This window comes from Saimiri boliviensis, chromosome 8, assembly GCF_048565385.1.
Source record: "Saimiri boliviensis isolate mSaiBol1 chromosome 8, mSaiBol1.pri, whole genome shotgun sequence".
Taxonomy (NCBI): Eukaryota; Metazoa; Chordata; class Mammalia; order Primates; family Cebidae; genus Saimiri; species Saimiri boliviensis.
This window is the reverse complement of record NC_133456.1, coordinates 117791635-117935813: the sequence shown is the minus strand read 5'-3', so window position 1 is coordinate 117935813 and position 144179 is coordinate 117791635.

The window sequence follows — 144179 nt, the reverse complement described above, 5'->3', positions numbered from 1 at the left end:
CATCTGGAGGCTTAACCAGAGGAGGGTCCCCTTTGGAATTCACTCAACTCCTTGGCAGAATTCATTTCCTTAGAATGACAGAACTCATGGCCACTTGCTTCTTCAAAAGCCAAAGAGGACATGGAGACTCGACAAAGTCAGCTAGTGATGGCACCTGCACAGAATGCTGTCACCATGGAAGGAGCATCCCACCACTTTGATGTGTCCTGTAGGTTAAACACAAGTCACAGGTTGCTCCCAGGCTCAAGGAGAGGATTACGTGACGATGTGAGCACCGATGTGGTGAGACCTCAGGACATGTGAGACTTGGGAAGTATTTGCATTTCAACTACAGGCTGAGCCACCAGAACATTCATGGACTCCCCAGTAACTGTTTCAGGGCAAATGGCAGGCTGTTCTCATTGACGTTAGGCGACAGCCCAGGGGCTTCCCAAGGTATCGTATGCCCCCACGGCCTGTAGTCTCACCCCACGGGTGGTAAATAGATGATGGACAGGTTACTACTTCAGGCTTCTCCGTGTTACGATCCCTTTTCTAGTCTCCCCTCTGCAATACTGCCATATTAACAACTGAGAAATACTGGTTCGATAGTCCTCAGCAACGTTCACAATTTCCCTGTACATAGAAACAGAAACTCAGAATTAATTCAAGATATATCCGATCTGCTATCTTCATCTAAAAAAGAGGGCAGGGCTGGGCACGGTGGCTCACACCTGTAATCCCAGCTCTTTGGGAGGCCGAGGCAGGTGGATCATCTGAGGTCAGGAGTTTGAGACCAGCCTGGCCAACATGGCAAAACCTCATCTCTACTAAAAATACAATAATTAGCCAGGTGTGGTGGTGGGTGTCTGTAATCCCAGCTACTTGGGAAGCTGAGGCAGAAGAATTGCTTGAACCCAGGAGGCAGAGATTGCAGTGAGCTGAGATAGTGCTGCTGCACTCCAGCCTGGGTGAGAGAGCAAGACTCTGTCTCAAATAAACAAACAAATAAAAATAAAAGAGAAGGCAAATAGTGTTGTCCACCTAAGAAGGGAAGCCACTGAAGTACCACAGCCGACTCCTGCAGAAGCAAGGTTCGTTAAGCCATCATAATTCCGTTTGCCAATTGGGTGTGTGTGTGTGTGTGTGTGTGTGTGCACATGTGTGTGTGTGTGCACATGTATGTGAAGGTGTGTGTTTAAATGTAGAACACTCTTTCTTTATATAATACTTTCTCATCTTCAGATCAAAATTTAAATTTCTTCTATCTCAAAAAGCCATCCCTTAACCAGGCACGGTTTTTAGTATCAGTTGTTTCTTCCTTTTTATTGCTGAGTATGTCATTGCTAGACTGTGTTTGTTTGTTTTTCCATTTTTTTTATAGATTTAATTACAATTTAAAAAATATTGATTTTTAATTGACAAATACAACATGTATATGCTTATGACACTTAGGTTATTCTATATCTTGGTTATTATGAGATGTGGCTGCAATACACACAAGGATTGAAACATTTCTTCAACTTACTAATTTCATTACCGAGGGATATATGCCCAATTGGGGGTTGATGGATCATATGGTATTTATATTTTTACTTTTTTGAGAAACTTCCATACTGTTTTTATTATGACTGTACTAATTTATATACTCACAAATTGCATACAAAGGTTCTCTTCTCCACGTTCTTCATTTGTCATAATAGCCATTCTAACAGGGTGAGCAGATGTTCACTGTGGTTTTGGTTTGCATTTTCCTGGTGGTCTACATTCTTTCGTAGATCTGCTGGCCACTTGCGTGCCTTTGTTCTCACCTATTTTTGCTGCTATAACAAAATACTTCAGACTGGGTAATTTGTAAAGAACAGAAATTTACTGTTGGCAGCTGAGAAGGCTGGGAAGTCCAAGAGCAAGGCCCCTGCAGGTTCAGTGTGGGGTCAGGGCTGCGTCCTCCAGAGGGAAGAAACCTTGGGTCCTCACGTGGCAGAAAGCAGAGAAACTTAATCATTCCTCCAAAGGACAACCTTTCCCCCAGCCACTCTGGGGATTAAGCTTTAACTTGAATTTTTAAGGGCACATCCATTGTAACTCTGGCAGTCTTCTTTCAAGAAACATCTATTCTTGTCCTTTGCTCATTTTCTAATTGGTTATTTGTTTTCTTTCTATTCAGTTGTCTGAGATACTTAAATACTTTGGATATTAACCTTTTAAAATGTATTGCTAAGCTGTACAACGTTTGAACTTTAAAAGGAATGTTATACTGTGTAATAGCTGTTCAAATTTGCTTTTTTATTAAGCATTGCACTAATAAGGATTATACAAATTTTTGCATGGAGCTGTGAGTTATTCATTTTAACTGCCTTTTAATATTTCATCATTTGATTATATTATATTGTATTTATCCATTATTCTGTCAATAGAAGTTTTTCAACTTTTGAATGATAAAGATGATAACTCTAAATGTTTGCCTAGATGTCTGTCTGCTATAAATCAAGGAATAAGGTAAATTGGCCACACATATGCACATAGTTAACTTCACAAGATGTCCCATTTTATCACAAAATGCTTTCGCAAAGTTCAATCTCAAGGATTGTGCATGAGGCCTGACTGACTAAAATATTTTGTATAGCTGAGTATTATCATATTTGTTACTTTTGCCCACATAAGAGGTATAAATTTATATTTTTTATTTCTCTGTGTAAATAATTGTAAACATCTCTTTATGTATCTATTAGCGATATGTATTTCTTTGTGAAATATCTATTCATGCTTTTGACCACTGTTCTCTTTCGTTTTTATTTTTCTTATTAAATTTAGGAGCTTTCCCATATTTCTTACACTGTGACTTTGGGAGTTACACAGATGGCAAATAGCTCCTTGCCTTCCTGTCTTTGTTTTCTGGTGAGTGGGGTGCTTTTAATTTTCTTAATGTGTACTTTTATAAATAGAAAATCTTAATTAGAATTGAATTGTAGTGATTAATCTTTATTATTTACACATTTGTGCTGAAATAAATATTTTAATATCAAAACAAAAAAATAGTAAAATTTACACATATAGGCATACATATATGTTACTTTTTTCTTCTATAAAATTTTGGGTTTTGCTTTCAACATTTAAATTACTTTTCTGGTTTAAATGTAAATATATGATGTAGAGTAAGAATCCTGTTTTCACTTTTTAACAAGAATAATTATTTTTTCAACTCTATTTTTCAACAACTTCTGTTCTTCAGCAACCTATCATGTCATCACTGTTATAAAATTTCAAATATATTTCTGTGCTTTGTATAATTTTTGTTTGCTCATGTGCCCCCAATACAACACTCTCTTAAAGAATAATAATTTTAAGATAATTTATTTTACTTCTCTTCTCTGGAAGAGTATTTCTGTTCTTGACTTTTTAACTTTCAATATAAATTTAAAAATTGGTTTGTGAGATTTCACAGCACATAGGTACACAGATCATAATACAAATGCATTTACATTGGATTTAACTAGATTAGAATTAGAGTGATCAAATTTACATCATGATTTGGGGAAAAAATGAAAACTTTAAGAAATTAGGATTTTATATCCATGAATATAGTATATAAAGCTTTATGGTATTTTAAGTGTTGTTTATGTAAGTTTTATAATTTTCAAGTACAGTCTTCAGCATATTTTCCAAATGTATTCCTGTAAGTCTATGTAACTATTACAAATAATAGCCTTATTAAAATGTTTTTGTTTTAAATGCTGCTATTACAAGCTGGCTTTAAAAATTAGTTTCTAGCATACAAGCACTAGGAATTCAATTGCAAATTAGTGTTTTTATGTTTAAAAATTTGAAAGATTTTTCTGTGCTGGTCACCATTTCTACATTAAAACAGCTGCTGTCTACATAGTGACGGTTGTCCCTTTGAAATAAGACACACTCTTCACATCGCCACAAACACAGTCTCTTCCCTGTCACTCACTTAATTTTTATCTATTCCAGTAACCTTTCACTCAGGCTGTCATGAAATATTTTTAAAGGACATAAAGAAAAAACATTAGCTTCTAAAAACAGGAGTGACTTTGTAGATAAGTTGGCTTTAAAAATTATTTCTGGAAAGCATTTTTTAAAAATCCATTTAATGCCATTTAGGAGTGGAGAATGGCTTCTAAGAATAGCTTATCCTCTGCTTCCAAAGAAAAAAAAGTGCTTTGTTTTTGTTTTGTTTTGTTTTCTTATGTTCTCTGTAGCCATGAGGTTTGTTTTATTTTGAACAGCCTTGTGATATTAATTTATTGGAATCTTCTCCCAAACTCCTGTCATCTTACATAGATGAAGTGTTCCCAAAGCATGACCGTGAATATGAAAACTCCAACTTTTGGAGAGAGAATTTCTGAGCTAGCTGCCAAGGCTTTTTCCAGCTAATTAGTGCTGCTGCTTTTCCATCAATTGGGAGGGTGGCAATGGAGGCGGTGCAGGCCATGCAGTGGCGTGACACCTAACCAAGACACTTTACACACACTGTGGAATAAAACCTAAACTGTCTCTTTTCTCTGGATTCTGTTACACTGGAAAACCGGAATTTTAAACTATCGTTTCTGTTTCTTGGAAAGGCATAAAACAGCATGGAGTTCAGGGATCAGCACATTCCTCGGTCAGGTAGTGTTGATAAACACTTGGTTACCATTTCCAAGTTATAAAGTACTTTAATTTTTAAATTTCTTATATGTGTGTACTTGTGTATCTGTGTATAAAATTTTCGTTTAGTATATATGGAACATAGAAGTTAGAGAGTGTAAGTAACTTATCTAGCACATAAGTGGCAAAGCCAGCGTTCAAACTGTCATCTTCCAAATTCCTTCCTTTTTTTTCTAAATTTATTTCCTAGATTTGCTTGCAACGTAGATTTTCACCGTCAGCCTCTCTGTAATATTCATCAAAAACTAGATGCATGTTTGTCCTGGAAATTACTTGTTTGCCACTTTGAGAATATAGTTGAGTCCTTCTGGTTGATAGATATAACCAAATATTATGAAGCACAAAGCCAGCGACGGGTATCAGCTTTACTTACTCATGGTATAATGCAAATCCCATGCATAAGGGCATTTCTCGAGTGCTGTTGTTTATGCATTTAATGTTTCATTGCAGGACAGAAAAGCTTGCCTTTGCCAACGTATCGATATCATCTAGAGGATTCATCTGATTTCCAAAGCCGTTTCTATTGCATTTTCAGATTGTTTGAAATTAACATAATACCTATATTGCCTTTCTAAAGCCTGTTTCTTTCCAATGTGTACAGTAGCTGAGACCAGGAGCACAGGGAGCCAGGTAATTTAGAGAATCAGCAAACCGTGAATTTTTGGCTTGAATTACTTTAGGCAGTTGGCTCTGTCTTTATAAAGCTCAAACCCATCTCACTAAAACAAACATTTTAGGTCACTGAATCCAAGGGGGGAAAAATCCAGTTTTAAAAAAATTCCCAACTTGCTCAAAGAACTAGTCCCTTTTTCTCTTTTGTGCTCAATAATTTAGATCATGCTCTCTTAATTATGTGCTTTTACTTTTACAGCCAAAGTCACTCAAGGGAAAAATGGTGCAATGGATACAATAAGGATCTAGAAGAGTTTTGGTCAAAGAAAGAAACACAGAACCAGAAGCCAAACAAGGAACTAGGGTCTGAGCACCAGTGCGTAGGTCATTGCCGAGCAAAACAAAACAAAAAAATGATCTAAGTGCAAAATTAAAGGATATCATTATATGTTACAAACAAAAATTGTGTTATCTGTAAAGACAACCTATTTTAATCTAGTTTCGTAACATTATATGTTACAAAAAAATCGTGTTATCTGTAAAGACAACCTATTTTAATCTAGTTTATGAACTAAAATAGAATTAGTGACTTTTTGTAAAGAAGAAACCATGACCTCATAAACAAATTTAGCAGAAAAATTTAGAGAATTTTTTTTCATAAAAATGAGCCATATAAAATGCTCTTTTAAGAAAGAGATTAAATGTTCAAAAACTAACAAGTGTACATTATTTTTATCAAAAGTAAAAGACTGATACAAAACATAAAAAAGTACATATCCTGGAACCTTCCTGACATCTGTAATTAAACTTCACTTATTTTTTAATTTAGCAACACATCAAACTATTGCATATTTTATATGATTACATATTTTCAAATCATTTTAGTTTACATCCAATTTAGAGAACAGTACAAAAACTCTTCCATCTACTTTTTTACCCAGTCCCTGCAATTGTTACTATTTCTACTTACCATATGGGCTTTACAGCTTTCTACATCCTCATATTGTCATGTATGTGAACCATTTAAATGTCAGGTGCAGCCCCATGCCTCTTTATCCCTAATACTAATATTTTATAGCAGTAAATACTATTTCCTAAGAAAAAGTGTATTACTATGGTACAGTGAACTAAATCAGGAAATGAACATTAATACTATGATCTAATCTACAGACCTTAACTATCTTTTGTCAATTGCCCCAATAATTGCTTTTTAATCAATGGCCAGACCCCAGACCACACATTGCCTTTAGTTTCCATGACACAGCTCAGTCTCCTTTAATCTGGACACTCCACATTCTGTTTTCCTGAGTGTGGCATTTTGCAAGAGAACAGGCTGGCTGCCTTGTAGAGCATCCTTCAATTTGCATTTGCTTGAAGCATCCTTGTAATTCGATTGATGTCATGTGTTTTTGGCAAAAGTGATGTTGTGTCTTTCTCAGTGCGTTAAAGAGTAGACATGCACATTTTTAAAGTTCAGTAGATTTTAAAATGTTTTGCCTGAAAGCAATTAATAAAAATTACAAATCATTTATTTATTTGTTCATTAAGAGAGATAATAAAATTAGAGTTGCATTAATCTTGAGTTGAGAATTTACCATATAGCAGCTACTAATTAATTTACATTCATTTACCTGAATTCTTTATTATGATCCTATTTCTTTTATTTTTTTCTCTTCTTTTTTTTAATTTGAAAAACACAAAAGAGCATTTGATACCATTTATGTTAAAACTGGGGCATTCTGTACATGTTGGCTCTTTCTCTTTCTTTCTTTCTTTCCTTCTGTCTTTTCTTCCTTCCTTCCTTGGGTCTCTTTCTGTTTTTCTCTCTCTTTATTCCGTTGTTTCTATTTATGAAGAAGGGACAAAAATGTCACAGTATAATAGAGAAATTGTCATTTATGTTAGAGATAATTTATAAAGAAAGCTAATCAAAACTCACACCCCTCCGGGAAAAAAAGAAAAAGAAAAAAAAGAAACAACAACAACAACAAAAACCCTAAAAACCCAGATAGATGCTCACTATGTTTTGCTTACAAGGTAAAAGATGGAGATGAAATAGTGTACTATAAAATGACCAATTAAAATGGATAAAGGCAGAAAAAATAAACACAGAGCAAATGTAACAAATCAACAATCCACAGATACGATAAACATTAACGTAACTATCTTAGCGATAACTTTAAATGTGAACAATCTATATGCACAAGTTTAAAAGGTAATTGGCAGAGCAGATAAGAAAAAGAAACAAAATCTCAATTATTTGTTTTCTGTAAGAAATCCATTTTAAATATAAAGGCTCAGGAGAAAAGTGATAGGCTTCCAATTTCAGCTCTCACATGTCAGCATCATGAAAGTTGCCATTTCTGTCCTCATGACAACAAGAAAAATGTTGGAAGAACAAAATTATTAAATTTTTAAGCCCTTCAGAAAATTGAGTTTGCAGAGAAAACTGTCAGTCTAGAATCTGGCAACATGTGTATACAGAGAATTGCAGGATGTATTTGACATGAAAAGCACCACCAAAATGCGAACTAATTTACATTTATGGGTTCCTTTATCCACCGTTATTAGAACACAGCTCAAGCTCACAGAAAATGTTCACCAAGAGAGACTGCATTCTGGGCCATACAACACAAATTAACACATTTAAAAGAAAAATGTAATGCAAAGTATACTCTAAGACCACAGTGAAATTAATTTATAAATCAATGATAGAACAATAGCAAGAAATTACAAAATATTTGGTGAGTAAACTAGATGTCACTAAAGAATACATGAACCCGAGAAAAACTCTCAAAAAGAAATTCACATGTATTTGAATTAAAAAGTTAAAAGCTTGTCAAAATTTGTTGAATGCAATGAAATTCATGTTTGAACTGAACTTTATAGCATTAAGTGCACATGTTAGGGGAAAAAAAAACTTAAAAAAATCAAGAGTAAAGGCTTCTACGTCAGGGAACTAGAGAAAGTGAAGCCATGCAAACATAAACTTGGCAGAAGAAAATATTGAGTAAAAGTTAAAACAAAAGTCAGTACAGTTTAAAAATATATTGGAGAAAATCAATTCTACTTATTTCTTGTCCTATTTTATTATTTATTTGAAAAAAGTTGACAAAAATTCTACTCACGCTAATAAAATTGAGATTACATAATCAAAATCAGAAATAAAGGAAGATTCATTACTGCTGATCTCATGGACACTAAAAGAAGAATAAAGAAATGGTATTAACAAATTTATGCCCACAAATCTGGTAACTTATATAGAAGCATAATCCATAAATAAAACCCGGATAAGTTAGAATCCTAAAATTAAAAGAATCTGCTCTTTGAAAGATGCTGCTAAGATAATAAAAGACAAGCCACAGACTGGAATGAAATATTTCCAAAACATTTATGAGAATGGACTTGCATCCAAAATACACCAAGAACTCTTAAAACTCAAAAATAAAAAAAATTAAAAAACAAAAACCTTTAAGAAATAGATGAAAGATCTGAACACACACCTCTCCAACAAAGGTATATAAACAGTAAAAAAAAAAAAAAAAAAAAAAAAAAAAAAAAAAAAATTAAAAAAAAAAAAGCATAGGTTAAGATGCCCAGTGTAATTAGAAAATTACAAATTAAAATGACAATTAGATACCGTTACACACCTATTAGAAAGGCTAATATCCAAACCCGGAGAGCACCCACTGCTGGCAAGGATGTGGAGGTGCAGGAATGTGGGGGGCATGCAGAACAATGGGGCAGCCACTGGGCAGCAGCCTGGCAAAGGCAAGCACAGCGTCACCGCACACATTTGCAGTTGAACTCCTGAGTGTCTACACGATGGAATTAAAATACATGCCCACACAAAATGCCATCTTGCACATTTATGATCATTTTATTCATGAACACCAGAAACTGGGAAAAACGGAACACAAATTATGATATATTCATACATTAGAAGATTATTTAGTGAAGAATACCAATGAGCTCTGTAGCCCTGGAGAGAGAGAGAAAGCTTAAATGCATAGGGCTCAGTAAAAGGGGCCGGTCTGGAAAGGCCGCCTGGTGTATATAATACCAGCCGTAATGCACGGGAAAGGCAGAAATACAGACTATAATATGTTCAGTGATTGTCGGTCATTCTGTGGGACGAGGGGGAGGAGGTCAGGGGAGCACGGGGAGCATGCTGTGGTGAGGGGAGCACGGGGAGCATGGGGTGTAGACGATTCTGTGTGGTGAGATAACGGTGGATGCAGAACCTTACAACACACGGGCAGGTCTTAAGACATGCAACGTTAAAGCATCCTTTAGGAGGTGGGCAGCTTCAGGAATGGGTGCAGACAATGACAAAATTAGACAGCTGCATTACAGCCCCGCTGCAGGGGTGCCGGGATAAGCAGCATATGGGGACCTGGACGTGGTGGAGGCTCTGAAGGGAGAGGAGACGCCATCAGGGCTGTTCTGTAGTTGATCAAATGTGGTGTGCCTCAGGAGGAAATCCTGCATCACCAACAAGGCCGTCGTTTGAAGCTAAGGGAATCTGAATAACTCACGGGCTGTAGTTGTATTAATATTTAATATAAAAGATGAGCCTGAGGTTTCCTGTAGTGCCAGAAAGTAAGACTGCAGACAGCAAAACAAAACCCCAGAAGGGGGAATGATTGTCTCTGCACCATAGACCGGATGACTCCTGATGAATATAAATTGATGTCTACCAGAATTCCAAAAAAGGTAGACATCAGCTAATGATAATGTTAACATGTGTCCTGCTGATGTAAAACCCTAATCACAGGGGAAACGGGCACGAGTTATATGGTGTGCTACCATTATGACATTTCTACAAACTTAAAGCTGTTCTAAAAGGAAAAGTTTATTTTAAACCTACTTTTTAAAAATTATACTTTAAGTTTTAGGGTACATGGGCAGAACGTGCAAGTTTGTTTCATAGGTATACACGTGCCATGGTGGTTTGCTGCCTCCATCATCCCCTCATCATCTACTTTAGGTATTTCTCCTAATGTTATCCCTCCCCAATGCCCCCACTCCCTGCTATCCCTCCCCTAGCCCCCCAACCCCTGCTATCCCTCCCCTAGCCCCCCACTCCCTGCTATCCCTCCCCTAGCCCCCCACTCCCTGCTATCCCTCCCCTAGCCCGCCACCCCACAACAGGTCCTGAGAGTGATGCTCCTCTCCCTGTGACCATGTGTTCTCATTGTTCAACATCCACTCATGAGTGAGAACATGTGGTATTTGGTTTTCTGTTCTTGTGTCAGTTTGCTAAGAACTTGCTTTATACTTTTTTTAAGAAAAGCATAAGGCCATAGGTGGTGAATTTAAAAACTAAACTTGAATAGTTGAAAGGCTTTTCAAAATATAGCAAAGTTCCACACAAAAGACTCAGAAAAGCAGGTCAAAGTTATCAGGCCATAAAGGGCACTATTCCCTTTGCTAGACCCCAAGGGCATCATTGCTGGAGAAGAAGTCACAGAGTGTTCTCCCGGACAGCCACAGTTTGTTCCAGATGAGGAGAAACTCTAGGATGAAAAGTCACATATTTCTGATCAACTGTGTAAGTGGGATAATCCATCAGACATCTATTCATCTCTAACTAATTTGGAAGTAGATCATAATACAATCAGAGATCAGTTAATTAAGACAGACAAGTCAGGTAATTACTGGGATTAGAAAAAAAACTGGTAACAAAGTGACAGTGGACTGAAAGAGGGGGAGGACGCCGTGTGGCATCTCTGGGTCTCCTTCTCTTGGCTACTGTTACATCTGCCTTTAACCTCGCAGGACAGCCTCGGCCTCGCTAACGCCGGTACTGACCTCTACTCCCGTCTGCGTGCTCCTGTTAAAATACACTTCGTGTGCTGTGGGAAGTTTAAACAAGCTGTCCTCCTGGACCAGTCCTGTGCTCCGGCCTGAGAGTAGTATCTAACTTAGCATGCTGGTACTTTATCTACCTTTGTTTTTTAATTTACTGCAATTACTTCTGTCTTTTCTCATTGCGGTTCCTTAAATTACATTATTTTACCGTTCTATGCACATAGAACATGCCCATCTTGGTAGATTGACATGGATTGTCAAAAAGAAGGCAGAGGTGTTTTGATGACATGCTATCATCCTGGGTATGTAAATCTGGTCTAGAGTCCAGATATTTCAGATTCCATTTCAGATGGAGGTCCGGTCCTTCCACTGACGTGGCCTTGCTCATCGCCAGCACAGTCTCACCCTGCCCTGTGCTGTGTGGCTGCATCCAAACGTCTCTGCCCCCGGCTGCAGGATGTCACCCCCGTGCTGTAGGTGCCAAAGACACCACCCGATGCCTCCTTGTTATCAGAACTTCCTCCCTTAATGACTGAATTTATTTTTTCTTCACATCCTGCTTGCTCCTTGCTCATTTTCAATTATGAGTCAGATTTCATCTGGAGTTTAATTACTTCTCTGGTTAAAACTGATAAATTAATTTGCTTGTTAACTCTTTAACACCTTCTAAGTTCCATGAATAAGGTGCTATTTGTTATTTTATTTTTGGTGGTGGAGGGTTGGTGTTTTCCTGGGATTATGGCAGTGAGCTAGAGGCTGGGACGTTGTGGATTAAGCCCTCGAAAGCTGGCAGGATGAACCTCACTTCTGCACAGCTATTCAAGCAAGATGCATCCACACCTAGTGTTCATTCAAACATACCTTGTCCCAACCACAGAATTATTGAAACGCTATGTCTTTTTGTTATTTTACAGATTATTATTTATTTTTTGTTCTATATGTAAAATATTTATGAGAAAAGACCAAACTTTATGTTTTCCTGTACAGTGTCATCTTTAAATCACAGTACAAATCTTAACATCATGCTCAAGCTTACACCTCACTTTCCTCGTTCTATTTCCATCTTTTAGTTCGTGTCATTTCTTGCTCTCAACATCTTCACTGACATAATTGGACATGGAAATATCAGTGCTTCAGCCAAACTTTTAAAATTAACAGACCTCATTTTTAGAGCAGTTCTTATTTTATAGAAAAATGGGCTGGAAGTAAAGACAGTTCCATTTTAGTCTTCCTTGAAGTTTCCCCATTATTATTGTCACCTTACATTCATATGATGCATGTGTTAAATCAATGAGTTAATATTGATACATTATTATGAAAAGTCTATACGTTGCACAAGGGTTTGCTCTGAGTGTTATGCACTTTATATGTTTTGAAAAATTTATAATGACTTGTAGCCATCATGAGAGTTTCCTATAGAGTATTTCCACTTCCCTAAAAACCTCCTGTGCTCCAAGATGCTCTGTTCATCCCTCCCTCCTCTCAACGCCTGACACCTGCTGATCTTTCTAGAGTCTCTGTAGTCTCTACTTTTCCAAAATGCCGTATAGTATAATTGGGTCATACAGCATGCAGACTTGCAGACTGACTTCCTTCATTTAGCAAAATTCCTTCCTCTGTGTGTTTTTATGGTTTGATCGCTCCCGTCTTTTTAGCTGAATCCTTTTCTACTGCCTGGATTCACTGCCCATTGTTCATTCAACCATCTATTGAAGGACAACTCAGTTGCTTTCAGTTTTAGGTGACTGAATAAAACTACTATCAAGGTTCAATGTAGGGTTTGTGTGTGTGTGTGTGAACGTAAGTTTTTAACTCTTTTTGGTAACTAAAAAGGAGAACAATTGCTGGGTCATAAATCAGAGTACGTTTAGTTTTGCAAAATAACCGGCAAAAGGTCTTCTAGAGTGGCTATGCCATCTGAGTTTCCACCAGCCACAAGCGAGAGTCCCTCTGCTTAACAGCATCACCAGCATTTGGTGGTGTCAGTGTTTCTGCTTTTCGGCATCTAACAGGTGTGGCATGCTTGCTCTCTACTGTTCTAACTTGTAATCCGCTAACAATGTATGACTTTGAGCGTCTTTTTGTATTCTTTTATTCCATCTGTATATTTTCCTTAATTTAAATGCCTGTTCTGATATTTTGCTCATTCTTAAATTTGTTTTTGCATTGTCGGCTTTAAAAATTCTTTGTATAATACAATTTGGATATCAGCCCTTCATCAGATATGTTTTTTGCAAACATTATCTCCCAGTCCGTGGCTTGTGGTTGATTCTTTTAACAATATCATTTGCAGAGCAAAACATTTAACTCTAGTAAAGTCCAATTTACCAATATTTATAAATGTTTTATTCATGAATGATGATGTGGAGGTTTTATCCAAAACCAAGTTGTCTAGATTTTCTCCTATGTTATCTTTACATTGTATAGACCTGTGTTTTATATTTAGGTCTATGACACATTTTGAGTTAATTCAATAAAGGGTTGTAATGTCTGTGTCTAGAATCTTTTTTTTTTCTTTTTTTATGTGGATGTTGAGTTGTTCTAGCACCATTAGTTAATAAGATTATCTTTGCTCCGTTGAATTGTCTCTGCCAACTAGGATCAGTTGACTCTATTTATATGGGTTTATTTCCAGGCATCCTATTCTGTTCCATTAATCTGTTTTTCTATTATGTCACCAACACTGCACTGCTTTAATTACTGTGAGACTTGAAGTCAAGTTGTGTTGGTACTCTACTTTGTTCTCTTCCTTCAGCATTATGTTAGCATTCTAGGTCTTTTGTTTTCACATCCAAATTTAAAGTAAAAAATTGTTCTCATAGAGGTAGAATAGAATGATTGATAAGAGAGGCTGGGAAAGGTGTGTGCATGGAAGGCTCATGGGTACACAGAATTAGGTAGATATAATAAGTTTCAATGTTTGACAGTAGAATAGGGTGACTGTAATTAACAATGATACATTTAATATTTCAAAATAGCTAGAATAGGAGACTTGAAATGTTCACAGCACATACCTGAGCTCCGGAGTTCGAGACTAGCCTGGGCAACACAGCAAAACCCCATTATCTGGGCATGGAGACCGTCACCTGTAATCCTAGAACTTGGGAGGCTGAGGGAGAATAATTGCTTGAACCTGGGAGGCAGAGGTTGCAGTGAGCTGAGATTACATCACTGTACTCTAGCCTGAGAGGTGAGATTCTGTCTCCAAAAATAAACAGACAAACAAACAAAAGTCAATGAATAAAACTTAGAATCAGTTTGTTGATATTCACAGAATAACTTCTTGGGATTTTAACCAGGTTTGCATTGAATGTATAGTCCAAGTGGGAAGAACTGACCTCTTGGCAATATTGAGTCTTCTTATTTTTAAACACAAAATATATCTACATTTTTGAGCTTTTAAAAAATTTTATTTCATCAGAGTTTTATACTTTTCCTCATCTAGATCTTAGACATATTTTGTTAGAGATATACCCATTTAGTTTTGTTTGTGGGTTGATGCTAATGTAAATGATACTGTGATTTTAATTTTAAATTTCATATATTATTTATTTGCTGGTACAGAAGACAATGTTTGACTTTGATATATTAGCCTGTATCTTGCAGCCTTTTAAAAATCACTTATTACTTCCAGCACTTTTATTGATGATTATTTTGGACTTTCCACGAAGATAGTCATGTCATCTGAGAATGAAGGCAACTTTATTTTTTTCATCCCAATCTGTGTACATTTTCTTTTCTAGTCTTGTCTTATTGCATTTTCTAGTTATTCAATTATGATGCTAAATAGGAGTGGTCAGTAGGGGTATCCTGGCTTTGCTCTTGATCTTAGTGAAAAACCTTTTAGTTTCTCACCAGCAAGTAAGATGTCAGCTCTGCTCCAGAAGAAGCAATCACTATAATCATTTCTAATTCCACAAATTACCTGTGCTTGCTGAGTTTATTCTGTAAAAGCAAAAACTTGGTATCAAAATATAACATAACGTTATATCATAGGAAAAATTTAAAAAACAAAACCTTCCCATATGCCATCAACTTTAAAAACCTAATGTGAATATAAATATAAAAGATAAATTATTAAAGCTCTAAAAGAGTATAAAAGAGAACATCTGTATTACCTCAGTGTTGGAAAAGTATTTTAAATAGATCACAGAAGCGCTAACCATAAGCCAGTAATGAAAAATGACTATATTAAAATTAAAATTTTCTATCCAAAAAAACAACAGCCACTTCAGACTGGGTAAAAAGATAAATCAAACAAGGAGAGAAGATGTTTGCAACATGCACAAGGAACAAAAGGCTGATTTCCAGGTAGTCGTATTCATCTCCTGCTTCCTTGATGACACCAGCAAAGGGCACGACCCGAGCCAATGGCTTCCAGTAAAGAAGGCAGTCAGGCAATAGACAGAACTAGTGTGCGTTTGGAAGAGAGGAGGAAAGGAGGAACAAGATGTGTCTTCTTTCTCTCTTTCTTTATCAAAACGAGCAGTCTTTGTATGGCTTACAAGTTGTGTTGAGGAGACAGAGCAGTGGAAGCTGTCATCCAGTGCTAACATGAATCTAAATGGATATTAGTACATCCAAGAGTGGTTTTCATCAGCTGCTAAATGAAAAGATAAGTGTAGCCTATCAACCATCAATGCCACTGTCACTCTACATCAAACTTTAATTGTTCTTATGAGTACCAAATGACATATTCAAGCACGGGCATAAGAGAATTATTTGTAACAACCACAAATTAGAAATCATGCAAACGTCCATCTACGGTTGAATGGATACTTTGGTATGTTTATACAATGGATTACAAAATAGCCATGGAAATGAGTGAACTAAAGCTCCTTGCAACTTCACTGGATGAGTTTTACAAATGTGATGTTCTGGAAAAGAAATCAAATACAACAGAGCAGGACTTTCTTGAGTTCATTTTGTAAAGTTTGAAAACATATAAAAAGAAGTTCTTTTTTAAAGATGCCTGCTTAGACAATAAAATTGTAAGGAATAATTATTACAGAAGTCAGAAGCATGTTTCCTTGTTGTGGAAAGTGATGTGGTGACCTGGAGCCAATGTTAGTATCTTCTGAGTCACCAGCAACCTTCAAGCAATGTAGGGAAACACAGAGGATCAGTTTCTGACACGATACTGAGCAGTACATTTTAATTTTCTAAGTACTTAATATTTAACAGTACAATTTATAAAAGTTACCATTACATGACATATATCATTGGGATATTTTGCCACTTTATAAAAAAGAAACTCAGTACAAGTTTTTGTCATTTAAACAAAATTTTTATTTTCAAGTTGGTAAAAGCAGAAGAAACTGAGTGTTCTCTGATGTATCAAACAGGCATACTTCTGCACAGTGGTCTTCAAGATGATGTGAAAAGAAAAACAGGATGATTACTTGTTTTCACAAAAAAGAAGCTATGCAAACGTCCTACAGATAAGAAGTGGAATTCTGAATTGAGGTTGTTCACAGCCTCTGCCAGAGGACATGGGACAGCAGATAAAGGAAAACGCCGATGATGAGCCTGGTTTTTACAATAATTCAACCATGATGCTTCCAAAATGTTTGACGAGCTGAGATATTCTAATGATAGATACAACAGAGGCTGAAACAGAAGAAAACATCTCTGGAAGTTCACATGAAGAGGGAAAATATTTGGGCCCTATTTTTACTTCATGAAATGGAAGCCTGCATCCAATTGAAACTCTGTGTGTTACTGACTTAAAAATATTGTCTCTTCTGACAATTGTCAAAAGAGTACACAATGGGGCATCATCCTTATCTTTAGGTTAAAAACCGAATAAAATGTGTGTCGGATAATTGAACACACCAATCGGGTTTATAATATTTATACTGCAGTTATCACTTGGATCTGGCAGGTTTTTTAAGAAAGATAGTGTTCTGTGATTAGCAGTCCACCTAATTAATGTATTTATTTATTTGTTTCTCTCTCCTTCTTTCAGTGTATTAATATTTATTTGATATGCTCTATGCTGAACAGTTGGGAAGTGTTTAATCTGAATAAATCTTTTTCCAGGAGTGCATACTTAACACGGCAAAAGCTGGGTAAAGTGATTACTAAAACATTTCTTCTCTCCTTATCCATAATGCAGTGACAGAATAGTAAACATCAGTGTATTTATTTATTTATTTATTTATTTATTTATTTATTTATTTATTTATTTATTTATTTCTGTTTCTGGCTTGATACCAGTGCTAAGGTTTGAGGAATGAAAATAATAGGCTATTTATCTTGAGAAACTTTACAATGCAAACAAATTGGAAAATTACCTGGTATGGATAACATGTTTTTTCCTGATGAAAGCTGTTTAGGAATAGCTAATGGTTTCTCACCAGCCTCAGTATGCAAAAGATCTATGTTTCAAACATATTGATTGAGTTTTATGAAATTAGAAACCTTATCAGTGACATTTTCCATCATTCTAGGGTTTTGTGCTGAAAAAAATCCACTGCACTTACTTTATATGTCTCTTCCTTTGGCACTCTTATTTGAGGGCGTACACATAATCTAGAAATCACTACAATGGCAAATAGTGATTTCTTGGCCACTATATTGATGTCGCCATTGAGAATACTTGAAAATATACAAATATATTATATTTTTGAATTCACCTCTTAGAGGATCATTTCTTTTCATTTTATTGGCACATGCTGAAGTCTGAGTGCACTGATACTTTATAACTCACATCCATACTACTCAGGTAAAATTTTAAAACCTCAAAGATGTGATTAAGGTACCTATGAAATCTGCTTTCATATAACATAAAATAACACTAATGAATGCATTTTAGACAAACAACAAAAAAGACACTCTTCCTTCCTCCACCTGTATCTTGGGATTCCAGCAAATTATCCTCTGTAACGAAGTGAAGGTACTTTGTGATGAGCACAGGGATGAGCATTGTGCTGTTTATTATTCCTCCCCACCAACGTGACATCTCTGCTGATTACTTACATTATGGCTAATTTGCAGCTTATAATCAGTCCCAGTTTCTTAATAAATGTCTCATTAAATGATGGGTGCTGCCATTTGCCTCCACATCCCCATTTCCCAGCCCGATCTGTGAACCGAGGCTCGGAGTGGGCTGCCGGACATCACAGGTGTCATTTGCAATCATGTTCTGAGGCTTCAAAGGGGGCGTGTAAGGAGATGCCCTTCACAATGCATTACTGCAGATGGGAGGTGTGATCAGTCCCCACGGTGTGGCTCTGCTTTCACGTTTCAGACTTCGAATGCATGAATGTACTGGACAAGTGAAGAATGTGTTGGAGGGATTTAAACTGCAGGAGATCTTCTTGCCTCCGAGTTACGGTGACAATGATGATGATGATGATTCCTACACGGTACTAACACACTAAGTTGACCCAAGGAGCGGCAGACATCCACAGACACTCAGAAAGTGACCGCAGACCTTGGACAAAGCTGGAAAACGTACCAGATGAGCCGTTTCCAGAGTCGTTAGTAAGAACAGGCGTGACAGATACTGCATGGAACAAGGTGGTCATCAGGTTCCTCTGCTCTCAGCATCACCGACATCCACGGGAGGAAAGAGCCTTGGCTTAAATTCGTAAAAACACAGGCGAGAAATGACCTGACATCTTCAGAAACACCTGTTTCAGAAAAGCATGCACCAAATTGCAAAACAGGCTTTTGTTAGTGATTTTCCAGTAAAGTTGTGATACTACCACCAGTCTACGTAAAAACTTCTAAGACAGGCTTCTTAGAAATGAAGATAAATGCAGTTAACAAAAATAAGTGTGTATTTGAACTCCTGTCTTTATAGGATTACAGACATCCAGTTAGAAATAGTCACTTGACAACCTTACTATTAAACAGAAAAAATGGGCTTGACTTTTAAATGACATTTGACAAGTTACTCAGTTATTTTGAAGGCATCTCATCCCATGCAGGACATAATCTCTCCGAATAACTCTTTTTAATTTATTTAAATATAAATACATAGAGGAGACACACAAATCGTAAGTAGACACCTTGATAAATGTTCATAAAATGATCACACAGCATAACCAGAATCCTGGTAGAGAAAAGAGGAGGCCAGTATTCTAGAAGTCCCTTGTTTCCATAACTCCTTCAGGAATTACCAGTATCTTGATTTCTAACCTTGTAGATTACTGTGCTTGCTCTGGAATCTTTACAAATAGAACCACACAGTATTCCATTGTTAGAACTTGTAGCCTCTTTTAATATTTTGTTCATTAGAGTCACATGAGATTTTGAGCTTACTTACAAATTTTCTGTTCTCAATGCTGTATCCTATTCCATCTATTTTACCACAAATTGGCAACCCGTAGGTCACAGCTGGAGCTATTTTCTCACCGTGATGCCATGAACATTCTTTCACTTCTTTGGTTTATCAGCAAGGACAGGTGTGGTTGGGTCAGCATGTATGTAAGTTAAGTTCTGCTAGATATGGCCAAACAGATTTCCAAAATGCTTAACTGAAATCATTCTTCCTAAAGCAGCAAAGGGGGGTTCTGTTTGTCTCATGTCTTCTCGAATCCTTTACGTTTTCTGTATTTTCACAGCAGCTTTTCTGGTGTGTATGCAATGGTATCTGAAGTTTATAACTTTCATTTCCCAGATGATTCATGAAAACAGGCACCTTGGCATATATTTATAGACCACTTTAATACCATTTTTATTGACTGCATGTTCAGGTAATTGTGCATTTTCCCATTGTCTTGTCTTATGTTTATGTATATAGGGCATTTTTACAATTACATGACCTTTTGGCAATGACTAAAATATACAAACACTTGGCACTTACCTTCACTTTAACTAGTGATTGCCCAGAGCCTGAGGTGGTATCTTGGCTGAGAATATGAGACCAACAAATGGGCTCATAGTTTTAAAATTTTGAACTTTCCATTCTCTGAAGCGAAAGTATTATATTGATGTTAATCTTAAACTCCTAAGAAAATAATCAATATGTATTGTATATAAACATAGATTCCTCTTTTTAAGTCATTACTGAATATAAGTAATAATTTTGTTTTTAAAATTTTACACACACCATTATTTTGTTATTGCTTATCAATATTTTCAAAATTTGAAGTATAATATTTAAAAATCAGACTTTTAATATAGTTATTACATCTTTCTATAAAAATACCTTTCAAAATGTTTAATTAGAATTGCTTTGGAATTTATAATATTCTGTCATTTGATTACAGACACTAAGATTAAGTAATTTTTAAAAATTTATTGCCTTTCTCTGTTTTTTTTGCCTTGCATTAGTATTCTTTTTTGTTTGGTTTGGTTTTATTTTGTGATAGAGTCTCACTCTGTTGCCCAGGCTGGAGTGCAGTCGTGTTATCTTGGCTCACTGCAACCCAGGTTCAAGCAATTCTCCTGCCTCAGCCTCTCAAGTAGCTGGGATTACAGGCACCCACCACCATGCCCAGCTAATTTTTGTGTTTTGGTGGAAATAGGATTTGACCATGTTGACCAGGCTGGTCGCATTAGTAGTTTTTAACAACATAGGTTTGTGTGATGTTACATTATATTTTATGTACAACAAAAACATGATGACTTCTAGGATCATAACAGGAGGAATTAGAGAGGGAATGTTCATTGAGCATCTAACATTTATTAGGTCATTTAATACTTACCAGGATTGTCATCACAGCTTTATAAGGTAGACTATTTCATCCAATGTATGAAGAAACTGATAAAGAATGAAGCAACTGCTTCTCAGAGGTAAGAATCTTTTGTGTGCCAGCATGAAAATGCCTCTGAAATAGGTTTAGTTATTGTTTGGAGTTACATTGAACTTACAGATAAATTTTACACATATTCATCCTTGAGCCTTTCTGTCTATCAGCCTTGTCCTACTTCTCCAATGAATATTTTAACGACTTTTAATAAAGGTGAACATACATACCTATAATTAGCTTGTACTTTTTTAAAATAGTTTTGTTGCTTTTGGAAGAGGTATATTTTACAGTATACTTTTTGTAAGTGGTATATTTATTTTTGTTGACTGCTGTGACATAGTAATGCTATTGATTTTGAATACTGGTCTTCTACAAAAGCCTGATAGCAATATCCATTGTTAATTCTGGCCATTTATCTGTAAAATCCTTGAGGTTTACTATAATATCAATAAAATTGTGTCTTCTTTCCAAACTTTCCTTTATTTTGTTTACTTTTCACTTTATCTTAACTTGGTAGATCCTTATGACACTGATGTGTAAAAGATGATAATAAGCCCTTTTATCAGAGTCATGATTTTTTTTTTTCATGACCCAGGTAAGAGTGGTACACTGTGAGACATAGGGGCAAACTTCAATTGATTGATAAATCTGCAAGGCAGTTTTAATTCTTCCATCCCCAGTTTCACAAAAATCCTTGGACAGTATTTTTAGATAAAGTATAGAGTGATTAATTTACTTAAATTCCTTTGGAGATAATAATATTTAATTCACATACAAGTATTATGGGGTTTTATTATTCTATTATTTATAGATAATGTTTATTTGCAGGGAGGGACAGCAGATTTTCACACAATAGTAGAGTTTCAGTGGTGGATATGATCTTAAGACAGGTGGAGACATGGACAGGATTTTCTCCACAATTTTTCAGGTGCTCTAACCTTTGATCAGTTTTATCTCTGCTAACATTTATTGTTTAAAGAATTGTAATGCAAGACAGTTTTGAATTTTCACAATCCATTTTCTAAAAGTTCATAAAGATAGTAATATGCATATACCCCAGCACAGAGTGTCATCACATAATCAAACACAGACTACACTGGCAGTGCAATTTGTGAATATTTACACTAAGATTTTCTTTCAAAGAGGAAACATAGCCTCATGACAGTTCAGGTTAGTCTTTGTATCTAAAAATGTCTGAGCTTCAACTTAGGAAAAATGAAAACATTTGGCTTTTAAACATATTTGGCCTTTGGTATTGTTGTAGTTAAGTGATTATTAACATAGGTGAAGTCACGAATTATAGACCAGAAGAGAAAAGTCTCAGAAAGGTCTGCTTCACCATCTAAGCCTCCAACTGAGAGCTTTCCAATGGAAGAGGTCAACTGTTTGGTCCATTCATTCTTCAAGTCTATCAATCAAGGCAGCTCAAGCAATCTCCAAGACATGGTGCCTGTAATACGGATTGGAGTACTATGCTCTCACCTGGGGCCTTTCATGCATCTTACCTTGGGGAGAGGGTGAATGCAGAATTGATGGCATTGGAGATCAAGTTTCCAAGGTTAATTCCCCAAAGTCACACAGCCTAGTAGAAGGCAGAGCTGTGGACTGCTCAGCCTACTCAAAACCAGGGGACACAGTGCTTCTTACAACTGAAAATTGCTGTCAACATGGAGGGCAATGTGGTTGAGGTGGAAATAACATCTTAGTCTAAGAAATAATCTTTCTTGGCAGGTTAAGAAAAAATATATACTCCAAAGACTGGTAGAATAGAGGACAACTTCTGTGCTGTTTCCAGCTCAGGACAGAAAAGCACTCCAAAAAACTGAGATTACAAATTCCTAAAATTAGCCTCCCTTCCCGCTTCATCCAGCATATTCTCCCACTGAGTACCCTCCCCTTCTGACTCCCCAACCCCTGGCTGTTCTCCAAAGCAGAGATGATGTCTCACCACTGCATGACACCCTTGCTGACATTCACACCTCTCACCAATCTCCCTTCTTCAAATATTTTAGAATTTAGTGGCTGCATGACACTGCTTGGAATTTAGCTTGCATTTGGATGTTAACCAACTTTTTATGTATACTTATGATCTGGAGTAGGCATTCCATGAGAGTATGTACATGTTGTATGTATTTTTACATTATTCTTAAAACTGTCTAGCAGGATTCTGTAAAAACTGCTACAGTTCTGCATAGGTTTTGGTGGATACATGAAAATGCATGGAAAGTGGGATAAAATTTGATGAAAACTTGTAAAATCGCTTTTCAGAGGTTATCTAACCAAGGAGGCTTAGAAACAAAATTGTGCTAAGTAGAGGGGATATTTTGCAAAACTGCATGGGGCACTGACTGACTGTTCGCCTCTGTTCGCTTCACTTTGAGTCTCAGCTTGAACGTGGGCAATCCTTCCTCCTTCTCTCTCTGCCAGTGTTGTTTCTTTATCAATGCCGCGGAATGTACTCTCCATACTCAGGAGCTGGGTGTGTTTCCAGAGCTAAGACAGAGGAAAGTCAGGCTCTTTACTGTGCCCCTACGTCTCACGATGAAAGAAGGCTCCTAGGAAGTCAACGTCGTATGGAAGTGCAGACTTCACAGATGTTGCCCTGGCCCCCAGAAAGCCCCACTTGATCTTCCCGCTGCCTTCAAATGACTCTAAATCAACTTCCCGGGAACCCTCGTGGTCCTGTCCCGGCATTCCTGCTCTGTTAAGCGCACTGAGTCCTGAGAGCCCAACATCACACCCTCCTCCCTCCAGCCCCCCATTTAAGCAGACGGCAAGTCTTACCCATGATATTCCCAGATTTCTTCAAGCCCCTCTGATGTCCTGCCATTCCAGTTTCATCTCTTCAGTTCCTTCCTCTAAAATGCCCTGGCAATGGGTGTCTAAAATACCCTGAATAAAATTTAAATTTGTTTCTAACAAGCTATCTAATTATGGCAGAAAACAAAAGCCAACATCATGCATATGGAACACACGTCTGTATTTGCCGGGTGTGGTTTTGGGCACCTGCAATCCCAGCTTCTCGGGAGGCTGAGGCAGGAGAATTGCTTGAATCCGGGAGGCAGAGGTTGTGGTGAGCCAAGATCACGGCACACTGCACTCCAGCCTGGGCGACAGAGTGAGACTCTGTCTCAAACAAACAAACAAGCAAACAAAATAAATGAATAAATAAATAATAGGAAAGAAGGCATAATTAGAATGCAGAAAATCACAAAACTGAGGTTGCTGAAGGCACTTTAAGAGCCTCAGTCAAGATGAGGACCCTTGCATAGTTATGAACATCCTAAATTTAATAAAACAAATAAATTCACAGAACATTGATTTTGCACCAGAATTCATAACACTCAGAAAATATTTTTAGCAAACTTCCAAGAACTTATAATAAATCACCACAGTCCTTAAAAAACAAATCCGAAATGTTAGAATCCTGATTCAGAATGTAAGAGTTATATGTAATACTAAACTATGAAGGAAAAAACAATGATTTCCAGGAGCCAATTGTTCTGTACTAAAGGAGAATAGCATTTCCTATTGTCTGGAAATGTTTTACAAGTATATTTTGAGGTTTAAATTTTTGTTATACAGTCTCTTCAAGATTCTGTCACATTTCAGTGTTATTGATTTGAAACAAAAGTGGATTTTGATATCATTTATTTTGGACTACACACTGTGTAATTATTCAAATGCTTCATTTTCATTTGGGCTTTCCTATTTGTTTTAAATGTTATTACTTGCTTCAGTGCATTTTCATTTTAGTGAACACACTGATAAATATTTCTATCAATCGCAGATGTGATTTTTGCATAAGTAACTAAAATGCTAGCACCATGGTTTAATACAATATTAGACATCATGGGTCCCACAGCAGCAATTAGAAAGTTTGTCTGCATGTGTGTGATCATAAAGGCCTTGTGAAAGGGTTTAAAGTGTGCTTACAATTAGTAATTTTAGTGCTTCATGTCTTTCCTGAAAGCCTTAGATACAAAGTCTGGGCCGATCCTAGGTAACACAGTGAAGTAGATCACATCTGCTTTTCGTGTTTCTCAGCCTTTCAGCCAGGCTTTGCAAGGTCAGTGGCCATGCCACTGACTCAAGTCTGGGTCTTGGTCTCTGAATCAAGTCAGTAGAGAGATATCCAAAGTCTGTAGGGCACATCTGTCATCTATGTCATTCTTACCCTCTCTTCTCTCAGGACACTCTGAGTTTTCCTTTCTCTTGGCTCCTTGATATTTATTTACCTGCCTTGTTTACTTCTGTTATAGGTTGACAAAATTCTCTTAACATAATATACGGAAACCCCAACTCACACCAAGTCGAGTGGTCCGTCGGCTGGCACAATGTAGGAATTAATCTGAGTTCACAGGGTCCCTGCTGGGTGGTTGACTGCTCCATTATCCTGATAATACCACCACTAATGCATTTATTTGCTCACTAACACAGCTGAATCTTTACTGTATTTCCACTAGTGGGGAAAAAAAGAGGAAGCATCCTTTGCCGTATAAAACAAACAAACAAAAAAACCCTAAATTTATCCAAGCGAAAGAGGGAGTGTGTTCACCTACATTTCTTGCACAGGATCCGATGATCAAGGAGGACCCTGCAAGTCCCCAGCAAAGCCAGTGCTCAGGGCGGGTGGCCCCTTGGGCGGGTGGCCCCTCCGCCAGGCACAGACCTGGCTGGGGCTGAGACCTCCCAGCCTCCCTCAGGGTCCTGTGTGCTGCCCCCCAAATGGAAGCCACTGCCAGTCCCACACCAAATAATGACCAAAAAAAAAGGACAGAAATTAGCTTCTCTTATTTCTGACTCGCATTTACATGTAAATGCATAAATCAAAATGGAAAGTTAAAATACACACATTTATCAAATGAACTTTGATAACATTGCAAATAATTTAAAAGGCTGGCATTCATGATGGTTTTTTTTTTAAATTTTCAAAGTGTTTACAATTATATTTACATAATTACTACTGAATATGGTGACTATACTGAAAAGGTCATGAGAACTGATAATAGTTAAATGTATTCAAGATTATAGCCTGATGCGAATAAAATATGTCTAAGGATTAAATCACAAAACAATCTGCCCAAGTGTCGTGCTTAACAAGCACCCTTCTCTGTTCACACTGAGAATTCCAAATCAGCATTACCACATGCATTTCTCAGTGAAAACCATCACACAGACATTATCTTTCCCATTTTACAGCTGGGCAAACTGAAGCTCAAATATATTAACCTGCCTAAGATCACACAGTGCATGGTGGAGACAGGTTTGAATCCAGGGATTCTAGCTGCAGAGAATGTGCTCAAAAACGCTGTAAAATAAAGCCCCACCTCCCCAGGTAAAGTTGTTGAGTATATTAGCCCTGAGGAAATGGGAAAAATAATATGCTATTCATTTCTCTTAAAGAAAAAAAATGAAATGCCATTGAGCATAAATACGGAAAAGCGCACAAATAAGATATACAGATGTATGCATAGAGTGAAAACACTATACAAATCAATGCATCGTGTGTCAGATGTTTTCCATCAGATGTATTCGCTAATATTCGCCATCAGTCATCTCCCGACCCTTCTACAAAGTTAGCTAGAGATTCATCTTGCCTGGTATTAAAATTAAACTATGTATGTTTCATTGTTTGGGTTTTTTCTGAGACAGAGATGTTGCTACTGCACTTTAACCTGGGATCTCCCAGGCTAAAGTGCTGTAGCACCATCTTGACTCACTGCAACCTCCGCCTTCCAGGCTCAAGCAATTCTCTTGCCTCAGCCTCCCAAGTAGCTGGGATTACAGGCACGCACCACCACACCTGGCTAATTTTTTATTTTGTAATTTTAGTAGTGATGGAGGTTCATCATCTCGGCCAGGCTGGTCTCAAACTCCTGACCTCAAGTGATCCGCCCACTGAGGCCTCCCAAAGTGCTGGGATTATAGGTGTGAACCACCACATGTGGTCTGATTTCTTGATAGCAACTTTTCTAACTGGAAATCCAGTGCCCTGTTATTGGGAAAGCACATAGAAAATTATCAGACATTATCCTTCCCATTTTACAATGCCCTGTTATTGGGAAATCCAGTGCCCTGTTATTGGGAATGCACACGGAAAATTACTTTGAGAAATAGTGTATCATCATGTACTAAAATGCAAATACAAGAAAGTTCACAGCAACATATCTTTCCTATCTATAACCCAGAAAAAATTTAACATTCTTTTCAGACAGGATGGGTACATACACTGTGATCTATGGAAAAATGGAATATTATATGGACATGAAAGGAACACATATTGCTAAAAGAAGACAGCATAATTAAATATGAGTGCATGTAATGTTGAATGAAACAAACAAGATACAAAAATACATACATAGGATGGGTGCGGTGGCTCACGCCTGTAATCTCAGCACTTTGGGAGGCCAAGGTACATAGGATGGGTGCGGTGGCTCACGCCTGTAATCTCAGCACTTTGGGAGGCCAAGGTGGGTGGATTGCTTGTGGTCAGGAGTTCAAGACCAGCCTGGCCAATATGGCAAAACTCTGTCTCTGCCAAAAAAAATATATATATATATATATATATATATATATATATATATATATATAAAATAGCTGGGTGTGTTGGCATGTACCTGTAATCCCAGCTACTCAGGCAGCTGAGGCAGGAGAACTGCTTGAACCCAGGAGGCAGAGGTTGCAGTGAGCTGAGACTGAGCCACTACACTCCAGGCTGAGCAACAGAGTGAGATACTGTCTCAGAAAAAGTCTTTCAAAAGATGTGCATGAAACATTAGTTATTTTTATTTCAAATATTTCTTAATTTGTCTTAATATATTAAACAGTTTCTGTGGAGTCTTGCACACATTTTTTTATTCACCATTATAAACAGTAATTTATTCACCATTATTATTAGGTTGTATTCACCATTACAAACAGTAATTAAAAATATATTTTCCAAAAAATTATTTTTTAATTGTTTCCTGCTGGCACAGAATAATATTTTTTTGGCTCTTCAACACAGGCCCAGTGTCATTGCTAAATTTGCTTACTAACTCTCATCACTTCTCTCAAAGCACAAGCAGATTTTCTCCAAAAATAAACACATCTGTGTATAAAAATGGTTTCCTTGAATCCTTCTTAATCCATATTGACTTCACGCCCTTTCTCTCCCTTGTTGCACAGACCAGGGCTTCAGCCTCGCGATTCCTTGGATTGGTGGTTCCAACTCTCTTTGTCTTGCTGCTAATCTTAAAGGGAATTCTGTCAGCTTTTCTTTGCTAGGTATTAGAGTTGCTATAAAATTTTTAAATGCTCTATTACAGTAAATAACTTTTCTTTCAGTACGTTAATTGCTGGTGGATTTTTGTCACTAGTTTATGTTTAACTTTCTCAAATGTTTTCTCTGCCTTATTTGGGTGAAAAAAAACCCTAATTTTCTTTTTCCTTTCACAAGTATAGCAATTTCATTGGGTTTAATTCACTGTTCTCATTATAGCTTTTGAAAAAAACACTGGCATACCTGTTTATAAATAATGATTATTTTCTAATCTATGTATTTATAGATTTAGTTTTCACAAAAGTTCAGTTTGAGCTATATCAATGTTATAATTTTGGTTCATTTCTATTGAGTTCAAAATAGACTATGATATTGTAGTCTTTAACACTGATATATACCAACTTATTCCTTCAGTTGTAAATTATCAAAACATGCATCGATTACTGTTGAAATAATTGTGAATTGTTAAATATTTGTAGTACCATTATATAGTTTAATTCTACTGTCTTTAGAAACTACTTCCTAGATAAATTCATCACTTGATATATGTAGAGAGTTAATATGTTTCCCAGTCTATGTTTGGATTTGGCAAATTTTTTTGTGTACTTGAGAAAATTATGTTCTGTGGAGTTGTTAGGTGCAGCATTTTTATGCAACTGTATGATGCTAGTTAATTACCATCAAATATTTTACACTGATGCTGCATTTTGTCTCTTTGCTATGTTAGTCACCTATCTCTTACCACGATAGCAGATTGGTCTGTTGCCTACAAATTTTAATTACAGTGTTAAAATGATTTTTAGCAGAGAAAATAACTTTTCGCTGGGAAATTAAAACTTGTATGTTTTTCCCTTTTATCCTTCATATTGCCTATTTCCTTAAAGAATTATTTATCTGATATCAGTGGAATTTTTTTTTCTTTTTCTTTTATTTTGGAAGTGCGTGCAGAGTGCAACATTTTTCATCTGGTATTTTAAATTTTTTATCCTTGTATAAGGCTATACCTCTTAGAAGCAGCTGTACTTTGTAGACATCCAGTGTTCCAGGCTTTGTTGTCATGTGATAGCTATTTTACTCACCTCTCCTGTTTGACCTGACTTTGTTTTTTTCTAATTGAATTGTCCTTTATTTTTTTAAATTGATGGAGTTTTTTTCATAATTCTATTTTCTGCTCTTTTGGCTTGTTAATGACATGTTCTTTTAGAAAATTGACTAAATGTTGAAAGATTAGTACAAATAATTGTTTGTATCTCTTCCTACATAATTCCTCCCTTCCCCTCTCCTCCCCTCCCCTCCCCTCCCTTCCCCTCCCTTCCCCTCCCCTTACTTCCCCTCCCCGTACTTCCCCTCCCCTCCTCTTTCCTTCCCTTCCTTCCTTCCTTTTTGAGATAGTGCAAGCGATTCTCCTGCCTTAGTAGCTGGGACTACAGGCACCCGCCACCACAACCAGCTAATTTTCACATTTTTAGTAGAGAGTTTCACCACGTTGGCTAGGAACTTCTGACCTCAGGTGATCCGCCAGCCTCGGCCTCCCAAAGTGCTGAGATTACAAGTGTGAGCCACTGTGCCTGGCCATGTTTTCTTTTGTCTTTTTTATAATAGCGATTCTAAGTGGAGTGAGGTGGTGATTTCTGAAAACATGGATGAACCTGAAAGCAGTTCTCATGTCCTATTTCACAGTAGGGGGACTACAGTTAACAGTCAAACATTGTATATTGCAAAATAGATAAAAGGGAAGCTTTTGCATGTTCTCACCATGAAGAAATTGTAAATGCATGAGATGATGAATAACGATAACCACAACTGATGGGATTATCATGCAACATAGATATTATCAGAACATCAAATTGTGTCCTGTAAACATGGACAAGTATAATATGTCAAGTTAAAAAAATAAATATTGAGCCAGGCACGGTGGCTCACACCTGGAATCCCAGCACTTTGGGAGGGTGAGGTGGGTGGCTCACGAGGTCAAGAGATTGAGACCATCCTGGCCAACATGGTGAAACCCCGTCTCTACTAAAAATAAAAATAAAATAATTAGCTGGGCATGGTGGTGTGTACCTGTAGTTTCAGCTACTTGGGAAGCTGAGGCAGGAGAATTGCTTGAACCCGGGCTGCAGAGGTTGCAGTGAGCCGAGACTGCGCCACTGCACTCCAGCCTGGCACCTGATGACAGAGTGAGACTCTGTCTCAATAAATAAATAAATAAATATTGAAAAGAAAAGAACAACAACCTACATAGAGCTTTCAAAGAGTATTGCAAGAAAGGCCCAGTGTAGGCACTGTATAAAAATCTGTTGGGTGGACACAGAAGGTCCTGTATTGTAAAACCAATGCAAATATCAATTTGAATACATTTTGATCAGATGTGTTACAACTGGTAAAAACAGAAGGCTCATTTCAGTAAGTTCCACAGTAAATGCAAAAGGTAAGGAAAGGGATATAGAGAAAGTAGTTTACTGTTTAAAGAATAGTCTCTAAGAATATAAACCTATAAGAAGCAACTCAACTCTTACCCCCATGAAACTGACTGTCTAATGCTACAAATATTATGTGAGCTGCATTTATGCATTTGAAATTTTCTGGTAGCCACATTAACATTTTAGTAATCTATTTTATTTAACCCACCCTTTCAAAAATGTTATTATTTCAACAGGTAATCAATGTGAAATATTGCACGCATTTTCTTTATTATAAATCTTTAAACTCTAGTGTGCATTTCCAATCATGTACATCCCAATTCAGACTAGCCATCCGTCAAGTGCTTGGAAGTCCTAGGTGACCAGGGAATGTGGTATTGGGCTGCACAGACATAATGGATTCTCAAAGCAGGGAAATGCATTTTCACTGAAAAACAATGTGAATCTATTAATAAATTCTGTTACAAAGGAAGAAAAAGTCTTGATCAATTTTCTTCTAGGCTAAATGGAAGAATTAATCTAGAGAATCTCTAGGTAGCAAGTTGACTGTTTAGATGCTAGATAATGGCTAATTGCCTGTCATGTTTCAGAAAAAAAATACTGTCATTTACAACCTCAGAAAGACTGATGTGTGAATTATTCCGGGACAAGCACTCCTGATGGCGTATTATGTATTATTTCAGAATAGACTGAAAGCTGTCATTTATATACACTGAAGCTTTACTACGTAAGTGCTGTGTTTTCCACATTTAATAAATATCAAGTCATTGTTCTCTGACTGTTCAGAGCAGTCATCTGAACTAACGGGAGTTAACTGTAGTCTACTCTGAATTGTTGGTGAATATTGTATACACCAATTACCCTGATCTGATCACTATACTTTATGTGGATTGAAACATCACTATACATTCCATGAACATGTTCAACTATTATTTGTCAGCTGAGTGCGGTGGCTCATGCCTGTAATCCCAGCATTTTCGGAGGCCAAGGCTGGCAGATCACGAGGTCAAGATATCGAGACCATCCTGGCCAACATGATGAAACCCTATCTCTACTAAAAATATAAAAATTATCTGGGTGTGGTGGCATGTGCCTGTAGTCCCAGCTACTTGGGAGGCTGAGGCAGGAGAACCACTTAAACCTAGGAGGGGGAGGTGGTGAGCCGAGATGGTGCCATTGCACTCCCGCCTGGCGACAGAGCAAGACTCTGTCTCAAAAACATATATATATATATAGATAGATAGATAGATAGATAGATAGATAGATAGATAGAGAGAAAGAGTTTGTCAATTTACAAATAACAATTGTAAAGAAACCTATAATAACGTCTTTGAAATATGTCCCAGCGTTTTGAATTATATCTAGGGAGTAAATGACGTTGGTTGATTCCTTTCAAATTTAAGTGCCAAGGGCTTTGACACAAACGCAGTAAATGCTTGGTGAGCAGCAGAAGGAACGGGCTCTAAGAAGCGCGCAGGAGGAGGGCTTGGGAAGGAGCAGAGGGGAGTCTGCAGGGTAGGCACGCCTGTGAGCCTGCGGAGGAGAAGCTGGAGACAGTCGCGGTGTGCTACCCAGGAAATGCTCTCTCCCGTGGAGTCGCCTATTGTAAAAGACTGTGTCTTTGTAATTTGGAAGATTCAAGACTGTCCTCAGGAAATTAATCTAATTTTCCTATGGACTACTTAGAAATCCACTTCATGAATCTAAGAACGTCAGGTTTGTCTAACTAAAACAGACTGCATCATAGGACACATGTACGATCAAAAAAACTATTTGTTGTGCATCTGAATCTTATTGAATTGAGTGTCCTATTTTTTTTTTTTCCTGTCAACCTGTATTAATCCTGTTTTTTAGAAACAGTGAGCCATGTTTTTCCCCTTCGTCTTCCCAACATCAAAGGCATTCATCGGGAAGGTAAAGTATTCTGCCACCACAACTGGTTGAGTGTCTCTGTTTCTGTGGCCTCGAGCCAGGCGGTGCTCACGGGTGCTGAGACTACCTTGCAGGCGGTGCAGCTGCAGCTGGTGCAGACCACGCCCTGCCCTGGCTTCTGTTTTGAGAGAACTTGCCTGAGCACCCTGCTCACCTTTTCAGCTCAGCTGGACCTGCCTGGGATGTAAGCCTGGCTGTGCAGCTCCTCCGTGGCCTGCGTGGCTCCTGCTTCTGGCTGGGTCGCCCCTCTGTGGCCTGTGCATCTCCTGCTCATACCTGTTCTGTTCCTCCGTGGCCTGCGTGGCTCCTGCTTCTGGCTGTTCTGTTCCTCTGTGGTCCATGTGGCTCCTGCTCCTGGCTGTTCTGTTCATCTGTGGCCTGTGTGGCTCCTGCTTCTGGCTGGGTGGCCCCTCTGTGGCCTGTGCATCTCCTGCTTGTACCTGTTCTGTTCCTCCATGGCCTGTGTGGCTTCTTCTCACGGTTGTGCCACTCCTCCGTGGCCTGTGTGGCTTCTACTCCTGGGTTCCTGGGTCTCTCTTAGTCATGGCACTGTGATCTGGAGTCCTGGCCATGGCGTCCTTCATAATACGTTCCCCTCTCCATAGCCCGTGGAATGGGTGTCCTCTCTAGGAGGACAGCCACAAGCTGTGTTTTCATATGACCGTGGGATACTTTTGGAAGATTTCAGTCTCTGTGAAAATTCACTGCCTTGTCTGGAATTGCTGGCACCTCATCTTATTACAGGGAAAATGATCTTCATCAGGAAAGAACTCTTTTTTTTTTTTTTTTTTTTTTGAGACGGAGTTTCGCTCTTGTTCCCAGGCTGGAGTGCAATGGCTCGATCTCAGCTCACCACAACCTCCGCCTCCCGGGTTCAGGCAATTCTCCTGCCTCAGCCTCCTGAGTAGCTGGGATTACGGGCACGTGCCACGATGCCCAGCTAACTTTTTGTATTTTTAGTAGAGATGGGGTTTCACTATGTTGACCAGGATGGTCTCGATCTCTTGACCTCATGATCCACCCGCCTCGACCTCCCAAAGTGCTGGGATTACAGGCTTGAGCCACCGCTCCCGGCCTCAGGAGAGAACTCTTAAGGCTCATCCTGTGATCACCATTCGAGTTCTTCCCTCTGGAGGACCTGGGAGCGGCGAGGGGCCCAGCACCCTTTTGCGTGTTGTCTGGCAATATTTTCTCATTTCCTTTAAGTATTTTAATGTAATCAGCACAGCTCACATCTGCATAGCAATCAAATTACCAAGTCAACATCATCCAATGAAGTGCTGAGGAGTCCAGTAATCAAATTCAGGTTAACATGACACTTTCTGCACCTGGATTCCAAAAGGAGACACAGAGAGGGAGAGACAGCGAGGAAGAAACTATATCCAGGAATATCAGATATGTATTGTATTCTCTGACACTGGGGAAACTGCTTCTTTTCCGGCTTACATTGAATTCTTTAATCTGAAAATACAAACTTTTTCTGTTGTTTGTACTGAGATTGTAGCTACACATGTATGAATCTTTTATAGGAAGAAAAGCCTCAATATGACTATGCCATGCTCATCAACTAAAGTGTATTTTATTTGCTAGTAAGCAACAAGTCACGTCAAGGCACAGAAGGAAAAGTTAGAAATTCTTAATTTAATTCTCATTGTTCTACCTCACATTATTTAATTAAATGATAAAATTAATTAAAATGTAATACATACATTATACAAATATTGTTTAAGCCACCATTTGTAGCATGGAACAGAATAGAAACATATTAGAAATTAAGTTAAAAGACACCAGGTATGCGGCATATGGAACTATCTCTGAGTGTTATTATTATTATTATTATTTTGCATCTCTAAAGGGAAGTAATGGTTAATTTGTAGTACTAGGGTGAAAATTCAGTGATTAAAAAATATAAGGGTACTGAATAAAGTTTCTTGCACACAGAAAAGTTAAATTAGTATTTATGATTTTTCTCTCCATAGAAATTCCAAAAGTTGAATAGGATTTTCACACATATCACAATACACTTGTACTTTTTATTTGGGTATAACTTTGAATAATAAATTTTATGGATCTCAGTTTTTATAACTTGGAGAATTTTTACATAGGATAAACTTGTATAACCAACATGAAGATAAAATAGAGAATATTTTTAGACAAGATCAGGTGTGTTCAGTGTGGTGTGGCCGTAGATGACAGAGAATATTTTCATAACATTAAGAAGTGCACGACTTACTAGTGAATAAACCTCCAAGACTAACTCCTATGTTGACCCCATCATCATAAACAAATTTTGCCTTTTTTTGAAATTCATGGATTTTGTTCTATTATGTCTCTCTTCCTTTCTTTAACACTACAGATGTGAGATTCGTTCCTCTAAATTACTTTGTGAAATGGCAGTTATATTTTAAAGAATATATGTGAAAAGAAGCGGACACAATGTTTTTGCAAACATAGATAATTCTAAGGGCAATTTGCAGAATAACATCTCAGGTGACTAAAATATAGAATGTGTAAGAGAAAAAAATAAACATACTTTAAATGAAAGAATAAGGCAAGATGTTGAAAGAATAAGATCAGGGTTGGTAGAAACAGGGGCTCAGCTGAGCTAGGAACTGCCTCAGAGGAGAGGACTTTTTTTTTTTTTTTTTTTTTTTTTTTTTTTTTTTTTTAGATGGAGTCTTTGCTCTTGTTGCCCAGGCTGGAGTGCAGTGGCACGACCTAGGCTCACTGCAACCTCCGCCTTCTGGGTTCAAGTGATTCTTCTGCCTCAGCCTCCCAAGTAGCTGGGGTTACAGGCACCTGCCACCATCCTGGTCTCTTGTATTTTTAGTAGAGATGGGGTTTCACCATGTTGGCCAGCCTGGTCTTGAACTCCTGACCTCAGGTGATCCACCCACCTTGGCCTCCCAAAGTGCTGGGACTACAGGCATGAGCCACCGCACCCAGCAGGTATAGACATTTTCATTGCGTCAAACATGCCTCTTGTATATAAAGCCTGCAGGTGTTCTCCCATATCACCCATGCAGCTTAGTGAGCCCGTTCATTTATAAACTTGGTCAGAGAGGGTTTATTCCTTTATATCCTGATATCACGTGACTTCAGATATGAAATATTAAAGAGCTGGCACAGTGAGTTTTTATTAGCACCCTGTATGATAATGTAGGATGTAAATGAGCAAACCCTCTTAACATTTCAAAACGATATTTAGGACCTAAGTCAACCACTTTTTAAATGTTCCGAGCAGAGTTTATCTTCTTCTGTCTGTCCTTCTGCATCTTAATTTTCTGTCTGTTCTTTTAATCCCAGCTAATTAGGGGATTTCACTGCCATGTAATGCTGGCCCCTTAAGCTGAGCTTGTAATTACAATGAGGAGGCACTGTTCCATAATTGCGGATTGTGGGTTAATTGGCAATTCCTCATACAGTATGCTTCCAGATGAAGATTGACTCTGCTGTTGTTGACTTCCCTCCCAGGACAGTGGGCTTAATTGTTCAACAAGGTATTCATCCTCAGAATGCTGGATAAGAAATTCTGCTGCTCTGATACCTTAGATTTTCTCAGTGAGAAGAAGAAAACAGGCAAGGTATCATGGTGAAAGTATCTTCATCTCTGTTCAAAAACAGATTTTATGTTAGGACATTTATCTCACACATCTACAGATAATGCACTTGGAACAACTAAATGATTATTTGTTAAAGACAATTCTGGGCCAGACACAGTGGCTCATATAATGCCAGAGCTTTGAGAGGCCTAAGTGGGAGGATCATTTGAGGCCATGAGTTCCAAGCCTGGGAAATATATGGAGACTCCACTTCTATAAAAAACGCTAAAATAAACTATCTTCATGTTGTGGTGCACACACCTGTAGTCCCACGGAGGCTGAGGTTGGAAGAACACTGGAGCCCAGGAGTCTGAGGCTGCAGTGAGCTATGATTGCACCATTACACTCCACCCTGGGTGACAGAGCAAGATGCTGTCTGTCTAAAAAAAAAAGACAATTCTAGCAAGCATACTATTTTGAATAAAATTAGTTGTTTTTCTCCTAACATTTATTTGCAAAGAAAGAGACAGAGAGAAAAGAAGAAAGAGAGAGAAATAATAATATACATTGGCTTAATTTCCTAAAATTATTGTCAACAAGATTTTGGCATTGATAAATGATTCCTTTCCTGAATCAAGAAAATTCAATGTACCTAATACTGATATCATATATTTTTATTTTTATTTTTTGAGATGGGGTCTCACTCTGTTGCCCAGGCTGGAGTGCAGCAGCATGATCTCGGCTCACTGCACCTCCAGCTCCCAGGTTCAAGCAATTCTCCTGCCTCAGCCTCCCAAGTAGCTGGGATTACAGGCATCCACCACCATGCCTAGCTAATTGTGTGTGTGTGTGTGTGTGTGTGTGTGTGTGTGTGTGTGTGTGTGTTTAGTAGAGATGGGTTTTGCTATGTTGGCCAGGCTGGTCTTGAACCCCTGACCTCAGGTGATCTGCCCACCTTGGCTTCACAAAGTGCTGGGATTACAGGTATGAGCCACTGGCCTGATCTTGTCTTTGTATTTCCCAGCAAGCTCTTCACCAGCTTCCCTTGTGTCTGGCATCTCGCTCCTCCGGAGGCGTAAGCGATGAAGTCACTGCTGCCTTCACTCTGCCTCTTTGCTCCCCGCAATCCAGCCACGAGTTCATTTCCACCCTTGTTTCCTCCGCACTGCAGAGGGCACACTGCCCTCCCTTCTGCTCTCACTGCCTCCCTCGAGATAAGGACACCCCTCATCCCCTCATCTCCTAACGATGCCTTTTGCTGTAACTTTCCAACATGCATATGGAACTCGTTTTTAATTAGAGACATTTTCTATCACCTTAAAGAAAATTTACATTAAATATCCACTTACAATCTTCCCAAAGAGTCTGTTGGTTTGAACTGCAATGTTGTGTGAGTAAAACTTTTGAAGGTTTGGTAATACATGATTGCTCAAGACAGTAGGGTCTGCCATGTCACCCCCACATTGGTGGGCTGCCATGGAGCTCAGGTTTGCCCACAGCTGTTCCAGCCAAAAATATACCTTAAGTCACTGCACACATGGCACTAACGCGGTCAGGTGGTCGTCTGGCCCTACAATGTCTTGGGCCTAATGTACCTGCTCAGATGATTAAAGTGGTCTGTCAAAAATGCTTTAACCGCTTATTTGAAGCAATAAGAAAACACTGATGTAGAAAGCTGTATTTAGCTCTCTGTGAAAACCTGACCGTCATTTCACACCCCCATTCCTCCAAGGGTGGAGCTCCCAGCGGCATCCTCAGAGCATGTTGTGAGAAATGCAGACGCCTGGGCTCTTCTGTGGGTCCCTGAGTCAGGGTCTTCATGGGCCTCTGACGCCAGGGTGAGTGTGCCCCGGAGCCTTGGAGAAGCTCAGCCCCACAGCACTGCCCCCACATCCCAAAGAGGAAAAGGACAATCACGACAAAAATGTCGTCATCATTTGGCTTAATTTCACAATTTTTGTGAAAGTCATTACAGCCCTTTGAAGGGCTTGGTCATGCCAGCTAATAATTTTAGTTCTGGCCTCTAAACGTCATTCCAAAGATTGGCTCAAAAACTCCAGATGAAGAGGATGACATTCCGAGGGCTCGTTCCACTCGTTGCCTTTCTCTCAATTCTAAGAGCTTTATTTTTAGATGAATAATTGCATCCTTTGTACTGAGAACAAATTAATAACCACTTGCATTTAGCAATTTCAATTTTACCATTGGAAGGGCTTGTGTACCCAGTCAGAGCGGAAGATCGTGCTGACAATTAGTTAAATTTAGCTGGCCTCATGGAAAAACCCCACTTTCCAAAGGCGGTTGTTAAATGAGGACATTTGGGTTACTAGGCAAATGTTAAATTAGATGAGTTTGCAGAAGCCATAAACATGTTATTCTGGAGCCCTACAATAAGATAATAGAAGTAATAACAAATAGGCTTTAGAATCACATTTTAGTTAGACAAACTGTTTTACACAGAAACCCTGACACAGCACCAGCTATGGGGACATGAAGCCAGTTAAACATATAACTATGAGCCCGTCTATTCGGAAATAAAAATGTACCACTTAATAAGCAGTTTTGCTCAAATAACGACTTCTATAAATCATTATAACTAGAACAATATTGAATTGGGAATATGCCCTATTTGACTTTATTATTATTTAACATTATCTCTGGGTACTGTAACAAAGTTCCATTTTATGGATGTGTTTTTCAATAATATGAAAATGTAATAAACTGAAAAGTTCATCATCAAAGTACTTGGTTTACCGCATCGGAGATGGTGGGGGCAGAGTTGCTGGGGCAGGGACGCTGCACACAGAATACGCTCTGAGATGCAGCTAAAGCTGTTGCCACACTTGTTCAATGTGTTTTCAGTGCTGATTTCTGCACACACATCTCTCTTGAACTGCTAACTTTTCTATTTTCATCTCTCTTCCTCTAGGTGAGACCACAGTCCTGAATTTCAGGGCAGGCACTCACCACATTGCCTTTGTCTCCAGGGCTCTTCCTTTAACTCTCACCCCCAGCTCAGATCTTCTGTCACGGATAAGGTTTGGCTGTGTCCCAACCCAAATCTCGTCTTGAGTTCCCACCTGCTGGGAGGCAATGGAGTCATGGGGGCAAGTCTTTCCTGTGCTGTTCTTGCGACAGTGAATATGTCCCACAAGATCTGATGGTTATTGTAAGGTGGCGTTTCCCTGCACAAGCTCTCTCTCTTTGCCTGCTGCCATCCATGTAAGACCTGAGTTGCTCCTCCTTGCCTTCCACCATGATTTTGAGGTCTCTCCAGCCACATGAAACTGTAAGACCAATAAACCTGTAAATTCCCCAGTCTTGGGTATGCGAGTCTTTATCAGCAGCATGAAAATGGACTAATACAGTCACCTTGGGAAGATCCCATAACCAGTCACTGGCAGACGATTCTCCTGGTCACCTGGGAAATGGCAGAGCTCCCTTCCTTCCTGCACTGTTCGCTGGTCTCAGGGGAACCCTGGGAAATGCAAAGGCCCCATGAAAGGCTCTCCTGCTCCTGGCATGGCTGGGAGCCAGGACACTGACAAAGGCTGCAACTGGAAGGGCTTTGAGTTACTTCTAAAGGCGTGAAGGGGAGGGATGACATGAGAGGAATCCAAAAGGCTAAACTTAAGCAAATACCATTCACAGTGAAATCCCAAGCCATGCAGACCCCGTGTGGAGTGTGAGCTGGAAGGCTGGTGGCCTTCAGAACACATCAGCTGCAGGGGAAACCTGTGTGTGCAGAAAAGCTCGAGTGCAGATTCAGGAAAGGCTCACAAACAACCACGTGCAGAACCTGGTAGGAACGAGCGGTTAAAAAGACTTCTTGGCCACAGCAAATCCATGGCATCATTTAGCATGGAAATAATCCATCTGCAAGACCATTCCCATCCCAGCCTTCACATTGCCTCTGTTTCAGTGCCGACTGGCTGCTCTGTCTTCCTGCATATTCCATGTGGCACAAGCAGCTCTGATGCTCAGATTTAAACAAATAACCACACATGTGCAAAAATGTGATCTAGAAATGTCCTGAGGCAAGCCCTGTAGAACAGTATCCATCAATTTCCATTCTCTTCTTCAATCCACAACGCCTGCTGGAAAACGTGGCATGACCAAGGAGCTGATCCCAAAAGTAAAAGGCTTGTTCAACATAGAAAAACGTGAATTATAGCATTTTTTATTTTAGCTAATTAAATTGCAAAACATATTTTCATCCCCATAAATGTAGAAAAAAATAATAGACTTGCCATTTGGGCTGGCTGAGGTGGCGCATGCCTGTAATCCGAGCACTTTGGGAGGTTGAGGCAGGTGGATCATTTGAGGTCAGGAGTTTGAGATTAGCCTGGCCAAAATGGTGAAACCCTGTCTCCACTAAAAAAAAAAAAAATACAAAAATTAGCCGGGCATGGTGGCAGGCACCTGTAGTCCCAGCTAGTTGGGAGGCTGAGGCAGAAGAATTGCTTGAACCCAGGAGGTGTACGTTGAAGTGAGCCAAGATGGCACCACTGTACTCCAGCCTGGGAGGCAGAGTGAGACTCTGTATCAAAAAATGAATAAATAAATAAACAAAAAGTTCCATTTGCAAGCAAGTAATAAAATGAACATCATTTACCTTACAAAAGATAAATCCAAAAATTTTTTTTCACAATATCATACTCAAAGGGAAATGATAAAATTGAGATGCGTAAACACTAGAAATATGGTAAGAGAACCGGCTCTTACCACTTCACTTCACAAAGCTCTAGATTTCCTAGTACTGCCATAAAACTAGCAACATAAATCGCAGAATCCTGGAGGAAATATTCACTGTAACGATATTATCACTAAATTTTTCTATAATTCAACAAAGTACCAAAGTCCCAACAAGGCAGATTTTCTTCTTTGTTTGTTTTGTTTTTTGTTTTTAAGTTTCCCTGAGGATATTGATAAGTAGATTCCCAAATGTTATATGGAGAAGAAATGGCTCCGATGCAGTAAAGACACTGCTGACCTTGAAGATGAATGTGAAATATGACCGACAAGGCCTTGTGCATTGCTGGAGGAAGGAGGGGAATGGTGGTTTCATATGGGAAGAAGAAACAATCAGTTTTCTATTTTGGAAAATTAGTTAGAAATTGGAAATCTAAGATATTAAAAACTTAAATGTAAATGGCTAAAGATTAAACTGCTATAGAAAAAAACAGATTAATTCTTTAGGGGTTTGGGATAACACATTAGGTAGGAGGAAAAGGTTATGTTGTGTTGACGGATAACCCCCACATCCAAGCAGCTTACCCCATGGCTTGCCTAATGCTTCCACACACAGTGTCTGTTCACTGTCCAAGGGCTCATCAAGGTCAGTGTTGTGAAAGGGCAGCATGGCCAGCAAATGGACGCAGGTGTCAAAGTCTCGCGTTTTCATCAGGTGCCGCACGTGCTTGGCCATTGCTTCTGTGGGTTCATGCATTCTGTGTTATCTGTTCAAAATCTATGACCAAACCCAAGGTCGTGAAGATCAACCTCTGTGTTTTCTTCCAAGTGCTGTATAATCTAAGCTTTGATATTTAGATTTTTAAATACTTTGTGCTCATTGTTGCACGTGGTATGAAGTAGGAATCCAACTTCATTCTCTTGCAAGTGCAAATACAGTTGTCCAAGCACCATTTGTTGAAGAGACTTTGAACCCTTACTAAAATCAGTTGACCACAGATGCAAGAGTTAATTTCTGCAGCCTCAATTCTATTCCTTTAGTCTCTCTCTATAAGCTTATGCCAGGATCACACTGCTTCAACTACTGTAGTTTACGATATCTGCTGTAAGTCTTCCCACTTTGGTCTTCTTTGTCAAGATTATTTTGGCTGCCTGGGTCCCTAACAATTCCAAATGAATTTGAGAATTTGTTATTTTATTTCTGGAAAAAAAGTCTTAGAGTTTTGGTAGAGATCTCATGGATTCTGTGAATCATTTTGTGTAGCACTGACATCTTCACAATACTATTTCAATCCATGACAAAGAAATGTCTTTTTAAAATTTGTATTTTCTTAAATTTTTTTCTATAAATATTTTCTAATTTTCAGTGTATAAGTCTTTCACTTCTTTGGTGAAAATTTATGACTAGGTAATTTTTCTTTTCCTTTTTCCTTTCTTCTTCCTTCTCTCTCTCTTTTTTCTTCCTTCTTTCCTATCTTTCCCATCTTTTGTTTTACTTTTTTTGAGACAGTTTCACTCTTGTTACCAAGGCTGGCAGGCAATGGTGACATCTCAGCTCACTGCAACCCCGCCTCTCAGGTTCAAGTGATTCTCCTGCCTCAGCCTCCCGAGTAGCTGGGATTACAGGCATGTACCACCACACCCAGCTAATTTTCTATTTTTAGTAGAGATGGGGTTTCACCATGTTGGTCAGGCTGGTCTTGAACCCCTGCCCTCAGGTGATCCACCTGCCTCGGCCTCCAAAGGGCTGGGATTACAGGAGTGAGCCACTATGCTAGGCTCTTTTGTTTTACTTTTAAAATTATGGTTCAACATGGATAACATACAATTTACCATTCTAACCATTTTAATTCTACAGTTTTTGGGTATTAAGTATTAGGTTGGTGCAAAAGTAATTGCTGGTTTTGCCATTACCTCTAAAGTGGTGGTTACTTTTGCACCAAGCTAACACATTTCTATTGTTGCACCAATCTCCAGAACTTGCACCAGCCCTAACGGGGACTCTGTACCATTAGTGTGAATAACCCACTTCCCTTCCTCCTCCCGAGATCAGCATCATACCTGCTGCCTCCACGAATTTAAGTAATCCAGGTACTCATACAATTGGAATCATACCACCTTCTTTGTAGACAAGGAGCCTGAGATTCAGAGTACAAGGGTGACTGAATCAGGACCACACTGCACACTGACAGCTGACTAGAAGGACCAGGCCTTGCCCGTCCTGGATGGATGACCCGCAGACTTGCTGGTGAGGAAGAGCTGCAAACCACATCACCCTTCTTTAATTGCACTCCAGGCTTTCTTTTCCATTCCATTTAAAATAGTGTTTTGAGTCTAGTGACATGTTTGATACTATCCAAATTAAAAGTATAAAAAATGGATGAGCCCAATATACCTACAAATGGGAAATAATGCTAGAACTTAAAGCATAGAATATTTTATCTGCATGAAATATAAGCTGAGAACATCCAGAATATGAGTAAGCGTAATCCTGAAATACTCACCTGTGCCCTAAACTTCAGCACTTGTCGTTTTTGGTGTTCTGATGGTGTGAGGTGAGCAGCAGAGTGAGATGGCAATGGTGACCCATCACGTGCTCAGTAGCTGCGTTTTTTGTGAGTAAGCTTGTGTGGAGAAGGCAACAGGTTGGGTGTGAACCAAACAAAATTGTTCCCGAATCGGAACTGTGAACCACCTTTCTTATATTTTATTTGAACTTATTATGTCTACATAATAGTCATACATATTGATGGGGTACACGCAGTATTTTGATAAGCATTCAGTGAGTAATGATCAAATCAGGGTCATTGAAATTCCATCACCTCAAGCAGTTATCATTTTTTGGGGGGGCGGTTAGGAATATTGCGATTCCATTCTCCTTGTTATTTTGAAATATACAATAAATGGTTACAATAGCTGCTACAGAATTCTAGTTATTACTTCTTCTATCTTACTGTATTTCCATGCCCATTAATTATCCCCTCTTTACCCTCTCCTTCCCAGTAGCCTTTCTAGACTCTCCTACCCCACTTCATATGTTCTTGTAAAATCCCAAATCCTGGGCCACAGATCAAGTTAAGGAGCCATTCCAATCAGCGCATTTTTAATGCTGCCATTAGCAAGCGTAGCCTCCTTAGTGAACTAAAATTTAAGCAATCATGCTAAGATTCCTTTAACAGAAAATGAGAGGATGGAAGACTAAAACTCTGCTAGGAATATAAAACCACATTCTTTAGAATAAGTAAAAACTTGATAAATATTCATTGATGCTCCTCCTATTCATGGTAGCAATCCGTAACAATTGTGAAGAATAAAATAAAAAGTAATTACAGATGATTAGAATTCTCAACATCACGCACTCAGATGAAATAAAATATAGCTTTGGAAATCTTCAAATGGCAATTTTCTGAATTAATTTTAAGTTTGCATCACCTAGCAAGGTCTGAATCTATCCTACTGATTGCTCATACTGAGAGAATGTAATTATGATGATTCTAATATTGTCCAAAGTAAGTGCTGTAGTTTGGCAAGTTCACTGTAAACTTGCTCTGCTATAAGATGATTTGGAGACTATGTAAAAATAATGAAGCAAATCTGGAGTAAGCATTGAAGTCTCAGACCCGATAACCCAGCTGAACACCTCAGGTGATGCTTCTGTGAATAACTTGGCATTGTCTTCTGACCCTCTTTTGCTGGGATGGGTACCTGCTCTAACTGTGATTATGAAGAGTGTGTATTTCTGTGGCTTTTTAGCTGTTTTGTTTTTGCACAGCAATTCATATTTTAACATAATTTTATTCATTGGGCTAACTTTGTTAGGGACATAGATTTTACTTTATTAACTTAGATATGTGCTTTGAGAAGTACATTAGATGCTGTAATTACAGATTAGGTGAAGATTTTGAAGGGTTCAAAATTATTTTCTATTTATTCTTAATTAAGATCAAAATAAATATTACCAGTCACCTCACTTTTAAACCAGTTTTTCAATGGAGTTGAGAAGTAGGATACATTTTTGGGGAAAAAAAATCTATATTAGAATGATTAGACTCACTCCCATTTATAATTTGAGAATATTTGTATGCAGCAAATTCTTTTAAATATTAATTTGTAAAGTTTCAGGCTAAAAATTGTGTTAAAAGTAGAGAAATCCGAAGTGACAAATAACTTGTTTTGAATTGCCTGTTCTTACATGTGTTCATTAAATATTTATGAAGCTCTGATTCCATTTTAGGCTGTGATCTCTGTGTGGGGAGGTCTCTCCTGTTCCCCAGGCTTGCTTGATTCTCATCAATGGGAACCAATGTCATCAATATCCTGCTTTCCTCTTCTCTTTTCTTCCCACTATTTGGGTTTTTGTTTTCATGTGTGTTGCCTCAAGCTTGTAAGATGCCGATTCACCTCCAACACCATGTTTACATCTAATGCAGAAAGAAGAGAGGAAGGTTGGTGTTTATGTCAGGAAAATAAAAACATCCCCCACATCCTTGGGGGTTTTGGTTCACGTGTCATTGGCCACTGCGTCTTGGTTTTCAATCAATCAGAACAATAAGCATTCCACCTAGACATGCTGGTTTTCCAAACAAAGTTCTGATTTAGTTGCCAATGAAGAGGGGAAAATACTTAAGGTGTAAGCAACCTACAGTGTGTACTGAGTAATCAATGAGTAATTTGATGAATCTGTTGAAAGGAAATGACAGGATCATATAAAATCAGTTGATAAGAACTCTGTCTTTCTATCTGATATTAAGACCAAACGTGACCTGTCCCTTCTTCCTGCTTCATACCCTTCAGAATCTATGTGGGCCTGTATTATTTTATTTCTTCTTCAAGAATGCCTTTGTTTCTTATATTTAATCAAAATGTTTGTGTTTTAACAAACCTATGTACATTTTAATGAGAAAATTACTAAAAATTAATCTTCAAAAGTAATGATAATTTTTCACAAAGTTTACTTACAAAAATGTTGAGGTAATCTGCATACCTGACAACATGGTTGGCTCAGTCCCTTAGAGGAAAATCACATGAATGAATAGTGGCTAGCTGTTAAATTGTAAATAGACTTGAGTGTAAATTGTGATGAATTGGAAAGATACTCATGATAATTTTATTAATAATGGCAGTTTTTTAACATGATGATCAGTGCACTCCATTTTATGTAGATAGGGTTATACACAGATATGTTTATTGATTTGCATTAATATCCATGTGTTTCTGGATGATGATCTTAGACAATAATTTTACTTTCTTTTAGTTACTATTTAAATTATGTTAAATATATTACAGATTATTTGGTAAACATTGGAAAGGGGGTAGGGATAAAGACACTGAGGAAGTGCTTCTGTGTCGGGATTTCAGTGCATTAGAGGTCAGAACACAGAAGTTGGGGAATCATCCTCTACAAATTAGGAGGCAACGTAGTGCAACTGTGTGAACAACAGGCAGGCAGGAGCAAAGATGGCATCAAACTTTTATAGTTTTCTTATTTTAATTATTTTTATTTTTGAGACAGCATCTCCCTCTGTCTCCCAGGCTGCCCTACAGTGCTGGGACCTTACTGCAACTGCAGCCTCCTGGGCTTAAGTGATTTTCCCATCCCTGTCGTGGACTGTCCGGGATAGGTAGGCATGTCTGCCCGGGGGTCTCTCGACCTGCAAGAGGGTCCCAATAATTGGAAGAGGGAGTGCGCCTGGAAAATTAATAAAGACAGAGAGAGAGAAAGCGAGGCGTCTGGAGGGCTGATAGGCTGTGCCTAAACAGCAAATTTTATTTTTCAAAGGCCAGGAATAAATACACTTTCTTGGCTCTGGTTTACGTCATAGTAAGAGGAATGTAAATGTATGCCTCACATGGCCTATACAATAGAGAAGTCAGATATGCGATCAATGGTTGTAAAAAGTAACAAAATTTTCTACAATCACAAAGTTTGTTTGCATCCAAACATTATTCACAAAGCTTGTTTATATCCAAACATTATTCACGAGACTTGTTTATATCCAAACATTATTCAGGAGACTTCTTTATATCCAAACATTGTTCAGGAATCTCTGAGTCAGGAATCCAAGCCATCCCTTATGGTGGCATTTTTCTTTGCAAATATCGACAGTTAAACCACTATCTAGGGTACAAGGCAGTTAGGTAAGTAAAGGTTAAAACTTATTCTTAAAGTCATAAAAAGGTTAAAAGTAGGAACTGGTTGCTGGTAAGGGGTTACTCGGTCTAGCAGCAACGCATAGTTTTAGGCCCAAATGATATTGTGGTTGATATTAGAAACTGATCATTCATCTTTCAGTTCCTATATTTCCAGATAGCTCGACTGCCTCCAGTAGGAAACTGTGTTTGGGATCAAACTCACCATATAGTGAGACTCACACCTTTTAGGGGTCTCACACGGGAGCCTCCCAGGTAGCCAGGACCAAAGGTGAACATTGCCACACCTGCCTAAAGATGTGAAAATATTCTATTTAACCCAGTTCAACCTCAAGAAAACAGCTTTTAATAACTTCCTAGCTTCTTGCTTACATGTCCCTTACAAAATAAAAACTATTTTCTGATGTTCTCCAGCTATTTTCTTATCCAATCTTGTACCATTTAATTTTGTTGTATAGGGTTAGCAGTGTGTATTGTAGTAAAATATTTGATCAATACCTATTGAATTAGCGAATATTTGAAAATATTGATTTTCCTTTTTCTTTTTTTACCCATGACATGCTTATGATATTCCATCCAAAGCGGTTACAATCTCTCTTTATTGTGATTAAAGAAGTGGATATAAGTATTTCAAATTGTAGACAAGAAAAAATACAGTCAATAATAAACTTCTAATACTCAAAATTGTACTTTCTTTCAGCAAGAAAAATAAGCCTAAAGCCAGAATTTGTCATGAGAGTCAGGAGTTTCTAAACAGTGTTACTGACTCAAAATTTAAAGTGGGAGGATTTGGATGATGGATTTTCTTCCATAATGTAGACAAGATGCAATTTCTGTTTATTTCCTCAATGCCATGAGTGCAGCTCCAATTATGAAAATATATGGCATAGGGACTGGAAAAGGCCTAGACCTGTTACTTTGGGTTGTCGAGGTGACAGGCGAGGAGGGAGAGGGTGTGTTTAGATCAGCTGACAGATGAGGGGAGAGGGGTGTGTTTATATCAGCTGACATGAGGGGAGAGGGGTGTGTTTATATCAGCTGACAGGTGAGGGGGAGGGGGTGTGTTCATATCAGCTGACAGATGAAGAGAGAGGGGTGTGTTTATATCAGCTGACAGGTGAGGGGGAGAGGGGTGTGTTTATATCAGCTGACAGGTGAGGGGAGAGGGGTGAGTTTATATCAGCTGACAGGTGAGGGGGAGAAGGGTGCATTTAGATCAGCTGACAGGTGAGGGGAGGGGGCGTGTTTATATCAGCTGACAGGTGAGGGGGAGAAGGGTGTTTTTAGATCAGCTGACAGGTGAGGGGAGGGGGTGAGTTTATATCAGCTGACAGGTGAGGGGAGAGGCGTGAGTTTACATCAGCTGACAGGTGAGGGGGAGAAGGGTGTTTTTAGATCAGTTGACAGGTGAGGGGAGGGGGTGTGTTTATATCAGCTGACAGGTGAGGGGAGAGGCGTGAGTTTACATCAGCTGACAGGTGAGGGGGAGAAGGGTGTTTTTAGATCAGCTGACAGGTGAGGGGAGGGGGTGTGTTTATATCAGCTGACAGGTGAGGGGAGAGGGATGTGTTTAGACCAGTGCTGCATTTTTTTGTTCCCACCTCGACCTAGACTGGGGGGAACTGTCTTTTCAAGGATCCTCTGTGGGTGCTGCAGGTGGGAAGGCTGGGGAGCAGAGCCTACACCCACTGTTGCCCTCCTGGGGGCCAGAAGCTTCCAGGAGAGCCCTGCCTCTGGGCATTCCCAAATAGCCTGGTCCAAAAATGTGGGGCCCTCGGTAGGGGGCAGGTGGAGACAGAGATCCATATGGCCCTTGTATCCCTGATTGCTTCCCTGTGTGCTTAGATTCTGAAGGTGGTTAGATAACTGTCCATTGTTATAAGCTATTTGACAGTTAATAGCATCAGGGCCTCTGCCCCATCTCTAAATAGGACTCTGACATGACTCAGCTGGCTAAACATTTACCACCTGGGGATGCCATTCCGTATGTAGGCAGGAAAAGTTCCTGAGCGTGGCGCTCCCCAGCACCTCTTCTGTGTGGGCTGTGTGTTCTTCTTTATTTTTATTATACTTTAAGTTCTGGGGTACATGTGCAGAATGTGCAGGTTTGTTACATAGGTGTACGTGTGTCACGGTGGTTTGCTGCATCCATCCCCCTGTCACCTACATTAGGTATTTCTCTTAATGTTATCCCTCCCCAATCTCCCCACCTCCTGCTATCCCTGCCCCAGTCCCCCACCCCTCAACAGGTTCCAGTGTGTGATGCTCCCCTCCCTGTGTCCATGTGTTCTTAATGTTCAGCACCCACTTATGAGTGAGAACATGCAGTGTTTGGTTTTCTGTTCTTGTGTCAGTTTGCTGCGAATGATAGTTTCCAGCTTCATCCATGTCCCTGCAAAGGACATGGACTCATCCCTTTTTATGGTTGCATAGTATTCTATGGTGTATATGGGCCATATTTTCTTTATCAAGTCTAACATAGATGGGCATTTGGGTTGGTTTCAAGTCTTTGCTATTGTAAACAGTGCCACAATGAACATACATGTGCATGTGTCTTTCTACGAGAATGATTTATAACCCTTTGGGTATATACCCAGTAATGAGATTGCTGGGTCAAATGGTTTTTTAATATCTAAATCCTTGAGGAATCACCACACTGTCTTCCACAATGGTTGAACTAATTTACACTCCCACCAACAGTGTAAAAGTGTTCCTATTTCTCCACATCCTCTCCAGCATCTGTTGTCTCCAGATTTTTTAATGATCGCCATTCTAACTGGTGTGAGGTGCTACCTCAATGTGGTTTTGATTTGCATTTCTCTAAAGACCAGTGATGATGAGTTTTTTTTTCACGTTTGCTGGCTGCTTAAATGTCTTCTTTTGATAAGTGTCTAAATCTTTCACCTTTTACTGTACGTCCTTCTATACCTTAGATGAAATCACAATGTTTAACTGTAACGGTTAAACAGTCTTCGCTTAGCAAAATTAAATAAATTGATGTCTGTTATCAGTACATTTGTTGTAAAATTTCACTCATCTGTAAATCTGCAAGTACAGGAATTGCAGATGTAAACAACCAATGTCACAGATAACTTTACAGACAGGGCTTTAATTCCCAAATTTACAGGTCTCATCACTTTAAATTAAATTATTTATACAATAATATGTGCATATTTGTGTTATAAATTTATTAATTATGGTAAATATGATATCAATAAGTAATATATAGGTACGATTTTCTTCTCACAGTTTCAAATCATCTCTAGAGGATGATGAAAAGATAAGTCCTAATCTTTGCATATTGTTCCAACTTTGCTGCCTGTTTCTGTTTACGCACGTGAGAATACGCCAGGATATTTCTTTTAAACCATTCCTAAAGTAAAGGTGAAGAAGCAAATGTTTCTTTGAATAACGTTAGCACAGTATTTTAAACATCTGGTAGCTCTACGTATGCAATGAAAAGACAGATATATTGTTCATCATAATATGAACACTGGCTGTAAGAATTATATCATGTACATGTAAGTTAAATGCTAACCTTATCATTATGTAAAGAAACTGCTCCACATTAATTAGTTGTGTATTGCTTGAAATACGAGCAGCATAATTACACTCATTTTTGTGTACTATTTTTGCAGAACAAAGTGTCACTGCAGGTCTTTTCTTTCTTTTTCTATTGCTTTCGTTAAGTAGAAAATGCTTTTGTGACAAAGAAGCGTTACCTTAAAAACCCTCAACTTAGTTTTTGCAGCTCGTCTGAAGCTCACTGTACAATTCCTGGCACAACCAGACAAAGTTGGGTGGATAAGTACAGAAAATGATCTCGAAACAAAGTCAGTGCTTTTATAGAATATCATTTTTAAATGCTAGTATTTTTCCTTCTGTAAATCCTTAAATGGTGTCATGGAATTTTTTCCTCTTAACTTTTCTCAATTACTCCAGATATAAATAACTTATTTTATAAATTATATAAAAGCTATATATACATATATATGGCTTTTTTTCTGAACTCAGATATTTATATTTTCAAAATATGAAAAATGCATCGACTTATGAGACAAAATATGACTTATATCTAAATTACTTAAAGCTAGTAGAAATTATGTACTTCTAGTCCATCTTTAAAAAAAATAGATGCATTAATTCTCAGATATGAGCAGTTATCTGAATTTTCCTGCTTTCCACTCAATCTAAAACATGATGTTTTTTTTTTTAAAACAGAAAAAACTATAAGCAAAGTTCTGCTTAATTTTATGAGCAATTCCAGCATTTTATTTTCTTTGTGTGTTCATTCATCTGGCCTTATCTAAGGACCTGACAGGCATTGCATCTTACCTGAGACCCTCCGTGAGGGGTAAGAACCTGCCCACAGGTTGCATCTTACCTGAGACCCTCCGTGAGGGGTAAGAACCTGCCCACAGGTTGCACCTTACCTGAGACCCTCCGTGAGGGGTAAGAACCTGCCCACAGGTTGCACCTTACCTGAGACCCTCCGTGAGGGGTAAGAACCTGCCCACAGGTTGCATCTTACCTGAGACCCTCCGTGAGGGGTAAGAACCTGCCCACAGGTTGCACCTTACCTGAGACCCTCCGTGAGGGGTAAGAACCTGCCCCCAGGTTGCACCTTACCTGAGACCCTCCATGAGGGGTAAGAACCTGCCCCCAGGTTGCACCTTACCTGAGACCCTCCGTGAGGGGTAAGAACCTGCCCCCACAGGTTGCACCTTACCTGAGACCCTCCGTGAGGGGTAAGAACCTGCCCACAGGTTTCACCTTACCTGAGACCCTCCGTGAGGGCTAAGAACCTGCTCACAGGTTGCATCTTACCTGAGACCCTCCGTGAGGGGTAAGAACCTGCTCACAGGTTGCATCTTACCTGAGACCCTCCATGAGGGGTAAGAACCTGCCCACCGGTTGCATCTTACCTGAGACCCTCCATGAGGGGTAAGAACCTGCCCCCACGTTGCACCTTACCTGAGACCCTCCATGAGGGGTAAGAACCTGCCCCCACGTTGCACACTATCTGAGACCCTCAGTCAGAGCAGGACCTGCCCAGCTTTGCTTCTTACCAGAGACCGTCCATCAGGACTAAGGGCCTGCCCAGCACCGCGTCTTACCTGAGCCCCTTGGCCAGGGCTAAGGACATGCCTGCGCGCTGCACACTGTGCTGTCAGGCCCCACAGGTCCCCTTCCCGGGCCTCATTCCCCACCCCTCATCTAGGTCTGGATGATTTTGTTTATTTGCTTTCTGGATCTTTACAGCTTGGGTTCTACTGTTTGGGGATAAAAATGGCATAAGATGTGTATGAATGACGCCTTTTGGTCCGTGTCACGTTTTCTAGGCTTTTATCCTCGTGTTCCATTCCTATGCACGCAAGTCCAAGAAGCTTTCTTCCTGCAGCCTGTCACACGGGGACCTCGGGAATAAACCGGAAGAAAATCCTGGTCTGCAGTTTATGGCGACTTTTGTTGTCCATCTGATTCTTGCCTTATCAACACAAAGAACAACGATTGCATTCTTAATGTCTAAACCCCTTCAGCCTACCGCAGTTGTCCCTTTTAGAACCAGCCTCTCCTTGTGCCAACATGTTCTTGTTTAAAACCCTCTCCCATTCTTAATGTTATTAATGACTGTCAGGGTTTAATTGGGTCACCTTAGTGTGTTAACTCCTTTCATTGGGAAGTTAGAGACGCGGCTGGGTGCCATGAGGAATCGAAGCACACTGGGGCGGTTGAGTGAGCAGAGGGGAGCCACGTGATGGGGTCTAGATGGAGAGACTCAAATCTTTCATTTCAGAACACCAATGTCATTGGGCTCACAACGTATCCATCCTTCCTGCAACTGAATTGTGCCTGCGCTGGACCTAGTTATATTGAAGAATTTTAGATATAATCAGATGAACTTACATTTTAGATAAGAATGTTATGCACCACTCACGTGCTGCATGGAGGTTCGTGTCTGAAGCAAACATTGTAATATCTAGTATTTAAAATTGTGGCCTTACTTCTGTGGGTTTCCAGACGAACAGTAGAGGACACTGTTCTTGTGCCTGCAGTAGTGGTTACAGCAGCCCAGCCGCTGAAGGAGGAAGACCTCATTGCCATGGACCATTGTCTGCAGGCTGAAATGGGGCAAATGAATTTGGTGACAGTCTTCAGACCCTGGTTTCCCATCTTTCCTCAGAGCTACTGTAGAAGCAGGAGGGTGTAATACCTTCCCTTAGCTGCCATAAGGGTCACAGCTGACACTCCTGTAACAAAAGACAGTTGAAGACAGAAAAGTATTACATATTTATTAAGTCAAAGTTTTACATGATACATGATACTTCAGAAATGAAGATCCAGAAAACCCAACAACAACTACTTTTATGCTTAGGTTCCAGAAAGAATGGAGAGCCATGTAGAAATGTGATTACCTTGCCCTCACACAGCTAACCAGGCCACCTCACCCTCACCCAGCTAACCAGGCTACCACCTCGCCCTCACACAGGTAACCAGCCCAACACATCCTCATGCAGCTAATACCAGGCCACCTCGCCCTCATCCAGCTAACCAGGCCACCACCTTGTCTTCACACAGCTAACCAGCCTAACACATCCTCGTGCAGCTAACCAGGCCACCTCGCCCTCATCCAGCTAACCAGTCCACCTCACCCTCACCCAGATAACCAGGCTACCTCGCCCTCACCCAGCTAATCAGACCACCTCACCCTCACCCAGATAACCAGGCCACCTCGCCCTCACCCAGCTAACCAGGCCACCTCACCCTCACCCAGATAACCAGGCAACCTCGCCCTCACCCAGCTAATCAGACCATCTCACCCTCACCCAGCTAATCAGACCACCTCACCCTCACCCAGCTAACCAGACCATCTGGGCCTCACCCAGCTAACCAGGCCACCTCACCCTCACCCAGCTAACCAGACCACCTCGGCCTCACCCAGCTAACCAGCCCACCTCACCCTCACACAGCTAATCAGACCACCTCATCCTCACCCAGCTAACCAGGACACCTCGCCCTCACCCAGCTAACCAGGCTACCTCGCCCTCAGCCAGCTAACCAGACCACCTCGGCCTCACCCAGCTAAACAGGCCACCTCACCCTCACACAGGTAACCAGGCCACCTCACCCTCACCCAGCTAACCAGACCACCTCGGTCTCACCCGGCTAACCAGGTCACCTCGCCCTCACCCAGCTAACCAGGTCACCTCGCCCTCACCCAGCTAACCAGGCCACCACACTCTCAACCAGATAACCAGCCCACCTTGCCTTCACGCAGCTAGCCAGACCACCTCATCCTCACCCAGCTAACCAGCCCACCTCACCCTCACACAGCTAACCAGAACATCTCACCCACCTAACCAGAATACCTCACCCTTACTTAGCTAACCAGGGCACTATGCTCTCAACCAGATAACCAGACCACTATGCTCTCACCCAAATAACCAGGCTACCTTGTACCCACCAAGCTAAACAGGCCATCAGGCCCTCACCTAGCTAACCAGGCCACCTTGGGCCTGAAATATCTCTAGTTTTAGACTTAGATTGTTACAAACTTACATAATATTTTCTAGGGAGATACGCCCCATTAATCCAAAAATTCTAGACATGTCTATTGTAAACAACACTAGACAACCAAGCCTTTTCTGCTACAAGCATTCCACGGACAAGAAAATGGAAAATGACCCTAAAGAACAGCTTCCTTGGAACAAACCTCTCTCATAACTCCACATGCAACTGTTAGCATAATAACAGCTCTGAGAATTATGCTCCCCAAGGTTTAAAGGTCTGTGATTCAGGCTTCTAGAAACCTATTTAATCTCTGAACCCTTCTTTATAACATTGATTTAGAAGACTCAAGTTCTTCAAACGCTACCCAAAGTAATAAGAGGTGAGAGTTCCCTATTCTACCCTTTAAAGTCAGGGGGACAATATAGCTCACTTATATCGTGAGTGAGAGGGCACTGCTGCTGGTTATGTCGGGAAAACAGGCAGGAACGCACCTTACCCAGGACAACACCCAAGTACACTTACTTTGTCTAAAGTAACTGAAAGCAGCAGTGTATTTATTTCCAGGCAGCAATACCTAAATATGTCTACCAACAGAAGCCCCTAAATTACATATATAATTATATATATATATATATATATATATATATATATATATATACATATACATATATATATGCATTCTCTGAAATAAATTTGGAAATACCAAAAAGCCTAGAGCTGTTTCAGCTGATGGATCAGCCCACATTCTTGCTAGAAACATAAATACGATGCAGGAGGCAATGAAAGAAGAATGCAGCTTTGTTTGGTGAAGGCACAGCATCGGGGTTCAGTAATCTCTCTCTTATTGTGTGTCTGAGTTGGAACGTCTGGATAATAATTTAGCCTAAGCCACCAGGAAGAGATGGAGACTTATATAAATCATACAGCTCTGAGTACACTGCTCGCTAAACAAATACCAACAGAAAGAATAATGTTTGCCTAATGGTGGTGAAATGTCACGCGAAATGTGGGCTCAGCAAAGCAATCACCCTCAGCCTGCACAGAGTGCTCTGGAAAGCAGGATGCTCAAGGGCGTCCGGGGTCTTCTCTTCCTTTGATCTTCCCGTGTGAAAGAGAGGTTGCTTCTTGGATGGAGGTGAAGCACTTTTTCTTGCTTTTATGTCTAGATTAGGGTTTGTTTGGAAAATAGTGACAAAAGATGAATTCAAAGACAAAGAAAAAAAGATGAAAGGGAGGATTAAAACAAGAAAGAAAGGAAGAGACCAAATCTTTGGATTAATGGAAACTGATTTCTTTTAAATAGGTATCATCATTACTCATTAGAATAGAGCCCCTCGCGTCTCTATCCGCTTGCTCCTGTTCACCCATCATAGTGCCTTGCACACAATATGTACTCACAGATTCCCAACGGAGAAAGAAAGACATTCTAGAGAAATTAAAATAAAACACAGCAGAGGTTGTGTCTCAAATATTAGCAATAGTATCATAGTATTTTCTGAGTAGATCTTTAGTTCAGTTCTTCATATTTTCTTTTCTAACTACAAATTTTAAAAATGAAAACTATACTATCTGTTTCCTAGCTTTTTCTCTAAAGTATGTCCTAAACTGATTGATTTGGAGATTAATATAAAGAGACCAATGTTCTCCTTAGAATCACCATCTATGTTAAGAATGGTGTATATTTTATAACAATACCACTAGTTTCAATCAGTAGCTCATTTACATTTATAACTTGAAAAATTTATCTGGAGTACTTATAATATTTTTCAGATAACCAAGTACATTGTGTTTTGTCATTTAGGCCTCTTTTTAATCTTTAACTTGTAGTTGTATCTGGAGATATTTTCTGAGCTGTCATCTTAAGATATGAGCAAGAAACATAATATCTAATGTGGATGACATTTGAATCTGAATTTGACTATCTTTGTATGAATGATGAGCATACTATTTTCAAGTAATGATAACTTTTTATGAAAGAGAGCATTGTGTTATGTACCATATAAGAATAAAGCAAAACATTCTCTTTCTTCAAGTATCTTAGAGTTACGTAAACCACATGCCAAAAGATGTTAGATAACATGAAAGTTTTACTAAACATGCAACATTATTAAACGCTAAATGACAGTGTAACATAAATTTGTAGCATGGAGCTAATATTTCACAGTTTATCTAGAAATTATCTCTGGAGAGTATGAAGTGTCTTAATATCTGTCAAAAACATAACTAATGTTGGAAAATATGTTTATTTACAAATAAGTTGTGTGTGTCAAGGCACTTTGTATATTAGTCATTTGATAGAGGAACTCTCTGAATTGGTGAGTGGCACAATTTCTCAGTCTTCTAAAACTGGCTATTGTTTTCTATGTCCTCAGCTTGAACAACGAAACACAGAGGCAGCACCTTCATGATGATTATGGGAAGGAGTCGAGGAGATGGCCCCAGCTCCTGAGAGTTGGTGCTGGAACAGCCTCCTCAGGTGCTCTGATTGAACCCAGCGACACGGCGGAGGAGGGCATGGTGACAGGATCTCTCCTGAGCCACTGGGGACTGCACTTTTTCTTACAAATAAATGTTTTTAGAACAAAAAAACATAGGTTCTTCAGCAAATATCGGCATTCGTATATTACCATTTCTTAAACTCTGTGTGTAGGTTGTATGGTTTTTGTTCACATTATGTATTTCATTAAAATACTTTTTAAAAGAAAATGATTTTTTTTTTTTCCTGAACATAGCACTATTTTTCAAATCGCTTGTGTTCACACTGCCATAGTCCCAGGAGGAAAATGCTATTTGCAGCACCTCCCGAGTGGGGGTCCTCAGGCACCGGGTTGATGTATTTACTAAACTCAGAAACAGACATCTTTTGATGTAAGATGAAAGAGGTTAGCCCGCCTCATGATAAATGTTCACATCTGAAACTATTTATAAACAAGGAAAGGCCAGGGCTCCCGTGTGGCAGTCCAGGCAAAAGAGCCTACACGGCAGGTGTTTATCTAATGACTGATCTTGCCCCAGGGTCACTGAAAAAAGGACTCTCATGGCAGCCAGCACCGTGCGAGGCCTGGGGCACAGCGCCGATGGCAATTAGGGTACTGGCTGCACCTCGAACTGCAGAAACCATGACCTCGGTGAGCTTCTCTCACGCAGCAGCAAAATAGCAATCACAGGTAGACCCTGCTCACCGAGCCATTAGCCAGTGCCTAGCACAGAGTGAGGACTCAAAACGTGCTGAGTACACTGCCGGGAATCATTTGCTGAAACACCAGCGAGGTCCACATTGCGTCTTCTTAGAAACAACATAGTCATTCATATTAAACACGTAGGGTGACTTTGGAAACACTCCCTTGTGCAAAATGCCAGTCTATTTGACAAGCTTAAAACACATACATTGTCAGAATATTATACTGACTGTGAGATATTCATAGTATCAGGTAGAGAGACAGGATAGCGACCTATGTCCTCCTGGAGAGAAATGTGAGTGAACCTTAGGGGGATTTCCAATTCGGATGAGCAGAAGAGACTCTGGTCAGAGCGTGTGTCTGGATTGCAGACTTTCCTTTCCGACATTGGATACATGGATTTGGGTCAGCACAGATGGGAATGCTCCGGTTCACACCCAGTCTAGAGGGGTCCATTTCAGTCCCACGGGCAGGGTGCACAGAGAGACTGTTCATATGACTCCGACACGCTCCACTCTTAGCACTTCCAAAGCTCCGAGTACTTCAGAGATGATGGCAATTTAATCCCCGTAGAAATGACACGATGGCTATTGTTCTCTCAAGATCTGGAGGCCAAGTCCATAGCCCTCAGCTTAAACTTCCAGAGTCATTTCCAAAGCAAATGCCTGGTAGGATTCTTGCAGAATGACATCACAGGAATTCAACAAGGTGATTTCCAATAGTGTAAATACAGGAATTCCTGTTGGCCACAGAGACAGAAATGAATAAGAGACAGCAAGACAGCCATTGAATGAATTAACACAGATACCAGCTGAGACCCCTCATCTTTTATGTATTTGCTATGCTGGACTTTAATCCCCAGGTTCATGACCTGTGGCAGCTAAAAGTAGTCCAAATTGTGTGTGTGTGTGTGTGTGCGTGCGTGTGTGTGTGTGTCTGTGTGTGTGTCTGTGTGTGTGCACGCACACATGCACACTTGTGTGCCTTCCCTAAATTTCCAGGGAGCAATGCTCTCATGGTCCCAGCCTCAAGAGAATGTTATATTCCTCTGAAAATTTTAATTACTCACTTAGTCTCTCCATTGAGAGTAATTTTTAGCGTCTCCTAGGTGTGAGGCACCTCTAAGAAAGAAGTCCTGTTGGGTTACAGGACAGAACAAGCTACATGAGCAGATTTTAACTCCAGGAACTTTAGTGAAGATGATTCCACGAATGCTCAGGCCTGCCAATAAATAATTGTGTAAATATTTTTTGGACATGAAAAATCTATATAGTTCACCATGGAGCATTTTCCATTAGCTATAGGGTGAAAAGATACTTGAATGGATTTAGCATGGAAAGATTTTTGTCTATATTGCTTAAGGCATTACATTAATGAGAAGACTAGAGAAATACTTATTTTTAGAAAACAGAATGCATACATTCTTTATTTTGCCTGCATTTTAAACTACAAGGCATCCTGATTAAGGCACGTGTTATTCAAACACATGATGGAATGTAAAAGTGTGTAAGATGCAACACTCTCATACCTTCATGTCATTCAATGTTTAAGGTGTTAAAAGTCTGTACACCTGCAAGCTTCCCAATGTTACTCGATTTAGTTAAAGTACATTTACATCTCCACGCCATCTAACACACGCTTTAATAGATGACAATGTATGTGCCAAGATACCCCCTCCCTGATTATTAGTTATTGTCACCTGTTTTGGCCGCTTCCTTCTGTTCAGGAACACCAAGTGTCATCTTCCCAGAACACCCTCCCTTTCCTTCCCCCATTTTCTACTTCAGAAGGTGACCTACACATGACCTTTACCAGCGAGTCTGTGGCTGACTGCCACCTTCTCTAAATCATGTTTCCCGATGTCCTATTCTTGGAACTCATGATACAAAATAAATATTAATCCTAGAAATCTATCTACATCTGCATGTGCCTATTATATGCTGCTTATAATTTTTCCAGTAATCTTCCTTTGTTGGCTCACAGGGCATGGACGCACACAAAAGTGCCAAGTGGCATTATTTAATTCATGCCAAAAGTCACTCTTGTTGCTTTGATGCTTGGTATTCTCTCATCATGCAGTGTCCACACCTTTCCCCGATACTCCTAGCCCTCCATGGATGAGGGAGAGTTGCATATCACAGATTCTAGTCCCCACAGGGGACATTGGTAAAATTATTTTTATCAAGCTTGAATTGGTAGAGGGGCTGGAAAAAATTATGAGAATCAACAAAGCATGCAATTAAAATGAAAACTAGTGAGTTAGTGCTCAATTAGTAAAATCCAACAATAAATGCAAACTGTAAGAAGAAGGTGGGTTTAAGGGATATGATAACAGAAAGAGGAGCAGTCAGGAAGATGCATGGCCTGAATCCGTCCCCAAGCAATGAGGGAGTAAATGACAACACAGGCCCAGTGCATAATGAATAATGAAATTAAGAGTTCCATGTAAGGCACACACACACACATCACACACACACACACACACACACACACACAAACACACACACACACATCATATGCATCACTAAGAGGAAATATTATTTCCATTTCTTCATGTGAACTTCAAGGTTTAGGGGTTTTAGCTAATTTCTGGATGTCACACTCTGATATCTAATGGAACCAGGGAAAGGCTGCCCAGCTCCTAAGACAATAGGATTTTGATCTACATTTAATGTCCTATGCTGACAACATATCATTGAGTTCGGTAAGAAAAATCGGACTGGGCATGGTGGCTCATGCCTGTAATCCCAGAACTTCAGGAGGCAGAGGCGGGCAGATCACCCGAGGTTGGGAGTTCGAGACCAGCCTCACCAACATGGAGAAACCCTGTCTCTACTAAAAATGCAATATTAGCTGGGCATGGTGGGGCATGCCTATAATACGAGCTAACTCAGGGGGCTGAGGCAGAAGAATCACTGGAACCCGGGAGGCAGAGGTTGTGGTGAACTGAGATCACAGCATTGCACTGCACTCCTGCCTGGGTAACAAAGCTCCATCTCAGAATTAAAAAAAAAAAAAAAAAAGGCCAGTGATTTGGAGAAATCCAGTTACCGCATACGATAAAAAAGAGAATAATAAATTTTCCGCTTCAGAAATGTTGCTACGATCATCTAGTCTAGTCACCAATAGAAGTTTGCTAGAGATTCCTACACGACCCCATGTTTTTAAAATGTGCTTGTGTGACTGGTTAGAAACAAAGATTTCACATGCCCGGCTCAGACAAGGCCTCTGTGCAGAGCTGGGTTCAGATTTCCACCAAAAGCATCTTGGCCTCTTCTCACCACGGCACTCGAGACGGGTTTCCTTTACTGCCTTGGATGTGTTGCTCTCTTGTGTTCATTGCTTTTGTTGTTTTAATTATGAAGAAAGAGAGAATGCAAGTCCTTCTATCTTTATAAAATTACTGAATAATTAAACCAAATCAAACGAAACTTTACTTAATAGAGGAGAGAGCAACTCAATTGAGCCTTCCTAGAATTTAATATGCAGATATTTTACAGGAAATCTATTCAAAGTTTACAGCCAAACTCTGATCACAGGCAGAAGTCCTGAGTGGGTTCTCTTGCTTCTGAGCCGTATTTCACATTTTAGGTGTAGTAGCTGCAATGGACTCAGCAGAAGTAAAATTAATATGTAATAAGCACATCATATGTGGTTATAAAAATCTGAACTTTTACGTAACCTTGTGTTTCAGAAAAGAAGACCTAGATATTATCACCATACTTAATATATAACTTTAAAAGCAAATATTTGGGAATCCCTGCAGTGAAAATTACAGAGCAATTTCCAACGTTTAAACTCGACTGAAATCCTAAAAAGTAAAATAATATTAGGAAACTCTGTTCATATTCTTCAAAAGGAACAGAGTGTATTTCTGCCATTTGTTTTATAGGCTGTGCCTAGTAGTGTCACCCTTCACCAGACAATACGTCATCCGAATATTTTGTCTCTGCTGAGTCATCACAGCCAGGAATTCTGAGCATTCAAGGTTTCATAATGGGCAGTTAGGACTCTGTATTACTCCATTTTTGGACTGCTATAAAGCCATGTCTGGGCTGGGTAATGTATAGAGAAAAGAGGATTGATTGGCTCATGGTTCTGCAGGCTGTAAAGGAAGTAGAGCAGCTTCTGTTTCTGGGGAGGCCTCAGAAAGCTTCCAATCATGGCAGAAGGCAGAGGTGGAGCCAGCCCTTCACACGCCCAGAGCAGGAGGAAGAGAGAGAGGAGGAGTGCCACACACTTAAACAGCCAGATCTCACACAGACTCACTATCTTCGTGACGGCACCAGCGGGGCCATGTGACACCGGGAGTAACTGCCACCTCTCACCAGGCCTCACCTCCAACATGGGAGACGACACTTATCCAACATGTGATTCGAGGGGGAACACACGTCCAGAGCGTGTCAGACCCCGTGAGACTGGGGTGGGAACACAGCTCCAAACCCTGTTAGACCTGAGGGTGGCAGGCACAGCACTAAACTCACGGATAGCGGCTCCTCCTTGGTCACCCTGCTGTTCGATCTTCTGGTCCCAGGCCCTCCTGCTGGCCCTTGCCAAACTCCTTGTTCACCCACTCAGAAATTAGATTATGCTGGTCTCTTGCCCGTACTCTTTGCAATGACTTTCCATCCATTAAAGGGAAGCCATCGGCTCTGTGGACGTGGACATCCTCATGCCCTTGCACCTGGCACCCCGTAACATTCTCATCCTCTTATTATTCATCGCCGAGCCTGCCAGGCTCTCCGGAGAAACAGTGCCACGAAGCCTGCGGTGGATACTATCTTCTTGCTTTCAACATCCGTTGGGATTCAAACATCCCTCAAGGTCCGGTCAACACCTGATTTCCCCTATGTGAGCTCCTCTGACACGCCTCTGAGTTTGTGCCGTGTGTTGGTGGCGTGGCTGTGAACGTCGGCAGCATGCAATTATTCACCTGCACCTCCATCTTTCTCCCAAGATGGTCACGTCCTTACTGTTAGGGACAAAGCTTTATGGACTTTTTGCCCTGAAGTTCAGGATTACTCAGAGTACAGTGAAGGCAAGATGTGATTTCTTTCTGTAAGTTATGTATATGTCAGAAGCCTGAGCTATGGAGGCCAGAGGATTGTTATGAGAGAACATGGATACGCCTATTCTTGGTGGACTGAAATACTAAAATTTGTCTACAGGGCATGGAGTTAAGTACAGCCTCTCCCTTTTCCTGGACTCTCAGCAGATTACTGGCCTTCAGACCATTGATTTCCAGTATCAAGTCTACAAACCAGTTAGCCTTTGTCCAGTGGGCTGTGAAACTATGGTAGCTTTGAGCAGCAGGCTCTGATGATCCTAGCTCCATTGACACTTGAAAACATTAAAAGGAAAAACACTAAGAAATTAAAGAAAAGCGTCTGTGCTCAGTGGCTTATGCCTGTAATTCCAACACTTTGGGAGGCCAAGGCGGGTGGATCATGAGGTCAAGCGTTTGAGATCAGCCTGGCCAACACAGTGAAACCTCCTCTCTACTGAAAATACGAAAAAAATTATCCAGCGTGGTGGTAGGCGCTTATAATCCAGCTACTAGGGAGGCTGAGACAGGAGAACCACTCACACCTGGGACGTGGGGATAGCTGCAGCCTGAGCAACAGCGCAAGACTCCATCAAAAGAAAAAAAAAAAAAAAGCAGAAAATAAGTCTGGAGAAAGTTGTGCTACACAGCAATTATTCATGCCATTTCTTTCTTTCTTATCACCCTGCCCAATTACTAGAACAGATGGAAGAAGGGGACATTAACTGAATGAAAATTTAAAATAAATGAAATGTTTTTAAAAACTTCACTGAAGTAGCAATAATGGATATGATGATTATATGTCACTAAAGGGCCACAGAGGCAAGTTTGCTGTGGTTTTTATGTGGTTACCTCCTCTGGGCTAAGTGGAGGCCGGAGTGGCTACGTCACTTACCTTCAGTCTTCAGAGAGTCACACCTGCAGCCTGGACCTTGCTTAGCCTGATGACACACACACATTGCTGTGTGCAGAAGGTGGGTCTGGCTGAGTCGCACACCTGTTACACCACTGCAGACAACTTACTTCTCGCAGTGGGCTGCGTTGCAGGTAAACAAGGAAGGAACAAGCATGGCAGCAGATGAGCAAGCAAACAACACCCTCCGAAGAGGGTGGAGAGACGTCAAAGCCAGGTGGACCTGATCTGACCATTGTGTAGCAAGGGAGGGTGCAGACTGTGTCTAAAACATAGGCTCATCCTCCACCGGCAACACTGAATTGTAGAAAACTTGTGACGTTCATGAAGTCTGGGGGTCTGGAGAATGGACATCCATTGTTGACAGGATCAGGTCAGACACCTGAATTATTCCAGAAAACGTTTAAGGTATTTTAAGGCTACAAATAAATTTACATCGAAATCTAACAAGTTCCATATTTAGCAGGTAATACCAAATGAGCACCCACAATCTGACAGACACACTCCTAAGCAGTTTAATGCATTCAACTTTATTTAATACTTGCCTTGGCTCTGAGGAAAGGACTGTTATTCCAAATGCTTATCAAAGAAACAAGCGAGACTCCAGAGCAGGCGTCCCCAGACTGTTTACACAGGGGGCCAGTTCACTGTCCCTCAGACCTTTGGAGGGCCGCCACATACTGTGCTCCTCTCACTGACCACCAGTGAAAGAGGTGCCCCTTCCTGAAGTGCATCGGGGGCCGGATAAATGGCCTCAGGGGGCCGCATGCGGCCCGCGGGCCGTAGTTTGGGAATGCCTGCTCCAGAGGGTTTAATAAGCTTTCTCAAGACCATCCCGCAGCAAACAATGTAACCCGGATTCAAACTCAGTTACCTGTTCACATCTCTTGGTCTTTTAGTGATTACGAAAAATTGGCTGAATAAAAACCACATTTAACACCTTCTGATTATGGGCTATGAGATGTAATTATAACTCTGGTTTCTGCCCTGAAAGAGATTGCTAGTGTTTCAGGATATCCAAGTCTGTCATCTGTCCACCTGACTATCTGTCTATCCATCCGTCCATCTAATCTATCCTCTGTAAGCTGTGTATGTAGCTAGCTATCAATAAGTCTACATATCTGCATAAAAATGTATACACATATAGAAATATATATTTAAGTATCTATCTTCTATGAACTGTTTATATAGCTAGCTATCACTAAATCTATATCTGTATAAAAATATATACACATATAGAAAAAATATTTATGTATCTGTCTAGCTGTCTATCCATCTAATCTATCCTCTATGGGCTGTGTATGTAGCTAGCTATCAATAAATCTATCAGTCTATATAAAAATAGACACACATACAGAAAATATATGTAAGTATCTATCAACCATTCATCTATCTATCCACCCATTTGTCCACCTGTCTAATCTATCATATATCATCATCTGTCTAGCTAACTACCCATCAATCTATACATCTGTATATAAATATATGTAGCTATACATATAGGATATACAGACCTGCATCATTCATTTATCTATGTCTCCATTTATCTATCATCTATCTATAGATAGATAGCTCTCTAATAATTCACTTATCTCTCATCTATTAGCCAGCTAGCTATTGATTAATGTATAACACATACAGGTATCTGTCATCATCTATGTATCTATGCATTTTTCTATCTAAAGAGTCAGCATTAGAGAGTTTGATCTGGTTCTGTATCTGCACAGATGTGGGGCCATGCAAAGCAACTCACACTGTAAGAAGCAGCCCACTGCAGTGAATAGCAGCACACACTCTGGACCTGTCTGGGTTTTGATCCCAGCCTGACCACTTTGGATGGCTTGTCTCACCTCCTGGACCTGGCTTCCTGCTCTCTAGAGTGGGGGCAGAGCTCACACGCTTGCTGTGAGTTGAATGCTCCCATGGGAGCAAAGCCTTTCAGAGATGTCCTGAAGGGCAGCCCGGTGTCCATCGAGTGAATGAGTGGGAATGCTGCGCTTCGTGCTGTCCATTGCACTGGCCTGGGGCCTCCAGTCACAGAGAGGAGGGAAGGGAGAGGGCGGAGGGGGGGGCGGGCCCTCGGCCTGAGGCAGGAGGGCAGCTGGGACTTGGCGCTGCTCGGGATGTGGGGAATAGGGAGGAAGTGGTGAAAATGTTGGCAAAGGATAATTCAAGGCCCCACACCGGACCCCCGAGCACGGTGTGGCCGTGGAGCCGAATGCCCCCGCCACCCAGAAATAAGGGATTCTGGGCGGGCCGGGGACGTTTTCCTGACTTGGATTACATTTTCTTCCTGAATCTCATTCCAAAGGTTCTCTCATCTTTATCTGGAAACTGATCAATCCATCTATGGAGACAGACTGCCCAGGTAGTTTGGGTTTTTGCTATAGTTTCCTGGGAACACGGAGGGCGTGTCCACTGGGGTGAGGTGGAGGCTGGGCATCGCTTGCCAGTTGGGAGGATGTTTTCAGACCGCCTCACGTTCCTGTGTCACGTCAGCCTCTGTCAACTCTCTTGGTGTATGTTGTTGAAAGGAGAGACACAAAGTAGACTTGGAGATCCACGATTTCATCCATCTAGTTCACCTGTGCCCTTTTAAAATCGTAGGGCAATGAACTAGTGAGCCATGCCAGGCCATGGAAAATCAGGCATCTGGCATATTCACCAACTTTTGTTATCCCATAAACAACAAGGAAACTAACTGTGTGACTGTAGACCAGCCTCTAACAAGTGCAGTTGAGACTTTGAAGGTGTTCATTTGACAGCAGGTGTCTGATAAATAGATAACGATGCAATCCTCTGACTGCTTCTTGGTCCTGCTGGGAGGATGATGTCTTCCCCTTGGCTGGAGTTCGCTGTCCTCACCTATGTCACACAGGCTGATGCAGCTCTCTCTTTATTCCCATTCCGCAGCATAAGCTAGAGTGAAATGATCAGGAGTGAGCTTCCTTCCAAGGGGTCCACTGTCGAAATACGCCCAGCCCCAGAAACAGATACCTGCATGCACAAAAGAAAGTAAAACGTAAGACCAAAAAGGCCAGTGAGTTAGGGGTGCTGCCCTGCATGTAATGAAAAAATAAAATAATATCCATGGTTCCAGTAAGAGCACCTCCTGTTGATCACAAAATGACTGGAACTGCCAGTTTGCATATTTCTTAAGAAAATTATCAAACCTCAAGTTGTATCTGTTAACCTTAGCGCAGCGCTGAACGCGGAGATTGGTGCTGACACTGGCATTTATTACACTGGTTATTATTTAAATTAAATTGCATGGGATTTAATTTAAGTAATGGAATTAGAAACATTACTCTAGCATTAATTCAGGAGATACTTACTAATTGCCTATGGCTTTGACATGCAGTTATCTTCTTAGTGTGTTGAGCAGGTACCTAGGAGCAGTCATTGTTCCCATTTCCCGGCATGTGAAGAAATAAAAATGTCCCTGATTGCTGGACGTGGGGCACACATGGGCCATAACAGTCCCTCCTGCTAGCACGCGGAGTGTCCTAAAGCTCCGGTCTCAGATTCTGCTTGTTCTCCATAAATTTGTGTAGACAAAGGGAAATGAATGCACGGAGGGTCGAATGTAAATATCCTATTCCATCGCCAACTTTATTTCTTAGAGTAAGTTTGGAATTTCTGTCATTCTGCCCCGAGTTTTGTTATTGTGGGTCATCCTCTGGTGTTGTGTCACTCCTGAGTTTGGTGACAAGTATCGGGCAGCTGCCCCCGCCCCAGGCCGTGCTCTTCTTCCTGCCTGCTTTTCATACTTGCGGCTGCCAGTCCTTGGATTCAGCACAGCACAGCCGCTGAGACACGTGGCCTCGTTGGGAGCTGGCTGCGTTAGATTCAAATCTGGAACAAGAGAAGTGTGTGCGTGGAGCTGGAGTCCACTCGGTCTACTTTAAGAAGGTTGTGTTTGCATGGTGTCAGGGAGAGACCCAGGGGAACAATGTGCACAGAGTACATCACTTTGTCAAACAATTAATCAAACATTTTTATAGGAAATACTTAACAGGGCATGTAATTTGCCAGGTGCTGCAGACAAAAGAGTACTGAAGGCATTGCAATATAGATTTCATGTAAATATTTGTATAAATAGACAGTTTCTTCATATATATTGCCTTACACACCCATCATCCGAACATCCTGATAAAATGCCTTTTTTTCTTTCTTCATCCAGTTCTTACTTGACCATCATGTAACCGTAAGATGCTCCTACTTTTCTCTAATTCTCCCACTTTCCTGCCCACACTTTCTTTAACCATGGAACGGTCAGTTGCCTTATAGGTGCAAATAAAAGTGCCAGACATAGTTGAGTACTTTTGAGAATTAGCTCAATGAAGAACTATGCAAGTATTCAACATAATCACAGTACTTACAAAAAATGGTTTTTAATTCTGTTTTTTGAAGGTTGTAACTCATTTCCCCCTCCAATGTCATCTACCATCGTGAAAAAATGTGCGAAGAAGAAAGAAAACTAAGGGTGCTGTACAACGTTCTCACATTGCTCATTAAACAGGAATGCCTTGAGTACATTTTTATCACTAACTCTAATCCTGGAAGTTAAACTACCAATACGTATGAAAATCGTAAGTAAGAATTACCTATTATTTCTCTGCATTGAGAAGGTATGCCTTCTGCTCTATTACTATGTTACACTGTGATTGAGAATTTAATATTAAAGCCACTCTAGCACTTAGAATGGACCTCCATTTGGATATACTTTTGCATTTCTTTCTTTGACATACTGCTGTATTCTGGTTGCTGTCTGATTTAGCAGTTTTACCCTAACATACATACAAGAGACTTGCTTATTATTTTCTTCAGTCTTTTTTTTTTAATTTTAGTATTAAATATTTTTCTGAAATCCTGAAGAAAACTGGAAATTCTCACTTTGACCTATACACTGGCGTACTTTAAAAAGCATCTATCTGTTTACTTTAAGGACTGAAAAAAGTTTCTGATAATTACAGGTTGGGAACATTTTTAGGGGTAGTGCCATCACATAAACTTAAAAATTTTTTTAATAATTACTTTGTTAAGTTTTTTTTCAATGTCTTCTGGGATCAGTCTGATAAATTACAAACTTCCCTTGAAAATATTCATGTCACCTAGATTTCCCAAATTATTTGCAAGCCTGTTATCACTTACTTTTCCAAGTTTGGTTAAATATTTGGATATTTACACTTGACATATATTTATAAATTTAACATTATACGTCTAAGATTTAAAAAACTGTTTACTTGATTTTGAAGTTACATTAAACTTGAAAATATAAAAATCTTATAAATGCCTAGCATTTAATAAAAACAGTAGGAAACTATTAGAAGGAAAATATGACACTCAAATAGGACAAAACACCAGCCACGAGGAACCGATGCAGAAATAATAGAAACCACGAAGTCAGCACGTGTGCACTTTCAAGTAACTGCTGCAGCTGTCATCAAATATTAAAAGAACAGTTTTTAAAAGTGAATACAGTTTTCTTTTAATCTAGGAATTGTCATCCAGATACCATGCAATAAAAATAACTCATATAAATTGAGGATGATATATTCCTGGAATTCAACTCTTAAAAAATTCAACTCTTAAAAATAATAGGGAGAAATACAGCTTAGATACATAATACATAATCAGTTAATTTACAAATACAAATATCTACAAATATCTGTGTCCAATTAGCATACGAATCCTCAATATTACTTAGGCATTTTGGGCAAAAGTCTAATAATATCATATATTTGCAATATTTTGTAATTCTTAGTTCACCCAGATGTCTTATGATGTTTTGACATAAAAATATATTTATTTTCACCTTATGTTCAATAACTGAATCTACATGAAGGAATCAGAGTTTATGATGTTGTTCTAACATTTATTTTGAATTTTTTATCTCCAACTGTCCGTTTCAACTTTCAGTCCAAATGTGTTATTTCAGCTTCTTCCTGCCCAAATTTAAGACTGCTAGTCTCATCTGACATGATTCCAAATTACATCACACCATTCAAGGCATTCTGAGCCACTGCCCATGGAAGCACTGTGAAACTACCTTGAAACACCCCATTCTTGCTGGTGATAATTTTCTTTTTAATGACAGCACTTTAATCAACCTAATGAATCCTTTCCACAAAATAAAGTTCTTCAACAACTAGAGGTTTTCATGTGGCAAGAAATCTTATCTATGTTTCTGTATTCTAAAGAGTTGTGATAAAAACAGAGAAGAATGTGTGAAATACTCACCAAATGAGGATCAAAGAGAAAGAATAGTTCCTCCACTTTCCTGGCTTCTGTTAGATTTGCTCCACATTTTATTTGTTTTGTTTTTTAGACAGAGTGTTGCTCTGTCACCCAGGCTGGAGTGCAGTGGTGTGATCTCAGCTCACTGCAACCTCCGCCTTCCAGGTCCAAGCGATTCTCCTGCTTCAGTCTCCCGAGTAGCTGGGATTACAGGTGCCCACTACCACACCCGGCTATTTTTTTTTATTTTTATTTTTAGTAAAGATGAGGTTTCACCATGTTAGCCAGGATGGTCTCCATCACCTGACCTCGTGATCCTCCCACCTCGGCCTCCCAACTGCTGATTTTTATTTTTTGTACAGACAGGGTTTCACTATGTTGGCCAGGCTGGTCTTGAACTCTTGACTTCAGGTGATCCACCCACCTTGGCCTCCCAATGTGCTGGGATTATAAGTGTGAGCCACTGCTCCCAGCCTATTCCACATTTTAAATAGATTTTGGATTCAAGAAGTATATACTTGGTCTCAATTCCTAGTTTGTCCAACAATATCTGAAACAGATGTTCCTAAATAATTTTTTTGTATTTAACTCTGTTGTTAAAATGTTTTAAGTTTAAATATATACTGAATATAATTTAAAAATTAAGACACTAGCATTACTGAAATAGTATCTTACATTATGAAGCTGTAAGGAAACTACATTATCTTTTAATTTATAATGTGATAATGTGTTAAGGGAATGTGTAAATATTAAATTCAATAATTTATATGGTTTTAAAAATATATTAAGAGAAGGAGATATGAGATTAAAAATTTATAAGGCTAATACTTTTTCCCAAATTGTAAAATCAAATTTCCTCAGAGGTCCATAGAAAAAGAAAAATAACTTTGTTTACTTGCATTTTATGTACATTTGGTAAATAAATATGCTTCGATTCATCCCTCTAAGGCTCATCTAACTATTAATTTAAACTTTACTACAGCTGCATATTGGAATAACAGCAAATTTTAAAATTACTCAGAAGATAATTTTGTCATGGTTAAGTTTATTTATAAAATTAAGGTCTGTAAAACAATTTGAAATGTTCTGGGCCATTGATATAATTGACGATAGTATGGGTGAAACAAAATCAGTCTTTGAAAAACTGCTGTGCTGGATGGGAAGTCATTTCTCTGGAGATTGTAGCTCAGGTGTGTGTCAATAACTCCAAGTTTCAGTCGCATGAGACAAAGTTCATGGGCATGTTTGCACGTGAGAGAGTACAAGTGTGAGTGTGCATGTGTGTGCATGGGAGCGGAAGAGCGTGGGGGTGCACACCTGTAACTGCCGGTGTGTACGTGGCAAGGGTGTGCATGTTTACATGTGTGTGTGCATCTGTGGGTGATTGTGTGGTGTACATGTGTGATCAAACACACGTGTGACTGTGTGTGAGTGTGTGTGTGTATGAGTGTGTGAGCATATTGTGGGAGAAGACGACTGTAAATGCATCTGAAAGCATCATGCTCACCCCAAAATTTATTTATTCACTTATTTTTATATTTGCGTATTTATTTATTTAAGACGGAGTTTCGCTTTTGCGGCCCAGGCTGGAGTGCACTGGTGCGATCTCAGCTCACTGCAACCTCCACCTTCAGGGCTCAAGCGATTCTCCTGCCTCAGCCTCCCTAGCAGCTGAGATTACAGTGCCTGACACCCCACCTGGCTAAGTTTTGTATTTTCGTAGAGACAGGGTTTCACCAGATTGGTCATGCTGGTCTTGAACTCCTGAACCCAGGTGATCCTCCTGCCTCGGCCTCCCAACGTGCTGGGATTACAGGTGTGAGCTGCCACTCCCAGCTGGCATCCTCTCTTCGAAGACTCTCTGGAAGCAACATTACAGTAACAGCACAGACAGCTCCGTGTCACTCAACTCTATGTGACGACTTCGGGACCAGGGCAGCCTCATCACTGTGGGTGGGCAAGAGGACAGGGGTACCAACAGCCTGGACCCCCGATGCCAGGACCTGAGGTGGAAGGGTGATGCTCAGACAGCATCTTCTTTTATGAGGCAATTCTTGGGCCAGTTCTTCTCAGCTGAGTTAATGCTCTTCCCCTTAGCCTGTTGAATACTCGTCAGTGAGGGGAGATATCTCGCTTTTATTATTTTCGCATCATTCTAGCGTATTGATTTTGGAAACAAATCATTCTATTTGTAGCATTCTATTTTTAGAAGTGGTATTTCCATTTACAAAATACAGTAATTTTCAATCACTGAAAACATCAAAAAAAAAAAAGTAGCATGCCTATGCCTGACGTTAACATCGTTGGCCAGCAGTTGCTGGCCGAAGATTCATTTGATGAATCCAGTCTTTCCGAACTGGATGATTCTGATGCGAGCTCTGTTAAGAAATAACTTTAAGAGCAGTATTAAAATTTTGCTTCCACATTGAAAATTAGTCAGATATGCTTCAGCCTCAGAGCATGTTTATGTAAAATTAAATGAACTCTGGCAGAGAGCTGAATTTTTTTCTTTTTCCTAACAGGAAATTAAAAAGTTCTCAAGGGGAGATCTGTCCCATCTACATTCATAATTCCAGTGACACCTACGCATTTAGCTGCCTGTGTAAAGTACACACCATCAATCTTTGTGGATTTACTCTTGCATGTTTCATGTACACGATTTTATTGGACCAGTTCCAATCTCAGACACGGGAAAGCATGCTAAAGCAGTAATTTTCTACAGTCACTGATCATCGTATCACCTGGGGCTCCTTTTAATAAACGCTGGTATCTGGAACACATCTCATGATGTTTCGGTTTCACGGATCTGTGTGAGGTCCGGGCATTCGAACTTTAAAACATAAACAAGTGTGTTTTAAAAGGTTGCCAGACTAGTGGAGCCACAACTCTAGGAATTCTAGCCCATGCTCTGAATCCTCCTGAACTGACAGTCATATCTCAAACCACTCTGTCTTGCTTCCAGAGGTCTTCACGTTGTCTTCTATTTTTTCACGGTGGTTATTCAATATTGTCCTTCCTCCCTGTGTTTGAATCCCTGTGTTAGGATTGTAAAGCAGTCCTTCCTTACACCAACAATTGTTCTTATTTTACCAGGGTTCTTGGAAGCTGAAATTCAGCTGGGGATCTGGGGCCATGCTACCTGCTTCTCTTCCTCTTGGATGCCGGTGACTTACCCACTTGCATCGTTCATCAATGCTTTCTCCCTGACTCTGCGTGGACTCTGCCTTCTTACCACCTACCCATTAAGGCAATGTATCTTGACTTTGAGCAAAGAGACTTAAAGTCAATTATTCATGGAATAAATACTCTTTTGTCTGGAATCTTCCTTCTCATCTGTGTTATTATATTCCAAATGTGGCTTTATCGTATTCATGACCCAAGAGTTCGTTTTACCCCACTTCAGCAAGAAGCTGAGCTCCTACCACATTTGTGCAAATCTGTTCAACTCAACTTCAGTGAATGAGGCGACGACCAGGTATGTCCAAGACGCAGCAGTGGAATTCACATCTGACAGACTCACAAAGAGCTGTAGATGGTGCCATGGCAGCAATCTAATGCTACAGAATCAGGTGACTCTGCTTATGAAAATCAAAGGCTGTGCAAATCTCAGCTTCCAGCAGAGAAGAACATAAAGGAATCATATTCCACTCTGTGCTATTGTTTTTAAAAGAACTCATGAACGGACTATATTTCTTGGTTAGGCAGTTAGAAAAGATGGCTAAGTGTCTGTGTTATTCTCCATGTGTTTGCAAAACTCTGTGCATCAAATGACAAACGTTTCATGTATGCATGTGTAAGCCTACAGAATGACAGGCTCTTGGTAGCCTTTTCTCTTCCTTCCCATTTTTCTCTTCTTCAGATCCAACTCTTAGCCAGCCATAAAAATGAAATGGGGTTAAATCTAACAGTTGAACAAGTTGAAATTGGTTTAAAATAATTATCTTGCAAACAGATTACAATCTCTAGGAAAGGAGGTTAAGAACTATGAACCTCAGAACATCGTTTTTAATTCACACTGTGGAATTCTAAAGTAAACTGTGTCTGTTATCTGCTTTCTGCCACGATGTTAAAATCTAGGATTTTCATGATTGCAAGCAAAATATTTTTCTCCAGTAATGCCAGGAAACGAGCTAAGGAACCATAAAGTTAGGGAATCGAATTGGCATAATTCTCAATTTAATAACATAAATGTCTGGGGACATAAGAACTTACAGAATTTTGTCATATTGGGATTTGTTTTGAATATAAAGAGAAAAGTAGTCTACTGCAAGTAACAGAATATTGTGAAATGAGAAGTTGAGTCATTTTGCAAGATGCGGAATATATTTATGTTTTCTACTTTGCAGTTACACAACAAAAAAATTCTCAATGATGTTAATGTATTTATTTTATTTCTAATTTATCTGATGACCGAAATCTAACCTAACAAACATATGGTTATTCAACTAGTGAAATTCAAATAAGCTATATCTGTTCACCTTTTATCTCATTTTAAGTTTCTTAACCCTTTTACTGTTAAGAAACTTATCTTCGTGCACACGGAAATCCAGTTACCATTCCAAATACACTTTCCTTCACCAAAATCTCTTTTAGCGATTCACTAGTTATTGCTTATTCTTTCCTCTGAAAGCAGTTTATACAGTTTTTGAAGTATTCCTCATCAGAATGTGCATGTGCCTGTGACCTGAAAGAAGATGCATAGAGAGGTGTTACTGGGTCTGCTAATTAAGCTAATTACACAAGCATTTAACATTTAGAAGTGACGTATATCTTCATGGCTTTCAAGACATTAATTATTTTCATATTATTTTCAGTCCAAGTGGGCCATATTACCTGAGGTTCTGTGTCTAAGGGCAGTTTTAAAGTTAAAAAAAAAAAAAAAAAAAAAACAAACGTTTACAGGCCTGGTCATATCTTCAAACTCTTCTTCTGTGCGTGAGTAAGGCAACACAGATGTGAGACTGTGGAAGCCAAATCCTGCCCAGTCAGCTTTCTTACTTGGATTCTTCATAGGAAAATTTAAATTCACATTGGGGAAATTCTGACCAGAAATAATTTATGACAGTTCTAGGCTCTTTAACATATTGATCCAGCTTGTAGGTTTGGTTTATCTTTGAAAATGGTCATTGACCAGACATTCTACAAAGTGGTTCAAAATAACATGTAGGGAAAAGATTCTCATTATCTCATAAAAACACCTATTATTCAACCCAGTCCTTTTCAAATTACTTCTTTAAGTTCACATTAATTGACGTTCTAATTAGGCACGGAAAAAACATTTGATTCTTTGGGTTAAGACAGCACTGCCTTGTAATATAAAATATACACAAAGAAACACTTGGTCTGTGAAGTATATTTTCTAATTTCATCCTAAAAAGCACATTGATGACACTTTCAATGTAGAATTAATGATACTACAATGCTTATTATTGATTTGTACAATGAGCAATGCAATGAGCATTAATGATTTTCCAATTACATTCCAAATAAAAATGTTCTTCCAGTAATAGAAAGTCTCCTTGATGGATGAGTGACTTGCATTCCAGTGAGGACTAAAACTGAATCCGACACATTTTTACCTTCTTCTCCTGCTAGGATTCAGGATGAAGCAACCAACCTTGAAGGCACCAAAGAAATGATTCTAAATCAAGCATGAAGAATTTGCCAAAGAGGGAATGCCTGCTGAGGGAGGCTCTGAAAGTTTCTTTAATGGAAATATGAATACATGAAGTTAATTTCAACGGTGAAGGATGATTATTGTAAAACTAATATTTGTGTTGAGTAATAGCTCCCCGAGGATACGGCTGCATCCTCATATTCAGACCTTGTGAATGTGACCTTCTTTGGAAAAAGGGTTTTTGCACATGCTAAGGACATAAGATGAGCGAGATCCTCCTGGATTGATGAGTGGACTCTAAATCCAGTGACAAGTGCGAACATCCTCATAAGAGTCAGAAGAAGAGAAGACATGAACACAAAGAGAGGAGGAAATGAAATCACGGAGGTGAAGATTGCAGTGATGTCCCCAAATGGTAAGGAACCATGGGACTCACCAGAGGGTGGAAGAGGCAGGAAGGATCATTCCCCAGAGCCAATGGTGAGAACTTAGGATTTCCACAAGATCTTCTGGGAAGTACATGGAAACAAATGAAATAGCTTCTTTGTGCCAGTGCATTTGTGAGATTTAATTCAGAAGATACATTTACCAGACTGATCAGGAAAAGCCAAAGACCAGTACTTTCATGGAAGCAAAACTAATACAGTCGCATAGGCTGAATTCTTACCCTGCAAAGCCCAAGCATTCTCTTCCTATGGGAAGCCCTACAGGGGAAACCAGATGGAAATCAAACATTGTTTGTTGGGTGTGAAATCAGAACTAAAGGGGTTAGTTAGCCAAATTTATGATTTAATGGCACTGATACGGTTTGGCTGTGTCCCACCGAAATCTCATCTTGAATTCCCACGTGTTGTGGGAGGGACCTGGGGGGAGGTAATTGAATCATGGGGGCGGGTCTTTCCCATGCTGTTCTCTTGATGGTAAGTCTCACTGGGTCTGGAGGTTTTATAAGTGGGAGTTTTCCTGTGTATGCTCCTCTCTCTTCGCCTGTGACCATCCGTCTCCTCCTTGGCTTCTGCCATGATTGTGAGGTCTCCCCATTCACATGGAACTGTAAGTCCATTCAACCTTTTTCTCCGTATAAATTGCCAAGTCTTCGGTATGTTTTTATCAGCAGCATGAAAATGAACTAATACAGCCAATGAAGCTAACATCTATTCCATGATAGAGATCTTATTGCCAATAAGATTAAAATATGAAAAATCTACTTTTTAAGTCTCTCTTTTTGATGTCACTGGGAATGTTTGCTTCTGTCCGTCATTTTACCTGTTTTTCTCTTGTTTGGAACCCAGGTTAGTCTTGCTGGTCTAGCGGCCCACGCATAGTTTTAAAGCAACTCTGTTTTTTCTGCTCTAATCCATTAGAAGCTGTTTTGAGGTTGTCAGGGGACATTTTCCCCCAGTTATTCACTTCTGCTGCTGGCTCACTGCAAATCCCTGTTGGCCAGCAAGCTGAAATTCTGGCCGCCAAGGTGTGTGCATGCCTGTGACATTACACTTATCTTTACCGATCTCTAATCCAAATCCAAACTCTCAGAACTTTGTAGATAAAATTAAATTGGATGGCAAAGGTAACTGACCTTTAGATAAAGCTATTTGAGAGAGTTTCAGTTAGATGTGATAAAATAAGAACACAAAAATGTAAGACTTCTCCCGAGATAGATAGTTGATAAATGGTTAGAAAAGCAACTTCTTTTCTAAAATTATTCACTCTTTGTTATCAAAAGAGAAATAATCACATATTAAGCCAAATATGCTCTCTGAACATTTCCTTCTTTGAAAGAAGAACTATATCTTACCAAAAAAAAAAAAAAAAAAACACCCAAAACAAAACAAAAAAAAACCCACTGCAGCTGGAACACAGTCTGTGCCATTCACTGGAGACATTTAAAGTCTTATTCACAAAAGGCCAAATATTAAGGACGTGATAAAAACTGAAAATTAAGTTTTTGTTTTCACAGAACTTTGTTGGCTGCAGTATTACTACATTGTGGCTCTGTAATTATTCTGAATTTACCATATAAAAGATTTTCAATTATAGCTTTAGGATGAAGTGACTGCTTAGCATGCATACAAATTGAAAATTCCAGCTTCTGCTATTTTAATGGTTTTTACTGATGAAAATGTAATTCTAATTTTTAGATTTTAGAAGATGGAAGGTGTAGTCAGAAAAAAAATGCTAGACTGCATTTGCTCTTCCACTTAAATTAAATGATATCCTATTTATTCCTCAGGTAAATTGGTTTTCACAAGTATATACCGGCATATCAGACAACAGAACCTATTTCCCTGACATATATCATCTATTTTTGGTGACATTTTTAATCGATGATTAGGCAGAGGACCACAGATGGGTTAAATTATTAAATCACAGTGCACTAACCCAGTATATCCTTAAAAACAATTGTCAGAGAATTTTTCTCCTTCCAAAGTAGTAGATCAGACAACATGACCTAGGTTTTCTGAAAATGCATCTAATTCTGAAGCCTGACTTATACCCTGAGAAGTGCACCCACTCAGAGCACACACTTCAGCCTAGACTTAGAATGTGTTTTTCAGGGTTGCTTTTCTTAAGGACCAGAATCTGTTGCCAACTCCGGCATCTTACTTTTTAAAAGAAGGCTGGTCTGGCTCAAATGTCTGCTGGTTGTCTCTGTCACACAGCATACTTTATTCTCCTTAGGACCACACAAGTCACTCAAAGTCTGTCTTTCTCATAGTGATGAATGCCGTAAAGAGAAAAAGCAAATACCATTCCATGAACACTTTCCCAGCATCATATTTACCTGGCCAAAGAGCGTTTTGCAACTGTGGCCAGAGAGAAGGTGGAACATCACTGCAATGTCCTGGGGCAAAGGGCAAACACTCTTGGGAGGGGACTCGATTTTTTTTCAATGTACAATAGTCAATTTTCTGCTCATAAGTCTCACTTTCTTCCCGCATTGAAAATATGTCTAAATCCATTGCTGGGATCTTCTCACATCTCCTCCCATGTTAAGTTTGGTGGCCAGGATCTTGTGACCTGTTTTACACTCAAGTTTCTCTCTTCTCCATCCTGAGAACTGTGAACTAAAAAGACAATGACTTGCGTCTGAAACACCAAATTGACCTAGTGAGAGAGAGATGGATGCACTGCAATGAACACTTTCACATGGAAAAGCAAAGCAAAGATAAATAGCCATTTCTGGTCCACAGGGATTCTACAATCAGATGAGTAAATTCTGAGGGTCCCCTTTCCTCTGAGGGCAAGGGTTGTTTCTGCCTTCTGATAGGGCTTCGTTTACTCCTCTGTAAAGACTCTGGAAAAAGCACCTTCTAGACAGCTTTCCACCACAGAAAGTTTTGAGTCCAGAAACCGTCCTACATTCTAGTAGTTTTAATCTGCTGTTTTCTAGTGCTTTTGCCAGAGCAAGCAATTTAAGAAATAAAAAGTCAAAGGAACAAACAACTAAAAAGCCCTGTATGATTTTATTTCAGATTTTAGTTTCCTTCTCATACCAAAACTCTTCTCTCTGTGTGCATGTGTGTGTGCGTCTGTGTGTGCACACACACGTCAATGCCTTGCTTTCTAGACATGATAAGACCTACTGTGGGTAGGGCAGGCTGCTATGGAACAATGCAATCAAATTTTTAGAACCTCTTTTTTCTTTTTTTTTTTTTTAGATTCATCTAGGAGTGCCTTACTAGGCATCAGCTAGGTGTTTTTTTTTTTTTTTTTTTTTTTTTCTGATGACTTAATGATAAAGATCATCGGCTTTATGTTTACCTTGAGGCCGTTTTAATGTAAGACAATTTTCTTTGCTAGAGAGGCAGAGAAAGAAAAACAAATTTACTTTTCAACCCCAGGAAATTCTGCAATTTCTAGAATTTCTAAAATTTATGTAATAGTTTATTTGAATTATGCCTCCAAATCGGCTATTTTATTATTTATTTCACGTCTTTTCTGACATTCAGTCATACATGCAGCTACTAAGAGATAGGAGATACTTTCATCCGTGTATTTACAAGTTCTCCTCTACAAATCCAAAGAGCCATGAGATATGTTCTTTGGATTTGTAGAGCCAGATATTTTAAGCTACTATACGCAATATTTTGAATTTGTTTTCTAAACCTTCTCACCTATTTAACTAGGGTTATCATTTTCTAAGCTGTCTGTAAATTTTCCTCGCCATTTTCCAACATTATATTAGTTTTTTTCTTTTCTAATCACTTTTAACTTCCAACCACCACGTTATCCCAAAACAGATGTCAAAATGTTGCATTTTTTTTTATAAGAAAGCACTGTGGTGTGATAGCACGATTGCTGTATTATCTATTAATTGCCGTAGGAGGGCTGCATGGGAGACAGCCATAAAACTTCGGACACAGGAAACATAAATGTCTGTGGAGGTCACAAGCCTGCAAGCTGGCGTTCTGGCTGTGGGCAGTGGGTGGCACTTCCGATTCCTGCAAGGCTCGCCCGCGCTCTTTGGAAGTTGACAGCTGAACGTCTGATGGGCTCATTGGATTGACGTTGATAGCTCAAATCCACTCTCTTCTCTCATCCTTTTCCTGAGATCTGCTGGCTACTCTCAGGACATCCCTCTCGTGGCAATGACAGGGCAAGACCAGCAAGGTCAGACGCCATGACACACATGCTTCTCCAGCTCCAGCTTACATCGCTTTGCTAACATTCCCTTCACCAAAATGAGTTAAGTGTCCAGCTCAAGATCAGATTAGGTGACCTCTGAGAGCTTCATGAGAAAGAATGAGAATACAGCAAAAGAGGAAAAATAAGGGCCAATTTGGGAATCTATTATGTAGTGAATGTCAGCTTCCAGTTTCTAAGGTGAATTTGAGAACATTATTTTGGTCCAGAGAAGGAGTATGAGAGACTCTATGTAATGAAAGTGAATACACACACTTTAGAAAGTGAGAATCCGTTTCAGAAATAGGAGGCTGCCATTACACAAGTATCACATACAAGTAAAACATTACATCGAGGACTGAAGAGTATAATGGATTCTTAAAACATAGTAGATTTTTCCTTTCATTATAGAGGAAGAAGTTTCTGTTCATTTTCCCTACTGCCTCATTCACAAAAGAAAGATGGATGAGGAGCTTGTAACCGTGCTTACAAGGCATCACCCAACGCCATGTTGTCTGGAAGCCTTTACTACCACGTCAGCTCAGATGTCTCATCCTGCTCTGAACGCTGGCACAGATCACTTGCTGTATCCCTTCCTTACACCTGCAGCAGGCCCGTGTCTGCTGTTCCTGCCCTCCATCCCATCGGTGCTTCCTGGGACCAGCTATGACTCCTAAGCAAAGCATGAGGGCCCCTGAAGGCCAGTGATGGAGCTCAGACACTGTGGCTCCACGGCCTGCTCGTGAACCCTGACGCTACCCTGGAAACGCCACCCATCCTCTACACGACTCATGACTCATCCCTGAAAAATGGGTGAATAGCAGAACCTTCCTAATGGGGGTGCTTGGAGATTTGCAGGACCTGGTACCTGTGAAGTGTTTAGCACAGCGCCGGACACATGGCCAGTGTTGGACGTATTATGCGTTTTCGTGATGAAAGAAGATAGGACGTGCGTAGCCTGGTGACTACTTTACCTGAGGGGATTAACTGGCTCTCCCTTCAGGGGCTCCTGTGCGGGCTGCTAGACCTGCAGGTGTTTTCCATCACGGTTGTTTGCTCACCCTCAGGGCATGTGCAGATAGATGAGCTAAGTTTTCCACCTTTATTCTTCCCAGGGGTTTCTTAACTATCCCTGCATTCTCTTTCCTCCTATCTCTCCTTTGACGCGTCCCCATTCTGTCCTCTTTCTGTTCCTTCCTTCTTTCATCCCCGTTCCTCCTTCCACTCACACATGCACATCCATGATGAGCTCAGGTGAACTGGACTCTGCTTTGTCCCCACTCTGGGTTGTTTCTCCTTGGGTCTCTCTTTCTGTGCTCAGATCACCTTAATGAAGCCTTTGTCAACTTCCCATTTTAGGAATGACTTTGCCCTCTTACCAAAAAAGCTGATGCAGAAACCACAGCCAGACAGGACAGATGGTGGCTCATTTTGGTTTGCTGCAGTGTCTCAGGAACATTGTTAACTGCTCCGAGAGCTTCAGTTTTCATCTATTGCCTGAAATTGCACTCAGTAATTGCAGATGAAGCATCTGACAAAATCGACTCATTGCAAAAATGCTTTGCAAACTAGATCTATAGGAGAATCTCCTCAACCTGACACAGCCCATCCACGAAAACCCCACAGCTAACATCATAACTGAGGGTAAAAGACGTGAATGCTTTCCACCTAGGATTGGGGAAGAACACAGGAAGCCTGTTCTGTTTCTATTTGAGATTGTACTGAAGGCTGTAGCTGACATAATGAAGCGAGATGATACATAAAAGGTGTCAGTGGGACGTGAAGAAGTAAAACTGTCTTAGAGATTTACTTAGTTAGAGGTGACATGGCTCTGTATGTAGAAACCTCAAGGCACTTTAAAAATGCCATTAGAACTAATAAGTGAGCTTGGCAATGCCATGTAATATAAGGTCAGTGTGTCAAAATTAATCGTGTCTTTCTATATACTAGCAAGAGCAATTAAACATTGAAATGTTTCAAGAGTGCCATCTAAAAATCAGTTAAAACAGAAACAAGCGACACTATTTAACAAAATATGCGTGAGATCAGAAAAACACAAAACATCATTGAGGGAATTAAATACATGTGGTTTTGTGAACTAAATAATAGAATAGTTAAGAATCCTATTCTGTTCAAATTAATCTAAAAATTCAAGAAAATTTCAACAGACGCTTCACTAGTTTTTGTTTACATAAATTTATATAAATATTTAAAATGTATTTTTAATTTAATTTATATTAAATAAATTTGTATTTTTAATTTAACTTATATTAACTTAAAAATGTATTTTTAATATATGAGGACATTGAGAATGACCTAGAATACCCAAAAACATTTTTTAATAACACAGGTAGAATACTAATGTTATCTCATTCAAGACTGATAATAAACCTAAACTAATCAGGTTAATGTATTATTGGGAGAAAACAGGCATATAGATAAGAGCCAGACTAATAAACACTGAAGAGAGAGGAAAGTCCAGAAATAGATCCACACGTAGATTATATATTGGTTTTTGACAAAGAGGCCAAGTTAATGGAAAAAGGATAATTGTTTAGCAACTAGTGTTAGAAACACATATTCACACAAGGGAAAAATAGCCTCTATCCGTATCTCAGGTCATTCACAAAAAAACCCCTCAAAATTTAACAATCTCAGTATGAAAGTTGAAACTATGAAATGTATATGCCTATATTGTTCATTAGGTTGACTGCTAGCCACATGTAATTACTGAACATTTAAAACATGGCAAAGTCCTACTAATATATGCTAAAATGGTAAAATGCACACCAGACATCAAAGACTTAGGACTAAAAATGTTAAATATCTTTTTAATAATCTTTATATTGATCCTATGTCAGAATAATATTATTTTGGATGTGTTAGATTCAAAAAAATACTTTATTGAAATGAAATTTTCCTTTGTTTTTGCTTGTTTAATTTGGGTGCTGAAACATCTTAAATTGGGTGTGTAACTCACCTTGTATAGATGCTGGACAACACTGAGCTAGAAGGAAACTTAAGGAAAAGTTTTACAATCCTGGGTGAGGAAAAGGTTTCTTGAATAAGGCATGAAATCAATTATAAGATGGGTTGATAAATGAGACTTTGTCAACATTTAAGTTTTCTACTCTTAAAAGACATAGTTAAGAAAACAAGAAAGCAGTTAACAGACCAGAAAAAAAATCTGTAAGACGTATATCAGAAAAAGAACTTATTTCCAGGTAATATAAGAAGTCACAACTCAAGAATAAGAAGGTACAAACAGATTTAAAAATGGACAAATTGTGTGAACAGACACTTTAAATTAGAAGAGAGATGAACAGCCCATAAGGCCATGGAAGGATCCTCAGCTCCATTTTTAATCATCAGGAATCTGTGTGAAAATCATGGTGAGAAAACACTGCACACCCACTGAGACGGTGGACACGGAGAAGACCATCAGTGTCAAGTGTTGGTGGGAGTATGGAGCCGTGAAACTCTCCTGTGTGGCTCTTGGGATCACAAAATGATGCAGCCACTTTACACCATTTTGACATTTTCTTGGAAAGTTAAACCTAAGCTTACATACTGTATAACTCAGAAATCACACCTCTACATATTTGCCCCAAGGAAATGAAAACATATGTTCACGTAAACACATATCCCTGAGTGTTGATAGCATCTTTGTTCATAATAGCCAACATCTGAAAACAACACATGCCCACCAACAAGGTCATGGATATCAAAATTGTGTTGCATTCCTACAATGGAATAACAATCCATAATAAACAGGACTGAGCTATTGAAGCCTGCAGCAACATAGATGGATCACAGAAATATTTTTCTGAATGAGCAGACCCTGACACAAAAACAAACACACTACACAGTACTGTGTGCAAGGAACTCTAGACAAGGCATGAAATCTATTCTGACAGCACACCGGGCAGTGTTTCCCTGGGCCCCGTGCTGGTGGTGGTTTGCAGGAGGAGCACACAAAGGCCCTTTGTGGGTCAATGCAAACATGCTGTGTCTGAAGAGTGATGGCGGTCACACAAGGGCACCCACTGGGGAAAACCCATCAAGGTGTACCCTCAAAGTGGTCTGTGGCCTTGTATGCAGACCATTCCCCAAAGAAACTAAAACAAATAACGGGGCATGGCAAAACTGTTTCCTTTAAAAGAAAAAGAAACAATTTTATACATTGATGTAAACTTTTGATGTGCAAGTTAAACTCATGCAGAATGTACTTGGTTCCTCCATGTCACTGATAGCCAACTGAGAGACATCAGGGGGTGGCCACAGAGTAGAAACGCCAGAGGCAAGAGAGCAGGTGTTCAATCCCAGCCACACAGCCTCCCACGCTGACCTTGAGGGTCAGCCATATTGACAGGCTGGGTAACAGTCAGTGTGTTTCCACGTCAGTGTCTGGAGCAGCCATGGACGCTGATCACAGAGGCCAGCACACTGTGGCCTCCTTCCAAGGAATTGTACACACCTATTAAATTCAGTAATAGAAGATATGCTATTAAATTGTAAGTCGGAGATCTTTGTTTTTACAGAAGTTTCTTACCATTGATTCATCAAGAAAAGACATTAAAAAATGTAAATAATACAATTGCTTAAGTTGAGGAATACGGTCTCTGAAGGATGTATAGGAGAAAGAAAGAAACAGAAAGGAGAAGAAGGAAGGAAGGAAGGAAGGAAGGAAGGGAGGGAGGGAGGGCGGGATGAAGAAAAAGAAAAGAAAGAAAAAGAAAGAAAAGCAAGAAAGAGAGAAAGAACCAGAAGGAGAGAGAGAAAGAGAGAAAGAAAAAGAAAAAGGAAGAAGAAAGAAAATAGAAAAAGAAAGGAAGAAAGGAAGGAAGAGAGGGAGGGAGGGAGGGAGGGAGGGAAGGAGGGAGCACAGCCAAACCTCTACACTGTAATTTATGTAATTTCACACAGTAGCTTGGAAACACTGAAGGGATTATTTGTTACCTGGTGGTTTGTCCCCTATGTAAACTCACTTCTATATATTTTTCTTCTTTACAAATACCATGGGGCCCCAAATCATGACCAAGAAAAGCAAGAGTCTGTCTCACCTGAAGCTATTGATGAATGTGAAGCCTTGTCTTTCACATAGATAAGCAGGTATGCATGTGATGCAACCAGGAGTCCATAGCAGCAAGGTGTGACCCCGTCTTACCCCTCACGCTGGACACGTGAGGCCACGCCACATCCCAGCAGCCATCAGAACACCAGCGACACCCTAGCTGACGTGGAAAAAGACTAACACACAAATGGACAGTGGCATTGTCATGTTTGAGAAGGGCGAAATAAATAGTCTTTTGTTCTTTTGTTAACATAGAGGTTAAAATGAAGGTCCAAAGAGAACGTAAAGCAATACACAGTTTCAAAATGCCACTCAGCAAATATATATATATATATATCTTTGAAAAAATTACTTTCTCTAAAAGAGCAAAATCTTACAAATTATATTCTAAATACAGACACTAGAAATTGACTTTTAAAAAGCACTGAAGATGGTATATGATGTTGCAATTTCTTCAGAGACAGAGGATTAAATATGGATGCCCAATCAATAGATAATGCACCTAAGGTACCACATTAAGTGTTTTCAAATTGGACTTCAGACAATAATACCAAGTCCTTCTGAAGTCCTTGTTCAGTTGGCTCTAAGTACAGCATTTGTTAAAAATTGTTTTCATTTTGTAGTTTGGTGAAAAATCAAGTATTTGATCCAGATCTCAGAATGCTTTTCTTGAAAGAGTTGAACTTTTTACCCTTAAAGAGAAATCCGTGCCCCTTTTCTTCCTTGAGGCCTTGGTTTTATGGGGGTGGTACCCAGTTGGAACCATGCACAGCCACCATAGAACACAGGCCATGGGTCTACAGACGGGGTGTGCATCTGTCAGTACACCAGCTTCCAACTGGACATGAACACAGCACATTAATAAATAAAATCATCTCCTGGCTCCAAAAATCGTGATCTTATACAAGGCCTCTAAAATAGAAAGTTCTTCATTTTATTTTTTTCACACCCACAGGGATTCTGAAAGTGATTCTTGAGCTCGTGTGTGTGTGTGTGTGTGTGTGTGTGTGTGTGTGTGTATGTGTTTATGTGTGTTGTTTTTATAAGCTGTGCCCCAGATCTGTATTTGGAACTGCCATTAAAATATTCAGTCATCTGTGTAAAAACAAAGTATTGTGCATTATATCCCAGAGGGAACCCCAAATTGTCACTGTCAGATAAGTACAAATTGATGTTTGACATTAACTGTATCCAAATGCAGCAAAACTTAAAACAGTAGCAATGAAGGTAATGTATATTTTCACAGATATACAGAAATACATATATATATATATATGGTAATAATATAGATGCATACATGCACATAAAATATATATGGGAATCCTCAATAATAACTATGATTTTTGTTTCACATTAATTCATCCAAATCCTTGCTAAGATACAGATTTTAGTCCTATTGTGTTAACTAGCTAAAATGAATAAAATTATGTGTAATTTAAAATAAAATAATAGCTGGGTGCAGTGGCTCATGCCTGTAATCCCAGCACTTCGCGAGGCTGAGGTGGGCAGATCTCCTGAGGTCAGGAGTTTGAGACAAGCCTGGCCAACATGGTGAAAACGCATCTCTACTAAAAATACAAAAATTAGCCAGGGGTGGTGGTGGACACCTGCAATCTCAGCTATTCGGGAGGCTGAAGCAAGAGAATCCCTTGAACCCATGAGGCAGAGATTGCAGTGAGCTGAGATTACACCACTGCACTCCAGCCTGCGAGACAGAGCAAAACTCTTTCCAAAAAAAAGGAAAAGAAAAGAATCTTTTGAGAAAATGCTACACAGAATGCGTACGTTTTGGTAAATAAGTGGTGGTTGGGAATACTGGGTGTGAGGATGGCTGGGGACGACATTCCCTAGAAGCAGTAAGTGAGCGAGAGAGAAGCTGCCCTGAGCCCATCTCTGTGTCCATCAGGCGCACCTGCTCTCTCTGCTGGGCAGTCATGCCGGAAACCCGTGCTGCCGCACTGCTGCTCCTTCCACCACGGGGCTCAACACAGGACCACCTTCTTGCTTGGAGACTTTCTGCCATCCTGAGGGTCTATCCCAAGGGAAGCATTCCTGCCTCTCCTGCCCACAGCAGGCGTCTCTTCAAATATCTCTTTTACTATGGGAACACCACTGTGAGTTCACTCAAGAGCCATCTGCCTGCATGATTTGATTTTGCTTCAAAAGAAAAAGTTGTTGTATTGTTATAAGAACACTTGACATAGCTTCTACCCTCTTAGATTTCTGAGGGTGTAGCACAGTATTTTTGACTGTGGATTATTGTACAACAGCAGGTTTCTAGACCTTACCCATTTCGTATGGCTGAAGCTCATACCCATTGATTAGTAACTCCCCATCCCCCTCCCATGAGGCTCTGGCAACCACTACTCTATTTTCTGATTCTATGAGTTTGACAATTATTTATCTTACATACATGGAATTATGCATGTTTGTTCTTTTGTTTCTGACTTATTTTTCTTAGTACCATGTCCTCTGGTTTTATCTATATTGTTGCAAGTGGCAGTGTTTCCTTTCCTTTTAGGAGTGAATAATAGTCAGTCTATGCAGATACATTTCTTATCCGTTCCTCTGCTGAAGGACACTTGACTAGTTTATGCGTCTGGTCTCCTGTGAAAAATAGTACAGTGAGCACGGCCGTGCAGATGTCTCTTCGGCGTCCATTTGTTGCCATGTCTGCCTCTCCACTAGCTGGTCAACACCTCACATTTAGGGATCCTTCCGTGGTTCCCAGCAGTCAGTGGGGAATGAGATGTAGGTTAATGAAAATCAAGTTTCTCCCCACAATGCAATTCCTCTCATAATTCTCTCAAGTCCAGATTCTTCCTTTATCTAACCACGCAGGCTCCCTGGCATGTGGAGGAAAATTCTATCAGGTGTTGTAATACACATGAGGCTTTCGTGTTGGTCTTTAGGATTCCGTCCGTGTTCATATCTTCTTGTGGGTAAATACGGTGGATGAAACATGCGCCTCATGGATTCACGTGTTCACTATTTCTCTGGATATTCTAGTATCTATAGTTCAAAGTTCTTAGCATGTAATCTCAAGGAATATCTCTTAAAACTACACCTTTTACCCCAAAGTGAATCTTCAGCATAGCAAAAATAAGTTTTACAGTAAACATTGCTTCTCACATTGGTCTGAGAAGCAAGTGTATTGCTTATATGCAACAGGTAAGCATTCCCCTCCAAGCACAAGAAATAGCACAATTCATTGAATATCAATAAGCTTTCGAGGTCAAACTGATTAATGCTGTTTGAGAAATCCAACGGAGAGTTCGCCAACTCTCTGAGGTCATCCTTGGAGGATAGGATGCTCCTTTCTTAGCAGTTTTCTACAACGCCAGTACCTGCGGTACTGGAGATAACCCAAAATTGTTTGTGATATATACAATTCACCCATCCATTCATCTGTGGAAACACACACATATGTACAGTCTTTTGTAAGTAGTTACTTATCTGTAAGCCTGCACTGTATTTTGTGTAGTTTACAATGCTCTGTAGACCTTATCTCCATGTGTTGCTCTATCTTAAAAATACAACTAGATTAGTATCACTAGTAGTCTTTACCTTCTGTCCATAAACAAATGGTAGTTTGCTTTTTAAAAAACCAGATGCACTTGTTAGCTGAGGCGATACAAAGATTTTTTGTGTGTGCAGGCTTTAGGGGAACACTAAGTCCATCTTCTGTAAACTGAAGCCGTGTTAACAGGCAATGGTAGTAATGGCGAGGTCAATGAGGCTGTGCTGGGGGAGCATGGGGACTGTCGGGCAGGGCTCTTCAGCAGGACCGCCGCCCCGGAGTTCTGCAAACAGGTAGAGTGGGTTTCTTCAAAGTTTTGTGAATAAATCAAAGCTGTGATCCTGGAATGAACAACAAAAACATGCAGTGGGTGCGTTTTTTTTTCATGGCAAAGCCAGTAAAATCAAGACCTAAAGTGAGTAAAAATCTTGGAGAAATATGGAAAAGGGATGACTGAGAGGAAAGAAGGCAAGGATCTGTGATGAGACGTTGGCCGGGGGAAGGCGAGGTGCCGGCAGAGAGAGGAGAGAGGAAGGGAGGTCAAGGAGGAGAGAGGAGAGGAAAGGGACAGGAGCGTCATGGGGAAAAGAAGGAAGAGGAAAAGCAAGGGAAAGAAAGCGAACATGCAGGAAAGAGCAAAGCCTTGGCCGGAAAGCCTCCCAGCAGCTTCAGTCATTCCCGAACTTCAGGCATATGTGTACACCTGAGTGCATGTGGGCACACGTGTGTGCAAGGGTGTGCATGTGCATGAGAGCATGTGTGGGTGTATGTGTGTGGGGCATGTCTGTGCATGAGTGTCTGTGTGGGTGTCTGTGTGTGACGCCATGCCTCGAATCAGAGCATGTGTTGGTGCATGCGTGTGAGGCTGTGCCTGTGCATAAAGGCGTGTTTGTGAGAGTGTGCGTAAGTGCAGGTGTGGGAGCACATGTGGGGGCATGTCTGCGTGAGTGCATGTGAGGGCATGCCTTTGTAGGCAGTTACTTATTTGTAAGCCTGCACCATACTTTACACAGTTTACAATGCTATGTAGACCTTATCTCCGTGGTGAATGAGCAGGTGTCAGTGCATGCATGTGAGGGTGAGCATGTGCATAAGGGCATGTGTCTGAGGGTGTGCTGGCCCATGAGTGCACGCGTGCATGCCTGCGTGTGAGGTCACGCACACGTGTGAGTGCATGTGTATGTGCACACATGTGTGTGTATGAGTTCAGACACACACGAGCATGTGTATTCTGTCAGAGTGCTTTACATAGGTCCATTCAATTTCATTTTTGGAATAAAGAAACTGGAATTTGGTGTCTTAATTTCAACCCAAAGGCAATCCTTACACACTTCATTACTTTTCAATATCGTCTCCATACTGCTCTCAAAGTCAATGCTTGAGAACATCGATCTGTTATACACGTTCATGTGAAAAATCAATAACCAAGCACACCTGTTTGATTTCTTTCATTTTGCCTTCCACTTGCCGGGTGAAAAACTGGGCTGTGCAATTTTCTTGCAAGAGACTTGGAACATGTGACTTCAGTCTTTTAAACTTCAATATTCTCCTCTATAAATACTGTTCTCTTGAATATTAGATAACAGAATACATTTGGAGGACTTAACCTTGTGTCTGAAACACATTAAGTATCAAGTTATTATTGTCATTACTTTTATATTATAGTTTATTATTACTATTTCAATCATTTTTTAGAATATAGACCTGGCACAGACATATCATAAACATTCAGAACATTGTAATAATTAATGTTTTTATAAAATGTAAATATACTTTATTAATGTAAAACTGAATTTCAATTCAATATGCAACATCACATACAACAATAAAAATAACAAACACTTTTTTATTAAAATCAGAAATAGAACAAAGTACACTACACACGTAAATATATTTCAGTCAAAAACTCAAGTGGCTTTTATTTTGACACGATAATAAAATTACATATTTTCTTCGATAATGAGATATGATAGTAGTCAAATAAATATGGAAGAAAAATAATGATAAAGGAATTTCATATCCAGATACTTCATAAGCTATCATAGGCTTTGAAGTAGCATTAGTTCTTGATCAGACACATTTACAAAAAAAAATAGAAATACTACACTGGAAAGGTATTTGACATATGATGAGTGAAGTTTCTGATAATTCGGTAGTATGTATTTATACAGATAGTGTCTTCATAGTGGGTTCATACATAAGAAAGTCTCACAATGATATGACTTTTTCATACAACATGCCAGCGTCACTTATATGCTAGCTTAAAATTTAAATATTAAAATAAACAATAAAAATATTTTAATAGTATATTTAAACAGCTGCAATATTTTTGAATGAGGTAGTAATTATTTTCCAACATTGAAATCCTTACAAGAAAAGGTAGAGAGAATTAATAAATACAAAACACTTCTAGCATATAAAAATAATGTAAACAAAAGGTAAAAATGCATAAAATAAGAAAAATGTTTAGAATTTTAGTAAACACTACTCTGTGCCCTGTAAATAAGGTCTTATAAAATATCAATTAACAACAACTGTATAGCTACCAACAAAACCAAAAATAATGGAAAATCATGTGCAAAAGACAGCCTTCCAAAAATTACTATATAAATACATGAAAAGAAACTGTTCAGATTTATCAGTTGAGGCCTAATAAATTTTGTCCAATAGAAAATTGTCAAAATCTTCAACTATGATTGTGGTTCTGTGATTATTTCTTTTATTTCTGTCTAATTTTACACTGTATTTTTGAAGCTATGTTATTGTATATAAACAGCTAAGAACGTTATGTCCGCTGAGTGGACTGACTTTTTTTTTTTTTTTTTCCTATCAACAACTTTTTTTTTTTTTATTGCATTTTAGGTTTTGGGATACATGTGATGAACATGCAAGATTGTTGCATAGGTACACACATGGCAGTGTGCTTTGCTGCCTTCTGTCCCCTCACCTGTATCTGTCATTTCTCCCCATGCTATCTCTTCCCACCTCCCCACCCCCCCGCCCCTCCCCCATTTCCCCCCAACGGACCCCAGTGTGTAGTTCTCCCCTCCCTGTGTCCATGTGTTCTCATTGTTCAACACCCGCCTATGAGTGAGAATATACGGTGTTCGATTTTCTGCTCTTGTGTCAGTTTGCTGAGAATGATGGTTTCCAGGTTCATCCATGTCCCTACAAAGGATGTGAACTCATCGTTTTTGATGGCTGCATAATATTCCATGGTGTATATGTACTACATTTTCCCTATCCAGTCTATCATCGTTGGGCATTTGGGTTGGTTCCAGGTCTTCGCTATTGTAAACAGTGCTGCAATGAACATTCGTGTGCACGTGTCCTTGTAGTAGAATGATTTATAATCCTTTGGATATATACCCAGTAATGGGATTGCTGGGTCAAATGGGATTTCTATTTTTAGGTCCTTGAGGAATCGCCACACTGTCTTCCACAATGGTTGAATTAATTTACATTCCCACCAACAGTGTAAAAGTGTTCCTATTTCTCCACATCCTCTCCAGCATCTGTTGTTTCCCGATTTTTTAATGATCGCCATTCTAACTGGTGTGAGATGGTATCTCAATGTGGTTTTGATTTGCATTTCTCTGATGACCAGTGATGATGAGCATTTTTTCATATGTTTGTTGGCCTCCTGTATGTCTTCTTTTGTAAAGTATCTGTTCATATCCTTCGCCCATTTTTGAATGGGCTTGTTTGTTTTTTTCTTGTAGATCTGCTTTAGTTCTTTGTAAATTCTGGATATCAGCCCCTTGTCAGATGCGTAGGCTGCAAAAATTTTTTCCCATTCTGTTGGTTGCCGATTCACTCTACTGACTGTTTCTTTTGCCGTGCAGAAGCTGTGGAGTTTGATTAGGTCCCATTTGTCTATTTTGGCTTTTGTTGCCATTGCTTTTGGCGTTTTGGTCATGAAGTCCTTGCCTACACCTATGTCCTGAATGGCTTTGCCTAGATTTTCTTGTAAGGTTTTTATGGTATTAGGTCTGATGTTTAAGTCTTTAATCCATCTGGAGTTAATTTTGGTGTAAGGTGTCACGAAGGGTTCCTGTTTCTGCTTTCTGCACATGGCTAGCCAGTTTTCCCAACACCATTTATTAAACAGGGAGTCTTTTCCCCATTGCTTGTTTTTGTCAGGTTTGTCAAAGATCAGATGGTTGTGGGTATGTTGTATTTCCTCTGAGGCCTCTGTTCTGTTCCATTGGTCTATATCTCTGTTTTGGTACCAGTACCATGCCGTTTTGATTACTGTAGCCTTGTAGTATAGTTTGAAGTCTGGTAGTGTGATGCCTCCTGCTTTGTTCTTTTTGCTTAGAATTGACTTGGCTATGCGGGCTCTCTTTTGGTTCCATATGAAGTTTAAGGTGTTTTTTTCCAGTTCTGTGAAGAAGGTCATTGGTAGCTTGATGGGAATAGCATTGAATCTGTAAATTACTTTGGGCAGTATGGCCATTTTCATGATGTTGATTCTTCCTAACCATGAACATGGAATGTTTCCCCATCTGTTTGTATCCTCTCTTATTTCGTTGAGCAATGGCTTGTAGTTCTCCTTGAAGAGGTCCTTTACGTTCCTTGTTAGTTGTATTCCTAGGTACTTTATTCTCTTTGTAGCAATTGTGAATGGCGGTTCATTCTTGATTTGGCTCTCTTGAAGTCTATTACTGGTGTATAGGAATGCTTGTGATTTTTGCACGTTGATTTTGTATCCTGAGACTTTGCTGAAGTTGTTTATCAGTTTCAGGAGATTTTGGGCTGAGATGATGGGGTCTTCCAGATATACAATCATGTCATCTGCAAATAGAGACAATTTGATTTCCTCCTTTCCAATTTGGATACCCTTTATTTCTTTTTCTTGCCTGATTGCTCTGGCTACAACTTCCAGTACTATATTGAATAGGAGTGGTGAGAGAGGGCATCCTTGTCTAGTGCCAGATTTCAAAGGGAATGCTTCCAGTTTTTGCCCATTCAGTATGATATTGGCTGTTGGTTTGTCGTAAATAGCTTTTATTGTTTTGAGATACGTTCCGTCAATACCTAGTTTATTGAGGGTTTTTAGCATAAAGGGTTGTTGAATTTTGTCAAAAGTCTTCTCTGCATCAATTGAGATAATCATGTGGTTTTTGTCTTTGGTTCTGTTTATGTGGTGAATTACGTTTATGGACTTGCGTATGTTGAACCAGCCTTGCATCCCCGGGATGAATCCTACTTGATCATGGTGGATGAGCTTTTTGATATGCTGTTGCAATCGGTTTGCCAGTATTTTATTGAAGATTTTTGCATCTATGTTCATCATGGATATTGGCCTGAAATTTTCTTTTCTTGTTGAGTCTCTGCCGGGTTTTGGTATCAGGATGATGTTTGTCTCGTAAAATGATTTGGGAAGGATTCCCTCTTTTTGGATTGTCTGGAATAGTTTCAGAAGGAATGGTATCAGCTCCTCCTTGTATGTCTGGTAGAATTCAGCTGTGAACCCATCTGGACCTGGGGTTTTTTTGGGTGGTAGGCTCTTTATTGCTGCCTCGACTTCAGACCATGTTATTGGTCTATTCAGGGTTTCGGCTTCTTCCAGGTTTAGGCTTGGGAGGTTGCAGGTGTCCAGGAATTTATCCATTTCTTCCAGGTTTACTAGTTTATGTGCATAGAGTTGTTTGTAATAATCTCTGATGATGGTTTGGATTTCTGTGGAATCTGTGGTGATATCACCTTTATCATTTTTTATTGCATCAATTTGGTTATTCTCTCTTTTCTTTTTTATTAATCTGGCTAGTGGTCTGTCTATTTTGTTGATCTTTTCAAAAAACCAGCTCCTGGATTTATTGATTTTTTGAAGAGTTTTTTGTGTCTCTATTTCCTTCAGTTCTGCTCTGATCTTAGTTATTTCCTGTCTTCTGCTAGGTTTTGAGTTTTTTTGATCTTGCTCCTCTAACTCTTTCAATTTTGATGATAGGGTGTCAATTTTAGATCTCTCCTTTCTTCTCATCTGGGCACTCATTGCTATATATTTTCCTCTAGAGACTGCTTTAAATGTGTCCCAGAGATTCTGGTATGTTGTGTCTTCGTTCTCATTGGTTTCGAAGAACATCTTTATTTCTGCCTTCATTTCATTGTTTATCCAGTCAACATTCAAGAGCAAGTTGTTCAGTTTCCATGAAGCTGTGCAGTTCTGAGTTAGTTTCTGCATTCTGAGTTCTAACTCGATTGCACTGTGGTCTGAGAGACTGTTTGTTATGATTTCTGTTCTTTTGCATTTGCTGAGGAGTGATTTATTGCCAATTATGTGGTCAATTTTAGAGTAGGTGTGATGTGGTGCTGAGAAGAATGTATATTCTGTGGATTTGGGGTGGAGAGTTCTGTCAATGTCTATTAGCTTTGCTTGTTCCAGGTCTGTATTCAGGTCCTGGATATCCTTGTTGATTTTCTGTCTGGTTGATCTGTCTAATATTGACAATGGGGTGTTAAAGTCTCCCACTATTATTGTGTGGGAGTCTAAGTCTCTTTGTAAGTCATTAAGAACTTGCCTTATGTATCTGGGTGCTCCTGTATTGGGTGCATATATATTTAGGATCGTTAGCTCTTCTTGTTGCAGTGATCCTTTTACCATTATGTAATGTCCTTCTTTGTCTCTTTTGATCTTTGTTGCTTTAAAGTCTATTTTATCAGAGATGAGAATTGCAACTCCTGCCTTTTTTTGCTCTCCATTTGCTTGGTAGATCTTCCTCCATCCCTTTATTTTGAGCCTTTGTGTATCCTTGCATGTAAGATGGGTTTCCTGGATACAGCACACTGATGGGTTTTGGCTTTTTATCCAATTTGCCAGTGTGTGTCTTTTGATTGGAGCATTTAGTCCATTGACATTTAGGGATAGTATTGTTATGTGTGAATTTGATGCTGTCATTTTGATGCTACCTGGCTGTTTTGTTGGTTAGTTGATGCAGATTCTTGATTGTGTTGATGCTTTTTTTACCATTTGGTGTGTTTTTGGAGTGGCTGGTACTGGTTGTTCCTTTATATGTGTAGAGCCTCTTTCAGGAGTTCTTGTAGAGCAGGTTTGGTGGTGATGAAATCTCTGAGTGCTTGCTTGTTCACAAAGGATTTTATTTTTCCTTCACTTATGAAGCTTAGTTTGGCTGGATAGGAGATTCTGGGTTGAAAGTTCTTTTCTTTGAGGATGTTGAATATTGGCCCCCAATCTCTTCTGGCTTGTAGGGTTTCTGCTGAGAGATCTGCTGTGAGTCTAATGGGCTTCCCTTTGTGGGTAACCCGACCTTTCTCTCTGGCTGCCCTTAGCATTTTCTCTTTCATTTCAACCCTGGTGAATCTGACGATTATGTGCCTTGGGGTTGCTCTTCTTGAGGAATATCTTTGTGGTGTTCTCTGTATTTCCTGGATTTGAATACTGGTCTGCCTTGCTAGGTTAGGGAAGTTTTCCTGGATCATATCCTGAAGAGTATTTTCCAGCTTGGATTCATTCTCTTCATCACATTCAGGTACACCTATCAGACGTAGATTAGGTCTTTTCACATAGTCCCACATTTCTTGAAGATTTTGTTCATTCCTTTTTGCACTTTTTTCTCTGTTCTTGCCTTCTCTTTTTATTTCATTGAGTTGATCTTCGACCTCTGATATCCTTTCTTCTGCTTGGTCAATTCGGCTGTTGAAGCTTGTGCATGCTTCACGAGGTTCTCGTGTTGCGTTTTTCAGCTCCATCAATTCACTTATACTCCTCTCTATGCTGTGTATTCTCGTCAGAAGTTCATCCAATCTTTTTTCAAGGTTCCTATTTTCTTTGGGATGGGTTAGAACATGTTCTTTTAGCTCATTGTAGTTTCTTACTACCCACCTTCTGAAGTCTGATTCTGTCATTTCATCACCCTCCTTCTCCATCCGGTCTGGTTCCCTTGCTGGTGAGGAGTTGTGATCACTTTTAGGAGGAGAGGTGTTCTGGTTTCGGGAGTTTTCATCCTTTTTACGCTGGTTTCTTCCCATTTTTGTGGGTTTATCCACCTGTTGTCTGTCTCTGTCCCAGGGAGTTGGAGCTTTATGAGTTTCCGTTGCAGTACTGCCTTTTTTGATTTTTCTTTCAGGTCTGACCCGCCCAGCTAGCAGCAGGCCTAGCCTCTGCCTGCCGGCAGGGGCTTTGCTGAGCTGCTGTGGGCTCCGCCCAGCTGCCCTGAGCTCTTCCCTGTAGTCCTTTTTATATGGGGGTAGTTAGAACTGTCTCGGCAATGGTGGCCCTGCCTCTATTATGGCGGACTCTCTCTGTTGTGGCAGGTTGCCTCGGCAACGGCGGGTTGCCTCGGCAACGGCAGCCTGCCTCCGTAGTGGTGGAGAGTCTCAGTAATGGCGGAAACCCCTCCCCCACGGAGCTGGACCGTCCCGGTTCAGCTGTGCTTGGTTTGGAGGGCTCAACCCAGAGGGTTTCCAATTACTGTTTTTGTTTTGGTTGTTGTTGGGGGTGGAGGGGTGGGACCAACCGAGCCTGATCACCTGGCTCCCTGACTCAGAGTCTTTTCTTTTAAGTTGAACGACCCCGCGTTCTGGTCGCTTATTGAAAAGTCGCCGGGATCTCCCGTGCTGCGACTCACGGAGTCGGCTCGAACTGCGGCGCCGGCTCCTGGCGGATTTTTTGCCTAGGAATCTCCTGGCCTGACTCGCTATTTCAGATGAATGGGCAACTCTGCCATCTCAGGGCTCTGCTCGCCAGCTAAGAGGGCTCCCAGACCAGTGGCTTTTGTACGGAGAACCACAGCAACAGGGCGTGGTCACAGCAGCCGCGCGGGCGGAATCAGCCCCGCGGGGGCCAAAACAGCCGCACCGGCTGGGACTGCGACGCTGGCGACCCCTCTGCCTGGGTATCTCCTGGTCTGTGGGCAATAAGAGTTCGTCTGGAAATGCGGCGTCCACTCACCCTCTGCACTTTCACTGGGAGCTGAAGTCCTGAGCTGTTCTTAGGCGGCCATCTTCCCAGCATCGACATTTTTATAACTAAGAAATCTTCTGTGTTATCTATTGTAATTTTCTTGTTTTGAGACCTATTTTTTGAAATTAAGGTGACATTTAATTGCATGCTATATTCTTACTCTGTGCTAACATCTCAGATGCCCTCTTTCACTTTCTATTTTCTTCTGTGTAACAATTTGGATAATATCTTTTGCTAATCTTTGATTTACCCACATACCTAATTCCAAGTCCATCCTATCACTAGTATAATAATTTCCTTTACATCTGTAAGACGTCTTTGAGTCATTCTTAGTGTGGAACTGATGGTGGTAAATTCTCTGCTCTGTTTTGTTTTGAAAGTTCTGAAGTTCTGATTTCAGCTTTCTGTTTAAAAGCTACTAAAAATTCTAAGTTTCTGACTTACACTTAGTTTTGGATGATTGTATTGAAGCCATTGGAGACAAGAAGGGAAGTCTTAGTCCCGTAGTTAATTTATAATTCAAAGTGGTTAATCCCAAGACAGAAACTAAAGCAAGGCTAGGAGCCCGGGTCAAGGAAGAATCATCTCCAGTTTCTGGGCATGATGTGGAGAGGATGAGCTGCCCAATCCCGTGGAAATGTGCTAACGTTATGTAAGATAATAATAATGTCCACATCTAGTCTACACGTCTGTGACACAGACTTCTAGAAATGGAAGACAGAAGCTGATTTCTCTCTCCTGTAACAGGACAGAGATGAGCAGCACCGAACTGGGAGGACAGCACTGCCTTCGTCCCTGTGGGTTCTGGTACCTGAGCACCATGGCCAATGCACCAGCTGAGGTCCCATCCTGGGAGGACAGCATTGCCTCAGACACTGTGGGTTCTGATACCTGAGCTCATGGCCAGTCCTCCAGCTGAGGTCCCATCCTGGGAGGACAGCATTGCCTTGGTCACTGTGGATTTTGGAATCTGAGCCCATGGTCAATGAGCTGAGGTCACACCCTGGGAGGGAGAAGTGGAAATGGAAGGCAGCCTGCTTCCTTTTTAACTGTGTGGTTCAGAAGTTGCAACCATGACTTCTGCCTCCCAAAGGCAGGCTTTGGTCATGGGGTCAAATCTGTCTGCGAAGGAAATTGAAGTATGTGATACTGGTAAGCCTCATTTTTGTCTTTCATTGTGCAGCAAGCATTCTGTGATTGAGCCCAGGGGTCATATTTTTAAGTTTTTGTATAAAGGGCTAGCTAGTAACTATTTCAGATTCTGCAGGCATAATGGTCTCTTTATTAGCTATTCACCCATGTAGATCAACAGCCATCATGGGCTTGATGATAAGGAATGGATGTGACTATGTTCCAATAAAACATTATTTATAAAGCAAGCAGCAAGTTGGATGTACCACCTACTCTAGCCAATGCTGACCACTGTAAGTTTCTCAAACATACCTGCATGTCTTTGCTGACACCAGTCTTTTCTCTCCAGAAATACCCCTTTACTCTTGACTGAATTGCAATTGCTACAGAATCTGATAATACTCATCCTCCTAGACCAAGTTCAGATGTTCCTTCTTCTCTGGGTCTTTTCTTAAGTGGCTATCTTAATTTATCGTGTGCGCTTTTCTAATCACTTTAAATTATTTTTTTTTCTTCATTCCTAACGGAAGACTATCTGATAGTATCAGGACAAGGTTGCATACTTATATGTATCGTAGATATACATACATACAACAGAAATTTCCTCTAAAAGTATACATTTTAATCCAACTGCAAGCAAAATAAGAACCCAAATAAATGCATTATTTTCTTCCTTTTTTTGGAGTCTATGAGACAAAACTTCATTTTCCAGAGGCCCTACATGAAAATCAAGTAAAAGTAAAATCAACTCATCAGAATCTGATCAGTGAGGAATGTGGAAACTTGTAATTCATTCTGCAGAGATTTTTACAAGTTAAAATATCCCACTTATTTACAAAAACATACAGTAAAGAATATACTTAATGGGCTTGGGAAGCCAATGGGATAGAAAGAAATATTCATATAGCAGATGTGTGTTAGGATTCGAAAGAAAATGAAGGAAAAAAGATTTATTTAATCTAATTAAAAACTTATCAACACAGAAATGCCAGGCATCTTAGAAGAGACCCAATACCACTAATTAAAATTAATTTGATTGCGATTGTGAGTAGCATAGGAAGAACAAGGGGAACATTTCAGTCAGCATTTCCAAAAATATTATACATTTCCACGACATTAGCATGCTGGTGTTGAATGTGGTATGTATACAGCGACCACTGAAGAGAACATCAAATTGCCTTTTTATGTAAGAAATTGGATAAAGAACAGGAATCAAGTAAATCTAAAGTGTAATTTTCTCATGAACATGAATTGATGGGATGTGTTCAGGTCAAATACAATGCGTGTCGTAATGCAGCTGAGGCAGGAATCTGACATTTCTTTGGCCCTGCTATAAAATTTAAAGTGACATGCTTTTATTTTCCTCTGGGGCTGCGGCCACGATTCTCAGATGGGAACTGGCCTCAGCTGGCACAGTTTAAATCGAAATATATGTGGATAATAACCATAGACTATAAAGCACCACTGGCCAAGCAGGAATCAAATGAGGGTAAGTCAAAGCTTTGTTTTCATTTCTTTTGCTTTTAAACCTTTCCAGAGATTTGATTATGTGCGATTAGCATAAAGATTCATTGAATAAGAACCCTCGGAGACAAAATAGTATATTTGGCTTCAAGACTCTTCCTAGGGGAACGTGTGTGCGTTGTTTGAGTGTTCCTGCGTGTGTGTCTGTGCGCATCGATCTTCCTTCCTGTGTGTGTAAAAATAAGAAGAGAATACTGACCGATCTGTCCAGATCTCTCCAGCAGGCAACAAACCTTATCTAGGACCCAGAACAATGGATTTTTAAACATACTTCAATCTACTTCCCTTCAGGAAGGCATGAAAGGAATATTGTGTCTTCAGTATGAGCCCAGAGTTGAAGTCTTGGACACAAGTCTCTGATGGGCTCTTAATTAACAATCCTGTTTCTAAAACCAGGTGACGGTTTTCAGGACTGCCAGGAAATAACACCTGCCCCATGGCATTTCCCGCCTGAGAACTTCCTTGCCATTTCCAGTTCCCATAGCCCAAGTCTTTGGTGAACTGCCAGTGATAGAAAGGGGCCAGGGGAAACCAGCGGGACCCTTGTTTGGATGTCCACTTCATGCACACCGTACAATTGACGTTCTGTAGTGCACCCACCGGTGAGTCAGGCCCACCCCCATGGTGATGACAGGGAAGCAGACATGGAGAGTAGTGTAACTCACCTAGGGCAGAGCAGCTGCATAATTTGAACTCAGAGCTATACAAGGTCAAAGGACCCGATTTTCATGCCACACTTTCTTTATAGTCTCATAAATGTAAGTGATTCAAATGTCCCCTGCATCTTAGCCGTGAACAGCAGTTGAATGCTCCAACACACAGTTTTAGTTGTTTTGTAACAAATGCCATTCTCCCATTGACAGAAATAAATAACACTGAGATATTTTCCCCGTGGATAGGACTCACATCAGCGACTACCACTTGGTCGGGAAGTTTATTCATAGCGCAACTCCACGAAGCACCAAGTCATCTGCCATTGTCACAGATGAGGAAGTGGAGCTGCCTGGCTTGCTGTCTGACAGATTTGGTGGTCCCCATGTGGTCCGTGCAGCAAGGAAGGCTTTCAGGCATGCACCACTGGCAGCTCCATGGGATATCAAAAAGCTTCCATTTATGCGCCGACATCCTCCAAAGATTCCTGACTTCAAACATCTGGATGGCAAGGCACTTTTGCAAATCATGGAAAAAAAAAAAAAAAAAAAAAAAAAACCTCTCAACTTAGGGACAACTCATGAATATTTCTAAAATGAAAATCTCTTAGCTTTCTCTTGGAAAATACGGCATAGAGTTCAGCCATGATCAAATTTTTGCAAGAACTGTTTCTTAGAATCCCAGGGTTAGCAGGAACCTGCAGGAACAGAAATGCATGGCATCCTCTTCAGACTCTGCCATTTCAAAAAGAAGGTTTTCCATTGTGAAAACTCTGTCACTGTGACTTCTTCCTTTGAGGGGCTTCGTGTCTACACTTTCCCCTGTGTGATGTGTTTTTCCCTTTGTTCTTCCACATGTGTAAGATCAGTAAGTGAACTCCACTGGGACACCTGTGTCACCCTCATCCCCTGTTATATACAGCTTCCCGTCAAATACCCTGAGTTTCTTCAGTTTTCCGTGTGGGATTTTGTTACCAATGCTGGCATTCTAATCTCTGGCTTTTGCTCCATCGCCGCATCCATTTGTAAGTATATTTCTTACACCAAGGCACATGTGTTAGAGCAGAAGTTTGGAAGTCATCCAACCTATACCAAGACTTCATTAACCATGGTCTTAGAAATAACCCGTATCTGAAAATAACGCCCTCAGTGTGGCAAAGCAAAGGGGTAAAACTCTGTGTACATGTCACTTTTTAAAGCTTTATGTTGGATTGTGTTTAATTACAAATTTTCTGGTATTTTTCTTACAAATTCTTATCATGTCAAAAATAATTATCTTCTCATACAAATTAGGTATTGAAATTAATTAATGCAGCAATTTCAGTTAATCTCTATTAATGTTCACCTTTAAAAAAAATTAATACCTCAACTAGTAAAAATAATTTTTAAAATGTTTATCTTCCCAATATATATATTATTGGGAATGACCAAAAGGGCAATAATAGAATATGATGGCAAAATCTGGTTGCTTTATCCAAAATTCTATTATTTTTCTGGTTGTTTAGTCAACTATTCCTCTTCTAAATCTGCATAACTGTGTTTTTATGACTTTTAACTTAAGGAATTCAGATATATTGAGACACAGTAGGTCCCCAGTTACAGCCCGGCAAGCCTTTCTGTAACACACATGTTCTTATTCCCTGTCTCTGATGCAGCCCCTCATCCTCTACAACCGAGGTTCCTTACAGGCACACTCGTATCCTGTTTGCTGCTATTAATTTACAAAGTCACTCATTAATCCTTGACAAAAGAGCCCTCAACTCACTTTTAATAGTCACTTCCGTACACTAGCACATAATTCAACTGTGCCCTTAACTCTGTCAAAGGCAATAAATCAAACCAAGAAACTTTCACTGGGGCTTTAAGTACCTTCTCTCTTAAGAAGGAACAGTGGCGGATGGGATGGGATCCCTGGAGGAAACTGGCCTCTTCACATTTTGCTGCAGTGGACAGAGAATTGGAGAACCATCGCAGGTGTGGGGCTGTCGGCCATCACACGGTGCAGCTGAAGTTCATTTCTAGTTCCCTCGTCTTCCCTAGTACCCAGCCCATGCCTCCATTTATAAAACATGTCTCCATTGTTTTAGGAAGTAATTATCCAGATTTCCTCATTGTAATGCCCCTATGTGAATTCATTCCATCGTCAAAACACACTTATCCAGTTATCAACTCTATGACAGTCCACTCTGAAAAAAAATGATAAAATCTGGCAGGCGTTATGTTCAACTTCATAGCTGTCTTCGATTTTTTTTTTTTTTTTTTTAGTTTTAGTCATTGAAGGTGAGTAAGAAGAAAAGCACTTTTGACAGGAACACTTTGTTAGTAACCTATTTTAAAAATTATTTTGACAGTTGCTTTCTATTTTTGCATTTTCCAATTAACAGGTCATTTGAGTAAGGTAGACAAATGTGTAAACAAAAACACAAAGTTTGAAAAGAGCCAAATTCCCTGGTAAAGCTCCACTTTGGGAGGTCAAGGCAGGAGGATTGCTTGAAGCCAGGAATTGGAGACCACACTGGGCACCAATGTGAGGTCCCATCTCTACAAAAAATAAAACATTAGCTGGGTGTGATGGTGTGCTCCTGTAGTCCCAGCTACTTTGGAGCCTGAAGTGGGAGGATTGCTTGAGCCCAGGAGGTTAAGGCTGCAGTGAGCTGTGATCATGCCACTGCACTCCAGATTGGATAACAGAACAAGCAAAGCCTTGTCTAAAAAAAAAAAAAAAAAAAAAAAAAAAAAAGATGTGGAGGCTTACAAAAGAGATACTTAGAATTTCTGGGTATTAAGACCAAGGAAGAAAGAGGTCAGGCTGAGTGGGCTGCTATTGAGGTAGAAGTGCTTTGTTCCTGTAGGAAAACAAAGTAAGTCCCTTGAGACATACTTGCTACCAATATTTTATTTGTCCTTTGAGAAGAAAGCACGGATTTAGGGGAGCTATAGGATGAGAGGTATTGAATAACTCAATGTCCATAATAGTATATTAAACGTGTATCTCAAACTAGACCAGTGGTGTTTGTTTAGTTATCTCATAGTCCGTGGGTAGTGGGTTAATAGCCTTCCTCCCACCCCCGTATATATATTCAAGTCCTAATTCCTGATGCTTGAGAAAGTGACCTTACTTGGAAATGAGGTCTTTCAAGATCTAAAGCAGTTTGGATGCAGTCATACTAGACTAGAGTGGGACCCAGTCCAATGTGACTGGTGTCTATAAGAGAAATAAGAGCGTGATTTTGACAAAGAGACACAGGGGAAGATCACCCTGTGATGATGGAGGCAGAGGTTGGAGTGATACCCCTTCAAGCCAAGGAGCACCAGAAACCACCAGCCACAGCCAGAGCCTCAGAAAGAGGCAACAAGCAGATTCTCCCTCTGAGGTTTCAGAAGAAACCAACCCTCATAACACATTGACTTTGGACTTCTGGCCTCCAGAACTGTGGAACGGTACATTTCCACTGTCTTAGGCCACCCTGTGTGGTGCATTCTGTTATGGAAGCCCTACCAAACTCACCAACGTGGTAGACCTGGGCTCACTGACATGGTGGCCTGGGTTTATCTGGTCATGTCTCAGGACATATCTACTTCTTGGGTGCAACAGTACCATGACCAAGTTAGAATTCTGTGGAAGGCCAGAGATTTCTCCATGTAAAATCAACATTTAAAATATGCAAGTGTCTTAAACTATATATTAAATTTAATAATGCAAAAGTAAAGCCATTCTGTAAATTGCATTTAGCTGACAGCTTTAGACTCCTTTGCTAAGTTATGTACCATGTACTTTATACCACCATTAATTAGAAGTTTACTGAATAATGTATTTCTGCTGGCCATAGTCTGGTATATTACTTCTTATTTATAATTTTCTTAAAAGGAGACCAAATAATTTACTAAAACTAATTTATTTTAGATCCTGATCTTTTTAATATTAAAAAGTAAAGTAAGCTTACCTTCTGTGATTTTCACCCCTTTCTTCCATCCCTTTCCATTCCTTTGCAACACCAAGGTGTTGGGGAAAGGAGAATCCATGGCATTGTGTGTGCACCGAATAGGATATACAAGGGCTGAAGAAGTGGGGGGCACAGAGAATGAAGGAAGAGGGATCAGTTGTGTGCATGGGTCATTGGTTGCACTGAGCAAGTTATAAATAAATCGAATAACTGAGTAAATGTATTCACGATACTGAACACCATTTCCTCAAGGTTACGGCAGAGATTCACAAGCATGGAAAGGAGTCAGGTTGGAAAGGCCTCTGGATGTTAGACTGGAACTGCAGATCCAGTTTTGTAAACAGTAAGGCACAGATGGGAAAATAGATGAATGTACTGGTGTGTACATATGTGTATACACATACACAGATAATCTAGCCGGATCCTTGACGTGGTTTGGCTGTGTTCCCACCCAAATCTCATCTTGAATTGTCGTTCCATAATTCCCATTGGTCATGGGAGGGACCAGTGTGAGGTAATTGAACCATGAAGATGGTTGCCCTCTTGCTTTTCTAAGGATAGTCGGTTGTCTCAAGATCTGATGGCTTTAGAAGGGACTTTCCCCGCTTTTGTTCATTCTCCTCTTCCTGCTGCCATGTGAAGAAGGGTGGAAGGATGTGTTTGCTTCTGCTTCTGCCATGATTGTAGTTTCGAGGCCTCCCCAGCCATGCTGAACTGTGAGTCAATTAGACCTCTTTCCTTTATAAATTACCCAGTCTCAGTGATGTCTTTATCACAGTGTGAAAACGCACTAATACAGTCCTCATGAACAATAAATATACCTGGTGTCTCGGTCTGTTTATCTTCCATCCCCGCCTCCTCACACTGCTGAAGCGGAACGAGGTGATCTGGGACAGAGCTTGCCAACATTCCACACTTCTCACACCAGTCTCAGTGGGACTCGCCAGGGAGCTGAGTCACCCCTCTGCTCCCTCCCTCTCTGGTGACAGTGAGTCCCAGTGGGGCTCTGAGCTTACATTATCCCTCAGAGGTAAATAGACAGATGATGCAGGTGATCGCCCCACTTTCTTCAGGAAAGTATCTGTGGGGGCAAAGTATCAGAGGAGGGCAGAAATTCTGCAGCAAGGCAGAGTGAGCCAGAATCCCGTTTTGTCTGGGACACATTAGCAGGATGCAGAGAAAAGGTGCATAGATGCAGCCCCATCCTCCTGCTGTACTTCATCAGAAGACAACCTGCTTAGGAGGATGAGGACGAGGAAACCAAATAGTCTCAAAATACACACCATGTCCAAGATATAATCCAAAATCACCTGCTGTACCAAAATCCCGAAGAATTGCAACTTGAGTGAGAAAAGATCAGCAAAAAACCACCGCCATGAACCAGAGTTGAAGTTCTCTGACAAAGATTCTCAAGTTGCCATCACAAAAATGCTTTCACAGGCAGGTATGAGCTCCCCTGAAATAAGCGACAACAGGAAGTTCCAGCAAATAAGCTGTAAGAAAGCACCTGATGGAAATGACGTGACTGAGAAGTGCACTGAATGGAGAGCACCCGTCTGGGTGGGTGGGGTTGTTAGTGGAGAGGGGACAGCGGCGGACAGAGTCAATGTGTTTCGGGACGGAATTCACCTGACCCGAACAAAAGAGAAATCGGACTTTCGAATTTTGTTTATTTATTTATATTTTGAGACAGAGTTCCACTGTGTCACCCAGGCTGGAGCACAGTGGCAGGATCTCCACTCACTCCACGTCCCAGATTCAAGCGATTTTCCTGCCTCAGCCTCCCAAGTAATTGGAAGCACTTTTACCTCCATTTTTCTTCTGTGATCTTCCAAACTCTGTTCCTTCTAGGGTGAACAAGTACAGAAATAGAAACCTGGAGTCCTTTCATCCTGCTTCACAAAATTACAATGTTAAAGAGAAAACAAGGTCACATACATTACCTGCTAGAATTGGAGAGACGGGCATGAAAGAGCTGTAAACACAGTTAGAAAACACATTAGCATCTACAAATGTATATGAGAACACACAGGGAGGATTTTCAGAGATTATTTTGAGCACTTTTTCTAATATGTGACATGTAAATGCATAAAAAAATCAATTTAATGTTTGGAGCTTTTATTTTTCCTTTATTAAGTTGCCGGAAAGACTGTTTAGTGTTATGAAGCATGTGTCAATATTCTGGCATTGACAATTTTGTTATTTATATGAAAGAAATGGCTAAAGGTGTACTATAAAGTATTTGCTCACAGGTAATGAAATGTTACTTTAGCCACAGATTTAAAAAATACAAAAAATTAGCTGGGCATGGTGGCACGTGCCTGTAATCCCAGCTACTCAGGAGGCTGAGGCAGGAGAATTGCCTGAACCCAGGAGGTGGAGGTTGCGGTGAGCCGAGATCGCGCCATTGCACTCCAGCCTGGGTAACAAGAGTGAAACTATATCTCAAAAAAATAAATAAATAAAATAAAATAAACTATACTCCCGTAGAAGAAAAACTCAGAGTGAAATGTGCCCCGTTCTTCCTTTGGTGTCGTGTGCTCATGTCCTCATTTATCTTCATGGTACTCATGCCATGTAAAAGGCCATAATTTATAGCACTTTGACCTGCTTGATTTCCTGGGGGCTAATGCTATTGAGTTGACTTAATAAGCCTCTACTTTTTGCTTTATTGACTCTGTAAGGAAATAAAAATAGAATGGGTGAGAACTAACACTCATTGTAAGTACCAAATAATAATAATAATAATAATAGTGCCATTGTACAAAGGTTTAAAGTGTTTGAGTGATAGAACAAACTATTGGAAATCAGAAGACAGTCTTCCTGGGAGTTTTTCTCCAAAATGAAAGACTCAACTGAAGATGTGTGTCTGTTTTCTCTGCGCATAAATCTTTTAAATCATAACCACCCTCAAATCTTAAATAAGCCCCCATACTCTATCGTGTAAAAATTAGGTAAAATATTTATTTTCCCAAGAGTGCAAACTTGATTAATGGCTAAAATGTATTTAAAAATTGGCATATTCTATATCTTGTTTTGTCTATGTGTAATTTTTAAAACTAGAAGAATAGAATCCTCAAAGGAATTTATAACGAACATATGTTAAAGATTTATGGGGTAGCTATGGGGTAGCCCAGCAGGATAGAAAGCTGGTTCCCAGAAGAACATGAGAAACGGATCTGCCCCTAGTCAGTTACCAAATGAGAGTGATGAAATGGGTTTGTTAAATTAGACAGAAAGAAAACGAGTTCACACACTGCAGAGCAGTAGCAGCAAAACTTCGGAGATCATATTCTCCACTGTACAAAATTATTTGCAAGTCTACAAAAAATGGACAACTCGTTCGTTTTCTAAAAATCAACAGCAGATTTTAAACAGTCAGGGTTTTAAACAACTATAGATAATAAACAGAAGAAGGTTGCATGCCCAACAAAGACAGATGGTTTTTAGACAGGCTTAGAGAACAATATTTATTCTTATTTCTACTGGCATAATTTTAGTCATTATTTCATTTAATTATCTAATACTGCATTCAACCCCAAATTTAAAACCCTATCCATTCCTTCTAGTAAGTTTAGACCTAAGCGGGGTGTATGCGAAGCTTGACGGAACCCCGGACAATTCAATATAATTTAGGGGCTACCTGCAGTGAAAGCTGTTTTGCACCAAGAACCGACTCTGTTGGGAGTGGCATCTGCTCCTCCCAGCCCTGATGCGGAGCCTTTCTCCTGTGGACGGTGGCAGGTGCTGAGGCCACGGGTGATGGTGCCACAGGCGGTCCACATTCCCTCCCTGCAGGCACATCTTCCCCTGCATTGCTGCCCCAGGCAAGAGGAGAAGGGAGAAGATCTCACCTCTGGCTCTACTACACACTCAAAGCACAGGGTTCAACAAAAAATCACAACCCAGGAAAAAAAGGGGGTTTTGAATAAGAATATTTTAAAGTCTTATGCAGGGTGGTATGCGAGCTCCATGCAGGGATAAAGGGAACATGGCAGAGGGGATGCTGGAAAAATATGTCACCCACATTGATGATAGAAGAAATGATTCTTGTTTTGTTTGTTTTATTTAACCACAACATCTGGGGCACTTCTCTAATAGACGCATTTATCATCGTCATTCATGACCGCAGGCTTAAGGCATGAAAGGACTCCTCAAATTTACCTTCTGATATTGTAACCAAACAATAAGACTAATATTTTCAGTGTGAAGCCATGTAAAAGGATGTCTTGTAAACCATATAAAGGGCATTTACTCTCTTGTAGCTTTAGTAAGCCATTTAAAAAAGTATTTGATAAGATTGAGTGAACAGAAGGTCAAAAACAATTGTGATTTTTCAGAACGATATTTTCAGTTTTGTATATAACTGTTATTTAATGCATTTATTTTTTCACTTTTACATCTCTACTAGCCACTCTGTTCTGAAGCAATTATTTGGTTATACAGCAAATGTTGAAAGGTACAGTGATTCTCTGTTCTCTATATATACATCTATAAATATAAAATCAATATATATTCGCTTTTTAAAATTATTTTTTGAAATGAAGTTTTGCTCTTTTCACCCAGGCTGGAATGCAATGGCATGATCTTGGCTCATTGCAACCTCCACCTTCCTGCCTCAGCCTCCCAAGTAGCTGGGATTACAGGCACCTGCCACCACGCCAAGCTAATTTTTCTATTTTTTTGTAGAAATGGGGTTTCACCACCTTGTCCAGGTTAGTCTCGAACTCTTGACCTCAGGTGATCTGCCTGCCTTAGCCTCTCAAAGTGCTGGGATTATAGGTGTGAGCCACCATGCTCGGCCAATGTATTCACTTTAAATATTGCAATCATTAAGAAAATAATAGATTTGTATTTCCTATGGAGACTATAATTGTAGTATGATCTCCACTGCCATTCTGGCCATTCTGTCGAGGCCTGTATACTCAATATTGTCTCTGAGAAGTGTTTTATAGTATGGGTGGTGGAAGCTGGCTTTGTAGCTAGTGTCTGTTTTCATGCCCTAAATACCCTTACCATGGGAAAGCGAAAGTGACCCACTTGGCATCAACTGGCTTGAATTCTTGGAAGTTTACATCTGGGTTCACATTCAGCTGCCAGGCGAGAGCCAGCCCCAGCACAGCACCACTGTCTTTCTCCCGGCCTGAATCTGCGTCCAGATACTGCCCCTTGCCTTCTGTCATTTTATTATGTTAACTAATTAATTAATTGTGAAAACCAGACTCTTCTGAAGAAGTCCACAGTGTAGTCGGAAAATAACACTGATCTGTATGAAAGATGGACAGATGTTGTAAGAGTTACACAAAGTAAGAGAAAATGAAATACGGAGAGTTGGTGCAGCTGATGAGAGCAGTGGTATGTTTCACCATGTCCAGGGCTCCTTCCAGGCACAGTGCCAGTGCCCTACACTGACCACCCCACTCAATCCTCAACACGGTCCTAACAGAACCACGCTATTATCAGTCCCACTGGGCAGTTCAGAAAAGGAAAGTGAAGTAACTTTCCCAAGCTCACACAGGCAGTAAATGGAAAACCTGTTTATTTTCAAATGTCTTATACAGCTGAGAACTTTGCCTTTACAAATGGGTGAGATAACGTGGTTGAAATAGTCTGAGAAGAATATGCGGATACAACGCACTTTGGATTATGAGTGAGACTTAAAATTCTATTTAAGTGCAGTTGACCGTCGAACGATGTGGGCATTAGGGGCACTGCACCAATCCCCCGCACAGTCAAAGGTCTTAACATATCACTGGAGTCACCCAAACCAAACTACAAACAGCTCTGTTTATGTTCCTGCTAACATTAACAGTTGACTAACGTGCTGTGTATTAAATGTGTCATATGCAGTAATTCTTACAATACGGTAAGCTAGAGAAAAGAAAAGCTAATTAAGAAAAACATAAGGATGAGAAAATATATTTGCTATTCATTACCTGGTAGTGAAACCTCATGGAAGTCTTCCTTCTTGCCATCACGTGGAGCAGGCAGGGGAGTTGGAGGGTTCGGTTTTTCTGTTTCAGGTGTGGCAGAGATGGAGGAGGCAGAAGGGGAAGCAGGAGAGGCAGGCACCTCAGGGTAAATTTTATAAAAAAAAAATGTGTAAGTGGAGCCTCACGGTTCAAAACCATGTTGTTCACGAGTCAATTTGATACATAATTAAGAGAGAAAGAAATGTCTCTTATATTGCCAGTCTATTACTTTTTTACAATAACTATATCATTATCCTCATTTTAGAGTAGAAAAAAATCCTGAGACTTTTAGAAGTTAAATAATTCATCCAATACTAAATAGTTATGTTATTAAGCTGTGACTTCAAATTAGTGAAGGCTAAACGTGTGTTCTTAATGCTGTGCCTCCACTCCTAGCAGCTTTCTCTGGGGCCCAAGACAACAGACTTTCTTACCCATGACATGATTTCACTGACTCTGTATCATTTTGCTAGAGCACGCTCAGAGATCAAGTATTGCTATACCTACTGCCAGCTCCCTACAGCCTTTTTTAAAAATTCACTGAAAACCAACACTTTCTCAGAAAAAGAAGAGTCAGAAACTCAGAGAGAAAAAGGACAAGGGAAGTTCCAGAGAAATTGAGCAACTGGCCCAGGTCACACAGGCGGTGAATCACAGAGCACAGACGTGAACCCCTGCACTGTGACAGTATTAATTCTCTTAACCACCATACTGCTTTGTCCCTCAAAAATTCTCTGTGTAATTTCATTAAGTTTAAAAACCACAAGCCTGAATTAGCTAAATGTCACCAAAAGTAATTAAAATATATTTCCAGCCTTCATCTTTGATATTTACTTCTTATCCCCAACTGTTTCTTTCCAACTTATTTTCCTCTAATGTTCCAACAAACGCACAAAACAGTGCAAAATTTGTTAAAAAATAAATAAAAAACAGGGAGAGAGTTTCTCTCCCTGTTGCAGAATGGAGGGAAAAGTAGTTGCCGGAGAAGTATGTTTAGGTAAGAAACAGATAAAAAGTTGGCACATTAGCTCCCATGTGGGTAGCACAGTGGCACCAGACAGCTTTGTTACACACCAGAGTCAAGATGTGAGTGCTGCAGCTGTCTTGCTATGCACCTGCGGGATCAGGGAAGATACAGAGACAAACTCACAAGCCAGGAGGTGCTGAGCAGTCGGACACCCTGCAGAGGAAGCCCTTTTGAATGGGAAGTCAACTGCCAAATGATCAGGAGGTGTGAAAGGAAGAACCCATCACAAAAGAAAAACAGAAAGCAACCTTCCACCTGTGCCAACAGGTAGTCCACACATTTCATTCGACTTCAACTGGAGTCACATACAGCTGCCGAGGAAAGGAGAGCAAATATATTTGTTAAAATGTCATTTTCCTTAACAGCAAAAAAATTGGAAATATGGTTGAATGTATTTCCTCAATCACTGTCTCCTGAAATAGTCTGATTTTCTCATTATCACTTTTTACAGATGCTGCTTTAGATGTCTGCATATAGATGTTCAATTTATTTACGTATTTCATGATACCCTCTTTTGAAATCAAAAGGAAAATGCTCTCTACTGTCTATCTGAAGTGAACCAGTTTTTGGCTGTGCAATGCTAACGGTGGGAAGCATGTACAGGAAGAGCATGGGCACTTTGAAATAAAATGCACCTCGCCTTGAAAACTGTGCTCATCCATTTCACAAACGCCAGACTGGGCTGATGACTGGGGACTGGGTGGGAAATGCAACCATAACTATTCTTTGCTTTCATGGGGGCTTGGAGACTAGCAGGAAAAACATACTTTAAAGAAGTAATTAGAACCCACTGTAAAGAGCTGCTGACAGGGAACCAGGTGCTAATTCAGGAGCAAGAGACAAAGAGCCACCTGCACATGGAGGCTGTGGGAGGAGAGGCGCCTGAGGAGGGGACATGCATGCTGAAACTCTCCTCAGGGTGCATGTTCCATGCATGTTCTGCATGGAAGCAGAGCCAGGGTGGCCTCTGCAGAGGGGCCATGAGTGGGAAACGAGAGATTAAGGCGGGGTTGAAGAAGTTATGAATTTTTTCCTAAGAGAAAGAAGCAGGAAATTAGTGAGGGAATTTAAGCACAAAAATGATTTCAAACAAAATCCAAACCAGTTTTTGTTTGTCCCAACTGAAACCATGGCCTCACGCAGCTGCAATATGGTAAGCAGCTTGCCACTGCACTGCTAACACTCTTGGATTAAGGTCTTTTAATTCATGGAACTTAGCTCTGAGTTCAATAAAATCACAGGAAAGCACTAACAAATTTGAGTCTCAGCTGATTATGAATGTGAAATAAGGCAAACACTGAAATAAATGGCAGACATCTTTTATTACAGCTCTTCTGTATTACGAGACTAATTCACATTCTCATAATTTTTTGTTGCTCTCTGTTTGCTTTGCTTTTATGAACTCTGTATGTTTCTCATATGTTTTATTATCTCTCACTCTTGTTGCATACAACAGAAGATAATTGCTTTATAAAAGCACACAGGCCTGTAATTGATTCAAAAATATCTGCTGACCTCGCAAAACAAAGATAGGCAGAATTAGGACACAGAGAGGCAGGCTGGTGCGGTGGCCTCACATGGCTCCTTTTTTCTTTTGCTGGCAGTCTCACTTACTTTTTTTTTTTTTTTTCTCAAAACTTTCCTTATACTCAAAAGCATATTTTGATGACTTTTGATTGTTATCATTTATGTAATTTTTCACGACAATTGTCTTTAAAATGTATATAGTCACCAAATGCTTAAATGGAATAAAATCTTTTGCTCCTGAAGTAATGACGAGTAACTTTGGTTTTGCATATTTCACCAGCAATTGTAGTTGTAATATTGTAATGATTGTGAGGTTTACTAATGGCCAAACAGCTGAACAGCTTGATCATCTCACTTCCTAAAACTGCGTTTTAGACAACTCAAGTGGTGTCACTTAGAGGCTGGAGGTGAAAGCTTGGGAACAATTAAAAAGCCAAAGAATACCCTTCAGAACGCTTTGTTCTCCTGCTGTTTCCCATTCTAATTCAAAGCATACACAGGGTCCTGTAATGAATGCCCTTGTTCTAAAATTGCTCTCATTAATTTCCCATTTCTCTGTTTTTCTTTGAATGATTCATTGTTCTACAGGAAAATTTTCACTCACGATGCCTGTCAAAGTCTGCTCGCCAACCCTCCTCTCTTAACTCAGCTGTACGTATTACTTATGCAGAACCAGGTAAACTCAGCCCCCATCAAAACTGCTGTGTTCTAAGCACGCCATGCTAACGTCCATTCCCACATCTTGGGTTCTACTTGTCCACTGTCCTGGAAATTAATCTTACCTATCAAGGAAAGAGTACTTAAAGTTCACGTCAAGCCTCACTGAGGAAGAGCCTATCATACTTTACCAAACATGTCTGCCTCTTTATCTTACAATTAAAAATAAAAGTTTAATTTACCTGTTCAGTAGGATCATTATTTCTAATTCCTAATTTGGAATTACCAAGTCATTTGTGAGTTGAAGTGATCTTAGGTTCACAACAGTTTATTTTCTAGGTTGGTACTGTTTAAAACTGCTCATCGCATTAAAAGATATAATTCACATATGGTTTATCAAATGAAGTCATGATGCTCTATAACATTTTTGTGTCTTTAAATACAGTTTTATTTTAGAATAGTTGTTTTCATTACAGAAATATTGTGAAGAGAAAGCATCTGTGTAATCTACACCCATTTCCCTTACTGGTGGAGTGTATTAGCATGACGTATTTCCCATGGTTAAGGAACCAGTATTGAAACAGCCTCATTAACCTAGTTCTGCACATTATCCAGATTTTCTCAGATTTCTATATAGTATCTCTTTTCTGTTCCAGAATCTCAAGAAAAATATCACATTCCATTTAATTGTAGTGTCTCCCAGTCTCTGATTGGTTACAACAGTTTCTCAGTCTTTCCTTGTCTTGAAAATCCTTGATAATTTTGAGTAGCTGTGGCTAGATTTTGCAGCATATAGCTGATACTTTTCTCGTTATCAGATTATGTGTGTTTCGTCGGAAGATGGCAGAGATAAGGTACTCTTGTGACACCATCTGAAGGGTCCCTACAACCACCACGAAGTCATTGCTGATGTTAAACTTGATTAACTGTCAGAAGTCTTGTTTGTCAGGCTTTTCCCCTGCAGGGTTGTTCATTTGGCCCCCTTTCAATACTGAGCTCTTTGGGAAGAAGTTACTGTTCACACCCACGAGTAATTCTACCTCGCCTCCCTGACAGTGAAGTTTCAAATATATTCGGAATTCTTCTGCACAGAAGATTTGTGTTTTCTCCGTTTATTTACTTAATCTTTGTATTTATATCAGGGTGGACTTATGGATATTTATTTTATATTTTGCTTTATAATCCAGTCAAGACTAATGCATATATTTTGTGGATCAATTTGGTCAAGCTTTGCCCACTGGGAGACTCTTTGTTGACTTTTGTGACCCTTTGACACACCCCATAATTGTGCATGCGTGCGTGTGCGTGTGTGTGTGTTTTTAACACTTAGCTACTTTCTGGTATTACCAGATGCTCTAGGCTTGTCTTGTACATTTCCTATCCTGGTCCTAGAATCAGCCATTTCACCAAGAAGTCGTGTTGTGCAGAACAGAATTAGAAATCGTATTTTAAAACTTACTGTGCTCATTGCTACTGGGAAATTATTACTTTTAGATTCTCTTGGCAGACGAAAAAAACGTGTGGATAGGAACCTACGTAAATGAACATACCTATAAATATTTCTGGATATAATTGTTTGTATCTATAGAAAGATAAACATGCGTTTACAGCAATGTCTCCAAGTCCAGTCCGTTTCAACCTGGGTCACTCGAGCTTTCTCTCCTTTCGTATCTGTAATCTCCTCACTCTAATAGTGGGAAAAGTGGCTCCTATCATCCGCCATTCATTTATTTTGTTCAATTCCAGTGAACAAGTATAGTGGTTTCAGAATTTATCAGTTTGTTTCCTGGGGTAACAACTTTATCAACAAGAGAATTCTTTTTTATGGACGATTCCTTGAGCCTTTGGTCTTGCATCCCACTCACCTCCAAATCACTCAGGTCCACGCTTCCATGCGACCTTCCTTCGTGAGGTGGTCTCCTGTTTTGATGATGCAGTTATATATTTTTGTCACATTCTGCTTTTTATCCTGAGATCTCCCAACAGCCTAAATATCCCTTAATAATTTGCAAACTTATGGTTTTCTCTTTGTGCTCTAAAGATGTGAGTTCTGACAGATGCATTCTGTCATTATCTGTACCACTGCAGTATCAGAGAGAGCAGTTTCACCACCCTGAGAAAACCCCCCTTGCTTTCCCCATTCACTAATCATCCCGCAGAAACCCAACAACCGATGGTCTTTTTACCATTGTTTCAGTATTATTCTCCAAAATGTCCTATCAAGGGACTCAAAAAGTGATACTGCTATTTCAGACTAGTGGTTTTCACTTAAAAAATTGCATTTGAGAGAATTCATATGGTTTATTTTTATTCCTGTGTAGTATTTCCTCTTATATCACTATTTAATTTTCCACTTCATAGTTTATTTATTATCCTATTGACGGACATCTTGTTTGATTCTAGTTTTTGATGATTTTAAATAATGATGCAGTAAGTATTTGTGTGCAGGTTTTTGTGTAGACAACATACTTCTTCAAATCTGTTGGATGAAAGCTTGGAAGATGATTGCTGTGCATTTGTTACACCGACAGTAAAACTATGTACGAATCTGCCAAAGTTTTCCAAAGTGAATTATGATTTTCTTTCCCTTTCCACCAGAAATTAATGAGAATATATGTTGCTCTGAATCCTCTCCAGCAATCACATTGTCAGTATTTGCAATCCAGCCATTCCAATAGGTGGACGGTGAACTACTGTTGCCTAATTTGTACTTCCTAAATAACACATTATGTTGAACATCGTTTTATAGGCCATTTTGCCACCTCTGCATCTTTGATGAGGTGTTCAGATTTTTTGCTCATTTTTAGGTTTGATTTTTTTTTTTAATGTTGGGTTTTAAAAGTCTTTGTATATTTTACATACAAATCTATCACACAAATGTTTTGCAGATATTTCATCCAAATCTATGACTTGTCTTATTCTCTTAATGTCTTCCACAAAGTATAACTTTTCAATATTAATAGCGTATATTCAAATTTTTTAATGGGTTACTAATTTGATACTGTATCTAAAAACTCATAGGATATCAGAGTATAACATTTTTACATCTGTCCTTTTACCTTATTGAGAGAGATAGGACAGATCCAATTCTTCTTCTATGAACCAGCCTTAAGGTAGAAACAGGAAGACATTGAGATTCCCGCCTCACAGTTTCACTGGGTTGGTGCAAAAGTAATTGACTTTTAATAGCAAAAGTCAGTACTTTCTTATCCTTATTTTTTTCTGCATGAAATGAATTTCCTGACTCCCATAGATCCCACTGCTTCCTCCAACCCTCTTAACACTGTCTAAAATCCAGTTTCCGTCCCCTAGTGAGGTTCTGTTGAAGGCGACTGTGAAGTCCGACATGAATGCATGATGAGGGATTCGGCCCTGAGCCTTCCTGGTGAGGAAGCGCCCACCCCACTGTGAAGATCATTGGCTGTTCATGCTCTCTTGTGTCGTTCTCCAAGAATTTCTCTGAGCAGAGCTGTTTTACCCTGCTCACGCCCCCCACAGAGGCTGCTGTATCCAATGGGGATCCTGTCCTGTGGTCTCGGGACAACTCGGGAGGTCCATGCCACCTGACTTTGTCCCATCCAGTTGTTCTTTCATTAGGTCTGCTTTCCTCCCTCCTGTTCAGGTTTGTTCCTTAAAACACTCCCTGGCAAATGTCCTCCAAGTAAATCACTGCTTCAGAGTCTGTTGTTTTTTTTTTTTTCTTTTTGAGATGGAGTCTCGCTCTGTCCCCCAAGCTGGAGCTCAGTGGTGTGATCTCGGCTCACTGCAACCTCCACCTCCTGGGTTCTATGATTCTCATGCCTCGGCCTCCTGTGTAGCTGGGATTATAGGCGCCCGCCACTAGGCCCAGCTAGTTCTTTGTATTTTTAGTAGAGACAGGGTTTTGCCATGTGGGCCAAGCTGGTCTCGAACCCCTTACCTCAGGTGATCTAGCCCCCTCGGCTTCCCAGAGTGTTGGGATTACAGGTGTGAGTCACCACACCCAGCCCAGAGTCTGTTTCTTAGGAAGCATCTTCATGACATTGAAAAGTACAAAAATACATGAACTGCTCCTGGTTGCACATAAATCACTGCACATACAATGTGCTTGCTACAAACACTGCAATTTTGCTCTCAATAAACTTACATTCTAGTGAGAAGATTGCATAACTACACAAAAATGTGTACAGTTAGAATAGCAACAGAAAACCATGCAACAGAGGGAGAAATTATGATCTATAAAATCGTAATTTAATATAGAGAAATTATGATATAGTTATATATATATGAAAAGTGGGCTTTTGGGCCATTTAAGTGAATTCAACTTATTTTCATTTGCTTTAAATACATTTTGAAGTTTGTGCTTTAGTACAGAGATCAGTCGTTGTCAGAGCTCTCTAAGTTCGTACATTATGTGTGTGTATATATATTATCTGAAGAGAACAAGCTAATGCACTAGCAGGTAACACCCTGGCTTTCTCAGAGCCTGTCGACCTCACTTTTTTCCAATAATGGTTGCGGTATTAAATTCTGTGGGGATGCTGACCTATTCACACATAGATAACAGGCTGCCCTCACCTTGAGCCCACAAGCCCCCACCCTGGGGCCTCTGTCTTAACCCTGAGGCATGGTTCACCTGTGAGGATTGTTTCATATTTAGATCTAAAATTGTGGCTCAGCCAAGGAGCTTTGACCAACAGGGTACGGAGGTGTTTTTACCCTTCTTTCATGCATGCTCTGTCCTGAGGCATCTGCCAGGTCATATGTGGAAGTGAGCACATAGTCATGCATTATCCCAGAGGGGAGCGTCCCTGTCCTAGCCCTCCCTTGTTACCTGAGCGTCCCTGTCCTAGCCCTCCCTCGTTACCTGAGCATCCCTGTCCTAGCCCTCCCTTGTTACGTGAGCGTCCCTGTCCTAGCCCTCCCTCATTGCCTGAGTCTCCTTCCCACGCTGTCCCCCTTGCTCCCTGCGTCTCATTCTAGAATGTGTTATTTGCACTGAGCTATTGTCTGAGGTCTACATTCATCTGGGCAACTCAGCTAAGCAATGGGCTACAAATTACAGGAATCAAGGAAGCTTCCTGAAAAGTCCTGGTCAAAAGGACATTTCAAACATGGGGAGATGCATACATAATGTAGCTTCCACTCACCTCTCCGTCGCTGGCTCTCTCACTGCCCCTGGGGACTCTGTTCCCCTATTTGTGAAATTTTAAAAAATAATAAAATAAAGAATAGAACTTGCTTGATTTGATTTTTCGTTTGGTTTTGCTTTTTACCATCCACGTCCTGTTTTGTCAGGAGCGTCACCCCCGCATTGGCAGCCTGCTGTAAGGACATATTTGTCACAGCAATGCTGCCTTTTCTCCTGATGACTTGTTTGTATTTCCTCTTTTTCCCCTCCTGCTGCTATTTTATTTTCTATAAAAGCAAGAGTGTGAGTGTTTTTATCTTTTAGAATTTGTTTTTGTCTTAGGAGGTTCTGTTTGTATTTCTTTTCTCTGCTGTAGCAAGTGGATTGTCTCTGTTCTGCTGGACTGATTCCAACCTGCCATTCCTTCACCTCCAGCAGGTACCTCCTGCCAAACCAAGAGCTGAGGAAGCAAATTTTCTCAGCCATTGATTAGACCCAACTAACGTATGGAGATCAGAATCAGTTATGAAGATGGCTGAAATGAATGGGTAGGTCAGTGTGGGCCAGTCCTCCATCATATATAGACATAGATGAAATTGAAATAGAGTTTGATATTACTTGAGCTGGTTAAATGCTCTGAATGAGCAAAAAAAGTGTAAATAGTTTCTATCCTTTTCATAATAGTATCATTTTGTATCTATATAATTCACACATGAGAGATTCAGAATTAAATGTTCTCCTATGTGGTAATTGGGTTAAAAGGAAATCATTACATACAAGAAATACCATGTTCAAATCCGGGTGGCGGAGATTACCATGAGCCGAGATTGCGCCACTGCACTCCAGCCTGGTGCCTGGAGACAGAGCGAAACTCTGTCTCAAAAAAAAAAAAAAAAAAAAATACCATGTTCAAATATAATTACAATTCAGAAAAATCTTTGGAAAGATGCTTGTATTAAGGGCTACCATTCCCTGGGGAATACCTACATTACAGGCAGTGAATGCATGGTGAGAGACACAGTTACAGAGAGGAGATGATAGATACAAATGCATAAATGTAGTTACAGATATGTCCTCATCTGTATCTGTTTTGCAAAACATTTTCTTACATAACATGTTCAAATACAGAATATGATTACTGTTCACTTTGCTGTTGAGGAAATTGAAAAGACACAAGGAAGGAGAGTTGAGTAACATACTGAAATTCCTCTGGGTAACTCACAGCAGACTCAATGTGAACCCAGGTTATCACCTCACTGTCGTCTTCCGACTTTCAAGTAATATTAGCCACTTACTCAGTGACAGTTGCTATTTTACGTGCTTTAATTCTATGAAGGATATTCTAAGGTAAACATTACTTCACTATTTCACACATAAGGTACCTTAAGCTCTAAGATGCTAAGTCACCGTCACCATCCTTCAGCTGATGGATAAAGGAGGTGGCCCCCACACCAGGCATGCCCCACGCTGAAGCTGGGCTCCTCCCTCGGTCCTGCCCCGGGAAGGCCGTGTCCTGCTCCAGAGCCACCTGCGTCCGCCCTTGTTATCCCCAGAGCCGGATGCTGAGTATTCTGGCCTTTTGTCTATGGTACATGAGTTTTGTGTATGAACTTTCTGGGCCATTCTTAGGACAGGTAAGGGCACGTGTCCCCTGGTGAGAGGAGGCAGTACTAAGTCTCTTTTGGAAGAGACATTTCTCCTAGGAGTCGAGCTGACAGTCAATCCCACAGACTACGCTAAGTGACAACGCATCTGTGTATGTGATGGCCGCAGTGACTCCAAAGGAGCTGCACGTGTCACTGGCCTGGTCGTGTTGAAAGCGTGTTGAGACAGCTGTGTGCAAAGGAGAAGGTTTCCGGGTGTGGCTGCGCGGCCGACGGCCTCTGTCCTCCACACACGTAGAAAGTGAGGATCTCAGGCAGCATTGACAGGAGAACGCCATAGGTGGTTTGCAAACGAACTAGACAACTTTGAGAAGCAGGCTGAGGCAGAAGGAAGAGATGATTCCTGAAATACGGAAGACTGGCTATGAGGGCCAGAGCCAGCTCTGTGTCGTGTGGTAATGTTCTTTCCCTGTTCCTCTTCATCCTTCTCATGACAAAGCTCAGTCACTTCCAGCCCTGAAGCCCTGCTCTCTCTTACGCACATTTCCTTCTGTTTGGGGGTACCAAGGAGTTACCAAATCATCACTTTGATAAACTGCCCCTCCTACGTGGCAGGTTTGCATTTGAACTAGGAGCTTCCAGGAAACAGAAAACAATTTGTTTAACAAACAAGAAGTGGACGCCTGCTACGAACCGAGCCCTCTCCTGACCCTGGGAGGAGCTGTGGAGTGGCTCAAGTGCAGAGGCCCCAGACAGGAAGGAGTCGACATTCTGGTGTAAACGCTAAGCACTGAGGGTAAAAAACCTCCCAAAGAAGGGACGTAAGGACGATCTCACAAGCCGGAGGTCCTCAGATCACTCCTTTCATGCCCCTGTAGACCTGGCCATGGGATTTATTTAAACACGTTAATAACCACACTCTCATAGTTCAGGATCAGGAACATGGATGGACTTTTAAAAAAAACACCGTAGAGTGGCTTCTGAGGGTTGACACACCTGGATGGCGTCCCCTGTGATGCTGAATGAGCTCCTTCTGAAACCTGTCGTAAAAATTTCAGAATTAAAGCACTCCATTCCATCAGAAACGCTCCCTCGAAATTACCACAGGCTTGCATTCTACTCAGTGAAACCTCTCCCCAGTTCTGCCCATGTCGCTGGAAGGCAGATAAGGGCTGTGCTGCGTCATTATGTCCCTCCATCATCTGCCAACTCAAACAATTAGAGGCGATTCGAGAACTTTCTGTCCTACTATTCCGATAGGTCTGGAAACAAATTTAGAAATTCATTATGAGCATCAATGCTCACATTCACATCTCTTAAACTGAAAAAACAAAGCACCCTCTCTTCTTGCTTTATAAAGAGTCTGGGATTTGGAAGATGCTGAAAAATTTATATGTCATTCCTAATTCCCTATGCATATTCACACTTGTAAAACGGTTGCATCTTTTTAAGGTCAGACCATAAATTGCTTAGGATGCTCGTGGGTCTGCCTTGCATTTATCAGCCAAGAAAGTCATCTCATAAGATGTGGGAACTGTCCAATCTAAACACATGTTTTACTTGTACTCATACAGACCTGCCTCTTTTAAGAATTGATAAACAAAGGTTTGTATTTTGGAACAGTTGCACATATGCCAACTCTAAACTGAACACAGTTGGTGTGATTGGGTTCTAAATTTGGCTCTGGGCTTCCCAAAACGAAACAAAAAGAAAACCACTGTCACCTACAGAAAAAGAAGGCACCCTTCCTTTGAGGAAGTAAACGAAGTGTTTTTCTAGCCTCAGACATAAAACCAAATCAATTTTACCATCAAGAGTCAGTACAGTAAACATCATTTTCATAGTAGGTACATTTATAAATATTTTTCTCTTTCTTAGAAACATCAAAGAAAAGTAAAACACTTTGTAAAGTAACCTGTTATTTAGACATTTACTAATTCAAATTCACTAAATTAAGTCAGCAAGTTTCTCAGTAAGAATTTTTGGTGTATTTATTCAGAATTCATGCTAAATTAATAAATTGTAACTGCTTCACCACGTAGACCACACAAAAGGTAAATACAGAAGATGATGAATATGTTAATTTGCTTCACAATAGTAACCATTTTAATATCTTCATGTTCCTCATAACATCATATTTTATACCTTAAATAATACAAAATAAAGTTTATTAAAAATAAAGAAATAAAATCAGAACAAAGCAAAATTACAAAATACATAAGATGTGTATATTCCTTTCTATAGACAATTAGTTTTGCAATGAATAATGTGATTAGTAATATTTTTTAATCAAAAATGAATCTTCTACTATGAGACTGTCAATCAAGTATTATAGTATAATTTTACCAATAGATTTGATATTAAGAATAAGGTAGCATGGAATGTCTAATTATCAAGACCGCTTTAGATATTTCTATATAACAGGTTCTTGTAAAAATAATGTTTCGCTTCTTCAATATTTTCAAGAAAGAGAAAGAATATTTAAAAATGTATCTACTAAGTAAATGATCATTACTAAGTATTGGCGGTACAAATTTGAATCAAATTTGGAAACTTATTTCCTGGGCATTCTAGAGTAGAAGAGAAGATGAGTGAAATACAGTGAATGAAATAAAAAATGACAAAGGATGAAAGTCACATCAGAGGAAGATAGAAGCAGAGAACTTAACATTGTTAAATTGTTAAACATTAAAAAAGGAAAGAAGTAGCAGGAAACATCAAAGATGTTGAAATTTGCAGTCACAGTACCGTTATTAAGGAATCCAGGAGCAAAAACCATTCTGAGGTCCAAGAAACTGTATTTAAATTGTACCCTACTGAGAATGAAGTGCAGGTAACCCATGTATATACATATGTGTGTGTTTGCATTCGTGCTGTTTTCACTTCTGCTTTGGGTCAGAAGTTATTTTCTAATTGATTCTGTCTGATTTGTTTGGTAAAGCTTTCACTTTATGCCAACAAGAGGCTCTAATATGTCCAAATCTCTCAAATATTTTTCAGATCTACTCCAGGGTGCTCATGAGAGCTCAGGGTCTGCACATGTTAGATTATTCAGGTGGTGTTTGTGTGTGGGTGTGTGGGTGTGTGTGTGTGTGCACGCGTGCGTGTGTGTGTGTGTGTGTGTGTGACAGAGAGAGAGAGAGAGAGAGAGAGGACTGGATGTAGAAAGAGACAGAACTCATTATTCTATATATACTGTTGCCACGAGCAAAAAAAAAAATCATCTACATCTCAGTTCCCCTGTGATTATAGCTTTTATATTGTAACTATAAAGAAGAATTATCTAGTTTCTGTAGCCACTAAACCTACTTATTCACTCACCATTTCCTCTGACCTCAACTTAATTAGATTTTCCCACTGGTAAATCTATGAATCCACTCTGTTTGGAGTCATCAATAGCTTTTATCCTTCTGTATTAGTGTGTTCTCATGCTGCCAATAAAGACATAACCTAGACTGGATAGTTTATAAGGGAAAGAAGTTTAATGAAGTCACAGCTCCACAGGACTGGGAGGCCTCGCAACCGTGGTGGAAGACCGAGGAAGAGCAAAGTCATGTCTCTCATCGTGGCAGGCAAGAGAGTGTGTGCAGGGGAACCCCCTTTTCAAACCATCAGACCTCATGAGACTTATTCACTGTCAGGAGAACAGCATGGGAAAACCCACCTCCATGATTCAATGACCTCTCACCAGGTCCCTCCGAGGACACGTGGGGTTTATTACAATTCAAGGTAAGATCTGGGTGTGGACACAGAGCCAAACCATATCACCTTCCAAAGAGAACAATGAGCCTTTGGTCTTCAGGCCGGGACACCCTCCCTAGTGAGTAACAGGCAAATGACAGGGATGGCTTCCAAGGGGCTGACAGGTGGCTGCCTTTGCGTTGCGCATTTACCGGGTCTGACGCTGAGCCTGTGGTCGCATCCCGTCGTCCTTCAGGCCGTTTGGCTCTCCACTGCGCTCAGGGTTTTACAGCTGCTCTTCACTCACCTGGCTGCCAGGGTGGGGCACAACCCGGCATTTCCCTCTACTTTCCCACCTGCTCTGCTGGTTCCCCTCAGTAATTCTCTGTCTCCCAGAGTTTACTAAGTAATTCTCTGTCTCCCAGAGTTTACTAAGTAATTCTCTGTTTCCCAGAGTTTACTTCTCGGCCCTGTTTCCCTCATCGGTATCTTCCAACGCCAGCTCAGGCAGATCCACGACTTCACACAGCAGTTCAACAAGACGTCCAGCAAATAATATTTCTGTAGCTTCACTCTTCCCCTGAGTCCTGTGTATGGGTGATCAAGAGTGTTACTGAGTGGTCTGGAAGTGGAGATGAAAATCAAACTTGATCTGTACGACCTAGATCACACAGCCAGGAGGAGTACCCTCAGGGAACGCCGCACTGTTCTCTACCTCGGCTCAAAATTGGTAATTTTCCACCCACTGAAAGTCCATCATTGTAGCTGACCTTTCAACCTTTGCTGCTAGATCCAGCATTCTGTATGTTGGATGTTCTTTATTCCTGGAGTGACCGAAGCTTGAGGGTTTGGCTTGTTTGTTTTTACGCAGCCCATGACCTTATTAAACCCTTCACCAAAACACAGAAACCCAGGTCTGGGCCCAGCTTCTGGACCCTAAGTCTCCTAAGCTCATTGACAGTTTCATTGACGGTATCAAAATCAGCATGGACAGTGGAGCAAGCTTCCTATAATTTGGAATCTGCATGGTTTATGTTTTAAAATATTTGCAAAAGATACAGCCCCTGCTGCCCAGGTACGCTCCAGGTAAGTGCGTCAGGAATGCAGCGGAACTCCACCTTCGGCTCTGTGACTCTGAGTAGGAAAGGGGTCAAGCCACGACATTGTAGATTTGGGAACCCAGGAGCCCTGTGTGGGTAGAGCAAAGGCATCCGGTCGGGTCAGGGTGCAGGGAGATGTAAAAAGAGATTTTTGGAGACATTGGGTCAGACTCCTCGGTAGCAAATGAGACCCCAACTCATATCCAAGCAGGGCGAGAGTCAGGGTTAAACAGAACTAGGCAGATGGTTCCTGAGGGTGGGAAGCAGTGGTGATTGGGTGGGAGGCTCAGCGTCGGGGGAGCGGCCTGTGGGTGTTGGAGGGTCACTGGCTTCCCAAGGAGTCAGGAAGAAGGACAGTGGCTGGTGAGAAAGGACCAGGTCCTGGATTAGACCCAGACTCTCTCTCCATGTGGGAACTCTCTGCACTGCGGCAAGAACATTAATTACCTGAGCTTTTCTCTTCTCCTTTTTAAATTCATACTATGACACTTTTATTTCCTAATTTCCTGGCTTGCTGTGAGTTTCCCAGCATTAGTAAGAAAGGTCCCTGGAGCACCAGAGACTCCCAGGGGCTCCACGTGGAGCTCAGGCCTGGCTGCCCTCCTGCCTGCCGCCTCCCTTTGCACAAAGCCTTCTCCATTCTCACCGTTCTGTTCTGTCCTCTCTCTCTTGCTTGTCCTTTTCTGAGTGTCGTGTCTCCCTCAGTTCACCGCCCTCTCTCTTCCCTGGACCATCGATCGCCATAAGGGCCTCGGGTCACCAACGGAGGCCCATGGCTATGTCATTATTTTTAACATGAAAGAGACAAAAAGAAGGAAGAAGGCAAAACACGCGTTACGTGTCAGGAAGTCAGCCGGGCAATTCTCAGGTGTCTCATTTAAGATCTCCTTTACTGAAAACACATCTCAGGGCTGGTTTTTAATATTTCAGTGTTCCGGGTTTCAGGAGCTTGAGGAAGGCCAGGTGGCTCACAGATGGAGAGAAGCCCAGCTCTGCAGGCAGGAAGACGTTTCCCCTGGGGGCCGACGGGCAGAAGACGAGGGGCGTGGCCCTGGACTGAGGTCTGTGTGTCACCGTGTTTTTCTCAGCGCGAAGCTGGAACATAAGAGAATGACTGAAATTTATACGTGTGAAATCTACAATTTACTACGCAGGCACTGCCAAAGTTATGAATCACAAAGTTTGGTCAAGAGGGACAGATTCTACCTTCTCTCGTTGTTTCATCTGGGATGGAGGCTGATAAGAAAATAGGTCTCATCATTTTTTTTTTTTTTTGCAAGACATGGTACCCTCAGTTTGAAAGAGGGAAAGTACTTCATTTCACAGCCAGGTTTCCTGCATTTTACCTGCCTGTTCACTGCGAGGCTCATTTAAAAACCTGCTGTTTCCTTGGCAACGGCTCCTTTCTTTTCCTTCCATTGTGTCTTATCAGTTAACACAATGTTAAAAAATGTGTTAAAGGAAAATTATAATTTAGAACCATTTATCTTGTTTAGCAATAACCTGCCCATTGTTTTCATTCTCTCCACAGTGAACACAGAGCCCCGTGGCAGAGATGAGGATATTCTTAGGAGGTAAGTGGTCGGCAGAGTGAAAAATCATTGCACGCGAATCTGGTAAGATCTTTCAAGATGTCTCTGCGGCGTTGAAATGGCCATGAGGTGTCCGGGCTCCTGGCAGACCACGTCGTCATTTCTAGGGCTTGCTGGGCCATGGGAGAGACAAAGCCAGAAGGAGTGAGACGGATGGCCTCTGGGGTATTCAGATTCAAAATCTTGGAAACCTGAGTCCCAGGGCCCAGCCGGCCTCTCACCGAATATGACCTGGAACTATTTGGCTGTCCCCGATTCATTATCCAGTGCCTGTCTCTCTAGATGGCATGCCTCTGCACCTGCTCCCAGTGGCCTCAGGGATGCAGGGCAGAGGGGTCACTCAGCCCTGCGTCTACAGCTCACGCCGGGACACCCTCCCTAGTGAGTAACAGGCAAATGATAGGGATGGCTTCCAAGGGGCTGACAGGTGGCTGCCTTTGCGTTGCGCATTTACCGGGTCTGACGCTGAGCCTGTGGTCGCATCCCGTCATCCTTCAAAGCACAGCGGAGATCTGCCTGGCCACACCGCACTGCACGTGGGTGCTGGCTGTGATGAGGAGTCTGCCCTCATTTCCAGGCAGCCATTCTCAATTTCGGGTGGCAATTGTTCCTGACGTATCATTATAAAACAGAGAAGGAAGTGTTAGAAGAAAGTCTTCAGCCAAATTAAATTTAAAGGGGTTTAATTGAGCAATGATTCCCAAATTGGGCAGTCCCCAGAATCGCAGCAGATTCAGAGAGGCTCCAGCAGACTGGATGTAGATGAAGTTCTAAAATGAGAATTAGGTTGACTATTACGAGCAGTTTGATGATATTCACACGAAAATGCATTAGTGTATGTTTACAAGTAGGTTTCTTTTAACTTTTTATTTTGAAATAATTCCAGATTCACAGAATGTTGCAAAACAAATGCACAGAGAGATTCCATGTCTTGCTGACTCAGTTTCCTCCCACAGACAATGATGATGTCATGCATGACCATACACAGCCTCAGAACCAGAAATGTGACATTGACAGAATCCATGGAGCTTACTCAGATTTGATTAGTTTTAAATGCACTGGCTTGGTGTGTGTGTGTGTTGATTCATGCAGTGCTATTCGATGAGCAGACTCATGCCACCACATCCACACTGAGCACACAGAACTACTTCATCACCAGGAGGTTCCCGTTGTGATCACACCCCTCCACCCACTGCTAACCCTGGCATCTGCTAATCTGTCTCCATCTCCATAATTTAGTAATTTTAAATGATAATTATACAATGGAATATTATGCAGCCATGAAAAAGGATGGGTTCATGTCCTTTGCGGGGACATGGATGAAACTGGAAACTGTCATTCTCAGCAAACTAACACAGGAACACAAAAACAAACATCACATGTTCTCACTCACAAGTTGGTGTTGAACAATGAGAACACAGGGACACAGGGAGGGGACTATCACACACCACACTGAGGCCTGGTGGGTGGGGGACGAAGGGTGGAGTAGCAGGGGGTGGAGGGATTGGGGAGGGATAGCATTAGAAAAAATACCTAATTAGTAGATGACAGGGCGATGGGTGCAGCCAACCACCACAATGGTATGTGTACATCTATGTAACACAACTGCACAATGTGTACATGCACCCCAGAACTTAAAGTACAAAAATAAATAAATAAATGGAAACATACAATATGCAACATTTGGAGATCAGTGTTCTTTGTTGAGCGTAAATTCCTTGAGATCCTCCCAAGGTGTTTGTACCATAGTTGGCTTTAACCCTTCATCCCCTGAAGGACATTAGTGGTGTTTTCAACTTCTAGCTCTCATAGGTAGAGCTGTTATGAGCATTCATGTGCGGGATTTAGTGTGAGCATTGTTCCCATTTTTCTGGAAGAAGTGTATCAGAGGGATTTCTGGGTCATACTTAAGTACGTGTTTAGTTTTAAAAGAAAGTGTCAACATACTTTCTGTATACTTCACCATTCCCCATTCCTATCAGCAATATATGAATGATTCAATTTATCAGTATCTCCTCCGGCATTTGAAATCATCACCTTTAAAAAAAAAATTTAGACATTATATTAGGTCTTTAGTGACATCTCATTGTTACTTTAGTTTTGTTTCTCTGTTGCTCGTGTTTAATATCTTTTTATGTGCTTATTATTATTTTTTTTAAGAGACGTGGAATCAGCTTTGTTTTTAGCTGCCTACCATAAGTGGATTTGGAAGAGATGGGGTATTTCAGGAGTCTTCTGATAGTTTTATAATTTTATTCTTTAACCATTCAAATCTTTCACTAACCTGGAGTTAATTTTGTTGTAATTTTTATATAAGGATCTAACTCTTTTCCTCCAAATATTTAACCACTTGTCCCCACATCATTTATCAATTTATTGAATTGCTAATTTTTGTGACTGCCACTTTTTTCTTTTTTTTTTTCTATCTTTGTCCCCATCATTATCCATTTGACTTAAAAAAAAAAAACTGTCACTGCCCCACTGAAATTCCTCCATCGCTTCATATATATGGAGACCACCTTTTCCTCATGGTAATGTAGGATCTTTATTATAGTAATTCTAAAGTCTCTTTCCAATAACTAATCTAAGCCTTCTCTCAGTCTGCTACCATTGACTGTTTTCTCTCTTTAATGAGGGCTACAATTTCTCATGTGTGTGTTTGTATGTGTGTATGGTTGTTTATTGTTTTAATGGATATTGAATATTAAAAAAAGTCTAGAGACTCAGGCAGAAAATATTTACCTCCAGAAAAGGTCATGCTATTTCTCTTGTAAGGTCACAGTTCTTTTTTTTTTTTTTCTCCCTTTCTATCTTTTTTTATTTTTTTATTTTTAGAAAGAAAAAAAGAATAATAAGAAAAAGAATAAAGAAGAGGAAGAAAGAGAAAGAGGAAGAGGGAGAGAGAATGGGGGTATTGCTTTGTTGCCCGGGCTAGAATGCAGTCTAAATATGGGTATGCCTATAATTGTCCTTAATAATGGAGACATGAAAGAAAATGAGGGAAGAGAGTAACAAACAAGGAGCCAACCAACATTTCGTTTAAACTTCTAAGTTGATATGATGTAGTATTGATAAGAGTGTATGTTTTGTGTAAAGTGGAGAGTTCTATAAATGTTAATTACGTTTACTTGTTCCAGATCTGAGTTCAAGTCCTGGATATCGTTGTTAATTTTCTGTCTCATTGATCTGTCTAATATTAATGTTGAAGTCTCCCACTATTATTGTGTGGGAGTCTAAGTCTCTTTATAAGTCTTGTATGTCTGGGTGTTCCTGTATTGGGTGCGTATATATTTAGGATCTTTAACTCTTCTTCTTGTTGCGTTGATTCTTTTACCATTATATAATGTCCTTCTTTGCTTCTTTTGATCTTTGTTGCTTTAAAGACTATTTTATCAGAGGCAAAAATTGTGACTTCTGCTTTTTATTTATTTATTTTTGCTCTCTGGTTGGTTGGTAAATCTTTCTCCTTCCCTTGTTTCGAGTCTTTGTGTATCCTTGAATGTGAGATGGGTCTGGACGCAGGATACCGATGGGTTTTAGTTTTTTGTCCAAATTGCCTGTCTGTCTTTGAATTGGGGAATTTAGTCAATTTAAATTTAGAATTAATAATGATATATGTGAGTTTAATACTGCCATTTAATGTTAGCTGGCTATTTTGCCCATTAGTTGATGTAAATTCTTCATTATATTGATGCTCTTTACTTTTTGGTATTTTTTAGAAAGGCTGATACTGTTTGTTCCTTTCTATGTGTAGTGCTTCTTTCAGAAGCTCTTGTAAAGCAGGCCTGGTGGTGATGAATTCTCTGAGTGCTTGCTTGTTCACAAAAAAAATTATTTTTCCTTCACTTTTGAAGCTTAGTTTGGCTGGATGTGAAATTCTTGGTTGAAAGTTCTTTTCTTTAAGGATGTTGAATATTGGTCCCCACTCTCTTCTGGCTTGTAGGGTTTCTGCTGAGAGATCTGCTGCAAGTCTGATAGGCTTCCCTTTGTGGGTAATCTGACCTTTCTCTCTGGCTGCCCTTAGTATTTTCTCCTTCATTTCAACCCTGGTGAATCTGACGATTATGTGCCTTGGAGTTGCTCTTCTTGACGAATATCTTTGTGGCGTTCTCTGTATTACCTGGAGTTGAATATTATCCTGCCTTACTAGGTTGGGAAAATTTTCCTGAATAATATCCTGAAGCATATTTTCCAGCTTGGATTCATTCTCTTTGTCACATTTAGGTACACCTATCAAGCGTAGATTAGGTCTTTTCACATAGTACCATATTTCCTGGAGACTTTGCTCATTCCTTTTTATCCTTTTTTCTCTAATCTTGTCTTCTCGTTTTATTTCATTGAGTTGGTCTTCGACCTCTGATGTCCTTTCTTCTGCTTGATCAATTCGGCTGTTAAAACTCATGCACACTTCACGTAGTTCTTGTATTGTGTTTTTCAGCTCCATCAATTCACTTATTTTCCTCTATAAATTGTGTATTCTTGTTGACATTTCATCAAACCTTTTTTCAAAGTTCTTAGTTTCTTTAGATTGTGTTAGAACAAGTTCTTCGAATTCACAGAAGTTTCTCATTATCCACATTTTGAAGCCTGCTTCTGTAATTGGAACACACTCGTTCTCCATCAAGCCTTGTTTCGTTGCTGATGAGGAACCGTGATCCCCCGCTGAGGGAGAGGCGTTCTGATCTTGGGTATTCTCAGCCTTTTTTGACTGTTTTCTTCCCTTTGTTGTAGATTTATCCATCTGTGGTCTTTGTATTCACCGTCTTTGTAATTGGGTTTCTGAGTGGACGTCCAACTTATTGATTCTCAGTGCCAAAATCTGAGCAACCCACTGCGCCGACTAAATCAGCGGCGTTAAGATTGATGGTGCTTTTCTGACTCTGCACCAAGAACAGACGCTCTGAGGCGCCGGTCACAAAAGTCGCGCTGGCGACCCGTGGGGCTCCTCTGCTGGGAATCTCCTGGTAAGTGAGCAACAAGAATTCATGTGAAGGTGTGGCGTCCTCTCGTTCTGTGCGTTTTCACTGGGAGCTACAATCCCGAGCTGCTAGTCATCAGCCATCTTGGATCTCTCTCCTGTGCTTATTTTTCATCTGTGTATGTTTTCAGTGAAATGTCTGTTCACATCTTTTGTCCATTTTCTAGTTGGAATGTGTATGTTTTACCTTTGAGTTCTTAGAGTTCTTCATAAGTCTTAGGTAGAAGGTCTTTGTCAAATATGTATTTTGCAAGTATTTTCTCCTAGTCTATAGCTTGACTTTTTGTTCTTTTCACAAGGTCTTTCTCAGGGAAAAAGCTTTTGATTTTGACGAGGTCCAAATTATCAGTCTTTTTTTTTTTTTTTTTTTTATAGGCAATGCTTTTGGTGTCATGCTTTGCATAACCGAAGGTCCCAAAGGTTTCTTCTGTGTGTGTATTTTTCCCTAAAAACATTATAGTTGCAGGTCTTACATTTAAGTCCATGATTCATTTTGAGCTGATTTTTGTAAAAGGTGCAAAATTAGCTCAAGGTTCTTTTCTGTTGTTGTTTTATTATGTCCAGTGCTCCAGTACCATGTGCTGAAATGATTTTCTTTCGTTGAATTTTCATTGTACCTCTGTCAATAATCAGTTGGGCATATATCCTTTTATCGGTTCAGTTAGATGTGTGTTTTTGACTTGCATTCATAAATTCTTCTATAGTTATTTTTCATTCAAGCCTGCCCTTCCTTGAGTCAATTTGAGGAATTAATATTTTCTAGAAAATTGATAATTTCACTTAGCATTAAAAAAATTTGGACACAAGAAAATTCAATCTTTGCAGCATATATTCATATTTGTTTAGACAATGTATAAAATTTATGTAAACACCACAATCAAAATGTGGAAGCTGGGCGCAGTAGCTCACAACCTGTAATCCCAGCAATTTAGGAGGCCAAGGCAGGAGGATCACTTGAAGCCAGAAGTTCAAGATCAGCCTAGACAACATGGCGAGAGACCCTATCCCGTTTCCCTGATTCATTAAGTATTTTTTATAGCATGTAACACTAGCCAATACATTCATTGTGTTCTTTATGTAGATATATTAACATATCTATATAAATATATCTGTTAGTATTATACTACGATTAATATCTATTAGTATTATAACAATATAATACTATAATTTTATAAACTATAATTATTAGTTTTAATATATGAACATAACTAGTATAAGTAATAGTATTAACTAAATTATTATAATATAATAATTAATAATATAAATAAACACTACTATAAATATATATTATATAAACATTCTTACATATTTATATACTTACATATTTATATCATATATAATACTAATAGTATATTGTTATTCATAATATATTAGTATATATAATACAGATTAGTATATGTTAAGTAATATATAATGAAGCATTATATAATCTATTAATTTATATGTATTATATAATACTAAATATAATCTTATATATAGTACCATATAATTTAATTATCTAAAAATATGTAGCATTGTATTTTTAAATTTTTAATGTCATTTAAAATGTTTTTCCAATTCAATGAGGCATAAATTTGTAGAAATAGATCCTCTCAAACCTCCACTTTATTCGCTCCACTTATTATCAAACTTGTTATTAGATTTCTTGTATTTTTTTTCTCAAATTCAATCAAAGAGTAGACTTATTTAAATTTTCTCTTGGAACTAACCTCCTTTAAAAATGTTATTTCTCAACTGTGAGTTGTATCTTCAAGCAGATTGCTGCCTGATTCGGTTTATTAGAAGATCCACAGAAAAATATCACATTACGCTTTCACGGTTTATATCTTATTTCATAAGCTGTGCTCATGTGTCATTATAAAATACTAAACCTATTACTTACATTAGCTAGGAACTATAAATAAACTATGGAGAAAGAGAAGATATTAACTGACAAACCTAAAAGAAAAATCTCGTCTTTGATGTGTTAGCTTGAAGAAAAATCAAGATATTTAAAATGCTATTAAACATTCTAGTATACTCTAAGCATGCAGAAGAAAAGACTATAAGATTGCCACAAATGAAAAACAGACACACTAAAATTTGTATAAATTGAACATATGTGAATAGCTCAGAAAGATTCAAATTTCATAAAATTTGGAGCAAAAAAGTTGAGAAGAAACCATATTCTGATAAAAATAATTTTGTAACTATACTGCATTGAATAATGTCCCACAAATATTCACCCACAATTTGTAAATGTGACCTTATTCAGAAACAGAGACTTTTCAGAGTAACTTAAGTAAAGACATATTCATCCTGGGCATAAGGTGAGGCTTAATCTGTGGGCTAATGTCTTTTAGGGAGGTCGGGGAGGGATAACACGGGGAGAAATGCCAGATACACGGAGGCAGCAACCCACATTGTTATGTATGTACTTTGCAGCAATCCTGCATGATCTGCACATGTACCCCAAAACCTAAAGTACAATAAAAAAATAAAGAAACAATAGAATAAAAATAAAAAAGGAAGATAAAAGACAAGCACACAGGGGTGAGGCCCTGGAGGACAAAGACAGAGACGGGAGCAAGGCACCTGCAAACCAGAGAACACCAGGGTCCCCAGGAGCCGGCGGAGGCAGGCTGGGATGCTGCCTGGAACCTGGACCCTCAGAAGGAGCGCTGTCCAGCAATGCTTCCATTTTGGACTTCTGCTCCCGGAAAATGAGGGGATAAATTTTTGTCGTCTTAATCCCTTAATTTGTGTTAATTTGTTGAAGCAGCCACAGGATACTAATATGGTTAGTTATCTTTTCAAATCACTATATAACTAACTCATTGGGGGAAAATATTTAAAAAAAGAGAGAGAGAGAGACAGGAATAGGTAAAGGGTTGGTCACTGCAGGACTTCTGGGATCTGAGAGTGGGACTTATGTGAGTATCTCATTCCAGAGCAGGCTTCCAAGTCTTCAGCTCAACCAGCGTGTGATTGGGTATGCCGGAGGTCAGGGGCCATGCCCTGGAATTTCAGGCTGAAAGGTGTAGAAAAGGGGGTTGCATCTCTAGGGAACAGCCTTGGAACACGTCTGAAAATGTTGGGAATTGAGTTCAGGTCTCACGAGTTGACTGTTTTACTTGGAAGTCACTCCTCCGCACTGTGGAAGTCGAACAGTCATGAAATTGTGGAACCTTTGGGCTGCAGGTTACTCCGAGAACAGAGCTCCCGAGGAGTAACTGTGCTGGTTTGGGAACACCCGCTTTATTCTACATGGAGAATCTACACACTTTACCACCCACTGACCATGTCCTTGTCTTCCAAGAGGGAGATGAAAGTGAGGAGGCAGAGATTAAATGCAAGGCTTGGAACCTCCTGGATGAGAACAAATGCAAATGCTGGACTTTGAGAATTCAGACAAGGTGTGGAGGTAACTGTCGATTCAGTGGGCACACGGGGAGGAAGCCAAGCCCGCCAGCCGTGGTTACGCGGTTCCAATGCAGAGGCTGTGATGGAGGGACTAGGTGGCGTGGTGGGCATGGTTAGGGGGAGACACAAGGATTGAGGGGGTGCCCGGGGCCTGGCAGAGGTGGCACATGACCACCACTCTCAGGGACAGAAGACCAGGGTGGGATGGGAGGTTCCTGGCAGCCTGTAAGGCAGGACCATAGAAAAGTTACTGCCCAGAGAGAGCTTCGGCCGTGTGACCCCCAAGACATGGTGTCCAAACAGAAGAGGTGTGAGAAGCCTCTGCCACCCCACTTCCCAGACTGGCCCACCTTCTGTGCGTGCCTCCCACTGGCCCAGCCCTCATGACTCCAGCTGCCCCTGAGCCCAGAAACACAGGCTGTGGGTTTCGGCCTCCCTGACTTCACAGCATGAGAGAGAAGTAAAGAGAAGGAATCCCAGAGAGCGAATCAGGTCACCTGCTGCTACATTTGCACTTATTCACTCCAGTGACGTCTAAATGAACTCCTGAAGGTCCACGTTCAGCATCGGCTTCCCTCAGGGCCTGGACTGGATCTTTATTCTGTTTGTAACCAGGGGGCCCCGCCGGTTTTCGGACAAGCAATAACAGCATGTGACAGCATAGTGCACGTTCACAGAACGCCAGACGCTGAGCTGAGCGCCTTACCTACTCGCCTTGCTGTCTTGTGTTGCTTTGTTTCTTTTTGAGACAGAGTCTCACTCTGTCGCCTGGGCTGGAGTGCAGGGGCACGGTCTCAGCTCACTGCAGCGTCTGCCTGCCAGGTTCAAGAGATTCTCGTGCCTCAGTCTCCCAAGTAACTGGGATTGCAGGTGCGCAGCACCACGCCTGGCTAACTTTTTGTGTTTTTAGTAAAGACTGGGTTTTGCCGTGCTGGCCAGGCTGGTGGTGAATGTTTTTGTTTTTATTAGTAGATACTATAGTATTTATTATATAGGAACATATTCTGAAATATAATATTCATAAAATTTTGTTAGATGTCAGGCGATTTTAGAAGTCTACACTCTTCAATACGGTAGCCAGGAGCAACATACGGTGTCTGAGCCCTGAAATGCGGCCAGCTCTAAGTGAAAAGGTGCTGAAAATGCCTAACCCACCCTGGGTTTTAAACACTATGAAGAAAAGTATGGGAAATAATTCATTATATTTTCTATGAGTTACACTTTTAAATGATGATGTACACATCATGTGAAAATTGTGAAAAGTGGATACAATTTACCTTATCCATTTCTTTTCACACAACTGCTGGAAAACCTGACGTGGAATCTCTGGCTCCCCTTCGTGGCCTGTACTGTTTCTAGGACGAAGCTGCCGCGTGCTTTACGTAGACATCAAGAGGCAGAAGCTGGACCTGAATTGAGATCTTCTCACTGGAAAATCCACAGCCTAGTCACCATGCAATGTTGTCTGCGTTGTCAATGAAAGAGTGAATGAGAACACAATTCACCATCCCGAGAGCCTGACCTGTCCCAGGCACTGTGGCGAGCACTTTATACAAAACGCTCAGAGCGACCCTGCAACACAGATACTGTGATACCCACTTGGTAGATGAAAAATACAATTTAGATGACATACTCTCAGCTGCAAAGCCAGTAGGTAGTTAACCAAAATGCAAACCGAAGGCAGACTCCACAACCCACGATCTTTAGCATAATGTCATACGACCTTCTTGATGTGAACGTTCTAAGAAACAAGGGTTAATGTCGAAATCTTAGAGTTGAAAATTAACAGCGCGTTTCTGAACATACTCAACACACTAAATTCTAGAGATGCTTCATAACTTACTCTATAATGGGGTATGATTAGCATTAGGCAGAATTTCTCATCCAAGAACTTGTAGATTAAGAAATATTAATAAAATCTGCATGACAAATAGCATGATGTGAAATACTTAGTTTATCATCAATCACTGAGTATTCACCATGTCTGAGAAGCATCCGTTTTAATCCTAAAGAAGCTTGCACAAATACCTGCTCACAAACACAGCAATCCCTAACACTCGAGAGGCTTAATTCTCTATCACAAGAGACGATAAACAGTCAATGGGAAAGAACAAGGGTACGATCTCACAGCGCGATTTTTCACTGATTACACATCAGAAAGCTGTAAGGGCTATAACTTATGTAGGAAGTATAACAAATAATTAAGTCATTTAAAATCATCATCTATATACAGGAATTAAAAATTAGATACAGGAATTAAAATACCGGAAGAAAATACTGGAAATCACCTTCCCTATGAGACAATACTATTAGCAGTATAGTATTGAAACAAATTTTGCTTGATATCTCTTAGGATTTCTACTTTCTTTATGTTGTAATCAGTTTATTTTTCTGTGAACGTTTTCTTTTTGCCCACAGTCTTTGTGTGCCCAGGATAAAAATGTTATCCATAATAGAAGTTCTTCCTAGAAATGCTTTTTCTTTTTTTAATTAACAAGGGATATTTCTTTTATAGTATTATCCAATTAAAATATATATTCTGATTCTTAGTTTTAGAACCAAAGAAATCCATTATTTGTGGACAAATTTTAGCACCTACAAGGTGTCTTAGTAGGAATTGCTTTTATGTGTGATAATATCAGTGTAAGTTTAATTTTTATTTTTATGATGACAAAGAAAGAAAGCTTCCTGGGGAACACAGTTTTGCAATATTCCAAAGGCAGAGTAGGAAGAGGGATAAGCTGAGATGGCATCAAACAGTTAGAAAAAAATTATCTTAAATTCTATACTTTCAACAATAGACATAACATCATAAAAATAGTTCTGGTAAATCTTAGAACATTTTTATACCTCATCACTCAAATGAAGCCAAAAACTTTACAACAGCAGATGTCGCACTGAGAATTGTTGGTTGTTCAGTGCTAGACTCATGCGGGATCCTACCAGTGTGCCTCTAAGCTGGTCTGGTGGATTAGAGGCAGTAAAAGCCATGACAGTTCTGCTTGCTCTGGGTTTTGCAGCATCAGAACTTCTGCTTAAGCACCTTCCATCCCTCCAGAGATGACATCCTCAGCAGGAAATAGAGTAACAGAAATCATTTCCTCTCTCCTTGTCCCTTCTGTAAAGCATATGGCTAATCTATCCTGTGGAAACTCCAATGTGTTTTGTATTCATGAACCTTCATGACTAATTTCCTGAGCCAAACTATAATTACTTTAATTCTACTCTGCTGGAGAGAATTTGAAAACAGGACTTCTTTAGAAGAAAATTAACTTACGTAATGAGAGAAGAGATAAATCATATTAACTCTAATTAAAGTATATTAACATTTTGGTTGCATATGAATAAAAAGCAGACACAATGAAAGCAGGTTTCTCATAAAGAGTCAATTTATGGAGATTTATGAAGATTTTAGGAACTTGCAAAATTTCATTACTTAACATCTCTATTAAAATCTTTACAAGCACGCATAATGAAAAGCCTAATAAAAGATTTAATAAATGGACTTTTGCTTAAAGTCACACTGATTCAGTGCAAGCAAAGGTTTAAACCCTTCATGGAGATTAAAATGATAATTTTCAATTTAAAAAATACATATGCTTTCTATGTGGTGACAAGTGGAGAGTTAGAATATTAGAAAGTCAGAAAACTATCCTTAGCCAACAACGTCAGTAATTCCTGGCTTTGCTTGGTATCCCAAGACTGTGATGATTACCTCTATCTTTCATTTTATGTAATCTATTGCAGAATAGATAAGATATTAACTACATATTATCTACATGTAATATAGAACATATTGACTGTAGATACCATAATAACTACAGAGTCCCAGAGAAAAGAAATATAAATTTTTCTCTACCATGAAGCTGTTACAAATGCTCCTGTTTGGCCTTAATACAAGATCTTTAGCGCTCTCCATATCTCAAACAAAAGTGTAACACAAATAGGAGACTTCCAGGTAATCTTATGTAAGTTTAACTTGAGGGTGAAAATTAGTTTTTCTTCCAAAATGCTGTTTCTCCAAAGGTATACAATGGTCCTGCTCAATGCTTGAATTTTCAGTATTGCTCCTGAGTGCCTCCTGAGATAGACGCTCCAACTACGTCACGGAAAACCACTTTGCCTGTGAAGGTGCGGAGAGAGCAGCAGGGGCTACGTGTCTACCTCGCAGGTGAGATTTGCAGCCACGTCAGCCACGGTGCTCTCGAACCTCCGGCAAAGCATTGTGTGTCTCTTGTCACTATTCAGAGCCACCACACCCCACTGGTCACTACACTTTTACCCTTCTCTGCTGGGATCCCCATGGCCACAAATACTCTGAGAGTCTTCCTGTTCTGTCATTCACACCACGACCTGCTTACAACTGCTTTTTATTTTCTTTTTTTTTTTTTTTTTTGAGACGGAGTTTCGCTCTTGTTACCCAGGCTGGAGTGCAATGGTGTGATCTCGGCTCACCGCAACCTCCGCCTCCCGGGCTCAGGCAATTCTCCTGCCTCAGCCTCCTGAGTAGCTGGGATTACAGGCACGTGCCACCATGCCCAGCTAATTTTTTGTATTTTTAGTAGAGACGGGGTTTCACCATGTTGACCAGGATGGTCTCGATCTCTCGACCTCGTGATCCACCCGCCTCGGCCTCCCAAAGTGCTGGGATTACAGGCTTGAGCCACCGCGCCCGGCTTACGCTTTTTATTTTCAATGATTGTCAAATAACATGCCGTTACATCATCGAGCATTTAAACCTGAAGGCCTTATAGAAAACACTTATGTTCCCACTACGAAAAAATGTAAGTGTGTAGATTATCAAATAATGTGAATACACATTTTAATTTTAATAGAGAAACTTCCAGACTAAAGACTGTGGAAATGGATGCCAGTTTTACCATTTACGCATCAGTAGTTTGGCATTAGAAACAAAAGATTCTTGTACAGTGTTTAGTTATTCTTTTGCAGAACTAAATATGATACTGCTTTTTTTTTTTTTTTTTTTTTTTTTTTTTTTTTTTTGAGATAGAGTTTCATTCTTGTTACCCAGGCTGGAGTGCAATGGCATGATCTCAGCTCACTGCAACCTCCACCTCCTGGGTTCAAGCAATTCTCCTGCCTCAGCCTCCTGAGTAGCTGGGATTACAGGCACGCGCCACCATGCCCAGCTAATTTTTTGTATTTTTAGTAGAGACGGGATTTCACCATGTTGACCAGGTTGGTCTCGATCTCTCGACCTTGTGATCCACCCACCTCGGCCTCCCAAAGTGCTGGGATTACAGGCTTGAGCCACCGCGCCTGGCCGATACTGCTTTTAACAGACATACTCTCATTTCTATATTCCTCATCTCTCACACTTCTTGAAAACATTTATTGAATTGTGTTTTTAAAACAACTCTGAATTGTATTTCTATAGGTACTAAGAGTGAAGAAAGCAGGTCATGGAATTTTCTAAGAACACAGAGGATAATTGGAAATTTAAAAGCAAAGAGAAGGAGGGCCAGGCACAGTGGCCCACACCTGTAATCCCAGCACATGGTAAGTATAAGGACTGCGTTTACCATGAGTGCAAAGTGGACTTTTCTGGGCAGAGATCTGTTCAAAAGACTTTTTGAAGATCCTGTTTTATAATCAAGGTCAGGTTTTCTCTGTGACCAGGGAGTCGCTGAGCTCTGTGCAGCAAGAGCTTTTTCTTACTCAACTGTGAAACCGTAGTGCCTTATGCAGTGCTGGGAATGGACTAGCTGTGCAGCGATGATCAGTTGAATAAATGGAGGAATGACCTGGTCGCCACACCCTGTTCTTAAAGGAGTTGGAAGGTCCTCCTGGACCGTGTTGATTGGCTCTGGATCGAGCTGTGGGTACAGAGATCACTGCATTGGTGTTGACAGGGAGGTCCTCCTTGGCCCCCCACTACAGTGTTAGGGACAGCATTAGGGAAGAGAGTCTCCGGGTGCACTGCCTGCCCGCCTGCCAGTGGCTCATGTGAGGACAGCAGCAGTGAGATTAAGCATGGCGGAAGGCAGCCCATGGGCCACCCTGACTGACAGTTGTTTTTATATCTGGCTAATGTTAACTGTTGTTAATAATTCCTGTGTGATATCATGTAGCAGGAAATAGTTGTAACCTTAGGGAGACAAATATAGGCAAGGCGCGGTTGTTTTCTGTGTCTGTGTGTGTCTGTGTGTGTGTGTGTGTGTGTGTGTGTGTGTGTGTGTGTACCTCCAAGGAAATTTATCATTAGCTGCCACTTGTTTACATTCCGTGAAAGGTGTTTCCTCCATGACCTAATTTGTGAAAACTGCAAAGTGTCTCAGTGTGCCTCAGGGAGGTCTCAGACCACACAAGCCGAAAGGGGGACCAACGTTGTTTATGTTCTTATTCTTTAGGTTAAGATTGAAGCATTGAGTCCATCAGGACGCTATCTATTCATATTGATAATATTGTTAATGAAAATAAAAATGTTCCTCTATGCTATGTTTTTCTTTTCGTATGAGATTATTGCAATAACTGTGGAAGCTGAATGTTTTATGTAAGTCAGAAATGATCATTTCTGCCTCAGTTACAGTGTGAGAAATACAAACTAAAGGGTTCAGGCAGAAACTTTTTAATTTTCTGATTGATATATGCTATATTATGTTACTCACAGATGCTAACAGTTCAAAAAGCTACTGAAAAATTATTATAATTGTTTTCTTGGTCTCTTAACTATTTTAATTGGCTTGTCAACCCTTTTCACAGTTAGTGATTTCAAGAGTATACCTGCAGTTATGCCTGCTATTTGTCATTTTTGCAATATATGTTCTATTTTTACTTCCTAGGATAAGTAACAGGACTTGTATAAGGTCACAATTAAGTATGAAAGTAACCCACAGTTAGATCCTGAAATTTATGTTGTGACAAATCTTTCTAATTGTAAGCTTGGAAATGCCCACACAGGTTACATCTATACTAGAAAACGCAAAGGTGTTTTCTTTGTCAAAATGCTTGTATATTTACTGAGTGCGTTTGCTAATGACCTCTGATATTCCACTAAAAAGTGCCTCTATTTTAAGAGAGTTTTTGCAAAGTACACTTTTCTTTGGTATCATATATATGGCCCTTCTGAAGTAACTGAGTCAAAAACATACCAAGTGAATTAAAATTATAAAATTACTACTTTCTCAGCAAAGTGCTGGATGAGTAACTTTAATTTTCTGAGTCTTTGGCAAGCATGTGACTGCATTAAGTCAGTCATCAATCTTCCCGATGACTCAGGGCAGTTCTGACTTCCCTGGGAACCATCCAGTGCCCTCTGGGAAGGCTGATATTCATTTACCCTTCCCCACACCTTCTTCTGGACGCCTTCCCTATGCCCTTCAGCAGGTTTGTTTTCTGACAGTTTCTGGGAGTGGGAACTGATGACGGTGGCTTCCATGCTCAAATCTCAGATTTGTGAGGGCCCCTTTCCCAGATGGCTCAGAGGAAGGACATCTGCCTTCCTCAGGCTTCTCTCGCCTTGTAACCAGACAACCCTTATGATACTTCATAGATACAGAAAAGACAATCCATTTTTTAGGAATTTTAATGAACTTTATGGTTGGAGAATTAAATACACCCAAGGAAATTGAGTCAAACTGCAACTCTGACCCAAAGTCCAGTTGACCTGATTTCCAAACTGAAATCTGAATGAAAGCTTTACTTTTATTTTATTATACTACCAAAAAAGACAATAATTTCTCCTCTCAAAAACCTCGACATAACATAGACAAAACCCTATGTATTTTTTAAGTTCATGGAAACAAACCAGAGACAGACATTTTTCTGGACCCAAACTGAGCCCATCATTTTTTTTTTTTTAATTACTTTCTTGGATTTGAATCTAGCCAGTGAATCCCTCATCTTGTGACAAGGGACACAGACGGTGTGGATGCAATTTCCCACTTTAGTTTTCCTGTAGAGCTTCCCCTAAACGGGGAGTCTGTGTTGCCTCTGTATGTCTGTGTTCGTTTTCATTACTGTATAACCAGTTACCACAACTGCAGAAGCTTAGGCTACATGCAAATGTGCTTTCCCACAGTTCTGTCATGCAGAAGTCTGGGCATGGTTGAGCTGGGTCCTGTGCTCACGTCTCCCCTGGCTGCAGTCAAGGTATCCACTGATGAGTTTCTTTCTGGAGCTAGGGGCTCACATTCACGTTCAGCTGGTTATTGGCAGAATCACTGCCTTTCAGCTCTGGGGCTGAGGCCACTCTCCTCTCCCTGGCTCAGCAATGGTCCAGGGTCAGCTCTCAGAGGACACCCAGATCCGAGCCAGTGAGCTCCTCCATGTGACCCATCTTGGTTTCAGTTCCTGTTTCAGGAAGTGTGCAGTCCCATCCAGTGACTCATCAGTTAGGTTTGTGAGACCCGGACAATCTTCCTTTTGATGAGCTGAGCAGCAACCTACTCATGAGAGTGACATTCCATGATATTCACAAGCTCAGGCTGCACACAGCAGAGGGGACTACACAGGACGTGAACCCAGGAGTGGGGAGCTTGAGGCTGTCTCAGGCCTTTGCCCACCACGATGTCAGTGTGGAGTGTGCTGAGATGTGGCTTTCCTTTTTATGCTGTGATCACGTTACCATCTATGGACTTCTGTACCCCCAAATTCTGGGACTGGGAGATTATTCTTTGGTACTGCAGCTTTCAGGAATTAGAACTCAACACCAGGCAGACTAATAAATATGCTGGATTCTATTCTTCCCCCAAAACATCTAACCTTAGTTTAAAAACATCAGAAAAATTCCAGGGGAGGGGACAGTCTACAAAACACCTGATCAATGCTCCTCAAAACTATTAAGGGAATGGAAGACAAGAAAAGTTAAAAAAAAAAAAAAATAT